At 39.7% G+C, this 144,179-nt stretch overlaps 1 protein-coding gene and 1 pseudogene across 2 annotated transcripts; both read right to left on the bottom strand.

Moving 5' to 3' along the window:
* Positions 1-38,875: 38,875 nt before the first annotated feature.
* On the bottom strand, positions 38,876-103,016 carry EDNRA (endothelin receptor type A). 2 transcript variants are annotated; one of them, XM_003257784.3, is made up of 8 exons: positions 102,687-103,016; positions 97,941-98,432; positions 63,525-63,652; positions 51,143-51,341; positions 47,795-47,947; positions 43,857-43,990; positions 43,322-43,430; positions 38,876-41,348 (listed from the first exon to the last, which is right to left on the bottom strand). In XM_003257784.3, exons 2-8 carry the CDS (start codon positions 98,358-98,360, stop codon positions 41,208-41,210), a joined length of 1,284 nt encoding a protein of 427 aa, XP_003257832.1. In that variant the 5' UTR covers positions 98,361-98,432; positions 102,687-103,016; the 3' UTR covers positions 38,876-41,207. The 2 variants fall into 2 exon arrangements, with proteins under 2 accessions (XP_003257832.1, XP_030672073.1); XM_030816213.1 differs by lacking the exons at positions 38,876-41,348; positions 43,322-43,430; positions 43,857-43,990; positions 47,795-47,947; positions 51,143-51,341 and adding an exon at positions 55,973-57,024.
* LOC105740051 lies at positions 77,034-77,759 on the bottom strand (annotated as a pseudogene).
* Positions 103,017-144,179: the final 41,163 nt, after the last annotated feature.

The following is a 144,179-nucleotide window of genomic DNA, read 5'->3' as shown; positions in this document are numbered from 1 at the left end:
CATCACACTGACCAACAATGTGGGTAACAACTCTTGGGAGAATCTAATTTGGCTTTCTTACTGAGGCTTTACTTTGGGTAGACAAGTTATCATCTGAACTTTTAACTAAACTGAGTAAAAAAATATACATAAAGCATTTTGTAACAGCAGATTCCCTAAGGGAGGTTGACTTTGCAGATGCTTGCTCTGTTGTGGGAAGCACAAGGAAATAATAAAACACCCTGAGTCTTACCATGCAGGCCTGCGTGGTCCTCTGTAGCCATTTGTGCTGCTATAACAAAATGCCACAGACTGGGTAATTCATGAACAATTGAGATTTATTTCTCACAGTTCTGGAGCTTGGGAAGTCAAGAACAAGGTGCTGGCATCTGGTGTCTGGTGAAGGCCTTCTTGCTATGTCCTCACATGGCAGAAGGTGGAAGGCAAAATGGGGCCTTTAGCCATATTATAAGGCATTAGTCCATTTACAGGGATGGAACTCTCATGATTTAATCACCTCCCCCAAAACCCCACCTCTCAATACTACCATGATGGGGGTTAAGTTTCCACATAAAGTTTGAAGGAGGAACATTCAGACCATAGCATCCATGGAAAACAAAAAGTAAGCACGGATGTGCCCTTCTGGGGAAGGCTGAGGGTCTGAATGTGCTTCTGGCAAGAGAAATCATGGAGGAATTAAAAGAAAGCACATTACTTGTGCTATTATCTACCTCTGGGTTAAACTGAACGGTGAGATCAAAGTGGTTTGTTTGTTCTACTAGTTCGTTTTTTAGTAAAGCACTTGTTTATTTTGTTTTGAGGTAGTTTCTCTGGAGGGATTGAGGGCAAATCTGAGTGGAAATTACTTGTTTTTTCCATGTAATCCTATAATAAGTACAAGTTTTTTTTTTTATAGTCTTTTGATTCCCACCAAGAGGTCTGTATTCGTGTGTGTGTGTGTGTGTATGTGTGTGTGTGTTGTGTTTGTGTGATTTGGGAGGTGGGGAGACAGGAAGCTGAATACAGAGGAGCTAAACGCTGAGAAAGTAAGAGTAGGAAAATAGGACATGGTATGCTGGAAGGTGAAATAAAGAGCAGTAAACACAGGAGTATCAGGAAAAAGGAAAGAGAAGCTCACAAGGGATAGTGTGGGGAAAGGACATAGGGTAGGTAACACAGTAAATCAGAAGGAAGCAGAGCTGAGTTGAATAGTGATGTGGTTTGATTCTGTGTCTCCATCCAAATCTCTTGTTGAATTGTAATCCGCAATGTTGGAGGTGGGGCCTGGTGGGAGGTGATTGGATGATGGGGGCAAATTTCCCCTTCGGTGCTGCTCTTGTGGTGGTAAGTGCTCTTAGGAGCTGGTTGTTTTACAGAATGTGTCACCTCCCCTGCCTTCCTCCTGTTCTGGCTGTGTAAGACATTGGCTGCTTCCTCCTTGCCTTCCACCATGATTGCAAGTTTCCTGAGGCCTCCCCAGAACCTGCACAGCCAGCAGAACTGTGAGCCAATTAAACTTCTTTTTTTTTTTTTTTTTTTTTTTTTTTTAATAAATTACCCAGTTTCAGGTGTTTCTTTTTCTTTTTCTTTCTTTTTTTTTTTTTCTGAGACGGAGTTTCGCTCATGTTGCCCAGGCTGGAGTGCAATGGCATGATCTTGGCTCACTGCAACCTCTGCCTCCCAGGTTCAAGTGATTCTCCTGCCTCAGCCTCTTGAGTAGCTGGGATTACAGGCACATGCCACCATGCCTGGTTAATTTTTGTATTCTTAGTAGAGATGGGGTTTCACCATGTTGGCCAGGCTGGTCTCGAACTCCTGACCTCAGGTGATCCACCTGCCTCAGCCTCCCAAAGTGCTGGGATTACAGGAGTGAGCCACTGCGCCCAGCCTTAGGTATTTCTTTAAGGCAGTGTGAGGATGGACTAATACAAATAGTAAAGAGTATTGAAGCCATCCTCTTCATTTTGAAGATGAGCGAACTGAAGCCCATGGAGCCTATGTGGATTAGCAAATTGGTCAAGGCCAGAACTAAGGTGAGCCCTTGTCTCCTGTTCCATGAAGTACATGGCTGTGTGTGGTGGGTGGAGGTGAGAGGGGAGACCTCTGAGCTAAAGACAGAACCATGATATGATTTTTTTTTCCTGTTCATTATTGTTAAAGGCTAATTTTAAAAAATTTATTTTTACATTATTATTATTATTATTATTTTAAGATTCAGGAAGTGCATGTGCAGGTTTGTTACATGGATACATTGTGTAATGGTGAGGTTTGGGCTTCTAGGGTACCCATCATCTAAATAGTGAACATTGTACTCAATAGGTTATAATTTTTTTTTGACATTTATCCTTCTCCCCATCTTTGGAGTCCCCAGTGTCTATTATTTCCATCTTTATGGCCATGTGTACCTGTTGTTTAGTTCCCATTTATAAATGAGAACATGTGGTATTTGATTTTCTGTTTCCGAGTTATTTCACTTAGGATAATGACCTCCAGCTCCATTCAGGTTGCTGCAAAGAACATGACTTCATTCTTTTTTATGACTGCATAATATTCCATGATGTATATATACCACATTTCCTTTATCCAGTCTTCCATTGATGGGCACTTAAGTTGATTCCATGACTTTGCTATTGTGACCAGTGCTGAAATAAACATGCGAGTGCAGGTATCTTCTTTATATAATGATTTAAAAGGCTAATATTTTTAAAAGGTGAATGTTTATATCATGCATCTGATATAAATATAAAATGAATACATGTAACAAATTTTAGTTAACTCACTAATTGTTGAGGGAACCCATAAAATGTTACTGGTTGAAAGAATTCAAAGTACTGCATACATACATATAAGCAGATAAAGAATGCTTAAATGAATAAGTAAATGTGACTTGGCATAGATTTTATTTAAATCATTAACTATTGAGAGAACCAGTAAAAACTTACAACAGGTTGAAAGGAGAGTTTAAAGTACCATACACATATGTAAGAAGACAAAAAATACTAAAATGTGCTGGGTGCAGTGGCTTGTAATCCCAGCACTTTGGGAGGCAAAGGTGGGAGGATTGCTTGAGCCAGCTTAGGCAACATAGTCACACTCTGTGTCTACAGAAAATAGAAAAAATTACCTGGGCATGGTGGTGCATGCCTGTAGGGTGAGGAGGGAGGATCACTTGAGCCAGGGAAGTTGAAGCTGCAGTGAGCTGTGACCAGGCCACTGCACTCCAGCCTGGGTGACAGAGCCAGATGGTGTCTCAAAAAAAAAAAAAAAGCTTAAATGAATTTAAAGGCATATATAACATTGATCTGTCCACAGGTGATAATCAATTGCATTCCAATACAACTAATTTGCATTTGTATAGACACAAAACATTTGTATTATTTTTGGCTTTCTACAAATTATAGAGTTGTAAAATAGTTAAAATACAATGAAAGGTAGCAATATGATGGGAAGAGTTTGCTTTATAGAACATTCTAGAAAAGAAAAGAAATCTTTAGAGAAAAAAGTAATCTTTTTTTTTCCGCATTCTGAAGTCTTACACAATTTTTCTCAGCAAGAGTACATAATTGGAGCTGAAGGTGCTCCCTCAACTTTTTTTGGGTCACAGAATAGTTGGCAATGATGGAAACCAGGCCAAGAAAAGCGGCGGATTCCAGGAATACATCCAAGGTCATACCGCAGGCACTTCCGGTCAGGGTGCCACTGCTGCCATTGCCCTGCTAGACGCTCTCCACCAGCATTGCCAGATGACTCATGTGGCTACCTGACGCTGCATCTTTGCACTACATTCTCAAGTTTCAAAGTCTAGGAAAGGGGCATCGAGTTGACTCAGATCCTATGCCCTCACCCTAGCTGCCTAGACTGGGAAGAAGGAATATGAAACCACATGGTTTCACTATGACAAACCAAGACCGACACAATGGGGATTTCTCGCCACAAAGGAAGGATATGTGATGTTGGCTAGTAAAAAAGAAAAGGCAAATATTTACTGTAAGCACTATACTAGGGATTTACAAAACCATCAGGATTTAAGCTTTTTCTGGAGAAAGATAACATAATGAAGTGGGAAGATTAAGAGCTCATCTCTACTAAAAATACAAAAATTAGCCGGGCATGGTGGTGGGTGCCTGTAGTCCCAGCTGCTCGGGAGGCTGAGGCAGGAGAATCGCTTGAATCTGGGAGGCAGAGGTTACAGTGAGCTGAGATCGCACCACTGTACTCCAGCCAGGCAACAGAGTGAGACTCTGTCTAAAAAAAAAAGAAAGAAAAGAAAAAAAGAGCTCTAGACTCATATACCTAGGTCTAATTCAGGTTCCAACAGGCTGAGTTATGGTGGGAAAATTGCAAACCTCTCTGAATCCCAGTTATCTCATTTATGTTAACATTACTATCTATCTCAAAGATGCTTATGACTGCATAATCTGGTCCATTGCTATTCTATGACCTATCTTCTTCTACAACTGGTCTCCTTGCTGAACTCTGCTCCAGCCCTCCTAGCTTCCTTGCTGTTCTTTGAGCACACAAACATCCATCTGCTGTAGGCCCCTTGTACTTGCATGCTCCCAATGTCTGAAAAATGTTCCCCCATATGAAATTTGTTTTCTCACCTCCTTCATTCAGCTCTCTTATCTCTCTCTCTCTCTTTTGAGACAGGGTCTCACTCTTGCCCAGGCTAGAGTATATTGGCACAATTCAGTTCACTGCAGCCTTGACCTCCCGAGCTCAGGTGATCCTCCCACCTCAGCCTCCTGAGTAGCTGGGACTACAGGTGCACACCACCATGCCCAGCTAATTTTTGTATTTTTTGTAGGGATAGAGTCTCAGTATGTTACCCAGGCTGATCTCAAACTCCTGCGCTCAAGCAATCTGCCTGCCTCGGCCTCCCAAAACAGTGGGATTACAGGCATGAGCCACCACATCTGGCTAGCTCTACTCTCAAATGTCACCTTGGCTTTGGTAATACCTTCCCTGACAACTCTGATGAAAATTAGAACTTATTTTACCTGGCACTACCTTACTTAATTTTTCTCTATAACATTTGTTACTTGTCTCTCTCCCTTCTCTAAACTGTAAGTTCCATGAGAACAGGAAATCAAATCTGTTTTTACATGGCTGTATCTCCGGAGCCTTGAACAATGTCAGGAACATAAAAAGTGTTCAATAATATCTGTTGGATGAATGAATAATTGCAAAGTGCCTGGCATACAGTAGACACCAAACAAATGCTGATTATTGCTATTTTTGTCAGACTCTGATTTCTCTTCCCATACCCTGGCCAGCCACCCCTAAGCTGACCTGTTTTCCCAGAGGACTTATGATCTAGTAATAAAATTTACCAGTGCAGGAACTCAATCTCCTAATTCAACAGCAAACAACTAGAATATTGTAGTATTCATTCTGGTGATCACTTTTGGGATTTCACACTTATTCTTTGTTTTTTAATGTGTCTGATCTATGGTGGTGCTACCAGATGATTTGTATTAGCAGCTGGAAAAATCTAATAAATTACTTTGAAAGTGACTTTTGGGCCAGGCGCAGTGGCTTATGCCTGTCATCCCAGCACCTTGATAGGCTGAGGCAGGAGGATTGTTTGAGTCCAGGAGTTCAAGACCAGCCTGGGCGACATAGGGAGACTCTATCTCTACAAAAAATAAAAAAACTAGCTGAGCATGGTGGTGCCTTCCTGTGGTCCCAGCTACTCGGGAGGCTGAGGTTGGAGGATTGTTTGAGGCTTGGAGGCTGGGGCTGCAGTGAGCTGTGAGTGTGCTACTGCACTCCAGCCTGGGTGACAGAGTGAGACTCTATCTTAAAAAAAAAAAGAAAGAAAACGAAAAATCAAGGTGCATTTTGAAGCACAGGAGAGTCAGAATTTTTTTTTTTAAATTTATATCTCTAATAGGAAGACTATATTAGAATATAAGACTGCACATGACTACGTCACTGTTTCAGTCAGCATTCTGCAGAGAAACATTAGTTATAAGAAGTTGGCCTATGCAATTATGGAGGCTGGCAAATCCCAAGATCTGGTGAGGGGTCAGTTAGCCAAGGTGATATCTGAGAGTAGAGGTGAATGAAGAAGGTGAGGAGCAAGTCATATGGGAGGACATTTTTCAGACACCAAGGAGAGCCAATGCTTTAGTTTCAGCCCAAACCCAAAGTCCTGAGAACCAGGAGAGCTGATGGTGTAATTCTGGTCTAAAGGTCAGCAAGCTCAACATCCAGGAGTTTGAGTTTGAGTCTTAAGGCAGGAAAAAAGCCAGTGTTGGCCAGGCATGGTGGCTCATGCCTGTAATCCCAGTACTTTGAGAGGCCAAGGCAGGCGGATCACCTGAGGTCAGGAATTCAAGACCATCCTGGCCAGCATGGTGAAACCCCATCTCTACTAAAAATACAAAAATTTGCCAGGCATGGTGAGCACCTGTAATCCCAGCTACTCAGGACACTGAGGTAGGAGAATTGCTTGATCCCTGGAGGTGGAGTTTGCAGTGAGTGGAGATCACGCCATTGCACTCCAGCCTAGGCGACAAGAGGGAAACTCCATCTAAACAAAACAAAACAAAACAAAACAAAAACAAAGCCAGTGTCCTATGTTGAAGATTGCCAGGCGGAAGGAATTATTTTACTTGGGGGAGGGTCAGCCTTCTTATTCTGATCAGGCCCTTTAACTGATTAGGTGAGGCTCACTCACATTAGGGAGGGTAATTTTTCCTTAGCCTATCAATTTAAATGTAAATCTCACCAAAAAACACTCTCACATAAACACCCAGAATAATGTTTGACCAAATATCTGGACACCCTATGACCCAGTAAAGTTGACACATAAAATTAACCATCACGTTTAGGCTGGGCACAATGGCTCACGCCCATAATCCTAGTACCTTGGGAGGCCAAGGTGGGCAGATCACATGAGGCCAGGAGTCCAAGACCAGCCTGGCCAACATGGTTTTTCTACTAAAAATAAAAAAAATTAGCCTGGCGTGTTGGTGCATGCCTGTGGTCTCAGCTGCTTAGGAGGCTGAGGCAGGAGAATTGCCTGAACCAGGGAAGTGGAGGTTGCAGTGAGCTGAGATGGTGCCATTGCACTCCAGCCTGGGTGACAAAGTAAGACTCTGTCTCGGGAAAAAAAAAATAACCATCACATTCACTCTATCTTGTATATCTATCATCAATTCTTCAGTTGTCATGGAATAGTTGTTATAAAGGATAGTGGGAAACAACAAGCTCTTGAGTAAAAACATGTGTAAGTCAGCTCCAATATGTAGATGGACCCATTCAGTGCATGTGTGGAGGCTTTTAATGCTGAAATTAGCATAGCGATCCCATTGATGATATAACATCAGGACTACAACAAGGTCTGGGCACTTGCATTCTAGTTCCTCACTAGAGATTCAACTTTTAGCAATTCATTTAACCTTTTTTGATTTGGTTTTCTCTTCTGAAAGTTAAGTGGTAGGACTAGATGATGTTTTTTTTCTTTTTTTGAAACAGAGTTTTGCTCTTGTTGCCCAGGCTGGAGTGCAGTGGTGTGATTTCACTGCAACCTCCACCTCCTGGGTTCAAGCAATTCTCCTGCCTCAGCCTCCCAAGTAGCTGGGATTACAGGCACCCGCCATCATGACTGGCTAATTTTTTTGTATTTGTAGTAGAGATGGGGTTTCGCCATGTTGGGCAAGCTCTTCTTGAACTCCTGACCTTGGATGATCGGCCCGCCTCAGCCTCCCAAAGTGCTGGGATTACAGGTGTGAGCCACCGCGCCTGGCCAACTAGATGATTTTTTAAAGATCACTTGTAGCCCTGGAATCTTTGGTTCTAGATAACAGAATAAGATGTGAGGGAAGCCCTCTATGCTGCTAGTAGTGTGACACACAGGGACGAAAACAACACATTTTTGGAGTTATGTATGGCAGTGCTGTCTGTCTTGGCAGCTAAATGACAAAAATAATTTGGCCTGGATTTTATTTGTTCCCAGTTGGCTGAAAGTAAACAGAAGTTATTCTAGGAACAACTGTGTCTTCTTTATTCTCTATTTTTTTCTTTTTCTTTTGTTTTTTGTTTTGAGATGGAGTCTTGCTCTGTTGCCCAGGCTGGAGTGCAGTGGCACAATCTCGGCTCACTGCAATCTCCACCTCCCAGGTTCAAGCAATTCTCCTGCCTCACCCTCTCGAGTAGCTGGGACTACAGGCGTGCACCACTACACCCAGCTAATTTTTGTATTTTTAGTAGAGACGGGGTTTTACCATGTTGGCCAGGCTGGTCTCAAACTCCTGACCTCAAATGATCTGCCCACCTCGGCCTCCAAAAGTACTGGGATTACAGGCATCAGTCACTGCACCCTGCCGTGGACTGTCTGGGTTCTCTATTCTTTTTTAAATTTACCAGACAGAGGGGCTTTTGGCATTTCATGCAGTTACCAGACTGCAGTGAAGGTGCCAGGCTCCTGATCCATGAGAGCCAAGGTGTCTACTCTCAGCATCTTGCACAGTGCCTAGCACAAAGTGGCCCCCCATAAGTGAGACATTGAACAAATGCACATGTCTGGCCCCTCGACACAGCACATGAAACACCCTGGGGTACCTGACTTAGTTCGTTCGTGCTGCTATAACAAACTATAGTAGACTGCATGGCTTATAAACAAAAGAAACTTATTTCTCACCGTTCCAGAGGCTGGAAGTCTGAGGTCTGGGTGCCAGCATGGTAGGTTCTGGTGACAGCCCTCTTCCAGGTTGCGGGCTGCTATCTTCTTCTTGTATCCTCACATGGAGGAAAGACAGCAAGAAAGATCTCTGGGGTCCCTTTAATAGGGGCACTAATCCCATTCATGAAGACTTCACACTCATGACCTAATCTCTTCTAAAGGTCCCACCTCCTAACACCATCACAGTAGGGATAAAGCTTCAACATATGCATTTTGTGGGGGCACAAACATTCAGGCCACTGCAGTGCTTGCCCTACTTTGGAGATTGCAGTGGTTTGGTCAGTTGCAGTGCCTATGAAGCCCCTCTCTTCACTACTGCCCTGCACTGTGCTTTTCTAACAGACACCAGATACATTCTACCCTCCCTTCCATCTCTGTTACTTTGAATCTCTGATATTGGTGTCAACAGCCCCCTTCCCCACGTCCCAGGCAGGGTAACCCAGACACTCAGTCTTCTGCTATACCTTGACTTCCCAGCCAAGATGGTGGAGGTAGGTATGAATAACTTTTATTAGTGCAGCCTTCAGCAGGAACCAGAAGAGTGGGAGCTTCTGAGGGTATTTCTTCATCCAGGTCTCTTGCCCCTTGTGGCCACTGAGAAAAGAAGAACTTTGGAAATCAAACACAGCCTCATGGAGGGAGTGAGAAACTGGGGGTCTAAGTATGTGGATGGAAACAAATTGCATTTTTATTTTCATTCATTTCCAACTTAAAATTAACATTTCCTTCAGTTATGAATATAAAAAACACATCACAGTGGTACTAGCAGTACCTATGACTTTGTCACCAATAGAAATCACAGATATATTCAAATCATATTAGTTACTGACAAATCTCACAAAACACTATCTATGCTCAGGCCGGGCGCAGTGGCTCACGCCTGTAAACCCAGCACTTTGGGAGGCCAAGGCGGGTGGATAACTTGAGGTCAGAAGTTGAAGCCCAGACTGGCCAACATGGTGAAACCCCGTCTCTACTAAAAACACAAAAATTAGTCTGGCGTGGTGGTACACGCCTGTAATCCCACCTACTCGGGAGGCTGAGGCAGGAGAATCACTTGAACCCGGGAGGCAGATGTTGCAGTGAGCTGGGATCGCGCCACTGCACTCCAGCCTGGGAGACAGAGCGAGACGTGGTCTCAAAAGATAAACCAAAAAGCAAAACCCTAAAAACAAAAATCGCCTATGCCCATCACTCTGTGAAATTATGATAGTTAGATAACCTGCCCCTAGATTTTATTATCTAATGGGTTAATAAAGAAGACATATATTGTCTCATCACAAATTTGTTTTTTAAAAATTATTTTAATAACTATGTTTTAATATAATTGGTGTTCATATAATTCTATGCATTAAAAAATGCATTGAAGAGATTTCTTCACTAGACTTCCAAGGGATCCATGATCCAAAAAAGATTAAGAGTCGCCTGTACAAGGAGAACCTTGCACTGAAAGAAATTAGTCATTGAGGTGGTATTGGTGGCATAGCATTTGCTGAACAAAATATCTTATTCAGGCATTCCATGAAATTGTTGTAATACTATTTAGCAGTATTTTGATAGCCGAATGGTTTCCAACTTATTCTTAGTTCCTTATTAGGCTCAGCTAGTTTCAACATGTGAGAATCAATAAGTTAGACTATAAAACTATTTCCGACAACAAATTAAAATGTTTTCTTAGAAAAGTTTAACTAATCCCTTGGCATCTTGACAGATACTTTCCCTCTTTGGTAAAGACGCTAAAGACTCATCGAATGGCTTAATATCTCACTTTGCCCTGTGTGTTGTGGGGTAGAATCTTTTATTCCTTTAAATGTCATGTTATTTATTTATTTTCTCCACATATAAACATTTCTCTTTGGAGAGATCAGAAGATATAAATTATTATCAATTTATTTAGATAGAATGCTTTTATTTGGCTTTGTATACAAGCTAAGTGCTCACAAAAGGTAGTAGATTAATGAGGCTGGAGACTAAAGTCTTCTGTTTATCTACTTATTTGGGAAGATCTCTAAGTCATTTGGTGTAAACATGCTTGTCCTATGTAGCTAATTGACTCAAAGTTGACTCAGGAAACTTCAGAGCTTCATCCAAGAAGCCTTAAAACACCAGCTACCACTTTAAATCATTGTATAAGTAGCTTATTCCTTCCCTTTCCTCTTCATCCTTTTGCCTTTTCTTCTGGGATCACCAGGAAGCCACAGATTGGTATTCTCAGACTTTTCCTCTCCTTTTTGGATCCAAATACTTAAAGTGCCTACAACAATCTCCTTTCTAGTCTTTCCTAAATTCATTTTGTTCTTCTCTCTACCTCTTCTCTTAGCCCTGTTTACTTACTTTGCTCTGTTAGTTGTGTTTAGCAACTGCTTTCTGAATTAAACAGAAAAGTGGATATGTGGATTTCCAGTCATATTCTGTGAAGCTCCTTACTGCATAATCTGACCCAGGAGGGGGAGCCTCTGGTCCTACCGGCCCTGTTTCTGCAAGAACAGCTTTTATCCATTGTGTTTGCCTGAACATCCCTAATAAAATGTCATTTGAACAAAGGATTTTGTGGGTAAAGGGTTTGGAAATCACTGAACTAAAGAATGCTCTTGGACTGGTTTACCGTTAGACTTTGGCTCTGGCACATGTTAGGAGAACACTTTGACCGTTCAGTTATCCAGTGATGTAAATCATGATAAATGTGTATAATAACAGTTATTATAATAAGATAATATGTCTAATAACAGTTACTCTGTTGGCCCCTGAAGCCACATTTTCATGTGGCCAAAAGGACAGAACTATGTGATTATTTTTCTTTGGAGCCTGTACTGGGTTGAATAGTGTTTCCCCAAATCCATGTCTACCAGGAACCTCAGAATGTAACTTTATTTGGAAATAGAGTCTTTGCAGATGTAATCAAGTTAAGATAAGGCCATACTGAATTAGGATGGTCCCTAATCCAATAACTGGTGCCTTAAAGGAAGATGGAAACTTGGACACAGAGACACAAACATACACAGGGAAGAAGCCATGTGAAGACAGAGGCAGAGATTGAAGTGATGGATCCATAAGCCTAAGATCACGAAGGATTGCCTGCAACCACTACAAGCTAGGAGAGGGACATGGGATAGTTTCTCCTTCAGAGCTTCCAGACAGAACCTTTCATTTATCTCTCTTACTTCATTACCTGCTTCCTGAGATCATTTCCCAAATAAATTACCTGCACTTTTTCTCAAGTCTGTGCCCAAGACAGTGAGTACTGGAAGTGGCTCTCAATGAGTGGTGGTGGATACCTGCAGCCATAGCTCCTTGGGAGGCTGAGGCAGGAGGATTGCTAAGGCCCAGGAGTTGGAAGCTGTAGTGAGCTATGATCACACTACTGTGCTCCAGCCTGGGCAGCAGAACAAGACCCTGTTTCTTAAAAACAAAGAAAGACAATCAGGTTGACCTTGCTTAGTGGGACTGAATCACTCAACAGCCAGATAGCAACAAGAACCCTGTTGCCAGTGGAAGTAGCATCATAATAACTAAGAGTCTCAGAGAAAGTCTTGGTTAGGCTGATGGGGAGCCCTTGGGGAAAGATTTCCGATTAGAGGAATCCTATGATGAGCAAGAATGGACCAGCTCTAGAAACTTGGCCATGTTTAGTCTTCGACCAGGACTATGTGGCCTTTGAGTGAATGCTGCAAAAGACCTCAAAGTTGAGGCAGCTGGAGGCTGTCAGATAACTACATTCCTCATGGCAATTTCTTCCTTTAAAGGAGATCTGAGTGGTACACCCCAACAGCTGGATGCCTAAGGCTCCATTCTGTGTGGAATTGGGTTTTATAGTGTCAGTTGTGATGATGAAATTCCAGAATAGCAGAGGTCAGGTAGTAGCATTTAACCATCAGTATCATGGTGGATGTAATTATCATGCCAGGTAGAAAGACCAGAGTTGCATCTGGGGCACTGAGTCCTGCACATATCTGTGGCAGTGTCTAATAGACTATATTTTCCTTGGGGTGAATGAGATAAACAGTGAGCTAGTACGTTGCTTGGCTTATACAATCAGAAAAAAAATCAAGAGTTGCTGTGAAGAAAACTGGTATCAGCTACCATACTGGAAACCTGCAATCTCTGGTCCAGTTTCCAGCTTAGTTAATTCTTTTGATCAGAGACCACCAATTGGAGAGGCTGTGTCTGCCTAATGAAAGACCCCTCAATGCCACTGCAAGCATATACAATATACTTATATCAATCCTAACTCAAAGGAAACTGTAGCTGTTTAACAGAGTAATTGTACGCTATAGAAAGAGGAAGACTTTTGAGAGCTTTTGGACACAGGATCTGAACTGATGCTGATATCAGGGGATCTGAAAATGCTTTCATGGCTCCATGATTACAGAGGAGACACGTGGAGTCTTGGCCTAGATCTATGTTACAATATGTACAGTGGGTCCAGAGACCCAACCTGTGATCATTTCCCCAGTCCTCTTGGGCATAATTGAGATTGATATTCTTTGCAATTGGAAGAATGCTCATATTGGTTCACCCACCTGTGAGTAAGAACCCTTATGGTAGGAAGAGCCAATTGGTTAATGCAACTACTTGACTTCTGCTATTCTAAAATCCTGTCATCCCCGAGATTGTTTCTCCAAGCCAGGACAATTAATCAGAGCAATATTATATCCTGGGTGGAATTGCAGAAATTAATACCAATTTTGAATATTTAAAGAATGCAGGAGTGGTGGTTCCCATCATATTCCCATTCAGTTTACTGCTATCATCCCTGAAAAAAATCAGATGGATCAAGATGGGTGATGATGAACTGAGCCAAATGGTAGCCCCCAAAGCAGCATCTTGTTAGATTATAGTATCACAGGTCCAGGTCCAGCCTCTGGCACTTGGTATGTGGTTGCATAACTGCCCAGTGGGTTCACCTTGCCCACTACCTAGACAGAGCTGATTTATCAAGACAGGGGAATTGTGATAGAGAAAGTAATTCACACAGAGCTGGCTGTGAAGGAGACCTGAGTTTTGTTATTACTCAGATCAGTCTCCCCGAGCATTTGAGGATCAGACGTTTTAAGGATAATTTGGTGAGTGGGTGGCAGCCAATGAGTTGTGAATGCTGACTAATTTTGTCAGGGAGTCGAAGCTGTCTTGCACGGAATCGGTTCCTGGGTGGGGGCTACAAGATCAGATGAGCCAGTTTATCGATCTGAGTGGTGCCAGCTGATCCATCGAGTGCAGAGTCTGCAAAATATCTCAAACACTGATCTTAGGCTTTATAAGAGTCATGTTATCCTCCAGAGCAATTTGAGGAGGTTCAGAATCTTGTAGCCTCCAGCTGTATGACTCCTAAGCCATAATTTCTAATCTTTTGGCTAATTTGTTAGTCCTACAAAGGCAGTCTAGTTCCCAGGAAAGAAGGGGATTTGTTTTGGGAGAGGGCTGTTATCATCTTTGTTCTAAATTGTAAACTAAATTTCTCCCAAAGTTAGATCAGCCTACACCCAGGAACGAACAAGGACAGCTTGGAGGTTAGAAGCAAGATGGAGTCGGTTAGGTCAGATCTCTTTCACTGTCTCAGTTATAATTTTGCAATGGCGGTTTCAGTTGTTGATCTGGCAAATGTTTTCTTTTCCCATCTGGAAAGAGGATCAAAGCAGAGGACATTTATGCAGAAAAGACAGCAAAATATATTCCATGCTGCAAGGTTATGTTAACTCTTCAGGTTTTTGTCACAGTATAGTAGGAAGGAACTTTGTGTATCTTAACGTTCCACAGAGCATCATGGTATTTATTATATTGATGACATCATGTTAATTGTGTTGGTGCAAGGAAGTGGGAAGTACGCTGGATACCTTGGCAAGACCCATGGGTCTTGGGTCATAGCCTGGGAGATAAATCCTACAATGATTTAGGGGTCTGCCATACTTATGAAGATTTTAGGGACTCAATAGTTTGGGCTATGCAGGGATATCCCCTTTAAGGTAAAGCAAGTATTATTGTACTTCAAACTTTTCACCCCCCAAAAAGAGCACAGTAGCAATGGGCCTCTTTGGACTGTAGTGACAGTACATATTCTACTTCAGAATACTGCTTTGACTAATTTCTTAGGTAAGTCGGGAGACTGTTTTGAGTGGAGCTTGAAGAAGGCTCAGAAGCAGGTGCAGCCTGTAGTGCAAGCTACTTTACTGCTTAGGCCAGAAGACCAGGCATATCCAATGGAATTAGGAGTAATAATGCTAGGTAGGGATGATGTGTAGAGTTTCTGGAAAGCCCCAGTAAGTGGTACACAGGAAAGACGTCTAGAATGAGCACAAATTAGCATATCAGAGAGGTACTCACCATTTGAAAAACAGCTTCTAGAATGCTACCACAGTAGAAATTGAGTGCCTGACAATGGGAGTATCAAATAACTATGGGCTTTGTCATGAGTTAGATTCTCCAAGTCATAATGTCAGGAAGGTGAAGTTACAATCTTGTATGATAGAAATACTACGTTTGGGTTTCATTCCTGTAATCCCAGCACTTTGGGAAGCAGAGGTGGGAGGGTCATTTGAGGCCAGGAGTTTGAGACCAAACTGTGCAATATAGCAAGACCTCGTTTCTACAAAAAAAAAAACACAACAAAAAAACCCAAAAAAACAAACAAACAAAAAAAACTTAGCTGGACATGGTGGCATGTGCCTGTACTCCTAGCTACTCAGGGAGGCTAAGGTGGGAGGATTGCTTGAGCCCAGGAGTCCAAGGTTACAGTGAACTATGACTGTGACACTGCACTCCAGCCTGGGTAACAGAGTGAGACCTTGTCTCTAAAAAAAATAACTAACTAAATAAAAGCACATTAGGGAGCTTGTCAGAGGGCACAAATAAGTCACAAAGTTCCAAGGACAATGAGAAAAATCACAAATGTGTGAAGAGAGAATTAAAGAACATATCATTTTAAATAAAAATGTGATTGTTAAATGTCTCATCAACAAATATGGATACTGAGGACACAAGCAATATCTTCAAACTTTTGAAAGAAAATGACTCTGTACCTAGAATTTGTTATCCAGCAAAACTATCAATCTAGTTACAGGGAAAAAATAAAGACATTTTCCAATATTTTCAAAATAAAGTCATTTTTTTCCATTGAAAAAATTACCCAGGGATGTTTACTAGAAAAAAAAAAATAAAAAACTTAAAAAGATACAGCATTCAGAAACAGAAACCAGGAGTTCAGTGGAAATCAGTTGCAGCCATCCTGCAGCTATATTTGGGATTCATGCCTGTAATCCCAGCTCTTTGGGAGGCAGAGGTGGGAAGATCACTTGAGGCCAGGAGTCATCCTGCAACTGCTTTCCTTGAAAGCTCAGAATGTGGTAATAGCACATAATAGAACAGGAAGCAGAGGCTCTGTAAAGAACATCTTTTTAAAAATGGTGTCCATCCCAACTTGTGTAACTAAAAACACAGAGCATCTTAATATCCTGAAAGTGTATTTCTCTATAGTCATCAAAATAATAAAAGGAAGACAATTAGAAGGTAAAAAAACCTTTATGTCATGCATAGTCCAAATACAAAATGAAGCAAGGCCTATACTGCCCTTCTGGTTTGTACTGCAGCTTCTAGATAGTTCTGCCTGGTCCTGTCTTGGTCAGAAGATGAGGCTTTCCCATTGTGATACTGTCATCCTGAGGCAAGAGAATAGGGCCTGGAGGCAGGGAACCTAAGGACTTCCTAGAACTAAATCAAACGGAACACTTTAGCTATGACAGGAAATATCCTCTTCATTTATATAGGGTGTACACCAAGTAAATAACTTTGTAACTTCACTTTAGATTCTTCATTTACATAGGGCACACACCAAGTAACCAGTGGAAACCTCTAGAGTGTATATAAACCCCGGAAAATTCTGTAACTGGGCGCTTGAGCTACTTGCTGGGGCCTGCTCCCACCCTGTGGAGTGTACTTTTGTTTTCAGTAAATCTTTGCTTTTGTTGCTTCATTCTTCCTGTGCTTTATTTGTGCGTTTTGTTCAAGATGCCAAGAACCTGGACATCCTCCACCAGTAACAATCTCACAATGTGTCAAGTTTCCAGAGATTGGTGAGCATTTTTTCAAACTAAATACTCATTGATGATGGGCGGTAAATGCTCCTTGGATGTTAATGTGAGTGACAGCTTGGGTTGAGTCAGGTTCCACTCCATTCTTTTTATTGGGATGGAAAGGTCTTCCTCTACCCTTTCGTTGGGGTTTGTCCAGTTCTTCCTCACATTTCTGATAGGCCCTTCTGCTTTCTTTTACATCCTCTCCATCCCAGTCTTATCTACTTTCTGGGAGTAGAAACATTGATACTGCAGGCACACTTCTGGGTCTTTATGACTGGCATTTTGTCCAGTGGCTTCAATTTTACTCTGACTGTTATAGACTTGGTGGCTACTTCCAAAGTGGGTAACTCATTTCTGTTATAACAAGATATAGAAAGGAAATTTCCCATTGTTTCAGAATTTTAGCTAAACTCTCAAAGCAGAGGAAAATGGTTAAAGTATCCCCACATTCTTTTTTTTTTTTTTTTTTTTTTTTTTTTGGTAGAGTCTTCCTTTGTCATCCAGGCTGGAGTGCAGTGGCGTGATCTCGGCTCACTGCAACTTCCGCCTCCCGGGTTCAAGTGATTCTCCTGCCTCAGCCTCCCTAGTAGCTGGGATTACAGGCGCCTGCCACCATGCCCGGCTCATTTTTATTCTTTTTGGATTTTTAGTAGAGATGGTGTTTTGCCATGTTGGCCAGGCTGGTCTTGAACTCCTTGAGCTCAGGTGATCCACCCACCTTGGCCTCCCAAAGTGCTGGGATTACAGGCGTGAGCCACCGCGCCTGACCCAAGTATCCCCACATTCTAAAGAGAAGTGTTAGAGATTCACTATTTGCTAAGGATTGGCTACTGGGCAGCCAGACTGGCACAGCTACCATTGCCGGCAACAGCTTACTTCATGGAAGGCTATTTGTGGAAGAACACATGACTGTGATGACTGGAATCTCTGTGGGACTTTCCCTGCCATCATCTAGCCTAGAGCCATCCTTGACGGATGCTCTCTGAGTTGTGGAGTCACAGCTCCATGGAACTGGAGTACAGTTTGGTGAGATAATTATTGGGAGGGTTTTCTTATTTAAATAGTTTAAATAAAGTGGTGGGAGTGCTTTCCTGGAGTTTGGGAGCATGTGTGACTCCAGAGACCAGTGCTTATTGGTCACCTCGATTATTTATTTATTTATTTATTTTTTATTTTTTATTTTTTTTTTTTGAGACGGAGTCTTGCTCTTTCACCCAGGCTGGAGTGCAGTGGCGCGATCTCGGCTCACTGCAAGCTCCACCTCCCGGGTTCACGCCATTCTCCTGCCTCAGCCTCTCCGAGTAGCTGGGACTACAGGCGCCCGCCACCACGCCTGGCTAATTTTTTGTATTTTTAGTAGAGACGGGGTTTCACCGTGGTCTCGATCTCCTGACCTTGTGATCCGCCCGCCTCGGCCTCCCAAAGTGCTGGGATTACAAGCGTGAGCCACCGCGCCCGGCTGATAATTTTAAAGACAAGGAGAGGCTGACTGGTTTCCTCTGGCAGCTGAGGGCAGGTATGAGGAAAAGCTGCATTTAGAGGACAGGGCATCAAGGGCTAAATGGATGCCAGGCAGGTGACAAGGCTCAAGTCTGCATGAAAGATCTTTGTCTTCCTGAGTGAGGAGGCCTTGGCAGGAAGAGGCCATGGGGTGTACTGCCAGAGGATAGAGTTGGGTGAGGGTGGTGATGAGATAACACCTGGAAGGTGATTTAAGTGCATTGCTCATGTCAGGAAAGGGTGCAATTTGGAGATCTCTGCAGCTTTGTGTGTGGCTCTTGTTCATCAACGCTGTCAATGAACACCTGCCACATTAAAGGGCCCGGGCAACTATTGTTGGCCAAAGGACAACCACCAACATGACCTAAGCGAAAATTCTTTTGCTCCTTTCTCCTCTGATACCTCCTTTCCCTTCCTCTGCATCAGATGAACCTGCAGTAAAAAGGGAAGAAAATTGGAAAGAGCAAGATCATTCTATCTTTCTCCCCTGCTGCCCTGAGTGTGGGTCAGGCCTGAACTGGAGGAAGGAAAAGAGCCTTGAAATGATGGTAGGATTTTGGTTAGACTGAACTGGACATTTTAACATCTAAGAACACGACTTTTCTAATATCTGAAAGTGGCAGCATCTGCTTGGGTTACTCTTAAAGAGTACACAGGGTAAGTCTGATGAAGCATTTTTTTAAAAAAATGTAGGTTTTATTATTATTCAGGTATGGTAAGGCCAACAGATTAGGAGATGTGAGTGATTGAGAAGATGGCTTGTTATACTCAGATCCCAAGAGAAGAGGGCACGTCATGCTGTTGCGGGGGCCACCTGGGGAAGCACCAGGGTTGGCTGGAAAGCTGAGAGACGGAAGGGAAAATTGGCAGGAGCCTTCACTGTGATTTCCACAGGAAGGAATGAGTGAGGCAAGGTCAGCAGGCGTGTTTGGATTGGCTAGCTTAAATAAAGTGGTGGGCTCTGGGGCCTAGGGGCTGTCTTTGGTTGTCTGGTTTTTACCCCTGGGGTAATTAGGCCAGAGGAATAGTGGCCCTGAGTGTGAGAGTGAAACTGCCTTTGCAAAATTATGACTGAGATAGTGACAGAGATTTAACCTAACTGACTCCATCTTGCTTCTAACCTTTAAGCTGTCCTTGTTCATTCCTGAGGGTACGCTGAACTAACTTTGGGAGGAGCTTAGTTTATAGTCGATGGTTTAAAACAAAGATGATAACAGCCATTTCCCAAAGCAGACTTCCTTCTTGCTGGGGGACTAGATTGCCTTTGTAGGACTCCCAAGCCACAAGATTAGAAATTATGGTTTAGGAATCATGCAGCTGAAGGCTACAAGATTCTGACCCTCCCTGCACTGCTCTTAAGATCAGTGCTTGAGAAATTTTGCAGACCCTGCACTTGACAGATCAGCTGGCACCACCCAGATCGATAAACCGGCTCATCTGATCTGTGGCCCTCACCCAGGAACTGACTCAGCACAAGAAGACAGCTTCAATTCCCTAGGGTTTCATCTCTGATCCAACCAATCAGCACTCCTGACTCACTGGCCTTCCCCCACCCACCAAATTACCCTTAAAAACTCTGCTCCCCGGCCAGGTGCGGTGGCTCACACCTGTAATCCTAACACTTCGGAAGACGGAGGCAGGCGGATCATGAAGTCAGGAGTTTGAGACCAGCCTGACCAACATAGTGAGACCCTGTCTCTACTAAAAATACAAAAACTAGCCGGGCATGGTGGCGCATGCCCGTAATCCCAGCTACTCAGGAGGCTGAGGCAGGAGAATTGCTTGAACCTGAGGGGTGGAGGTTGCAGTGAGCCAAGACAGAGCCACTGCACTCCAGCCTGGGTTACAGAGTGAGACTCTGTCTCAAAAACAAACAAACAAACAAACAAACAAAACTCTGCTCCCCAAATGCTGGGGAGACTGATTTTAGTAATAATAAAACTCCTGTCTCCCACACAGCCCACTCTGTGTGAATTACTCTTTCTCTATTGCAATTCCCCTGTCTTGATAAATCAGCTCTGTCTAGGCAGCAGGCAAGGTGATTACAAGAGTTCAATAAAGGAAGTGGTTGGGGCAGGGGCTCTGGGTTGGTTGGTTGCATATGGAAGGCATGCTTTCAGGGAAGTTCTTTATTATCTCTAGATATGGATGAATCTGGGAGGGGCACTCCCACCCCAGGTCAGCAAGGCCTAGATGCCAAAGCATCAAATACAGAAATGAGAGAATATGGTTCTTACAGGAATGTTTGAAGGCAGTAGGAAAGGAATAAAAAGAGCTGTTCTCTGATGTTACCTAATTAGGTTCATCCTCTGTACTCTTTAAGAGTAACCCCAGGCCGGGCGCGGTGGCTCACGCCTGTAATCCCAGCACTTTGGGAGGCCGAGACGGGCGGATCACGAGGTCAGGAGATCGAGACCATCCTGGCTAACACGGTGAAACCCCGTCTCTACTAAAAATACAAAAAATTAGCTGGGTGTGGTGGCAGGCACCTGTAGTCCCAGCTACTCGGGAGGCTGAGGCAGGAGAATGTCGTGAAACCAGGAGGCGGAGCTTGCAGTGAGCCAAGGTTGCGCCACTGCACTCCAGCCTGGGCGACAGAGCGAGACTCCATCTCAAAAAAAAAAAAAAAAAAAAAAAAAAAGAGTAACCCCAGCAGATCCCAACCCTTTCCTGCCACTTTCAGGTATTAGAAAAGTCATGTTCCTGGATGCTAAAATGTCCAGTTTAGTCTAACCCCAAACCTAACTGATCATCATTTCAAGGTTTTGTCTCTTCCTCCAGTTCAGTTTAGTAAAATGATTAATTCATATGGTAGGCCAGAGTTGGGGAGGGAAGACAGACTTTAATTTTTCCTTTTATAAAATATATATACATATTTTTACCATGTTTATGCATTCCTTTTATAGACAACATGTACCATTTCAAAAAAACTGTTACAAAAGAAACAGAAAAAATAGTTTTTAGAATCTATATTTTTGAATTTCCCATTACAAAAATACTCTATAAAAATGCCACTGGTTGTATTTGATAAAAATTTTGCGCTTGATTTTCCACTATTTAATTTAGCATTGATCAAACTCTTTGAAGGTGGCAAACAGTGTTTTTCTTTCTTTCCATTTTCAGCTACTGCCTTCTTAAGCAGATTTTCAATGACCTAAGTTCCACTGGAAGTAGACCTAACATAACTAGGGTGAACAGGAAACCTCTGAATGTGAAAGTGAACACTATTAATACTTACATGAGGGCAACAGGCATGAACTGGAACAACCTTGGCCATGCTGGGACGTATGTTCACCCTAAGCAAAGGTCTTCTTCATTGGATTCTGTTTGCTTTATGGATAAACTTCAAACTCTTTAGAAAAGCACACAGCCCTGTATAATTTGGCCCTAGCCTATCTCTCATGCTACTCCATGCTTCCATTTTATGCTTGGGCAGAGTGTAACTGATTGTAGAGCCATCCCTGACCCACCTGCAAGCTATGCTCAACCCTCTGCTTGTTTCTGGAAGTTGGCCCATTCTGCACCCCACCTGATTGACCTCTCTCTTCACAGGGATCATGCTTATCCCTACTCAACAATTTTGTTAATTTCCTGCAGAAGAGCCTTGAGGGGGCAGCCTGTGCTACCATGTGCTTATTTGCTTATTCATTTATTTACTTTGAGATAGGGTCTTACTCTGTTGCCCAGGCTGGAGTACAGTGGTTTGATCATGGCTCACTGCAGCCTCTAGGTGCTGGGTTCAAGATATCCTCCCATCTCAGCCACCCAAGTAACTGGGACTATAGGCACCACCATGCCCAAATAATTTTTGTATTTTTCATAGAGATGGGGTTTCACTATGTTGCCCAAGCTGGTCTCGAACTCCTGGGCTCAAGCAATCTGCTTGCCTTGGCCTCCCAAAGTGCTGAGATTACAGGTGTAAGGTACCGCACCCAGCTTATGTGCTTATTTTTATTATTCTCTGCCACATTGTTTATACTTGTCTTAGTAACTTACTTACTTGGGTCTTGGTCCCTCCACTAGAATCTGAACTCCTCCGTGGTGACAGCTGCCTCAGTCTGTTTTTAATCATTGGCCCTGACATTTAAATATTTGTTGAATGAATGAGTGAATTAATGAATAACACACTTCAAATCCATTTTCTTAAAAAACCTACAGTCTTTAGAAGGCAGAATGACTTATTCTTGGACAGAAATTCATGGATGTATCTATCTAGAACACCCATGAATTTGATCTTGATATCATTAATGTAAAACTTGCTTATCAGATTAAATGATTACTTTGAGAGGATGGATATTAAATGCATTGAGATTTTAGACCTGTTTTGAAGATCAGTTCTTTCTTTTATATATTTGTATTCTTTACCGATTTAACTTTTTATGAAACTCCGTCAGACAGGATGACTCAGGGCTGGAGCTCTGAGTTTTAATTTATTATTTTTTCCCTGACATCCTGCAGTTTGAAGTATAGTCTGCTACCCAGATAACTGTAGATAAATATGAAGACTTACCTGGATTTAAAAGAACTAAGATGATTCTGTAACTGCTTATGGAAGATGTAAACACAAGAAAGGGATTATCATAAGGATGGTGGAAATGTTTTTTTGGTTTAGAGTACAGGATGTTGCTACATAGCCTGGCCTCTGTTTTTATGACTCAAAGAGAACTCAGAACTCTTTGATCTCAGTAGAGCACATAGTATCTGGAAAAGGAAATAATCTAAATATCCATTAGTAAGGCACTAGTCAAATAAATTATAGTAAATCCATACAGTGGAATATTAGGCAGCCACTGAAGTCAGTGAGGCAGCCGCTGAAGTCAATTTCTTTTTTGTGTTTTTTTGAGACAGAGTCTTGTTCTGTTGCCCAGGCTGGAGTGCAATGGTGTGATCTCGGATCACTGCAACCTCCGCCTCCCAGGTTCAAGCGATTCTCCTGCTTCAGACTCCTGAGTAGCTGGATTACAGGCACACACCACCACACCTGGCTAATTTTTGTATTTTTAGTTGAGATGGAGTTTCACCATGTTGGCCAGGCTGGTCTTGAACTCCTGACCTCAGGTTATGTGCCTGCCTCGGCCTTCCAAAGTGCTGGGATTACAAGCGTAAGCCACTGTGCCTGGCCTGAAGTCAATCTAAGTGTTGTCAGCACTTAGATGTGTAAGTATGTGTATAGGATGTATAAGATGTATACTTAAATGAGGGCAACAGGCTTATACAACATTTAGATGTATAAGTGCTGACAACATTCCATATATTAAGTGGAAAATATAGAATAATACATAAAGAATAATACCATTTTTGTTAAATATATGCTGTGACAAGATACAAACATTAAACTATTCATTTTTTTTTAACTTTTAGTTTTGAGATAATTGTAGATTTTCATGCAGTTGTAAGAAATAATACAGAGATTCCATATGCCCTGCACACAGTTTCCCCAGTCTTCTACACTATTGTACAGTGTCACAACCATGAAATTGACATTAATACACTTCATCAACCTTAGTAAGATGAAGCTATTTTTAATTAATTTTTATTTTTATGAAAATTAAAATTCCCAAAGTGCAGTGGTGTGCACCTGTGGTCCCAGCTATCTGTGAAGCTGAGGAAGGAGGATCGCTTGAACTCAGGAGGTCGAGGTTGCAGTCAGCTGTGATTGTGCCACTGCATTCCAGCCTGGGCAACAGAGCAAGACTCTATCTCAGAAAACATTTATACATGCACATAGTTTAAAAATTAGCGATGAAGACTTATTACTATTAAGTATGAACAGACTAATGTCCCAATTGTCTATTGCTGCATGGCAAACCACCCTGATATGCACTGGGTGAAACCGACAACAATTTTATTATACCTCATGATTTCATAGATCAGGAATTCAGGCAGGGCTTGGCTGAGTGACTTCTCTGTTCCACATGGCATTGACACGGTATGTTTCAGCTGGTGGCTGGCCTGGTCTGGTGGGTCCAATGTAGCTTTGTTCACATGCCTGCTGTCTTGGTGAGGTGGCCAGAAGTTTGGGCTGAGCTAGTTCTTTCTGTCTTTTTCTGCAGTCTCAGGGCCTCTGCATGTGTTTTCTTGAGCAATGTGTTTGGTCTTCTGGAATTATGATTCATGGAATCAAGAGACCACGGTAGAGGCTTCTAATCCTCTTAAAAGCAAGACTGATCATGGGAAACTGTCCTGTCCACTAGTACATTATTGGTAAGTAGTAGAGGCCAGCCAAAATTCTTGGAGAGGGAAGATGGGCTCCCTCCCTCCATGTGAAGGGTGTCATTTGTGGCCATCTTTAATCCTCCACAGCTTAAATGAAAAACAGAAGCCCTTGCTCATCCTTCACTTCTCCTGATGCCTGCTCCCCTGAGACAACCACTTTCAGCTGTCTAACTGCTTATGCTGGTGTTTAACGCCATGGTTTTGAACGACATGGCTATGCTGCCATTTCCCTGGATTTATCAATTTCAGACATTGGCTTCTTTTCAGAGTAGAGGGGGTCTTACCTCAATCTTTCTCTTTCTCTGTAATCCCTCTCTCTGTGTGTCTCTTTCTTGCCCCCTTACACACACACACACACACACACACTCTCACGTAGACACACACAGAGATACACACATACACAGACACACACACTTTCCCTTCTCTAATTACCGCAAACACAGCAATGTCATAATTTGGACAATATTATGTAATCTACTAATTCTATTTCCTCCTGGAGACCAAACCTCCCTTCCAGAGCTTTCTGCCCTCCTGCTGCAGTCTAGACTGGCTTCTCTAGGCCTGTGGCTGTCAGCTGTCATGCCGGGCGTTCTCTTCATTCTTATTCTGGGAAGTCTGTCTCTTTCCTGGGTTGGGGCCCCTGTTTGTCTGAATCTCTTATTTTCTCTTTTTTGGTTAACTACCTTGTTTTACTGGAGATAATCTATTTTGGCCCCCAAACTCATCTTGGGTTTTTCCCCTTCCTTCCTTCCTTCTTTCCTTCCTTCCTTCCTTCCTTCCTTCCTTCCTTCCTTCCTTCCTTCCTTCCCTCCTCCTCCTTCTTTTCTTTCTTTTTTCTTTTTCTTCTTTCTTTCTTTCTCTTTCTTTCTTTCTTTCTCTTTCTTTCTTTCTTTCTCTCTTTGTCTTCCCTTCTTTCTTTTCTTCCTTCTCCTTCCTTCCTTCCTTCCTTTCTTCCTTCCTTCTTTCCTTCCTTCCTTCCTTTCTTCCTTCCTTCCTTCTTCCTTCAAGCTTTCTTTCTTTCTCTTTCTTTCTTCTTTCTCTATCTCTCTCTCTGGAAGTCATTTGTCCTGTTGGGCATAGGAGGAAGGTAGTAGTGAATGTTTGGGCAACCTTCTTTAGCATGGAAAGCAAACCTCTCCCTTCTCTTTCAGAAATGGGAGGTCTGGAAATACTGTTTCTGGAGAAAGCTCTTCCTGACCTTCAGGAAAGGAATCAATGCCCTGGGGTCCAGGTTTAATGGATTATCATTCCTGTTAGCCATTAATAGCTACTGTGTCAGAAAAAAGAGAAAATAGAATTTTTTCGCAGTGGCAACAGGAGAAAGGGGACATAGGTTAAATTGGCTGAGGAATGGGGGAAAAGTGTATGTGTGGAGGTGAACACAAGGGCTAGCAGGGAGGTCACTGCCAGAGAAGTTCCACGCCCTACCCTGATGGTCCTGGTCTGTATTGGGAGCTTCGGTGCTGGCCTTAAGCGTCCTGCAGGTGAACCACAGCCACTGTGGGTGCCCAGCTGAGTCCTCTTTCCTTTACTCCGCAGCAATCAGAGGAAGCTACTCTCTGATTTGTAACCTACTTCTGTCTCCAGGACAACCATAAGACCAAAGGACTCCTTGGACACCTAGTCAGGAGGGTGGTGAGTTGAATTGAGCAAGCTTGAGCATCTCAAAGTGAAGTGGACACTTGTGCTTTATACAGAGTAGAAGTATAAAGACACTTGCGCTTTATACAGAGTAAGGCCCAAATTGAATTAACCTGGAGTGAGTCTGCAACAAGCCTAGCATCTGCATTTCTATAACTGACCTCAGCTAACACTGGAGCTACTTAAATTCCCAATGATTTTAGAAAACTATTTTTTTTAAAGTGTGTGATTTGAAGGTAAATGAACCTATTCTAATTTAACTGCTTTATTTTTGTGGTTGTATATATAATCATATTTAAGCAATTTAAAATCCAAACTCCCTTTTGGAGCTCTTTTATTTTCTGAAGGGTCTTCCTTCCTTTTTCTTATGCCCAAGATGGTGTCTGGGTGCAGAAGGGAGCTTATTTACCTTCTGGCTTTGGGGAAGGGCTCCTTCCCCAAGTGATGTGGTTCTCTCGTTTCCCTGTTGATCACCAGTTGAGATATGTACTCACCTCACTTGACTTCTATCCTCACTGTGTCTGCTGATAAAATGCCAGTTTTGTCCTCCATTAGCTTTCTGGTGTACCTCGTGTAACCCGAGGCCTTCAGTGTCATCTCACCTCTCTCTGTGGTGACCCAAAGCAAGTTCATAGATTCCTGACTCTTGGCTAGCTTCTATGACTTTCTCTAGGAACAAGTAGGAGCTTCTAGCTCTTTTCTATACTGCAAGGGAAAGTGTGGGAAACTTGAGGATGGCTAACATAGTCCCCTGTAACAACTCATGCTTCTTTCTCCTCCTCTGCAAACCCCCATGCTGGTTTAGGCCAGCAGGCACTATGTGTGGTGTGATGGTCTGCCCCCCCGTCCCAGACAGGAATTGCAGTGCCTGAGGGCCTTTTTCCACCCAGGGCACAATTCGCCAGTTTGAGGTTTCTAGCTTATCTCTCTTCTCTGCCTCATTTCTGGCTCCACATTCAACCCCTCCACTGGTTAAATCTTAGGGATCCAGAGTGGGACCATTGAGATCCTAAAGAATCCAGACAGGGTGTGTACTTTGCTCCCTGCTAAGCTCTCCTGCTGTTCAGGAGGGGTGTATGCCCTCTCCTCTATCTGGTAGATACTTCTTTCACCATTGGTTTTGAAATCCTCCACTGATGACTTTGTTGTTCTGGGTGTTTCCTCTGTCCTCTCCTCTCGTATCTTAATGGTGGATAGGGTTTTAGGGATTAAAAAAACCCTGGATTACTGAAAAGAAAAATGTTTAGAGAGGCATTTAAGATGATTTTTCTTATTATCACTTTTAAACCCATGCTGAAGGTCTAGGTCCTATACCTGTTCTGTTGGAATCTTGGCCAGTCTCACAGTTTTTCTGGTCATTCTTAGAATAGTTATAATGGCCTTTGTTTAAAAAATGATTTCATATGAAAACTAAAATATGCAGGTCAGCATAATAATCAAACCCTTATACTCTTACCTAAATGTCGTTATGTAGGTTTCCCCCAAACATCACCTCCTCAGGTAGGCTTTCTCTGACCATTAAACGTAGCCTCATGGAAGTTCTAGGAAACCTTTGCCATTTCCTATGGTAACACCTTGATTTAGTTCACTGAACATATACATATTGGGGGCTTACTATGTGGCATTCAGAATTACTCTAGGCACTAGGAATATCACAATATATAAGATAAAGCAGGTCCTTTACCTAGTGGAAGGAGACAAGCAGTAGGCAAACAAATAGCAAGAAAAATATCATTTAGCAGCATGTGCTATGCAGAGATTTTTTTTTTTTTGAGACAGAGTCTCACTGTGTCACCCAGGCTGGAGTGCAGTGGCGCAATCTTGGCTCACTGCAACCTCTGCCTCCCAAGTTCAAGCAATTCTCCTGCCTCGGCCTCCCAAGTAGCTGGGACTACAGGCACCTGCCACCATACCAGGCTAATTTTTTTTGTATTTTTAGTAGAGACGGGGTTTCACTGTGTTGGCTAGGCTGGTCTTGAACTCCTGACCTCGTGATCCACCCACCTTGGCCTCCCAAAGTGCTGGGATTACAGGTGTGAGCCACCACACTCAGCCTATGCAGAGAATTTAAACAGAGTGACATGATAGCGTGACTCAGTGGCTAGTTTAGATTGTAGGGTCAAATAAGATCTCTCCAAGGAGAGACCTGAAATCAGGACAACCACCTTTAACTTGTTGCATACTGTGTGATCGACAGAGGCAAAATCTTGTAGGATTGTACACCATGCAGCATAATTTCTGGATGAGAGTTCATGAGCATAACCACAGAATAGTCTTTGGAGTATTCTGCAACAACCTGGTGAAATGATGAGTGATTCCATGCATGGTGAGAGGTAATGCCATTATTTTGCCTCAACTAATTCATGGTTCAGTAGAATATTAAGCTCCCATGATCCTTCTATATTTTGATTGAAAAAGGCCCGAAATTCTGGGCTGATTACAAAAATGGGTAGCTATACCACCTAACCAAGTCCCCAGGAGTTTTGCGATTCATAGTGTAATTGTTGGATATTTAAAATGATACTGGATCTGAGAAATAGGTGGACAATGTAGAGAAAGTGAACTCAGAATCCCTTCTGTCTAATGAATATTGAGCCCAAGTATATTTGGAATCTAGCACTTGGTGGAGGTGTGTAAGAGGGGAAGGAAGGAGTTAGAAAACAGTCTACTATTTTTTTTTTTTTTGAAACAGGGTCTCACTCTGTCACGTAGCTGGAGTGCAAGTGGCATGATCTTGGCTCACTGCAACCTCTGCCTCCCGGGTTCAAGCAATCCTCTAACCTCAGCCTCCTGAGTAGCTGAGACTACAGGCATGCATGAACATGCCAGGCTAATTTTTATATTTTTTTGGTAGAGATGGGTTTCACCATTTTGCCCAGGCTGGGACAATATACTATTTTATAGATTTTCCATGGACATACACAGGAGTGGAAGATAGGCATGTTAGACTGCCCTGGGGCTTCATTCCTGCAGCCACCCTAACTGATAGATTTGGAACACTTAGAAAGACTCTTTAATGTGGAAGAGCTTTGATATTAGGACATATCTGTCAAATAAAAGATTAAGGGATAGTTATGCAGATAGTATACGCCTTCAGCTTTGGAAATGTATTTTCTCTGGTTCTCTAAGAAAACATGCATATATAAAAAAAAATTTTGATTTAACTTGGGTATATAGTGTATAGTCAACTGTTAAACTGAGGAAGTTTAAACACCATTATCATAAAAAATTATATATATATATACACATATACATATATATGTGTGTGTGTGTATATATATGTATATACACATATATATATATTATGTGTGTATGTGTATTTGACCACCAGAGCAATGAATATCCCTTATGGAAAAAATCTGCACAGTTATGTTTCCACTGGTACACAAAAATAGCCTTGAGCATGACTTAGATGCCTTGTGACTCCAGCCCTAGGTGAATCTTCCCCTAGTTCCCCTGGCTAGATGGTGGCCAAGGTAAAGTATTCATACTGGTGCATTGTATGGTTATCTTTCCAGGATGCTCCTATAAGGCACTATTTAAAAAGGCACTGATATAGTTTGTATATTTGTCTGTGCCCAAATCTCATGCTGAATTGTAATTCCCAATTGTATTAGTCCATTTTCATATTGCTATGAAGAAATACCTGAGACTGGGTAATTTATAAAGAAAAAGAGGTGGAATGGACTCATAGTTCCACATGGTTGGGGAGGCCTCACAATCATGGCTGAAGGCAAAGGAGGAGCAAAGGCACATCTTACATGGTGGCAGGCAAGAGAGCATATGCAGGGGAACTGCCCTTTATAAAACCATCAGATCTCATAAGCCTTATGAACTATCATGAGAATAGCAAGGAAAAAACCTGCCCCCGTGATTCAATTACCTCCCACCAGGTCCCGCCCATGACATGTGGGGATTATGGGGGCTACAATTCAGGATGAGATTTTGATGGGGACAGACCCAAACCATATCATTCCACCCTGGGACCCTCCAAAATCTCATGTCCTCAAATTTTAAAATCAATTATGTCTTTTCAACAGTCCCCCAAAGTCTTAACTCATTTCAGCATTAACTCAAAAGTCCACAGTCCAAAGTCTCATCTGAGACAAGGCAAGTCCCTTCTGCCTAAGAGCCTGTAAAATCAAAAGCAAGTTAGTTACTTCCTAGATAAACTGGGGTACAGGCATTGGGTAAATACACTCATTCCAAACAGGAGAAATTGGTGAAAACAAAGGGGCTAAGTCCGAAATCCAGTGGGGCAGTCAAATCTTAAAGCTCCAAATGATCTCCTTTGACTTCATGTCTCACATCTAGGTCATGCTGATGCAAGAGGTGGATTCCCGTGGTCTCGGGCAGCTCTGCCGCTGTGGATTTGCAGAGTACAGACCCCTCCTGGCTGCTGGCATTGAATGTCTGCAGCTTTCCCAGGTGCACAGTGCAAGCTGTTGGTGGATCTACCATTCTGGGGACTGGAGGCTAGTTACCCTCTTCTCACAGCTCCACTAGGCAGTGCCCCAGTGAGGACTCTGTGTGGGGGCTCCCACCCCACATTTCCCTTCTCCACTGCCCTAGCAGAGGTTTTCCATGAGGGCCCTGCCCCAGCAGCACATCTCTGCCCGAACATCCAGGGGTTCCATACATCCTCTGAAATCTAGGTGGAGGTTCTCAAACCTCAATTCTTGACTTCTGCTCACCTGCAGGCCTGACACCATGTGTAAGCTGCCAAGGCTTTGGGCTTGCACCCTCTGAAGCAACGACCTGAGCTGTACATTGGCCCCTTTTATGCACAGCTGGGACACAGGGCATCAAGTCCCAAGACTGCACAAAACAGGAAGGCCCTAGGCCCAGCACACAAAACTGTTTTTTCCTCCTAGGCCTCCCTACTTGTATTGGGAGGGGCTGCCCATGAAGACCTCAGACATGCCCTGGAGACATTTTCCCCATTGTCCTGTAATTAACATTTGGGTCCTTGATACTTATGTAAATTTCTGCAGCAGGCTTGAATTTCTCCTCAGAAAATGGGTTTTTCTTTTCTATCGCATCATTAGGCTGCAAATTTTCCAAACTTTTATCCCCTGCTTCCCTTAAACACAAGTTCCAATTCCAAACCATATCTTTGTGAATACATAAAACTGAATGCATTTAGTAGCACCCAAGTCACCTCTTGAACACTTTGCTGCTTAGAAATTTCTTCCACCAGATACCCTAAATCGTCTCTCTCAAGTTTAAAGTTCCACAGATCTCTAGGGCAGGGGCAAAATGCTGCCAGTCTCTTTGCCAAAACATAGCAAGAGTCACTTTTGCTCCAGTTCCCAACAATCCTCATCTCCATCTGAGACCACCTCAGCCAGGACCTTATTGTCCATATCACTATCAGCATTTTAGTCGAAGCCATTCAACAAATATCTAGGAAGTTCCAAACTTTCCCACATCTTCTTGTCTTCTGAGCCCTCCAAGTCTCTAGGAAGTTCCAAACTTTCCCACATATTTCTGTCTTCTTCTGAGCCCTCCAAACTGTTCCAACCTCTGCCTGTTACCCAGCTCCAAAGTCGCTTCCACGTTTTCAGGTATTCTTATAGCAGTACCCCACTCTACCAGTACCAATTTATTGTAGTAGTTCGTTTTCATACTGCTATGAAGAAAAACCTGAGACTGGGTAATTTATAAAGAAAAAGAGGTTTAATGGACTCAGACTTCCACATGGCTGGGGAGGACTCACAATCATGGCAGAAGGCAAAGGAGGAACAAAGGCACATCTTACATGGTGGCAGGCAAGAGAGCATGTGCAAGGGAGCTGCCCATCAGATCTCATGAGACTTATTCACTATCACGAGAATAGCCTGGGAAAAACCTGCCCCCATGATTCAATTACCTCCCACCAGGTCCTTCCCACGACAAGTGGGGATTATGGGAGCTACAGTTCAAGATGAGATTTGGGTGGGGATACAGCCAAACCATATCACCAATGTTGGAAGTGACACCTGGTGAGAGGTGTTTGGTACATGGAGGCAGATCCCTCATGGCTTGGTGCTGTTTTCATGATAGTGAGTTATCACAAAATCTGATTGTTTAAAAGTGTGTGGAGATGAGTGAAGAGAGTTTCCCCCCACTCTCTCTCCCTTGCCCCTGCTTTTGCCATGTGACATGCCTGCTCCCTCTCCATCTTCCACCCTGATTATAAGCTTCCCAAGGCCTCCCTAGAAGCTCAGCAGATGCCAGCACCGTGTCATCTCCTGTAAAGCCTGCAGAACCAGGAGGCAATTAAACCTCTTTTCTTTATAAATTACCCAGTCTCAGGTATCTTTATAGCAATGCGAGAATGGCCTAATACAGGCACTTTTCTATGTGTGGCACAAATAGGCCTTTGTCCTTAAGCCTAACATACAGACAGAGGACATGGAACTCATAGGAAATCCTATGCCCGGAGACACAGGCACTTTTGACCGTCAGTGAAGAACCTTCTTCCTTTCCAAGACTGCCATTTCCTCCCCCTCTCACCTTCTCTGGGAACTTCATCTATCAAGTATCTTTTTATTTTCATCCCTGCACAATTTTTTCCCTTCACTGGCATCAATTCTTCTATCCTAAAAACGCTGAGGTTGTATTTTTCTTGAATATACATACACCTTTCCTTTGCCCCTGCTGTTTCCTCTGGCTGCTGCCCAAGTTCCTAAGTATTCTCACAGTCACACTCCTTGGACAAGCAGCCTGTGCTTGCTGCCTGCACTTTCCCGCCCAACCTGGCTTAATCTTGTTACCTCTCTTACTGGTTTGCAGCTTCATAAATGACTCAAATTTTCACACGACAGCATTTGAGAGGGGCATGTTCTCTAAAGGGAAATTGCAGCTGCTTTCTGGCATGAGTAACATTTGGAGACACAGAAACGCCTAACAGCCATACCCCCTGAGACTCTGAAATGGAGCTCCTACAGGGGTCGACGTGACTGTCCCACAGAAAAGCCATGCTCTTTGACAGCAGCTGGGACTGCAGCTGTGGGGGAGGAAGCTTGGATTGTCAGTTAGGAGAGAGATTTTAGTATATTATACTAAGATGGCCCAGTAAAGAAAGTGAAAGAGTAGTTTTAAATAGGAGCCCAAATTTAGTATGCTGAAGAATCTAACATGATCAATGTCTGGAATTTGTCATTTATGTTCAGTAGTGAAATAGAAATTGTGTCTTTGCCCAGATTCTTCCTGAAGCTGATCTTGAACCAAGGATTTGGGTGTAAGTGGTTTGTTAAGGCACAGCTTCCAGAGGAAATTAGTAAGGGAGAGGAAGAAGTAGGCTGCGGGAAGGAAAGAGACAAAATAAGTAAAGTTGAGATGTCAGGTGAAGTCCCAGACTCAGCCTGATCTCCAGGGTGCAAGGTGTTTACCCCACCTCAAGATACAAGAGCTGGTGTAAGTCCACACCAGTAAGTCATTGGCTATAGGTGGGGGTGGAGGAGGACATACAATTCCCAGGCAGTTCTTCTTCTTACAGTCTAGGCAGGCTCCAGTGTCCAAGGGCGAGCCACCAAATGTTGCAGGTGTAAATATTAAGCAGTAGAAATACTGAAGCTGAGACTGGGAATGGTGGCTCATGCCTGTAATCCTAGCAGTTTGCGGGACAGAGGCAGAAGAATCACTTGAGCCCAGGAGTTCGAGACCAGCCTGGGTAACATAGCGAGACCCCCTCTCTACCAAAAACAAAAAGTAAAAAAATAAAAGAAAGTCAGGTGTGGTGGCACGCACCTGTACTCCAAGCTACTCAGGAGGCTGGGGTGGGAGGATTTCTCGAGCCCAGGAGGTCGAGGCTGTAGTGAGCTGTGATCACACCACTGCACCCCAGCCTGGACAAAAGAGCGAGACACTGTTTCAAAAACAAACAAAATCCAACAAAAAAACCCCAAAACATTGAAGCTGGAGATGAGTGCAGAGAGCTGGTAAAATGGATGCAAGGGGGTCCGGTCTGGTCTTTGACAGTGTCTGCTTACGTGTCCCTAACGGTGTATGCTCCTCCATCATGATGGTTCCAGTGTAAAGTGTGGCAATTGCATGGCATCTGGAGCTGCTGAACTCTTCAATGATGGATCAACCCAGGACTAGTTTGGCCATTCTGGAGACATCCTGGCTATAACTGGTGATATTAACTATGCACAAGCCTTATGATCCAGCAGCAGTCCTGCTTACATCTCACAGAGAAATCATGCAAATCCCCCTGGAGACTTGACAATGATGTATAGCACTGTCTTGTTTAGGGTAGCAAAGGACTGGATAAGTAAGATATATATCCCCATATGTATTAGTCCGTTTTCAAGCTGCTGATAAAGACATACCCGAGACTGGGCAATTTACAAAAGAAAGAGGTTTATTGGACTTACAGTTTTATGTGGCTGGGAAGGCCTCACAATCATGGCAGAAGGTGAAAGGCATGTCTCACATGGTGGCAGACAAGAGAGCTTGTGCAGGGAAACTCCCCTTTTAAAAACCATCAGATCTCATGATACTTATGCACTATCACAAGAATAGCTTGGGAAAGACCTGCCCCCATGATTCAATCATCTCCCATTGGGTCTCTCCCACAACATGTGGGAATTATGGGAGCTACAAGATGAGATATGGGTGAGGACACAGAGCCAAACCATATCACCATATATAGGGTTTCCCTCCGTATATACATGGATTGTTCATTAATTATTGTTCTGTAAGAGTTTTAAAGACATTATTGACATATTTGATATATTCTTTTTATAATTTGAAAGGGAAAATTATTTTTAAAAACTAATAACAATTGATGAATGAACTGAGCTAAATATGTCAAAAAGGAGCTGAAATAAGGAGTAGCAAGATATATAGACAAATCTCCTTTCTTTTTTTTTTTTTTTTTTTTTGAGACAGAGTCTTGCTCTGTCACCCAGGCTGGCATGCAGTGGAGTGATCTTGGCTCACTGCAACCTCTGCCTCCTCAGTTCAACCAATTCTCCTGCCTCAGCCTCCTGAGTAACTGGGATTACAGGCAGTTAATCCCACCTGCCACTATGCTTAGCTAACTTTTGTAGTTTTAGTGGAGATGGGGTTTAGCCATGTTGGCCAGGCTGGTCTTGAACTCTTGAAATCAGGTGATCCGCCCACCTTGGCTTCCCAAAGTGTTGGGATTACAGGCGTGAGCCACTGTGTCTGGCCAATTCTCCTTTCTTTGGGAAGTCACCCTTCTACCCCCAGCTCCAGGGGTTGGCCCTGCTTGCTAGATCTAAGTTGGTCAGCAGAATTCCATTTGTCCCAGTGGAATTTTGACTGATAGTTAGGGACAGTAATCCAGGCCTAACCCTATCAGGTTTCATAACATAGAGAAAAAGTTGGACCTATGACATTAATTTTTCGTTAGACACAAATATATTCCCTTTACGTGCTCAGATTTAGATGTTCTCATTTTAGGATATTTTAAAAGCACAAGCATTTAATTGAAGTTAACCCTAAAAGTCATACTCTGAGAGAAATAGAGAGCTATAGTTCATGGAGAAATGGCATTATTCTGAAAAAAGCATGCACAAATGGAATGATTAAGAGGATGAGTGGGCTGGCTCATGCCTGTAATCCTAGCCCTTTGGGAGGCTGAGGCAGGTGGATCCCTTGAGCCCAGGAGTTTGAGACCTCCCTGGGCAACATGGTGAAACCTCATCTCTACTAAAAATACAAAAAGTAGCGAGGTATGGTGACATGTGTCTGTAGTGCCAGCTACTGGGGAAGCTGAGATGGGAGGATTGCTTGAGCCCAGGAGGTCAAGGCTGCAGTGAACCGAGGTTGTGCCACTCCACTCCAACCTGTGCAATAGAGTGAGATCCTGTCTCAGAATAGAACAAAACAAACCACCCACCCCGCAAAAAAAAAAAAAAAAAAAAAAAAAAAAGTGGAGTGAGTCAGAGCTGTCCTCTGTATGCTCTGGAGGTGCCTTGGGCCTGTGATTTGGCTGACAATGTGGTAGTACGCAGACTGCGCAGGGTCATTACTCCCACCTGGGACAAATCTATCACACAACATCAAGTATACAATTTTATCTACCTTCATAGAATCAAATTCAAGTAAAAGATGATCAGTTCCATTTAGATAAACTAGATAAAGGGTCTGTGGTTTAGGACTAAAAGGGAAAAATTTGTGGAATTCTCTATATTCCTCTGGGAAGATTCCATGACTCTTCCGATTCTAACTAGGGTTGGCACTGCTGTTCCTAATTTATTACCACCCCCAAAGAAATAGAACTGATAGAATCTACTGAATAATATTGATGCTAAAAGCTTGGGAAACTAGGAGATATAATGAGTTCTGGCTTCATCAAATCAAAAGTGAATTATTCTAGCATGCCTCAGAGGGAAAGCCCAGTTTTGCAGTTACAATGTTATTTTCAATCTTTGATTCTTTCCTGATTCTAGGAACCCAAGTCTGTCCCCTTTCAGTTTTAAAAACAAAAAAATTAAAGTATATCAGTGCTGACCAAATATAGATCCTGGTTTATCTTTGTTACTATTTAGAGAAAAGTATGGCAGAAACTTCTTCAAATATAGGATTATTAAAAAAACAAACAAACAAAAAAAACACTTGGTTTTCATTGTGAAGACCCCGTTGGAATTTCAGAAACATTCAACTGCATATGGTAAACTTGCGCTCTGATTTAACTTTGCTTTGAAGTATGGAGTAAAATCAATAAATACAGGGCTGTGCTCTATTATTTTACAAATAAAGAAATAGAAGACTCAGTATCATGAGCTTGGAGTGGTTTGGGAAGGCTGGCAGTATGCTTCCTTCACTCTACACATACAAGGTTTTCCATGCTATCTCATGGACTAGTGATACTCCTAAGAACAACAATAGAGGTAATAGATTAGTCAAAGATTGATATTTGTCTCAAGTGTTTCCTAATTATATCTAGGAATTGTGTTTCATTATTTTGATAATTTTAAATTACTTTTGAATGGAAAATAATATGTATTTACTGACTTTATAAAAACTCACAATGTAGAGACAATCTATATTGCTTATTCTTATGCCATTCTCCTAGAGGTGACATAAAGTTCATGCAAAGTAAAATGAGAGTTGTGGAAGCAAAGGCCCTCGTACTTGTCTGCTGATGTTCACCAACTGAAGTTAAAAGAATTTTGACTACTGTTTCCTTTGTGCTTTTACCAGCCCCTACGCTGACGTCTGTTGAGTCACCACAAAGCTCGTCACTGCATTTATTTATTTATTTATTCATCTGATTTCCTGTTCCCAGCTATTAGCACAATGTAATATGATGATTGTTCATGGTATTTGTGTTGAGTGAACAGATAAATCAAGAAGGGGATGGAGGGATGGATGAAATGATGCAGCACAGGGATTTTTAGGGCAGTGGGGCTCTTCTGAATGATACTGTAATGGTGGATATGTGATATTATATGTTTGCCCAAACCCATAGAATGTCAAGCACAGAGTGAACCTTAATGTAAACTATAATCTTTAGTTAATAATATTGCATCAATATTGGTTCATTTACTGTAACAAATGTGCCACACTAATACAAGGTGTAAAAAATAGGGGGAAACTGTGTGGAGAAGGCGGAGAAAGGAGGGCATGTAGGAATTTTCTGTAATTTTGGATCAATTTTTCTGTAAACCTAGAATAGCTCTAAAAAACATAAAGTGTATTAAGTTAACAACAACAAAAGATGACTCAAGATAACTTAGATGAGATGGTCTTAGAATGTGTGTATTGCAAGCAACAGAAAACCAGATTTAACTAGTGTAGGTGGAAAGGTAAATGTGTTGGTTTGTTTACTGAAGCCATGAGAAAGCATCAGGGAGAGCTAGAACTGGGGACTTTAATGCTCTTCTTCATCTTCATGACACTCTAGATTGACTTTCTTCATAATGCTCAACCACGGAGTCCAGCCACACCCAGGCTCACAACCTCCCAGCCGTGCTTTAATAAGAAAACAGCTCTTTCTGACTTAGTTCTTACTGAGAAACTCCCAGAGGATGCTGGTCAGCCTCACCTAACCTAATCACTTATAGGAGAGGAGAGACTGGCTCTAACTGGAATATAGCTGTTTACAAGGCTGGAAACGAGTAGGCGTGTCAGGAGCCTATTGTGGTTATCCTGGCAAGAGAAGATGGTGCTCAGACTAGGGAGGTAGAGGCAGAGACAGAGAAGTGGTCAGGTTCTGGATATATTCTGAAGATAGGGCTCTCAGGACTTATGGAGATGTTGGCTACAAGGTGTGAGGAAAAGCAACGAGCAATGACTTCAAAGTTTTTATCCTGAACAACTCCTAAAAAATGGGACTGTCTATAACTGAGCAGAGGAATATTAGGCAGTGCAGGCTGGAAGATATCAGGAGCTTCATTCTGGATATATTACGGTGTACTAGCCATCCAACTGTGAATGTCAAATAAACAGTTGGATATATATGAATCTCTTCCTCCAGGTATCTACCTGACATATTGCTTATTGACTGTAATTGTTTATTGCCTAGAATGCAAGCTCCATGGGATCAGGGACTTTGCTTGTTTTGTTTACTATGTCCCCAATATCTGGAAGAATGCCTGGTGCATAGTAGATGCCCAATTAAACTCACTGGAAATGTAAATGAAGGAATGAATGACAGAGTTAAATGCTCAGTACAACAAAATAGGTTGGTTGAGAATAGAGGTAGGAAGTACCTGTTTGATAGTAAATTGCTTTCCGGGGTATTACTAAGGAGAGGTTTGCAACAGGCATTATGTAACAAACATTTTCTATGGAAAACTATGTAAAAATGAAGAGACACTTCAAGGTTTCTGTAAACTTTTATTTTATACTTATGGGCCACTGCCAACTCAGGGCCTTGGCTTCTGGCTCATTTCTACAAAGTTACTTGTTGAAAAGATGTAGTAAAGGTAGAAATTGGAAATATTCCTACTAGTAAACCACAGTTACTTACCAGTCCATAAATAAAATGCACATTGAAGCCTTCAGAAATCTATGACTTTCTGAATTTATAAAATGCATTTTTTTATATGAAAGAAACAAAGCATCTTGAAAAAAAGACAATTGTCTAAACAAAATGGTGTGAACCTATGGTTTATATTATAGGCATATATCACTGCATATGATGCGCCAGTGGAATAATAGATTTGACTGCTAACACACAAAAGGGCAGTACTTCTTAGCCTTGCAATTCAAGCAACTGGAACCTGATGTTATTTTACCTGTGCCTGTCCTAAAATATGGTCCAACAAATTATCTTACCTAATTTATTATCAGCAATCTGTCTGGTGAAGTCTGAAAGAAACAGACAACCTGGCAATTTCATCACCACATTGAGTTGAGGATAAGAACAATATAATACTTCAAAGTGTAATGACTTTTGCTCCAGCACAGGAAACAATATGATCCCAAATACTGCTTTATCAAACCAACCAACCAAACAAAACCCTATATTGCTAGTCCACAGCTCATCCGCTTTCACGGTGTCTCTTATATCCCATTTGTAATGGTAACATGGTTACAAGATTTATGAACGCAGAAGGTTGTTACAGGTTAAAATGGACTGAGGCAGGTTGTCATGATGAACAATCACCTAGATTTTACTCAGACTATGCACTTTGGCACAACTGCGGGGCACAATTATTAGATTAAATCCATACATACCATCACACACATGCATATATCACACACACAAATACATTCCACAGAGACAGTCTAGAAAAATGGGCTAAAAGAAATTTACAATTGTTTATATATATACACACACACTAGTAAAAGATTTTCTGCTGTACTCACAGTCTGTAAACATCTGGGAAAATGCCTGGCAAAAGTTACTGTCGGCCCTTTGAAATGGTGACAATGTGGGAGGGAGACGTTGGGGTGGGGATTTAGGTTCATACTGAAAACCCCGAGAAGTGAAGAATCTTAAGTTCTGGTGGCACATGGGGGTAATTATTTTTCACTGACATGATAAACTCATCTGGTCACTTCAAAATTATGTTTCCTATATGGAAAAGGGAATGACCAAAAAAGACTTACTGCCAGTTAACATTTTAAGAAAAATTAAGAGAATAGGAGGTGATATGTATATACATATATATGTCACTATTACAAATACCTGAATGAAAATTTCCAAATCATCTGAAAAATTCAATCTTTTCCTCTTAGGTGTGCTTTAGACTTCTATATACAGTGCACTGAAAGTCTCAGGCAGAGTTAAATGACACATACATTAAAATTTTGGTACTTGACATTGATTTTTCTTACAAAATTAACATGAAAAACAGATTGAACTTGTGAAAAAGAACTATCTGATTGAAGCATTACTTTTGAATTTAACATACAAAACATGTTCAAGATCCCTTGTAATAAAACACCATTTAAAAAAGAAAATACAGTTTTAAAAAAATTCTTTGAGTAACATCTATTAAATTGCCAAATGTGTCATCAGACTGTGCTTTAGGGGCCTGTAGTATTTGTTGTAGCTTTAGAATTTGTGTTTTAAAAAAATAAACAGTGACATGGAAAATACTAACCTAATTGCTCACCTGAATACTATTTTCGTCTTTTTTTTTGCAAACTATGTGTAAATAAGTTCAAATAATCATGTTAGGCTATTACGCAGTTAAAAAATACTGGCACCAAATGACATTTCAAATAAAAGTGACTTGAGCCCATATTGTGTTTGGCTGAAGGACAAAAAAATCACTTAAAAAAAGTAGAAAATCTTGTCATAATCTCTAAAGTTTCATGGTGACCAGTTCCCATTGAACATTCACCAGAACTGCCATAAAAGCTAGCCATGTACTTGAAAGCTCTATTTTCATGCAAAAGTAGTAAATATCCTTCTGGTTTCATTTAACAGTCTTCATTCTCCCCCAGCTCCCACCATTTTTTAGTGCTGAATACAACACGCGGAATATGTAAATTAGATCAATTAAAGAAGTACGATTCGTAGATGTTGTGGGTGGATAAACCAGTCTACCCTTGCGGTTTTGGAAAGCATTTCTTCTTGGGTGTGGGAGTGAGTTAAGGAAGAAGGATCAGAGAAGAGATTTCCGGAGTCACAGTTGCCTTGTGATTTTTTTCTCCGAGAGGATTATGGGAGTACCGAGGAGTGCTTCTAAGGGTGGTCAGTTCATGCTGTCCTTATGGCTGCTCCGGTCTGTGTTGTGGTTGTTTTGATCGTGGTTCTTCCACTGGATGCTTGTTCCGTTCATGGGGACCGAGGTCATCAGACTTTTGGACTGGTAACAGCAGCAGCAGAGGCATGACTGGGGGAAGGAGGAGATTCGAAGTAAGGCGAGCCTACCAGCCCATTCCCAGCCAAACACAGCGGCCCTGGGCCACGCTAACGAGGGGCAAATGTCCATTCGCGTTCGAGGGAAGTGAACCTTGACAGTAACCTAGAGTGGAGAGCCTGTTATCAGCAGGCAGGAGTTACACTGTCCATTCCAGTGCAGAGAAATAGAACCCTTCTTTCTCATTTTAATTTTATTACCAAGTGCAAGAGAAAGGGAAGGCAGTGTTGGTGAGAGGAAGGGCTCTCCACGGCTTGGGGCAGGCATGGGTAGGGCTGCGCTGGCACGGGGGGTGGTCCTAGCATTTCTTCAGTGTGCACCACCTGTGTGGCTCTCCACACCAGGTACCCCATCAGATTCTCACAACAGCCTTGGATGTTCTCCCATTTTATGCTATTCCCTCATTTTATGAATGAGGACAGTGAGGTCCAGAGAGGATAACGAGGACTCTCTAGATTTGGGCTCTTTCTCTTGGATATGCTGCCTTTTTAGGAAGATTCATCAAAAAGTGGGATTATTTTCTGATAATTTTTACCTTGATTTTCCCTCCCCCAATGAATATGTAAATTAATGAGTAAGTAATAATTAATTTCAGCTTATATAATGTACTAATTTTAACCTGCATGTTAGTCAATCCATTTTGGGCCGAGTGTTTTGTGACTGGCAGACATTTCCAAGAAGACCTCAGAAATACGGCCCCAAACTTCCATACTGAGTTTCATCTGTTTGTGTGATTCCTTGGTTAATATATGTCTGCCTCTGTTTAGCCTGTAAGTTCCATGCAGGCCGTTACTGTGTTTTTTCTCTCTACTCTGTCCCTAATAGTAATCAACTCATATTGAGCACTTATTATTTCAAGCATTTTACATATATTACCCTCCTTATGAGAGAGATACTGTGATCATCCAATTTTATAGGTGAGGAAACTGAAAAAGGAGAGGCACTAACCAGACCTGGGGTAGACAGTTAGCAAGTGCAGGGCTGTAATGTCCATCGAGGCTCTTTGCTTCCAGAGCCTGCATTCTTGACCTCTACCGTACTCTGCCTCATATGTACCATAAGCTAAAGTTAAACAGCCTGGTCCAAGATAACAAAATCCAGTGAGGATTAAGCCTATGCTAAAATCATTTCAGGAACCAGAAAATGACACATCAATAAGACAGGCTTAGAGCTTCTGAAGGACGTGGGTGGCTGAGCTGGCTGGAGGTTTGAAAGCAGAAGGAAACTGATTTTGAAGAAAATTATATTTGTTCAGATTCCCACAGCAATAAGCATTTACTTTCCTTGAAGATTCTATTACTAAGTACACAATTAAATAGCATTTAGTGAGAGCTTTCTTTTCTTTTCTTTTTTTTTTTTTTTTTGAGACTGAGTCTGGCTCTGCCGCCCAGGCTGGAGTGCAGTGGCCCTATCTCGGCTCACTGCAAGCTCCGCCTCCCGGGTTCACGCCATTCTCCGAGTAGCTGGGACTGCAAGCGCCGGCCACCACGCCCGGCTAATTTTTGTATTTTTAGTAGAGACAGGGTTTCACCATGTTGGCCAGGATGGTCTCGATCAGTGAGAGCCTTCTTAACAATAGAGCTTATATTTTGTCAAGACTTTGGTTCAAGTCTAAGACAATGTAAGGTATGAATAGGTCTTATGTACTCTCTGTGGCCTGGAGCATACATTGAAACATTTCTCTCTAAAGGAGGGTTCTAAACTGGCATGTGATTTAGTCCTTTTGATTTTAACCTCTTTGTATGTGGTTGTCTAAATAGGAACTGCTTTTCTGTTATGCCGACAATCTGACTCTCTTTCTGGGTAATAAAACATGATTTTCACTTCACTGCTAAAAAGGAGTACAGCTGATCAAAGTAATATTACAACTGGAATTGGCTGTGTCTGTTGACTGTTTAATATATTCATTTTGTTGTCTTTAAAAAATACTTGAAAAATCATCTTACCTGGAAACAATTTTTAAATTTCTTGCTCACAAAATACAGAGCTATGGGGTTTATACATGAATTCATGGTTGCCAAGTTAATACCGATGTAATCCATGAGCAGCAAGAAACTAGAGCAAAAGAAAATAGTGTAGAATAATTAGAATATATTGTTTTAAAATCTTCTCACTAGCATTTCTTCCTAGAATAAGCATTTTTCTTGCCCAGAAGCCATTTCTTATGGGTGGCAGTTAGAATTTTGTAAAAAGTGCTTGTTTAAATGGCAGTTTCAGTTTTGCAGGACAGTTACAGATACATCACTAGTTGGTTAGCTCAAACCCTTATGCACAGCCTCAGGAGGGGAGTGGCAAGATAACAGATGTGGCTTGCACACATTTTGGGATCAGTCATAGGCTATGTCAGCTAAAGAAAAAAATCAACTTTGCAGTTTTAATTTTCAGGGCTAATGGGCATGTAGAGTAGCTGGTTTTGTAAAAGTATTATAAATATGAAAATCTGAGAAACTCCAATTTTCTAGTGAGTACATAGGATCATACCTAAGTAATTCACATCGGTTCCTGTCCATCTCGTTATACACAGTTTTCTTCAATATACGGCTTAAATGAAGAGGGAACCAGCAAAGAGCAAAAATAACAACCAAGCAGAAAACTGTCTTTGCCACTTCTCGACGCTAAAGGAAAGTGAGGGAAAAAGAAAAAGGACAACAAATTTAGTATTTTTATACTAGATGCAAGAACTACAGTACCAGGAAGTAGGAGACATCAGGGAAAGAATAATTCAAAGAAGAGCCAGGAGAACAGCCTGGCTTACAGTGCCTCTACCTCTTCAAGATTCTAAGGTCAACGTTCTAACTAAGGAATTGCTAATGATGCTTCTGGGCAGCTTCCAGGAAGGACGGGGGTCTCAGGTTGGTTATTAGGGCAGGACAGAGGTTATATGCCAGGAGAGAGGTGGAAACTGGCTGGAGGCGAGCCAGCTGAGTCTGTGGCTGTGTGTGTGTAGGTGGCTGAGTCTGCCTGTGTGTGTGTGTGTGTGTGTGTGTGTGTGTGTGTAGGGGGGTGGGGTGTGACTGCATGGGGGAAAGGGTTAGCTAATGACTCTTAATAACAGGTAACTAATTAGCATTAATGATGGCATGGCAGGCAAGGAGACTGCACATCACATGATAATGCATGGACAAATCAACAAAGACCTTGGGAAAACAAAATAGGAGTGGGGACCAGAAAAGGAAAAGTCATAGCACTATGTTTTTTCCTTTTCCTGATCTTGAACACAGCTACTATTGGGATATTTTTGCTCTTTAAATTCTTTTCTTAATGACATTTAGTTCTTAATGACATATAAAAATATTATATATTGTTTGCAAGCAGAAGGATGAGGGTAAAGGATTATCAGCAGTGATGACTAGAAAATCTGGAACATGCTGACCTTGGACTGACTTCATGGAAGGTTTGCATGCCTTTGAGTCTGCTCAGGATCAGAAAAACTATAAATTAGGAATTATCTGCAACCATTCATTGGTGTGCATTATTTGAGTATTATATTGCATGCATTTAGAAGCCAGACTAGGAACACAAAATGCAAGTTGTCTGTAACTGGGATCAGTTAATGTCAAAATAAAACTGATTAAAAACAGGGTCTGGAAGGGTAATGCTGGCTCAACCTGAAACATATAACATTAAGTCTGGGAAGCCTACAATAAACTCACATGATTGGCTGAGCCATTCAAAATATTCTGGGGCAGTTTTCATAACTTGCTACTCTAGCTCAAAGAACTGGGAATTCTTTAACCTCTCATAGTTATTGGGCTAGCTGGGATATGGCTTTGGAGTAATGACTGAGGGAAGAAATAAAATATTCAAATCTTCAGGAATGGGGGCTCTTTTTAATAGGGTCATTTTGTGTGTCCAGAAAGACAGTGTGCCCATAAAAATAGAAAAGCAGTGTATTAGGGGAGAGGTTACCTTTCCTGAGTGCATACTCAAAGAGGATAATGCTTTTAAAAGCAGTATTAGTACACTGCCATGATAGTCTGATACTTGCTTAACCAATATCCATTCTCCTGTCTTCCTTACCATCACTCTGGTCTTGATTTGTTAAGGCAGCTGGAGAACCTGGCCTAATTATCTACATGGCCACTTGGCACAGTTTTGACCCATTAGATGAAATAGAAAGCATTGCATGGGTTTCCGAAAGAGTTACTGAGAAGTATAGGGACACTCCTTTGATGCACACCCACGATGGGTTGTTTTCTGTTCTTCCTCACTTGCTGCTTGGAAATCAGATATAAAAGTAGAGCTGCTGCTGCTGTCTTCTGAGACTGAAGCCAAGATCAGCAAAACAGTAGATACCTGGCCTCTAACTTGGCTTGACCACTAAATCTTGATGTCTGAACTTTTTGCTATGGGGGAAAGATAAACTCCTTCTTGGTCAACTAACAGTTATTTTGGGTTTTGTGTTCCCAGCATCCAAACACAACCCCTAATTGATAAAACTGTCATCATTATGATGAGGAGAAATTAGAGACAACCAAGCAAGAAGCAAAACTATGAGCCCCACAGAGTATTAGTCAAGATGGCAAGGCTTTGTGCTCTATGCTTGCAGTCCCATCTGCAGGACCTCCAGCCACCCTTGCTCTTCTGTACTTAGGATTTGCTACAGCTTTGAGTGGCACCAAAAGGAACGTTAACTGCATGAGGGCAAAATCTTGGGTTCTAATCTCCATTTGGTTGAGCAAACCTCTTAATCACCTGTATAGTAAACAATATATATCCTACCGATCTCAGAGGGTGCTTGGAGGAATCAAAAAAATAAGAAAAAGACATGGAAATGGAAATGCGCTTTAAAAACTTAAAAAGTGCTATGTAAACATGAAGCAGCATATGACAATTATTTAATTGTTTCCACAATTAAATAATTAACATTATTCCAAAATTAAATAATTAATTATTTCCACAGCAAATACCACTCATAGCTTAAACAGGCTCAATCATGGTGTGAATGCAAAAATCCGTATTTTAAAACACTGTTTTTCACAAACTCATTCTAACTACCTCCATTCCAAGAATGAGAGGAAATAATTGTAAACATATTAAGCAATTGGAGTATTTGAAACTTTCATGCCTGAACAAAGTCATACTAAGGTTTCTCAATGTAATCTTCCTGCTAAATGTCAATGAAAGATAATAGCTACCATTTTTATGGCATGTTAGATTTTATAAAGTACATGCATACACATTCATCCTTTTGATCCTCATGATACTATTGATTCATATATTATGCCCAATTTACAGATAAAAAGCTGAAGCTCAGAAAAATCAGTATAGTAGTTGAAGAGTTGCTGATGAGGAACTATGCGTGCACATGGTAATTATATAGGACAGATTTACAGACTCCATCAACAACTCACATTAACTTTTGGTGTAGTTGGCCATCATTATATACTTTTCTGTTGCAACAGGGAACTTACCTGAAGTCCTAGGTTTACTCTTAGAATTAATGTAGATTAACATTTGCTTAATACCTACTAGGAGCTGGGTACTATTAGGCACCTTACATGTCTCAGGTAATCCCCATGATGTATTATTACATACATATTATGAGAAACTAGAAGTTTAGAGAGATTAAGCAATTTGCCCAAGGTCAGAGAGCCAAGTATGAGTCTAGTTTTGCCCTTGAAAGCCCACAGCTTTATCTGTTCTAATTTCACCCAGGAGGGACCAACATTAGCCTCCTATTGACATGTTCAAATTCCTTCTAGAACTTTGGGTCCTCCAACACTTTACCTCTTCTAATGTACATGATCCCATTTCCTAGCATAAGTCTCACATTAGACATTGCTCTAGAGAGGTTCATCTCCTTTTTCCCATTCCCCAAATGCATGGTTCCTATTCCACGTTCTAACTAGACTCCTGTTCTTCCACCTGAAATGCTCTCTGTCAACTTCTTCCCCATCAAATCCCACTTATCCTCCAAGGTCTGGTTCAATCCCCCTCATCCATGAACAGCTTCCCTATGACTCTATCTCATACCCTTCCTGGCTTTCCATAGCACAGGCTACTTTTACCACACCTGTGGTTCTATTTTTCAGTTGTTTTGCATGCGTATTTTATTTCTACAACAAGACTGTAAATCTGCATGGGGAGAAAGTCACATGCTTCTTTGTGTCCTGGTACAGTTTCAAGCCCAGTTGAATGCATGAACTCACATATACACATGCTCAGTACACTCTTGGCAAAATAGAGGGATAGTTCTTCTCTATTTGGGCCCAGCCTTCAGGACCACTTGTTTTATAGGCAGGTTTCCCATTTTACAAAAGAAATTTCTAACACTATTACTATAAAGAAAACAGTTACAAGATAGTATTTTTATTTTAGGAAATCAGGCTAATTCTACTAAAGACGGTATTTACAGGCCTGCTGCTGTCAAGGACTAACCAGTCCTGGCCAGATTTTCATGATGTTATGGGATTTACCTGCTTAAGATGTTCACTGAGGGCAATTCTCAAGCTTCCATTCCTTCTGTTCAACATCTCACAAGTCATGAGGGTGTAGAAGATCGCGGTGCACACCAAGGGCATACAGAAATAGAACCCGAAGAGCCACCAGTCCTTTACATCTTGGTAGAACTTCAAAGTGAAAAAAAAAAAGAAGAGAAAAGGAGGAGCAGAGTCATGTCAATTAACCGTGCTGTGCCTCTGGTAGCTTTAAGGTCTTTAAACTTGCAGATACGTCTGTAAAATCATGCTTTCTGCTTGCAGTAATGGGTTTGGGAGTGGTCCTCAAAACTCAATTAAATTGGAAACTTCAGAAATTATCCTGGCTTTAAACAGTATATAAAGAAACTGCACTTACAAAAATTATCTTGACAAGGATACTTTTCATAGTTTGAAGGTTTCAACTATACAACGGAAGAGCCCTAATCAATAAAAATAATGTCCTTCTAAAGCTCATAAAACATGATTTTGAGACAAAAGAATATATATGTTTATCTTTATTTCTTGATGAACCTCAAAATTTTGTTAGTGCCTGCTTTACTTTTGACTATTTTGGTGAAAGTGTATTTAACCTGAAACAGTGAAGGTTATGAATGGCTTATCTGTGTAGCTTTGGTTAATAGGGGTTAACCCTCTGCCTGGTATGCTTGCTATGTGACCTTAAAGCCAGCCACTTTGAATTTCAATAGCTATACTCTTCTCCCTCCTTTAATACTTACCACCTGGAAACTATTGAGGCAGCATATCTCAACTGAAGGCATGTCTGGTATTATCTAGCTGGGCAGGATTTATAAATACCAAGATTATTCAGTTTTACATCTGCTTAAAGAAGAAAACTTAATACCCTATAAAAATGGAAAATGAAAAATGATATCTAAATTCTTCTTCCCACGAAATTAATCACCGACTTGGGACGAAATGCTTTTTCTTTCCTTATAATGCTTCTTCAGATTGTTAATTTACTAAGGACAATGCAGTTCCCACAGTAAAAAAATAATCATGTTGCTCTGTAAAAAATGGGACAGTTTCTGAATATAGAAAGAGACTAAGTGGGCTGCATTTATAACATGTCTATTAAAATAATCTAAAAATGGTTCCTAAAGACAAAAAATTTGGGGGAGGAGTTCTTGACTATTTTTATGCCACAGACCCTTTTGGAAGTCTGGTAAAGACTAAAATCCCTTCTGAGAATAATACTTTTACATGCATAAAATAAAATACATAAGACTGCAATGGAAACCAATTACATTAAAGCACAGCTATCAAAATATTAGAAATTAAATTTTGATATAGTAATATTGTGTTTATTCACAAATAACAAACCTAATGATGGTTCTAATAACTACTGAACTGTTGAAGTGCTGAAATTCTGAAGAGCATAAATAATATTTTGAGATTATACAAGTGTTATATGGCATAAAAATGTCTGCTATTTTTATTACTGAAAAAGTCATGATACTGGTAAACACTATGGTGATTTGTTGGGTACATTCATAATAGAACGAAATGATAAATTCAGTTAGAAGTTAGTGAAAATAAACATGTTGTTTCTTTTCCAACCAAGTTCACAGATCCCTGAATTCTATCCTCAGGTTAAGTGCAAACTCCCAAAGGAGTTGGTTTATTCTAAACTGCTTACACAAACATTTCCCTGTTCCCAACACACTGTAGAAAGATTTCAGTCCTGAACTTAAAAAAAGTCAGGAGCACTCTCTCTCTCTTTTTTGAAGTGCAACACGAACACTCCTTTGAGCACCCATTCTCCCTTCTTTTGTATCCTCTTTTTCCGGGTGCATTTGCTGGCTGGGTATAAATGACCCAGAAGCAGCTGCAGAGGGTCTGGAGGCTGACCCTTGAGAGGGCTGAATGGAGTCCCCTGCCCCCTCCATGGCAAAGGCCCACAGAGAAATGGGTAATGCATCTCTTTGGAACTGATGTCATCAACATGGGTAGAGGGGGGCCTACCATCAGTCTAGGGTAAAGTTGAAGAGCAAGAATGGAAAAAATAGGGGAAATAAATTTAGAAAAAGAGAACAGGACTTCAGACTTGGAATGAACTCTAAAAAATTATCTGTTCAACTCATACCCTTTACTGCAACCGTCTAGCCCACCCATGCCTGAAGGGTAGCTACCCTTTACTTGAACACGTCTAGATAGGAGACTCTGTCTTTATGAAACAGCCCATTTCATTTTGTCTGGCTCTAAGGATTAGTAAGCTCCTTCTTATAGTGAACCTCTTTTCTCTAATGTTTGCATCTGGAATATCTAGATTGCTTATTCACACTGCCCAAATTCTGACGATCTCCTACTGTCTACTTTGTTTTTCGCTTTGAAGACTAACCCAGTAAGAAACTTCAATTTTAAGTTGTTAGCTTGGCAGTTTTCATGAGCACTTTTAATTTTAAAACAAGAATTTCCAAGCAGGATAACTGGTCAACTGTAAAACCACGAATTCTGTGAATTTTCCAAGTTGGGAAAACATACCTTGAGATGTCTGTAAATAATTACATGTGGAATGTGAGCTACATGAAACTTACATCAAAGCACTAAATTATACTGATTTAAGAGAAATAGTTATCCTTTTGGTTTCCCTCCTCAGTCCACATGCTAGTTTTGCAAAGAAAAGATGCATTTTAAATAGGTTTCCCAAAATAGTCATGTGATTAAGCTTTTCAGAAAAACATTAATATGGTCAGGTGTATTAAAAAAAACAACAACTGAATTTGTTAAACCAAAATATTCTTTTAAAAAGTTCTACAATTTTATATTATTTGTATATTAGACACAGAAACCGTACTAATATAAGTACATGTAAGTACTACTCTCTACTGTGAATTAGTAAATCCATCTTTAAAGAATGTGAGAAATGTGCTTCTCCCCAAGTGACATAATATAAACATCAGCACGTCTTCCAGATGGAAATTGTTGTGTTGTATTCATTATTACAAAAACAAGTAGCATATGTGTGTATGTGTATATATATATATATACATACACACACACACACGCGCGCGCGCGCGCACACACACACACACACACACACACATCTAGTCCCTCTTAGTAAATTTGCTTTGGTATTCTTAGTGGTTTGGTGCAGAATAACAGATGTGTCTACCATTGTGGTATAATATAAGAGTGAAAGCCAACATAACTGTTCTATTCAAGAATCTAGACACAGGTTTAACATCTACTTTTCATGCAACTGAGGAATATTTGACAGAAGAAACCACACTTGGCATTGTGGCGACGTCATCAAGTCTCAAGATGGTGAAGTCTAACGAAGGACCTCTTCCCTTCCCCAGTTAATTCCTTTTAAACGTTTAGTACCTCCATGAATTTTGATGTGGCATTGAGCATACAAGTTTTATGCTGTTCACCCCTATATTCAAAGGGTACCATGACGAAGCCAATCGCTTCAGGAATGGCCAGGATAAAGGACAGGATCCAGATGGAGACAATTTCAATGGCAGTTACCAAAGGAATCCCAATTCCCTGAACACGACTCCAGGAGGCAACTGCTCTGTACCTGAAAAAAAAGGTAATGGAACCAAGTTGTTAGGAAATTTTAAATGTATTTCAATTAAACAAAAATTGTAAGTGGTAGGAAGCTCCTCCCCATTTCCAATACCAGTAATTGTCTTTTTAGGAATTTTCTGAGTCTTGGTATGAAAACCAAGTGGGGCTTTTTATTTATTTTTTTTGAGACGGAGTCTTGCTCTGTTGCCCAGGCTGCCAGGCTGGAGTTCAGTGGCGGGATCTCAGCTCACTGCAAGCTCCGCCTCCTGGGTTCACGCCATTCTGCTGCCTCAGCCGCCCGAGCAACTGGGACTGCTCTCACCCGCCACCACGCCCGGCTGATTTTGTTTTTGTATTTTTATTGGAGACGGGGTTTCACCATGTTAGCCAGGATGGTCTCTATCTCCTGATCTCGTGATCTGCCCGCCTCAGCCTCCCAAAGTGTTGGGATTACAGGCTGAGCCACCACACCTGGCCACAAGTGGGGCTTTTAAGAGTTCCACCCATTTGGAAATCAACTGCCTGGCAGGCCTGAGGTCTGAGGTCTTTATTTGGTCTAGTGAAATCTTAGGAGAGTTTAGAATGTGGCGGTAACAGACAGTTGTGCCTATGTTTTTTAAGCTGGGGGAGAAATTGGATGGATGGGAGGGATCATGAAAGCTGCTGGTACTTGTTATAGTAATATCTTATTCCTCTTTATAAAATAAAAAAAGAAACCTTAAAGCATTATCTATGAAATGGGCCTAGATATCCTTGAGTGAATAATGACCACAGATATTCCATTGTTTCCTCCCTTTTTTTACCCTCAAAATATGAGCACGGTGGGCTTGTACCAGGTGGCAGTTTTAGTAAATACCTATTTGTGGTAAATGTCAAAGAAGGACTATATCACTCCCATTATGGCCCTGTGCTAGAGCAGATACAACTTATTTAAAGCCAATTTGGTTCCTAACCAAATTAGAGTTTACAATCTAACAGAAAAGAATGGTTCATACAGAGTATATAACATAAATGTGACTGAACGATTATGTGAATCAAAAAATTGTCTGGGAATAAGAAATTATGCTCACCCTATTTTTTACTTCACTATTTTAATGATAATAATCACATTTTTAAATGTTATGTCTAAGGAAGGTCTGGTTTAGAAATCCTATGTTCTTTGACCTGATGTGATGGTCTGATGCTAACTGCTTTTAGACTTACTATTAAGAAGAGACCTGTGACGTGGTATGGTATTTTTGTGGCCTCATTCCTGAAATTTTTGTTGCTGCCGTAATGGAAAAGAAACATTTTCTTTTTATAGTTTTCATTAGTTAGTGCCAGAAGAAGGCTGTAAAACAGATTGAATGCACTGGAGACAGGTGCTCATGGGTTTGCAGGACATACAAAGTAATGTAGAAGATTAATCAATAAAGCCAAGGCAACATACAAGCTACCCATATCTGCCAAGACGAGCCCCCATCAGTTATATTTAGTGTACTGTCTCAGTACATTTACACAGTACATCTGTGAAAACACAACTCTTAGAATTATGCTGACTGGTTCTTCATCAGAATTCCCTAGAGATGAGCATGTATAGATTTGGGTATTTTATGATGATGCCACATGGCGTATTATATAGCACAATTTGCTGGAGAAATGTTTTATAAAATATTTTTAGGGTAGATAAGATTTGTGTACAATACAAATCTCAAAAAAGTCCAGATTATTTCAAAATGGGATAAAATACAGCTATGCAAACAGACCAAGAAAATCCTTTTATGATATAATCAAGATTGAATTTTAAAATTTATGGTTATTTCCATAAATTGTCCAGTGGGATAAAAATCATTGTTTATTTTTCTTTGTTTCCTTGTTAAACTGGCAGCCTGATACCCAGTAAAAGCTAAGAGGAATGGAGACAGGATGTCTATATCCCAAAGCTGTCAACGGAGTTACATCTATTTCTTCTTCCCTTCTCTCAGGTTGTTTACCAGGGAAGGTGATTTAAATAAAACACCCTATTTCATTAGAGAGTAAGAAAACCTGATTTCCTTGCCATGATTTGGGGTGAAAAGTGGCTTAAGGAATAAAATGTGGTCAACATGTTCTTATGACGAACATGTTCACAGACCAGCTTCATTTTTATAAAGTGCCATGAGTTCCCAGAATATTACACATCCATAATCCAATGTAAATTCAACATTCACAAATAAGTAGAAGTCATTTTTAGAGTCTAGTTTAGCAAATAATTCACGATCAGTCTGCTCCTTCATTAACCCACTCACTGAGAATTAGAATATTTTCCATTTATAATCACACAGGTCTTGATAACATCTCCAGGAGATACGGGGAAAACAACCATAAGAACAATTAGAAACAATCATTTGTGATAATGGAGGTGGGGAAAGGTATGGAAACCACAAAACACTGGATGTTTCAAAACTGATTTCTATTTTGAATATAATGGCACAACACACTGACACACAAATGTACTTTTCTTATGAGGTGCGATTATAAACAGCTTTCCATCTAGTCAGTATGTATATACATCTCTCTTTGTATATCTATGACATCTTCAGTTGTCATGGAAAATCTGCAAGTATAGATTCCACCACTGACAACTGCTGTTCCAGAAAGAATTCCTCCTCTCTGAAATGCTTTCTTCACTTGGTTTCCACCACAGTCTCCCAGTTTTCCTTCTGACTTACTGGCCATTCCTTCTCATTTACCTGGCTGGACCCCGCTTTCTCCACAAATTCTTAGCATTGGATTTGTCTGAGGGCGTAGTGCTCAGACATTTTTTCTATCTATGCGCTCTCCTTTGGTGATCTCATCTAGTCTTATGGCTTTAGTGTCATTTAACTATCCATCTACCGGTAATTCCTAAATTTATACCTCTAGCCTGGTGCCTCACCTTTAACTCTAGACTTGTATCTCCAACTGCCTACTTGCAAGCTCCACTAGGACACCTAATAGGCATCTAAACAGTCCCAAATCAGACTCCTTGTCTTCCTTGCCACTAAACCTTTCTGCAGTTTTTCCCATCTCTGGCCCCAAACATTGGGTTAGATTTCACTCCTATTCCACCACACATCCAATCCTCCAGCAAATCTTGCAACAACTTCTTTCAAGATATATCCAAATGCAACCACATTTCACCTTCTACCTATTATCGCAGTGCCTTGATGATTGCCATAGCTTCCTAACTGATCTCCCTATGTCCACCTTGCTTTGCCACAGCCTCATCTGAACATAGCAACTGGAGTGAGGCTGTTATGTCAGACCAGAGCACCCTCTGCTCCAACTCCCCTGTGGCTTCCCACCCCTGTGAGAACGCCCACAGGTGTCCTCAGAGCTGCTTCCTCACTTCCTTCAGGTTTTTACTCAATTGCAGTTTTTCACAGAAGCCTTCCCTGGAGACCCTACTTAAGTTTGCCAACTCCCCCTCCAGAATTGTCTCTCTCACCCTGATTCATTTTTCCCCATAGCACTTCAATGTGACCAACAATGTTCTATTTATTTATTTGGTTTATCATCTATGCTGTCCCCTCTCCTTTAGAATATAAGTTCCCAGCCGGGCGTGATGGTTCATGCCTGCAATCCCAGCACTTTGGGAGGCTGAGGGGGGTGATCGCTTGACACCCTGGGCAACATGGTGAAATTCCATCTCTACAAAAATACAAAAATTAGCCAGGCATGGTGGTGTGTGCCTATAGTCCCAGCTACTTGGGAGGCCGGGGTGGGAGGATCCCCTGAGCCCAGGGAGGTTGAGCCTGCAGTGATCCCTGATCATGGCACTGCATTCCAGCCTGGGCGACAGAGTAAGACTCTGTCTGAAAAAAAAAAAAAAAAAAGAAAGAAAAGAAAAAAAGTGAAAAAAAGCATATAAGCTTCATAAGGTCTGACATTTTGTATGTTGGTCACAATACCTAGAACAACAAGTGCCGAATAAATACCTGTTGAATGAAGTGTCTTTTTGTTGGCGTTTTCATGCGTGTTACCACTATTATACCTTACCTTACTATAATTGGCTAGGGAATTCTTAATCTCTAGGGAATTCTGGTGAAGAATCAGTCAGCATAATTCTAAGAGTTGTGTTTACACAGATGTACTGTGTAACCTTACCTTACCTTAACTGGCTAAAGCTAATATTCACACTACATTCTGATCATTTTCCTATTTTTCAAGCTAGCCATGAATTAGGCCATGGATTAAAAGCTAATACTTTCAGAGGTCCAGATTCAGTAATTTAAAGGAGGGATCTATGGGCTGATCTTTCTGCCCCATATGTTCCAGTTGGGAACCTGAGAACTGGCATCTTGTCACATCCTCTGCCTGGTCTCCAGTGAACCTGGGGCGTCTGGACCATGGCTCAGGGCTGCCAACTCCCGGTAGAGCCTTTTCCCATTATATCACCTTGTACCCTGTCATGTGATAGGCCAAAATAAAAGTATAAAATATATATTTTATTCATGTAAAGATGTTTGTTAGTGCATGTGCCTATAAATAGATTTTTACATGTTATTAAGGTCAGAGGCATTTAATGCATGTTTACTGAATCTTGAAGGTGTGGTCTGGGATAGTCATTAAGTTTAAAAATGTTTATTCTTGAAAGAACTTTAAAACATTATAAAATAAAACAAATTAAAAAGATACCACTTCAACAAAATCTATTTTTTATTCTTTTCTTGTTTTGATTCTCATAGGCATAGTTTGAATAGACTATAATCATATGACTCACAATTTTTAAATTTTAGCTTTATTTACATTAAAAATACTCTCCTATGTTTCTACATGGGCGTGGCACTTATCAATTTAATGGCTACACAGTATAACAAGATTTTGATATAATTTACTTGAATCTTTTTTCTATGTTCAAATCATTTCTAGTGTTTCACAGTTGTGAATAAGACACCTATAAGCTTGTTTGTACATATAATTTTTTTCTCTTTCTGAATGATTTTTCTGGATTAATTATCTTGAGTGGGATTACTGGATCAGGGAATAAATAGGTGGCTGAAATGCCTTAACAAAGAAGTTTCTACCAAGTGCGTGTCAATGAATGCTTGCCTGTGTTAGAATTTATTATTTATTCTTATTTGCCACTTCCATAAGGTACAGTGCCACCCCTATCTTTACCTCTGCACATCTTTAATTAACAGCAAACTTGATCATTTGTAATGGTTGTTAATAATTTATATCTCTGATACCATATGGAGGTTTGGAAGCTAAATGCTAGCAGCAAGAATTCTTTTTTAGAGATAGGGTCTTACTCTGTCATCCAGGCTGAAGTGCAATGGCACAATCATAGCTGCAGCCTCCAACACCTGTGCTCCCTTAAGGGATCCTCCTACCTTAGGCTCTCTAGTAGCTATGACTATTGGTGCCCACCATCATGCCAGGATAATTTTTAAAAATATTTTTTGTAGAGACAAGGATCTCGCTATGTTGCCCAGGCTAGTCTCGAATTCCTGACTTCAAGCCATCCTCCTGCTTCAGTCTCCTAAGGCTGAGCCGCTGCAACTGCTTGGCCAATTCCAATTTAGAAGAGAATCAGGTGTGGTGAATTAAAAGACAGCTGCAAATGCTTTACCACTTCTTCAGTTGAGTTCTTAAATTGAGCTGGCCTGTGACTACTTTGATCAATTGAGTGTGGGTAGAATGATGTTTTGCAGTTCCAGGTCTGGCCTCTGAAAGGAGCCTTGAGCCTGCTGGAGCAAAAACATTGAGAGGACCCTGAGACTACATGGAGGGAGAGATGGGCTCTGCTGAGCTCAGACTTCCAGCTGTCCCTGCCAAGGTGCCAGGCATGTGAGTGTTGCACCTCTGACACAAGCTCAGAGTCAGCTGAAGTCCACCAATCCCAGCTGAAGTGACAAGGAGCAGAAGAATTGCCCAAATTCCTGACCTTCAACATGGTGAGATATGATAAAACGGTTGTTGTTCTGAATTGCTAAGTTTTGGGGTAGTTATCAAAGAGAAATGGGGTAGCAAAATTAACCAGTTGCCTGATCTTGAAAATAGAATAAGATAAAAGAACAAATAACTCAGTGCAATAGTGAACAGACTCCCAAATAAGATCCTATTGCCCTAGCCAGCCTTGGACTTTGTCCAGTTCCCTGCTCATGTCTTCTGGCTCAGACCCTTCCTCTGTGTCTTCACTATTGTCATGGTGCAATAGAAAACTATAACACCAGGAAAATAAGGAGAAACCAAGTCCAACTCTAACAAAGAGGTTTTTCTGAAAACCACCTTCATGTTTCTTGAGTTAGGATATACCTTTGAGAATATCACAGAGACCACTGAGCAATTATTTGAAATGATGGGTTCAAGAACTGACATCAGCTTTTCAGCCATATAAAACAAAGCTGCCTTATTAATGGATCTTTGCAACTTTTCCAAGTATCTAATAACACATCACTCTGGAATAGTTGTTAAAAGAGTTTTATCTTTTTATAGCCTTCTTCCCCAGGCAACTTTTAACAAGTTGGATCTGTACCCAGACCTTTTTACTGGTCTGACCCCATCATCATCATCTTCCACTTTAACACAACTTTGCAAAGAACAACAGTGATCCCTCCTACCCCCCTCCTACTGCTGCTTTTTTTTTTTTTTTGCCTCCGAACATACTCAAAGTAATATATAAAACTTGTCACTTTCAGCATGTAAAAATACCTATTTTAATAGCTGGTAATGGCTGGTTATTCATTTCTGTTGGGAAAAGTTTGTTCGTTATAGAAGTATACTGCCTTAGAATTAAAAAGATAATTCAATGAAAAAGCTGGATAGGGGTCAAAATTTGTTTCTGAATTTCTTCAGTTCCTGATTTGTCTTTTTCTCAAATGACCAAGGATGTGAAACTAGATTTGCAGAGGAATTATTCAAAAAGTTAAACTGAGACAAGTCCATAGTTGAAATTAGCAATGAAAGCCTATCCATTCTGGCAGAAATCATGTGCTTTCTCGCAGTCCTGTTTACCTTATTCAGATTAAAAGCTGATAGTGAGAAAGCTAGATCTTTTCTTTGATCTTACATCATTCTGTAATCATTGATTAATGAAGTAATAAAGAAATCCTATAGAACTTAGATGTATGGTTTCTCTCAATTTTCTTTCAAACAACTCTGAAATGTGAGATAATTATGTTTTTAAAATACTGTGTAAAAAAATCATGAGAACTCTTTGTACTGGGCCATAATTTATTCAGCTCATAGAATGAAAGTAGGGATTCACAAACTGCAACAGGTTCCAAACTCCCTTTTCATTCCTTGTTTCATTTTAAAAAGTGTTGTTTTTTTTTTTTTTGTAGTAGTAGTAGAATATAATGCAACCAAATAAAGAGTTAAAGCAAATGGAATCTTATCTTCAGGAATTAAGTGTGAATGATTCATTCTCTCGTGTGAAAGCTTTTGAAATAGAAATGTCAAATAGATTCCCTACATACAAGTCCTGAAGCTTAGGGTCAATACCAAATGAAATGTAAAAACAGTAAATTGTGTGTCTAGGGAACAAAGAATGATTAGTTTATTTTCAAGGAAAAACCTTTTGGATTAAGGCTGATTTTTGTGAGAGTGGAATTTTAAAATAGTTCATCTCCTTGATCTACAACTCAGATCAAATCTTAATGAGATAGATTCTTGGCATCATTTTTTCTTACTTTCTTTTTTTTTCTTTTCTTTCTTTTCCTTCCCTTCCTTCCTTCAGTCCTTCCTTTCTTTTTAACTAAGAATCACTCACATTTCATTTGATACACAACTATTTATCGTGATGGAACATCTTATTTCTCTTTCTTCATGCATGAGATGAAGAGAGGAGGTGGTATGGGTGAGGTGACCCGACACTAGATATAGGAATCTATGACCTAACCTTCCCACTATCTCCCCGACTCAACACTGGGCATGATTGAAGCTCCGCATGATGCTCCGAGATCCCCCCAAGGAAGAAAGAGGAGGCAGAACAAAAAAGTGAGGAGGAACCAGCTCTGCCCCCTGGGCCTGTGAGAGGAGTGTCAATTTTTCCCAGCTTATTACTTTTTTTTTAAAAGTTTTATGAATGTTTAATCTGAAGGTTTTAAAATACTATATCTTAAAATACATTTATAATTTTATTCAGAATTTCTACCATTCTTTTAAAGTTCAGAAGGGTCTTCCTTCCCTTTCCAAAGATCAAAAAGATAGTCTATTTTCTTCTACTGCTTTATGGTGTAAACAAAAAATAAAATTCTAAGCCCTCAAATGACTGAATGGACCCCTCCTTTTGGCCAAGGGGATTTCAAAGAAACCTAAAATACGAGTTCAGGCCATGATGGGAAGGGGATGTCGGACCTGCCTCTTCATACTTTCCTCTCTTTGGAATTCAGGCACAACAGGCTAGCATTAACGTTAAAACAGATCTTAAGACTAACAAAACAGGACGGGCGTGGTGGCTCACGCCTGTAATTCCAGCACTTTGGGAGACTGAGGCGGGTGGATCACGAGGTCAGGAGATTGAAACCATCCTGGCTAACATGGTGAAACCCCGTCTCTACTAAAAACAAAAAATAAGCCGGGCATGGTGGTGGGCACCTGTAGTTTCAGCTACTCAGGAAGCTGAGGCAGGAGAATGGCATGAACCCGGGAGGCGGAGCTTGCAGTGAGCCGAGATCAAGCCACTGCACTTTAGCCTGGGCCACAGAGCAAGACTCTGTCTCAAAACAAACAAACAAACAAAAAAAAAAACAAAAAAAAGCCCTAACAAAACAGACTCTCTGTAGCAGTGAGATACCAAATCCCAAGCATGCACTAGTATAGCATTACATAACAGAGAGAAGGCCCTGAAAGAAATAGAAGTATTTCACTCCAAAATATATTTCTTTGAGCTATTTGAAATGGCCCTGTATAGCCATCTCTTGTGGGGAAAATTTACATTCTGTAGATAATTCCCTTCCATTTCCAGGTCTTTTCCTGATCCAGGAGAGATTTAACTAAGAGTCTGGCACCTTTTAAGATCTGATAAGATACATTTACCATCTATTCTCATACTACCTGGAGACTTCATCTACATAGAACCTTGGCTTTCACAACCCTCTTATCCTAACCCCAAGCACTTCTTGTCAGCATTTGCTGACTTCAAATCTTTAGGCAAAACTTAACTCTTTCAACTAAATGCCAGTCAGGGAATCTTTGAATGCACCTATCACCTGGAAGCACCGCCCTGCCCTCCTCACCCAACCTCCACTTCAAGATGTCCCATGTTTCCAGGCCAAACCACTGTAAACCTTACATGTATGGATTTATGTTTTTACCTGTAACTTCTTTCTTCCTAAAATGTATAAAATTAAACTAAACAACCTTGGGCACAGGTTCTCGGGACCTCCTGAGGCTGTGTCACAGGTCATGGTCTTCACATTTGGTTCGGAATACATCTCTTCAACTATTTTTCAGAGTTTGGCTTTCTTCATCAACAATGGTTTGAGTTTTTACATGCTTGAGTATAGTGGTTAAGAATGCAGACTATCAACATTTGATTAGTGGCTCCAACACTTAGTAGCCATGCTGACTTGGTTAATCTCTTTCAACCTCAGCTTCCCTGTCTGTAAAGTGGAGATAACACACTAACTATCACAGTTACATAAACTAATTTTTTTTTTTTTTTTTTTTTTTTTGAGACAGAGTCTCACTCCATCACCCAGCCTGGAGTGCAGCTGCTGTTGTCTAACCTCGGCTCACCGCAACTTCCGCCTCCCGGGTTCAAGCGATTCTTGTGCCTTAGCCTCCCAAGTAGCTGGGACTATAGGTGCCTACCACCATGCCTGGCTAATTTTTGTATTATTTGTATAGATGGGGTTTCACCTGTTGGGCAGCCTGGTCTTGAACTCCTGGCTTCAAGTGATCGGCCCACTTTGGCCTCACAAAGTGCTGGGATTACAGGCATGAGCCACCTCACCCAGCCCTAAACTAATTTTTGTAAAGTATTTTCAATAGGGCCTAACACTTAGTAATACTCAGTAAATGGTAATAATTATAAATATTATTATTGATATGTACAGAAGACTTTAACAGGTTTTTTCCCTCAGATGGCTAAATAGCATTATTTATTGATAAATCTTTCCTCCCCCGATTATATTCAAAGTGATTTCAGCCTATATTATTAATACATTCTTGTGTATTCCAGCACCTGAGTCGAGTTTTCTGACTGATTTGTCAGTGTGTTCATGGGTTTGCATTACATTGTTTAAAACACTGTAGCTTTATAGCATTTAAAATGACCACATAGGCCACTGCATTCTAGTCCGGGTGACAGAGCAAGACCCTGTATTTTAATAAAAAGAAAAATCATATAGGAAGAACATGTGTGTAGGACACATTGTTCTTTTTTCAAAATGTCATGATTATTTTCCCATTTCTTTTCTCTACATGAATTTTAGAGTTGTAACTAAAAAATTTAATTAGATATTATAACGAAAATATATGGTTACATCTCTGAAAGAAATGTAACTTGATGATATGCAGCTTGATGAATACAGGAAAAATTTTACTTGTATTAGCAATGTAATAGGTGCAATTTAATGCTTTTAATTTTTAGATAATATAACACTTTGAATGAAAGAAGAAATGATGTTGGGATGCTGGGAGTGGGAACATCAGAGTGAGAATTTATTAGTGAATCAAATCCACATCATAAGTGTTTATTCAGCTTTTTATGGTCTAAGGTACCATGATCTATTTAGCCAAGTGGAGATTATACAGTGGCCACCTATGGTATGTAAGTGTTTTTATGCAGCAGCCTTTAACATCTAATATCATGTAGATGTAACCCAAAGAGACCCTAGACTTTCCTACAAATGACTGAAGGGTCTTATTAATAGATGATAAAATTATTTCTGATCTTTGTGTTTACCATTGCAATGGGAACATTTTTATCAACGGTATGATTGCATTTTAAATTACTAATGAAGTTATTTTTTGTGTTTTATTTTTAATAATACATTTTTATTTTGTGTTTCACAGTTATAGCCATTTATTTATTTATTCCTGGGCTCAGGTGATTCTCCCACCTTAGCCTTGAGAATAGCTGGGACTACAGGCATGCATCACCATGTCCAGCTAATTTTTTGTATTTTTCGTAGAGATGGGGTTTTCCTGTGTTACCCAGGCTAGTTTCAAACTCCTGGGCTCAAGCAATCAGCCCACCTTGGCCTCCTAATGTGCTAGGATTACAGGTGTGAGCCACCATGCCCAGCTGACATAAATTTATAACAAGGATACCATTCTAATTTTCTAATTACTGATTGAATGCACATTTTTATGTTTTAACAGTAATTTTTGTCCTAACAATAGTTATAAATGTAAAATAACAGAATATCTGTAAACACTTTAATGTTCTTTAGGAGAGTGAGTCTTTTATTTCTATAATGATGAGACTCAGGTTCCCTGATAAAGTGATTGTCAGGGAATGAGTTAGAATGAAAACCTCTTCTAAATTGTATGCAGGCTAATTAAATAGGTCATTATACACCACTTGTGTGAGATTATAGTAAACATAAAAGAGTACCACAGATGTGTTATAAAGTTCCTAATTTCATTCTTATAATTGCTGCTATGAAAACCAGAAGGTAAAGAAAATACCATCTAGAAGTTCACAGAATTCAGAAGGGCTTCTTTAGGGAATGCTTAACAATCATGTGTGCGGATTCTGGAAAGACTTCAGGACATTTGATGGAGTTTTCGGAATTGGATAAAGGGATGCTTCTGGTGTTGCCCTCTTTTTAAAACTTATGAAACATTTCAGTCTTTCAAAAAGGCAGGGAGAAGAACATAGCAATATGGTGCACTTATCTCTCACTCAATTAATTAAACATTACAGATATAATTGAACAGTATCTTTTTTATGATAAATTTACCAGGTGAAATATAGGATTTGCATATCCTGGAATCTCCTTTTGACAAAGTTTATTCCATCTAATATGTTAATTTTCCCTTTATTGCCAAAAGGGTGTCAAATGGGTATTCTTGATAAAATGCTCTAGGTACATAATTGTCTGAGCCAAAGATGGCTAATAATCAGCAAATGTGGAAGGCAATTCTAAACAGCAAAGGCAAGATGGTTAATGCTTTAATTCACTTGAAGCTAATCAACAGCTGTCCTGGGCACCAATTCTCTTGACTTCTCTTCTTTTTGAGAAAAATGCTTTTCTAAGCCCAGCAAAAGAGCAAAGGGAAAGAACCACATTACCTGTCGACACTAAGAGCGCAGAGGTTGAGGACGGTGATCCCCACTGAGGACTTCTGCAAAAAGGGGAACAGCTTGCAAAGAAATACGCCAAAGTCATTGTGATCAAAAGGCCAGCGCCCAGCCAGCAGCTGAAAGAAGGAGACACAGTGATAAGAAATGGTAGAGCTGGCATGGAGCATCTGGGCACTTACAGTTGTAGTTTTGCGTCCCAACTTCTCAATTTTATTCACAGTGCTTTCCAGTTAGCACTGTAGCAAAAGAGTATTACTATTGTTATTTTTTTCTTTCATATTTTAAAGCCTCAGCAATTTTTAGTCTGGAAAGATATCGATATAATTTATTATTATTAATATGTAGTAACATGAATATATTGTGATATATTTAATATATAATACTTAATATAGTGTATTAATATTATAATACATACTTATATATTAAATCTATTATAGTTATATAATACATTTTAATAACAGAGGAGATGTGCCTTTGATCTCACATCAACTAGTCATGCTGCCTACTTTTCAAACAGTAGCAAAAGTTTGGGATTTTGGGAGACAGCTCAGCTGAGAAGCAGACAGTGGTTTTTTATCTGTGCTTACTAAACCATGAGTAAAGCAAATAATTTCAACTACCAGAATTGGCAGATTATATTATCTCTGAAATTAAGAATGAAAGGTTAGGGAGAATACTGGAAAAAAAAAAGTGGTGTAGAAGCTACTAATTTTGGCAGCTAGCTAACACCTAAAGCCACTTTGAACTTACATTTTCCTCTGTGCTTAAGGGGCTGACTCTGCTTCAATAGATGTGATGTAAGTGGCTTTTCCCTATGTGGGCTCAAACTTCCCCTTACTATACAGAAAAATGTGGTTACCTTGATCTGTTGGTATCATATGCAGAAAAATCTGTTCTTCCATGTTGACAATTTCCAATCTTGTTTGTAAGGCAAGAGTGGACGCCCTCTAGTGGCTGTGCTGGGTAGCAGGCACATAACAATAGCTACCAGTACTCTGTATTTGTCTAATTAGGTATTATACTAGGAGCATGGGCTTAAATAATAGCTCAGCTACCTAAAAGGGGGAAGGAAGTTCCTGCTGAACATATGATGCCTTTTCAAGTGTGAAAATCGTATTGATTTCCTTTCTAATTTTTTGTTTAGTGACTCAATTTAAACTTACTCAACTCACTAGGAAACAGTATCCTACTAACTTTACAAACTCCTTTTTCTTTTTTTTTGAAAAGTTCTTTTTGCCATAGTAACTCTAAGCTAAGCTTTGAATTTCTTTTCTACTATTTCCAAAAGATGATGTGAGGTTTAATTTCATGGTCAGTGTGATCCATAACATGAGTCCTTTGAAAGAGATTGGGAAACCAGTAGCCCGTAGATAGAGAATGAGAACTTGGTTACACAGGGCAGTCTCTCATTCTTTGATTTTTGGCTAAGACCCTATAAAACTTCATTATAGAAGTTTTCCTTCTTTAGTTTTCAAGATTACTTCCCTTTCTTCTAAATAGTTTTCGAAAAGAAACTTTTTCTTCAATCCAGTTGTGCCTCTGGTTTCTTCTTCATCTCACTATAAACAGTCTCAATTGGTGTCTTCTCAAAATTTCCTCATAAACTTTTGTCCAAGGACAACCGCAAAACTCTTTGCACAAACACTGCCTTCATTTCTTATGGTTTTCATGAAGCTGACAAATAATTATGCCATTGCTGACTGCTGGTTATTAATGCTTGGTGCAAGTGAAGACTTAAAACACTATTTCTGGGATGAATCACACTATAAAAACAAGAAAACCTGAAAACTACTTTTTATAGAATAAGAATTTAGAATTCTGGCCCAGAATTATAATTCTTCAAAGACCACAGATATGTAATTAAAACAGCGTAGGCACGGTTATGAGATATACTCTGGAATGGTTGAATTGTTTGTTCATTCCCAGAGATTAAGAGGACCCTGATAATCCACATGAATGGATTTCCCAATTTACACATCTAACAATGAAAGAAAAGAAAAAGATGTTCTTGCTTAATAAGGGAGACTCTGAAATCCTGTGAAGGTCTCAGTGGCAAGTGCTAAGAAAATGATCCAGAAAAACCACAAATGAACATGGATTCTCTCAGATTCTTCCAATCTCAATTACATTTTTTCCTTTTATATGCTTCCTTAAACTTTTAACTAGGATTAGGTTAGGGTTAGGCATAAAGAAGGACAGAGAGGAAAGACATCATGGAATCAGTGCAAAGCAAAAAGATCATGGAATTGTCTTTCTTTGAGACAAATGGGTGTGTTGTTGTTGGTGGTATTCTTTTTCCTTTTCCTAGGAATGAGCATTGATTCTCCTTGGGAATTATAGATAAAGGGGAAGGAAAGAAATCATTGGAGAAAATTATTAGGTGTAATGACTGTGTAGACTTCCCTAACTTGTATCTCCTTCATTCTGAAAGGATGTGTGGGTAGTAAGTGTCCAATGCTGCTAGGAGGAAATTAGGTCCCTGCCTATAGGCAACATCCCCCTCTTTTCCTTTTCCTCTCTGGTTCCATGTGGCTTCCTCAAAGAGGCCCTCATTAACCATCTAACCTCAAGCAGAACCTGCTTGTTAATCTCTTCCATGGAACCAGTGTTGGAGCAGTCCTACATTCAAAATCTCCCTTCAGCTTGCTCTGCTGGAGCAGAAGCAAGAGTCCTCATGGAGGCAAACAGTGGGGCTCATCGGTTTCTCTTATTTAGCAGAAGCGCTTGGAGCTTCTGAAGGACTACTGGGAATGCATCCTGTTATTTACTAGCACTTAAAATTAAAAATATAATACATAAGATGGTAAAAATTAAGCTGTATAAAAGCTTATCTAATGAAAAGTTAAGTCTCCCTTCCAATCAAGGCCCCCAAACTCCCTGCCCAAAGGCAACCACTGTTAATTGCTAAGTGTGTTTTCTTCCAGAAAACATCCTACGTACATAGAAGCATATGCTTTTTTTTTTTTTTTTTTTTTTTTTTTTACAAAAAGAAAACAAGTGGGAACATATGGAAATAATCTTTTAGTACTCTATTATGATCTTTTTTTCCCGGAGTAATTTTCTGGAGAGCAATTCTATTGCTTAATCAAAAAGTTTTGATTTTTAAAAGCATGTTAATGAAATAGACTAGGAGAGGAATAAATAACTGTTTAAGAGAATACATCCTAGACCATGGCAAAGAACTCACTGATTTCATTAATGTTAACAAGCTACTGTCCATTCAATGAAAAAAAAAAAAAAAAAAACCCAAAAGAGTCTGACAAGCTGACGAGTCGTATTGGTTCAAAGGGTTAATCAGGCACCTCAGATCAGTCATAGCTTATTTTTGTTACAAAAGAGTCTATGTACCCTAATATTTATAATTTGCCACCCTCATATTTATAATTTCCAAGGACATTACACAGTACCTAGCACATAGTATTTGTTGGATGAATGGATGACTCCAACTCATTAAATCAGATCATATTTTCATGGTTTGAAATGAGACAGTACCAGTTTTGCCCTGAAAACACATTCACTTTGAAATTTATTTTCTATATGAAAGTTGTTTATCAGTGTCTCAAAGTAGTGCTCCCACTCTTTATGTTGAAAGAAACCTGCCATCGAGTTGTTTGAGGAAGTGGGAGAATACTGTGCTATTTAAGAGCCTAGGCTGAAGAGAGGCTGCCATTTACTCTTTGCTTGGAGACATCTCACTTTGGGCTGTGATGAGACTGCCCACCTTCCTAAGAGCTGCAGGGCAGGCCCTTAGAAGTGAGGCACATCCCGTGGTCTAAATGCACATCATGTTCTCCTCTTCTCAAGCAGATCACAGAAGAACACCACAGAAAGAATCACGGAGACACAGAAGGCAATCTGCTGAGCCAGGATTTTACATGCCTTTGTTCTAACTCAGGGGATTTTTTTATAGTTGAAATATAATTAAAGCCCCTGATCACCACCTGAAAATGAAAGCGCTTCTAAATGGCAGAGATTAATATAGGAATTTTGCATTTGTGTGGTTGATTTGGATTGTATCAAAATCAGCATCATAAAATTGACAGGCTGCATGTTTTAACCCGTCAAAACCAGATTTAGGTAAGAACTTGTACCGTATGATACACTGATATGCACCCTGTTTGTAGAATGGATAGAGCCAAATGCAGGATGTACATTCACCACTGTATTTAGTGCAATGCAAGATCTCACTTGGTTGGGACCTCTTAAGTACGGGAAACATATCTGTTTACATTAGTTTTCTGGAACATACCTGACAACCAGAAAGTAAACAAAAATGTAAGGAGCCAAACAGTTGTGAAATTTATGCCCTAAAGCTCATGTGCTTTAGTCCTCAGCAAACTGCCTGAGTCTTCACCAGAGGGGGACTGATTCTCACTTTACACCCAGTGGTGTAAAGCTTAGCTCTTATTGTGCTCTAGCCCATTGCACATCCAGAGCTATTCATTAATAGAGACTCTCCAGAGGCATAGTTCTCAGTGTTGCCTGTATATTAGAATGATTTTGGGAGCTCTTCCATATCCCAGTGCCTTGGCCATCACCCTAGGCCAGTGCTTATCAACCAGGGGACAATTTTGCCATCTGCCTTCCCCCCACCACCACAGGGGACACTTGGCAATGTCTGAGATATTTTTAGTTATTACAGCTGGGGGTGGGTGTGCTACTGGCATCTAGGGGTAGAGGCTTAGGATGCTGCTAAACATTTTGCAATGTATAGGACAGACACCCCCAACAAATAATCATCCCCCCAATCAAATATCACTGGTGCTGAGGTTAAAAAACTGTGTCCTAGACCGATGAAATTAGAGTCTTTGGAGTTGGGACATAAGCATTAGTAGTCTTTAAGGCTCCCAGGGGATTCCCAAGGACAGCCAAGGTTGTGAATCGTTGCTGTGGAGCAGCAGCTCCCAAGACTTAGCAGCTGCAGAATCACCTGGAGGGCTCATTGAAACACAGATGGCTGGGCCCCATCCCCAGAGTTTCTGATTCAGTAGGTCTGGGGCAGGGCCTGAGAATTTGCATTTCTAGCAAGTTCTCAGGTGATGCTGATGCTGCTGGTTCACCAACCATACTTTGAGGATCACTGCTCTAGAGGCACCATGGTCAGCAAAAATGACAGCTGACAGTCAAATGGAACAAGAGGAGCAGAAAAAGGTATAAAATATAGTCACAAGACATAAAAGATCTTGGGCTGGGTGTGGTGGCTCACACCTGTAATCCCAGCACTTTGGGAGGCTGAGGTGGATTGATCACTTGAGGCCAGGAGTTCGAGACCAGCCTGGCTAATGTGATGAAACCCTGTCTCTACTAAAAATACAAAAATTAGCCAGGCGTGGTGGCACACGCCTATAATCCCAGCTACTTGGGAGACTGAGGCAGGAGAATCACTTGAGCCTGGGAGGCAAAGGTTGCAGTGAGCTGAGATCATGCCATTGTACTCCAGCCTGGGCAACAAGAGTGAAACTCTGTCTCAAAAAAAAAAAAAAGAAAAAAAATCGTAATGTTTGGGGCCATGTAGCCTGCATCCCCTTACACTCTCACCCAAAGACATCAGTCCCTAAAGACATCAGCACATAAAGTCACAGTGCAGTAACAGATGTTCTACTGCCCCAGGCCTCACCAGCTTAGCACTACAAAATAAGGCTGTTCTCCCCTATATTCAAGATGGGTTGTGAACCTATAAGACTTAGGTTCAAGTACGAGATTGACCTGTTGCTAACTGTGTGACCTTGGGTAAGCCAGTTCCCTGTTGTAAGTCTGTGTTTCTGTATTTGCTAAATGGGGGTAGTTCTCATACCTGCCACAAGGATATGATGTTCATTTGGGGTGCTCAAATGGGTTAATGCATATGAAAGAATCCTGCAAACTGAACATATACCACACAAACGTTATTTTGAATTGCTATAATTTGTAATCATAAACTGAAATGTACCATTTATGCACAACCATGAAAATATAAATGAACTTATGCCTCTTTATCCATTCCAGATGTTAATATACCCTGCTACTTAATCCTATTACTTGTACAGTATTTTTGTTATTGTCATGGCATCTTAAAATGGTACAAATAAAACTAGTGGCATATTTTTCTTTGTGCTAATTTTCCTCTCACCCCATCCTGTGAGGCCGAAGGATTCTTCTCCTCTCCTTTATCTCCTGTCTGTCCTAGACAGGAATGAGGGATTTACAAGCACAGTCTGTAATAGCTGCAAACCTCAAAGCAAGGAAAACCTTCTCTTCCCTTCAATATGAATTATTATAGGGTCACTTAGAATTGGACATGACTGACCAGGTATCAGGCTTTAAAAACTGAGGTTCTGAGGTTTTTCTCTCTTTCTGGTGGAGGGACTGGGATGTAAAAGTTGGTACATAGTTGACTCAGTAGCAAACAAAAACATCTTCCAACAGCACAGACTGAGATGATTATAAAGCTTGTGATGCCCAGGACAGGCCATTTATGAGAACGTGCTGTCTGGCCACTGCAGATCTCAAATCAGATACTATGAAATAAGTCACTGTGTGTGACCAATAATAGATTTTGTTCTTCTGTTATGCATTAATTGCTTCAGGATTGAGACAGAGCATTCATACAAATGTCATAAAAGCTATGACATCTCCCTATCCCCTATCCATACACTTTTTCCTTTGAACAGGCTTTTCTTGCCTCCTGACCAGTGCAAGAATTCAGGATGTATGACAAATGCAGAGTAGAGCAGAAATTCCATAAATGGTTTTGACTCTGGCCTTAGGTGCCCTCCATGAGCTGGGGGGATGGAGAAGCCCTCCTTTTAATCAAGACAGCTGGCTTGGCATAGTAGCTCGAGCGTGGGCCCTGAAGCTGGATTCCTTGGGGCAGATTGACCCTAAGCTCTGCTGTCTTCCTGATCTTGTGACGTTGGTGTGCTCGTTAACCTCTGTGCCTGTTAGTTTTCTCTTCTATAAAATGAAGATCGTTCTGGTAGTTACCGCAGAGGATTACTGTGGGCCAGTGAAGAGAGAGTCCAGAGGAAGGGCTTGGCAGAAGTCAGAATATGGAAGTGTGAGCCATAACTATTGATGGTTCATGGTTATGGTCACCCATGGTCCAGGTCACCAGGTGCAGGGTGGTGGCAGGCCACACAAGAACAAAAGACCCCGCTCTCTAGGAACTCATTCCTAGAAGATAAGCAGAAATAAGGGCTTCTCAAGAAGCTCTAAGCAATCTTCCCTGGGGACTCCACAGAAGAAGAGGGTGGTGTGACCTAACAGTAAAGAGAACAGGCTCGGATGACTTTGTCCCCTGGCGTGACTTAGACATGTTAACTGTTCCTCATGGAAAACTGCAGATAAAGAGAGTGCCCATGCATATGGTTGATGTACTAAATGGGTTCATACATGAAAAGCACTTACAGCAGGGCCTGATCTATAGCAAATCATAAACGTTAGTTCCTGTAGGAGATGGATTCTGAGGAACTGCTTCTTGCTAAACTGCATTTAGATGGAAAGAGATGGAATTGTTGCTACTCACTAACCACATCTTTCACTATTGAATATTCGGTGTTTCAGTCTCTGCTGAGGTCTTCACTTTTTAGAATCTGAAATACATAGATGTTAATAACAACAAGGTGGATGAGAGGAAACAAGGAGAAAGAGAACTTTTTAAAGCCAGAGTTCCAGAGCCATGAAGATTTTTTCCTTCGAGGACAGATTATTCACCCAAGATATGGGCTTATCACCCCTGAGAATCTCAGTCACCTGAAGGCTGGGAATCAAGAGGAACATGTCTTTTTAATAACTCTCTTTGCTGTAAGAGTACCAATCCAAAAGTGAGGGACTTGAGGCTTTTACTTATTTTGTAAGCATACGACCAAAGGATCACTGGATAGAGAAGAATGGAACTTTAAAGAAGAAAAATTAGAGAGCCTCAATATTGAAATTGCAAGGTTTGTGCTGATTGTGTGTGTCAATACTTTAAGGTTTAATTCATAATGGAGAGAAGACTCATGCTAGAAAGAAAGAACCTTGGTTTTCCTGGAATGGAGAAAAGATTTTCCATGTGTTGTGAGTGGAGCCCTACATTTTGTCGTAACAACATACAAGCACAATTTTGGGCCCTATTGTGTATCTGGGTCAGAGCTCCCATCACAGAAATGGGGTGCTCTGACCCGGACAGACAATAAGTCCCAAAACCTAATGGAAAAGTTTTATAGTTGATTTTAATCATCAGTCTCTATGGTCAGACATGCTAGTGCCTATTTAAAAGAAACAGGCAGGCAAAACCAAAGCAGAACAAAACAAGATAAAACAGAATAGCAGAGATCCCCACATATAGATTTAGGTAGTGGATCCCAAAATCTTATCAGTGATGTAGGTGATGATGAATAGGAAAAAGGGAAAACAAATGGCATATTTGAAAACATGCAGCTGATTTAATGATCTAATGTATAAGTTCTGAAGAAACTTAAGTTCTTTATTGTAAAGTGTGTCATTGTGTGTCCACAATTATCTTAAGTGGAGATGGAAACAATGAGTCAACAAAGATATGGTATGCAGCATGAGCAAAATAATACCATATATGTGTTCCGGGAAAAAAAGAATAAAGTAGAATAAAGCTGATGCTCTCTTTGACTTGATGGTAAATAAGGTTGAGGTGATTTTGAATATTTAACAACAGAAATTCATTAGAAAATAAAACTTCACAATTACTCATAATTGGGGCATAAAGCAAAATAGAAGACGAAGTCAGGATGGCTGGCTTACTAATCATATTATGAAACTTGAGATAAGAATGACATACATTTTAATAATTCACTATAAAGTTTTAGAAGCCAGGCTGTCTTCTAGGGAAATGCAATTTGTGGTGTCGAGAGTATTAAAACCACAAAAGTTCTATTGAATGCAGAGATGGAAGGATGGAACATACTGAAGGAGAAGTTAGAAATGCTGGCTTCCAGTCTAGCTCTGTCAAAAATCTAGAAGATTTAGCTCCCTCCTCTGCCAAAGAAGAAATGTTAGGCTAGAACGAGATACTCTGAATTCTCTGCCAGCTCTGAAATTGTATATTATTTTCATATCAGAACTCTAGTCTGTAACTAGTTTATCTGAAACTATTATTAACTCCATTTATCTCTAAACTAACCTGCACCCTTCCCTGTACTGTATATGATTAATTTTGCTTTCTCAATTTCTTTTCATTCTTCCCATGAAAGAGTGCTTTAGTCCCTTTTTTTCTACCTAAAAAGATTAAGGATGTCAGAACTTGGGGAATCCCACAGATTGAAGCCTTGAGACTATTTATTTACCTTGAATATATGAACACTATTTCATTACTCCCAAAGGAAAAGCTAAAATATATAGTAAATTTGCCCAGTGAGCTGTAAGCATCATATTGTATACACAATTTGAGTTATATATAAAATGTAGAAAAAATATCAGTTAAGTGGCAATTTTAAGCTTCCAACCACGGGTCTGTTATAAACAATAATGTAAAATTAAAGCTTTTTGAAAAAGTTATAAAAATTAGTTTGATGTTACTTTATGTCTTATGGTCATTTGGAAATGAGATAACATTAGGTTGTACTAGCCTAGAATGATAGATTTTTACCTAGTTTTACTTCTCGTCTTGAAGTTTGATATATATTGTATCTCCACTGTAAGCATTTTGTTTATTTTTAGTAGAACAACAAATATACAAATTTGAGGTCTAATACAATCAGCCTACAGTGACACTGGGTTCCTTTCCTAGACACCTGCAAACCCAGAGAGCCTTCTTTTGCCATTTTCTTGAGATTAGGACCAGTGTTCTATTTCCTTTCCATCTCTCTCAAAGGACTAGATACATTGTTCTACACGCAGCAATTACCTAAGAAATATTGACTGCCAAGAAAACCAGCCATTTAAGTATATTTTGTAAAGACAAATCTGATCAACACTGTTCATCTTAGGTTTCAAAAATTATAGCATTTTACACTTGGATGGGAGCTTAGAGATCATCTAGGTCAGTGGTTCCCAACCTTTTTGGTACCAGGGACCCGTTTTGTGGAAGACAATTTTTACACGGACCTAGCAGGGGGGGCAGGATGGTTTTGGGATGATTCAAGCATATTACATTTATTGTGCACTTTATTTCTATTATGATTACATTGCAATATATAATAAAATAATTATACAACTCACCATAATGTAAAATCAGTGGGAGCCCTCAGCTTGTTTTCCTGCAACTAGATGGTCCCATCTAGGGTTAATGGGAGACAGTGACAGATCATTAGGCGTTAGATTCTCATAAGGAATGCATAATCTAGATCCCTTGTGTGTGCAGTTCACAATAGGGTTCATACTCCTATGAGAATCTGATGCTGCTGCTGATGTGACAGGAGGCAAAGCTCAGGAGGTAATGCGAGTGATGAGGAGCAGCTGTAAATACAGAGGAAGCTTCACTCGCTTGCCTGCCACTCACCTCCTGGTGTGTGGGCGATTCCTAACAGGCCATGAACTGGTACTAGTCCGTAGCCTGGGGGTTGAGGACCCCTGATCTAGATCACTGGTTCTCTCAGTGTTGTATGCAGACCACTGGGGAACCCTGGGAACCTTCTGTGAGCTCTGCAAAATCAAAATAACACTCAGAGGTTATTGCCTTTTTTCACTGGTTGACATGTGCACTGTTAGTACAAAAGGGATAGTGGGTAAACTGCTGGTGCCTTCGCATGAATCATGACAGTGGCACCAAACTACCTAAAGGTCATTGTACTCATCACACATTTGCAGGAAGAAAGCTGATGGTGCAAAAGAAATAGAACTTGAACAAAGTCATAGGATACAAGATCAATATGCAGAAAACAACTGCATTTCTGCATACTAGCCATGAAAAATCTAAAAAAATTAAAAAAAATTCCATCCAAAACTGTACCAAAAAAGAATAAAGTAGCTGAGAATACATTTAACAAAAGAAGAATTGATATTATTAAGATGGCAATTCTCCCCAAATTCACCTAAAGGGTCAATGCAATTCCTATCCAAATCCAAGGAAACTAACAAATTCATCTTAAAATTTACATAAAAATATAAGGGATCTAGAATAGCCAAAACAATTTTGACAAAATGCAAAGTAGGAGAACTTATAGTACTTATTTAGAAACTTACTATTAATATAAAGCTCCGGTAATTAAGACAGGATGGTATTGGCATAACAATAGAACACAGCTCACTGGACCAGAAAGTCCAAATACAAGCTCTTATATTTATTGTCAATTGAGTTTTAATAAAGGTCCAAGGCAATTTAATGAGAATAGTCTTCAAAGAATGGTGTTGAAAAACTGAGTATCCATATGCAAAAAAATAACTTAGATGCCTGCCTCATATCATACACTAAAATTTAACCAGAAAAGATTACAGACCTGAATGTAAGAGCTAAGCCTCTAAAACTGTTTGAAGAAAACATAGGAGAAATTCTTTGTGATCTTGGGTTAGGCAAAAATTTCATAGATAGGACGCTAGGGCATGATCCATAGAAGAAAAATTTGATAAACCGGATTTGATCAAAATAAGAATTTTTGCTCTTCAGGCTGGGTGTGGTGGCTCATGCCTGTAATCCCAGAGCTTTGGGAGGCCGAGGTGGGTGGATCACCTGAGGTCAGGGGTTCGAGACCAGCCTGGCCAACATGGCGAAACTCCGTCTCTACTAAAAATACAAAAATTAGCCAGGCGTAGTGGTGCATGCCTGTAATCCTGGCTACTCTGGAGGCTGAGGCACGAGAATCGCTTGAACCCAGGAGGCGGAGGTTGCAGTGAGTGGAGATCGCCCCACTGCACTTCAGCCTGGGTGACAGCGAGACTCCATCTCAAACAAAAAAATAAATAAATAAATAATTTTTGGCCGGGCGCAGTGGCTCACGCTTGTAATCCCAGCACTTTGGGAGGCCGAGGTGGGCGGATCACGAGGTCAGGAGATCGAGACCACGGTGAAACCCCATCTCTACTAAAAACACAAAAAATTAGCCGGACATGGTGGCGGGCGCCTGTAGTCCCAGCTACTCGGAGAGGCTGAGGCAGGAGAATGGCGTGAACCCAGGAGGCAGAGCTTGCAGTGAGCCGAGATCGCGCCACTGCACTCCAGCCTGGGTGACAGAGCGAGACTCTGTCTCAAAAAAAAAAAAAAAGAATTTTTGCTCTTCAAAAGGCATGAAGAAAATAAGAACAAATCTGCTAACTGGGAAAAATATTTGCAAATCATACATCTGATGAAGGACTTCTGTCTAGAATCTATAAAGAACTCCTACAACTAAAATAAAATAAACGCTTAATTAAAAATGTGCAAAGATTTAAATGAACATTTCACCAAAGCAAATATATAAGTAGGTAAGGACATAGAAAATGCTCAACATCCTTAGCCATTAAGGAAATGCTAGTTAAAACCACCATGGGATACCACTATACACTATTCGAATGGCTGTAATGAAAAAGACTGACAATAATAAGTGTTGGGGTGAGGATGTGGAGAAATTAAAACCTTCATATAAAGCTAATAGGAATGTGAAATCGCACAATTTTTTTTGATGTTGGTATAATCTACCAATATCATTTCCCCAGTTTCACATATACTAATTTGTGTGCATTTAGCTCTATGCAATTGAGTAACATGTGTAGGTTTGTGTATTTATCAATCAAAGTCAAGATACAGAACAGGTTTATCATCGCAAGGACCCTTTTTGATGTCCTCTTCTACCCATATTTCCCTTCTCTCCCCTTCCCAATCCTAACCCCTGGCAACCATTAATCTGTTATCCATCTCTATAACTCTATCATTTCAAGAATGTTATATAAATGGAGTAATATAGTATGCAACCTTTTGAGATTGGCTTTTTTCACTCAGCACGGTTCTCTGGAGATTCACCCACATGGTTGTGTGTATCAATGACTTGTTTCCTTTCATTGCTGAGTAGTAGTCTCTGGTACGGATGTACCATGTTTGGTTTGACCACTCACATTGAGGAACATCTGAGTTGCCTCCAGGGTTTGGCTATTACAGGTGAAACTACTGTGAGTGTTAATGTACAGGGTTTTTGTTTTTTTTTTTTCCCTCAAAATAAGGAACTTTGGCTTTTTATTCCTTTTAAAAGTTTCTGTAGTTGATTGTTTTTCTCTTGCTGTACTATTCTCTTTGATTCTGTACTACCTCAGCTCCTCAGAGATACAGCAAGGGCAGAGAGTCCTCATTGAAAAACCGTTTCCTAATTTTACATGCTAAAAGCTAATATTTAAGAGAAATCCTCTTAATCCTCCAACCCTTATTCCCATTGTGAATAACCTGGTTTAATACAAGTTAAGTCTATAAATAAATTTGTTCTTTCTCCTCAAAAAACACTGAAGAAACTTTACAATAGTTATAGGTTTAGAAAATTTACCGAGAGAAAGGAAAGTATTGCCACTTAGCCCCTATTAACATATGGTGTTCAAGCCTTCCAGTATCAACGCGTTTTGCTTAGCATTGCTGTTGTTTCAGTAACATGCTGGCTAGGAGCTATCTTAATCACTCATTTCGTCTCCTTGATGATGTCTGTACTCTGGTTTCAGCTCCCACGTGTTTTTGTGGATCTCTTTTACATTCTGAAGACCAATTTCTTTTAAGAGTTCCCTCAGGTATACCACAGGTTGTTTTGCGATGTCCACCAAATCTTAAGATGATAATATTGACATTTCTAAAGGCTGAAAATAGCATGTTTGAAACGTGTTGTTTATTAGCTGGAGCTTGTTTTCCATCTGCTTTCTCTTTCCTTTCATATTCAGTATTGTATTGATTAGCAACAGGTTCGAAACTGGCTGTTACAACTTTATCCAGTTGCTGTGATAGCCTTACAGGTTTGGAAGATTCTTCTATTTGCAATCTTTTTAATCTCATGTACTTTTCACTGGCAGTCTGTTGGCATTCAGTTCTTTGTACCACTATTCCTTCCAAAGACAGCTTATATGATGAGCTCTCAGAAAATATTGTTCATACATGGCCTCCAACATTTTGCAAGACAAATGGATGTTCTTTATGAGCACTGACTGAAGCTGCTTTTCCGCCAATATCATGAATCTTTGCAAGATCTTCAAAGTAAATGACACCTCAGTCCTTCCTTGGGTCTTGGCAATCCACAGTTTCCCAACTTCACCTCTTCCAGGGGCTTTAGCTCTTTGCTGTGACAAATATTCAGGAACCTGCGAGGATACTGGGAACCCGGGGAAAGAGCAATGTACAGGTTTTTGCATGAACATAATTTTCACTTCTCTGGGATACATGCTTAAGAGTGCAACTGCTGGGTCTTATCGTAATCGCATATTTAGTTTTATAAGAAACTGCCGGCCAGGTGGGTCACTCACGCCTGTAAATCCCAGCACTTTGGGAGGCCGAGGCAGGCAGATCACGAGGTCAGGAGATTGAGACTGTCCTGGCTGACACGGTGAAACACCATCTCTACTAAGAATGCAAAAAATTAGCTGGGCGTGGTGGCAAGCACCTGTGGTCCCAGCTACTTGGGAGGCTGAGGCAGAAGAATGGCGTGAACCCGGGAGGCGGAGCTTGCAGTGAGCCGAGATAGCGCCACTGCACTCCAGCCTGGGCAACAGAGTGAGACTTTGTCTCAAAAAAAAAAAAAAAAGAAACTGCCGGCGGGGCAGGGTGGCTCACGCCTGTAATCACAGCACTATCGGAGGCTGAGGTGGGTGGATTGCCTGAGGTCAGGGGTTCGAGACCAGCCTAACATGGTGAAACCCCGTCTCTACTAAAAATACAAAAATTAGCTGGGCATGGTGTTGCACACCTGCAATCCTAGTTACTCAGGAGGCTGAGGCAGGAGAGACTTGCTTGAACCTGGGAGGCGGAGGTTGCAGTGAGCTTAGATCATGCCATTGCACTCCAGCCTGGCAACAAGAGCACAACTCCATCTCCAAAAAAAAAGAAAAAAGAAAAAAGAAACTGCCAAACTCTCTTCTAGAGTGGCTCTACATTCCGTTTCCACCAGCAGTTTCTCTTCATCCTTGACAGAATTAGGTGTTGTCTCTCTCTTTTTTTTTTTTTTTTTTTTTTTAACATTTTAGCCATTCAGATAGGGTGTAGTGATATCTCACTGTGGTTTGACTTGCTTTTCCCTAATGGCTAATGATATTGAACATCTTTTCGTGTGCCTATCTGTCATCTGCATATACCCTTCAGTAAAATTTCTGTACATGTCTTTTGTCGATTTTCTATTTGGATTATTCATTTTTTTTTACCATTGAGTTTTGAGAATTCTCTATATTCTAGATATGAATCCTTTTTTTTTTTTTTTGAGACAGGGTCTCACTTTGTTGCCCAGGCTGGTATGCAGTGGTGCAGTCTCGGCTCACTGCAACCTCTGCTTCCCAGGTTTAAGTGATTCTACAGCCTCAGCCTCCAGAGTAGCTGGGACCACAGGTGCATGCCACCATGCCTGGCTAATTTTTTGTATTTTTTTTTTTTGTAGAGACAGAGTTTTGCCATTTTGCCCAGGCTGGACCTTAACTCCTGAGCTCAAAGCAATCTGCTTGCCTTGGCCTCCCAAAGTGCTGGGATTACAGGCGTGAACCACTGCACCCGGCTGTTGTCTTTTCCGCCTCTTAACAGGGTCTTTTGCAGAGTAAAAGTTTTTAATTTTGATAAGGCCCAATATTTTTTTTCTTTATGGATCATGTTTCATGAGTTTCCCTTAAGATATCCCTGTTGAAGCAGCACAGAAATTATAAATTTTTAATATATCTTGAGCTTTGGTACATGTCTTTTTAATATTCCATGTGACAAAGGATTGGTGGTGATATTAATGAATGTAGTTTTTTGGTATTGTATAATTAAATAAGGCAACATTGAGAAGATCCTTATAATTGGTAAACTAGTAATTCCTAACCACCAATGTCTGATGTTGCAAAACCATGCTTATGTAAATGATCTATGCAAAGTACAAGAGAGACAACATATTTTAATGTAATAGTGTCTGAAAAGTTCATTAATATGGATTCAGATTACACATTGCAACTAATCTTTACAAAACTGCCAATGGGAGAGTTTTGATGTAGTATCAAAGAATATTCGCAATTATCTGAAAAGACGATTAGAATTCTCATCCTTTTTTAAACTACATTTTTTTGTGAGGCTAGAGTTTTTTCATATGTTTCAACCAAAACAACATAGTACAACAGATTGCAGAAGCTGATATGAGTTTTAGCTGTCTTCTATTAAGCCAGACATTAAATAAACAGACTTGTAAAAATGTAAAACAATGCCATTTTTCTCACTAAATAATTTTTTTGTTTTGGAAAATATAATTTTTTTCATAAAAATATACCATTTATGTTAACATTTAATGGGGTTATGTTCATGAAAATTAATAAATTTTTTAATAAAATGATCAGTTTTAACTTGTAACATCATAAATATCCATCAATGTAACATAGATGAAGAAAAATTTGGTGTCCTCAATGATTTTTCAGAGTATAAAGGGATGCTGAGAACAAAAATTTGGAGAAACACTGATCTAGATTAATACTCTGTTTTGACGATGAAACTCTGAAGGTCACATAGCTTGTCAGAGCATCTTTATAATATTTTTAATATTTAATTTTCTTTGCTGGTATGGCAAAAAAATTACAATCTGTATTACTCTTCCTTTCAAAATTGTGGTAATCACTTTTTTGAAAGAGGTGGTTGCAATTTCTAATCGACTGTAACTTTTAACATAATTATTTCTATCTACAATGAACAATATAGTGGCAGGCATCAATATGGTTCAATACAGAGGCAGCTGAGCATTTGTTTCTACACATGGGAACTAAAAGATCTTTTCCTGCTCTTTCCTGATTCCTGTTCCCTGTGATTTCTGCTTGTCCTGGGAGCTCTGCCTAGATGCTGGAAGCTCAGTAGATTGAGAGTCTTGTCACTTAGCTCGGTCAGGGCAAGACTTGCAACCAAGGTATTCATCCAGTTGAGTGGATTATGTATTACCTACATTAATTTAGAATTGGCTTTCTATTAATTTCTGCTAAAAAGAAGTGTGTGTGTAGGATGAATTCAACAAAGTGAAGCCTCATATCTACAAATATTTTGTACAAAATAAATTTTAAAACATATCTGAAAAAATATAATGGTGTTTTACAATTCTCCCAAATTTTGAAATGACATTTCTCTTTTTTATCAAAACTAAAGCTCTCAAAACAAACTCAAGGCTGAACAAAAGAAAATGTAAAAAGATTATTTTATTCACTGGAAAGCCATTGTTTTCTTCAAAAAACTAAACCTATGAATTTAGGTATAAAATTTAAAAGTCAATTTCAGGCTGAATTCATACTACATGAAGTTATAAACTAAATAAATGAAACAAGCAGTCATATCAGTCCTAAAAATATAAAGTATTTCAGCAGTTAGGCTAAATACATATTTTTGAAGAGATACCTCCCATTCTATTATCCTAGATTATTTCCAAAAAAGCTACAGACATGTTATCACATGACATTAACACTCAGTTGTCGCCATAAAGTTGTCATTCAGAACGTCTGTCTCAGTCCTCAACTACTGCCTGAACAGTAGAAAGGTCTGGGGTAAAGTTTGGATATTGGCTGCTAGGTTTTTCATTATGATCTGTGTCAAAAAATGGGAGTCGAAATGGGATGGAACTTAGCTACTAAAATTCATAAATTAGTTTTCAAAACTGTTATATTTGGAAAAAGTACAATTCTTCAGACTCAATGCACAGGCTTATCTTGGTTTCAACCTGAAATATCAAAAAGCTGTTCAAGTTGAAGATGAAAATAATTTGGTTCCATTATGAGTACTTTTTTGATATATAAATGACTGGGCAAAACTGGCACAAGTGTGTCACAAATCCTTCTTCTAAATATCAATAATCTAATAATTAGAGTTTATATATTTGACAATTTTCAGGTGCATGAATTCTGAAATAATTTAGTGTACAGGATCCACTGACAATCAGTGATTGCTTCAGAGTAGAAAAAATATCTAATTTTCTATGATACTTTCTTGAATTAGTGTCCTTTTCATTATGGGTAAAAATGTATACTTTTGCAAAAGTAAATGACACATTAAATTATCATTGGGCATTTGATTCAGTGACCCAATACGTTTTCCAAAATTAGTTTCCTATTTTTTCACCATTTTTTATACGTAATCTTATTGTATAGGAACAAAAATTCTTCCTCCCTGACATTTTCTATTTAAGATAATCCAAAGGAAAGAGAAATGCCTAATCTAAAAATATGTTTAGGCAATGGGGAAATAGGAACTCCTACATTGCTAATGAGAGTGCAAGACAGCACAATTATTATGGGGGACAATTTGGCAATTTATATCAAAGTAATACAGACACTTGACCTATGGCACAGGAATCCTATGTGTGGGAATTTGTCACATAGCTGTACCCATAGATATAAACATGACATGCACATGGTTACAATTGTAGCATAGTCTGCAAAAACGAAAGATTGGAACAATTGGTTATATAACCTATGGCACTCTCCCACAATGGGATACTATGAAACTATTTAAAAAATGAGGCAGCTTTTCATATATTGGTATTCAGAGATCTCCAGGATATACTGTCAATTGAAAAAAGCAATGTACAGAACATTGTGTAATAAACAGGGGAGAGAATAGAAATATATATTTGGATTTTCTTTATATTTGCATGAAGAAACACTGGAAAGATACAGAAGAATCTTTTAAAGGTGATTCACTACAGAGGGTGGGAGTTGGGAAATTTGGTGATCAGGACTGGTCTAAGAGGAAGACTTCTCAATGTGTGCCTTTTTCTATTTTCTTGATTTTTGATCCATTTGAATATATTCCCTATTCAAAACATGAAAAATTAGGATTTTCTCTAATTTATACAAAGGCATACATGTGTGAGACTGTACCTCCTACTAGTGTGGGAACTGCCCCTGCACAGGCATGTTTTTAGCAGAGAAGAGGTAGTCTGAACAGAATGTGGCATGTACCAAGGATCACAACCCCAAAAGTAATTGAAGGACAAATATTGAGCCCTGAGGCACTTAACTTTTCTCCACTCATTCATTTATCCAAAATTTCTGGCTAAGAAAAATATACTTCATTAGACATCTTTGGTTCTAATACCAGCTTTTTCTTCTGGGCCATTTCCACAAATAAACTAAATGTTTATCACTTCATGAGGGTTCACTGGAGCTATTGCAAGCAAGTAAAGAATTTCAAAACCACAAGAGAGATGGGCTTTGGTGTAGATACTGAGAGGCTCTTACACCAGCCTGTTTGGAGGGCCGATCCAAATGAGTGCCTCTGCAAAAATCATGAATAGGTCAATGCTCTGGTTCTTCAACCTGCTTTCACATAGCTGGAACTACATATGTTGACTCCTCACATTTTGAGAGTCCATGCTCCCTCCCTTTCTTCCTCAGATATATGAAATGTTACTTGGGTGCTGGCAGAATGACATGGTTGAGTCCTAAGGATGGGTCTCCACTACCCAATTCTGCTTTTTTTTCCTCCATCCCCTGTAATTCCCTTGTCCTTTCCTCCCAACATTTTTTTTTTCCTTCCAAGCTGGAGTGCAGTGGGAGCAATCATGGCTCAGAAGCCTGGACCTGGGCTTAAGTGATTCTCCCACTTCAGCCTTCCAGTAGCTGGGACTGCAGGCACGTGCCACCACACTCAGCCCATTTTTGTATTTTTTGTAGCAATGGGGTTTCATCATGTTACTCTGACTAGTCTCGAACTTCTGGGCTCAAATGAGCCTCTGGCCTTGGCCTCCCAATTACAGGCATGAATCACCACACCTGACCACTAGCAGTTTGGAAAAATCAAATGTAAACAGAGGACATCTGTGTCACAAAAAATACCATGTATGCACACACACATACACCTAGTGTTAAAAAATGGAACATGAGATATTTCTTATCTTATCCCTCACTTTGCCCTTTGTCTAAGACATGGCCTTTCTGTCCATTATTAAAGAAATAGTCCCTGATTTTTACAGCATAGAGGTAAGAAAATTCATCTGTTTTTAGTTATGATCATGTAATTCAATTGGTCCATCCAAAGAAATATAAAGTGTTGTGATTTTCTGACTAACTTCAAGTATGTAAAGCTTTATCTTTCAGACTTTTAGAGGCTGGGTGTGGTGGCTCACACTTGTAATCCCAGCACTTTGGGAGGCTGAGGTGGGCAGACCACCTGAGATCAGGAGTTCGAGACCAGCCTGGCCAACATGGTGAAATCCCATCTCTACTAAAAATACAAAAATTAGCTGGGTGTCGTGGTGGGCACCTGTAATCCCAGCTACTCAGGAGGCTGAGGTAGGAGAATCGCTTGAACTCGGGAGGCAGAGGTTGCAGTGAGCCAAGATTGCATCACTGCACTCCAGCCTGGGTGACAGAGTGAGACTTCATCTCAAAAAAAAAAAAAAAAGACTTTTAGTTTAGAGAGTAACTATATTTTCTTATGAAATTTCTCTAAAATAAATGAAAAATCTTTATCATCTCCTTTTCCTTTTTCTTTTTCTTAACTGAAACATAAATGGCTACCCAAAAATCTAGCCACCTGGCTTAGTGCTGCTTTTAATTACCCAAAGGACAATGTATTGAATATTTCTAAGTGTGTGACAAAGAATTTAAAAATTGTTTAATTTTGATTAGAAAACATGTGAATTGTGGTTGCCAAGACCTCTCATGAGACCAAGGTTCTGATATTTTCTAACATAAATCGAGACAACGAAGAGACAATAGACCCTGGTTGTTGTAACTGATGTTGGCCGTCAGCTTAGGAATAAGCCTACTTTGTGTCATTATGCCTAGTGGGATACCATGAAATGGTCCCTTCTTTATTTTTTTCAAATAAAAATAATGACTTGAGGCTGAGCATGGTGGCTCACGCCTATAATCCCAGCACTTTGTGAAGCTGAGGAGGGAGGATCACTTGAGTCCAAAAATTTGAGACCAGCCTGGGCAACATAGTGAGACCCTATCTTTACAAAAATTCAAAAAATTAGTTGGGCATGGTGGCATGTGCCTGTAGTCCCAGCCACTTGGGAGGCTTAGGTGGGAGGATTGCTTGGGCTCAGGAGCTTGAGGCAGCAGGGAGCTGTGGTTATGCTGCTGAACTCCAGCCTCGGTAGTAGAGTGAGGCCCTTTCTCAAAAAAAGAAGAAAAAGAAAAAGAATGACTTGGGAGGTCAAGTGATTTATTCAAGATTAGTGACAAACCATTTTAAAAAATAAAACATATTTTGATTTCTTGAGATTATGCCCATTTACTTCTTGGGGTTAAGGCATTAGGCACTTAAAAATATCAAAGGTTATGAAGTGTCTGGGCACAGTGGCTCATACCTGTAATCCCAGTATTTTGGGAGGTTGAGGTAAGAGAATTGCTTGAGTTTAAGAGTTCAAGATCAGCCTGGGAAACAGTGAAACCCCGTCTCTGTTAAAAAGAGAAAAAGGTTATGAAGCCTTATTCACATTTCTGAAGTTCAGATCTTGGGCTTTGACTGCCTGTGGGTCCAAATGGAGGTAGATGACAGCCAGGGATGAGAGGAAGGGGCAGGGCAGTTGGTGAGATGCCACCAGGCTTGACAAACTTTTTCCATAAATGGCCAGATAGTAAATATTTTAGGCTTTCTGGGCCATATGGTGTCTGCTGAAACTACTCTCAAAAGCCGCCATAGAAAATACGTAAGCAATAGGTATGGCTGTGTTCCAGTAAAACTTCATTTACGAAAACAGGCGGTGGGCCAGATTTGGCTCACTAGCTGTAGTTTGCTGGGCCCTGGGTGAGCGAATCAAGCAGCAGAAAGCAGCAGTGCTTGAAAGTGGGCTCTGGACGGTCACCTTAGTGCATACCACTCCCTCTGGGGTGACTTCCTTTATGATGGTACAGGAGCTGGAGATGATTCTGAAGTCACTCCATACAATTAATGAAAATATTACTGTGAAGCTATTTCCCCAGAACAAAAAGCAGGAAAAGTGTCAATGACTCACTTACATTTAAACTCTTATTCATCAGATTGCAAAAATGCAGTGCTCAGACATTTCAAAGAGTTCTGAATGACTTCCTGGGAGTGTTTACATTGTAAGATGCTTCCATTTCATATGTGGTCAGTGGGTTTTCATAAATAAAATTTCTTTTTGGGATGTTGCAAATGCAAATTTTGCTGATGATATTAAGAGAAATTTTTCTTTTAGCTCTGTCTTCATGTGTTCCAATTTGGTAAATTTCTATGACAACCATCCCTACCCTGGCAATCTTGTACTAAGATGCTAATCTTTCTATTTTCAATGAACATTTTTAGAGGTATTTCACATTAAAAATAGTATCTTTGTGTTCTTTGGTTTCAAAAAGTCCAAGACAGGCTGGGCGCGGTGGCTCAGACCTGTAATCCCAGCACTTTGAAGGCCGAGGTGGACGGATCACGAGGTCAGGAGATGCAGACCATCCTGGCCAACACGGTGAAACCCCGTCTCTACTAAAAATACAAAAAAATTAGCCAGGCGTGGTGGCGGGCACCTGTAGTCCCAGCTACTCGGGAGGCTGAGGCAGGAGAATGGTGTGAACCCGGGAGGCGGAGCTTGCAGTGAGCCGAGATCGTGCCACTGCGCTCCAGCCTGGGTGACAGAGCGAGACCCCATCTCAAAAAAAAAAAAAAAAAAAAAGTCCAAGAGAATACTTGAGTATAAAACTCCGCTGGTATCCAGGCTAACTTTATTGACTCTTTGCTTGTATCCTCAAATAGAACGTGAGCAACTTGAAGGCATGGCTAGCCTAGATTCCTCTGTGTTTTCTACAGGTACTTAGTCAGTGTGTGAGTTGATCTGGGAATTATCCATTATGAAGGCAGATAATAGATTTTCTTGAAAGGCAAATAATTATCATGGACCAAATTCATACACAGGCCACACAAGTCTTAAAGCCTTTAGAATTAGAAAAGAATTCTGGGCCAGGCATGGTGGCTCATGCCTGTAATCCCAGCAATTTGGGAGGCTGAGATGAGAGGATTACTTGAAGCCAGGAGTTTGAAACCAGCCTGGGCAACAAAGCAAGACCCCATCTCCAAACAAAAAAAAAAGAAGAATTCTATTGCTTAGTTCTTAATTCTGTACCTTACTCTGGTGTAATTCTCCAACATTACTGAATAGTAAAATATAAAAGGGTTATGGTCAAGAAAAATTACATAAGAAGTATATATTTAGATACATTTAGTATATAGCTATGTTGACACATAAATATTACAGATATCATTATATACACAACTATAGGTTTTTATATCTATATACTTACATATTCAACATATATATGCACCAAAAAGATGCATAGGAGAATGTCCACAGCTGCACTATTCAAAATAGCCCAAAACTAGAAACTACTTAATGATGCCCATCTTTAGTAGAATTGATAAAGTGCGATATTCACACAGCGAAGTGCTATACAATAATGAGAATGACTGAACTACAACTGAATGCAACAATATGGATGACTCTCACAAACATAATGTTGAGTAAGACAAGCCAGACACAAAACAATACATATAGGCATCATAGGATTCCATATGCTGGAAACACAAACACAGGCAAGCAAATTCATGCTGTTAGAAGTCAGGAAAGTGAGTGGCTTAGGGGTTAGGATAGTGACTAGGAGACTTCAGGGTGCTGGTAATGCTCTGTTTGTTGATCCTGGTTACACATGTGTTCATTTTGTGAAAATTAACAGAGCCGATGCTTAGGCACGTTATTCTATGTGTATGCTACATTTCAATAACATTTTTAAATTTTAAAAAGTATTATGACTCTTAAATGATATAACATAACCCAATTTTCATAGATTTCGCTTCTTTAAGCAAGTAAAATTTATGGAAACAATGAAAATATGCAGAGAAATACCATACTTATGATGTCAATGACACCATTTTAAAAGAGAAACTTTGCTGTATTCTAGATATTTCTATTTGGTGAAAACTGAGATTTAAATCTTCTTTCAAACTAAAAGTTCACAGTGGTTAGAGATTTTTTTTGTACAGACATTCTGCAAAATTACTTTGGTGGCATAAAACTTATGTGGGATGCGGTATAATGTGTTATTCAATATTTTGTTAAGAAACGTGTATCCATTACCTTTCATATTTTGATAAGCAATATTTTGGACATTGAAAAAATGTTCAATAATGTTTCCTTTATTTGTTGCTTTTAAAATTAGGAATTAATAATGAAGTTCCTTATGCATTAGATTTAATGGAAAGGTTTCACAAAAAGTATGTTTTATAGGCAAATCTTTAAAAATTGAGGATTACTGGCATCTTTTCAATGATCAGTTTAGACATATCCACAAATGTCATCTATTATGCTTCCACATCCTCCTTTTTTTTTTTTTTTTTGAGACAGAATCTTGCTCTTTTGCCCAGGCCAGAGTGCAGTGGTGCTCTCTCGGCTCACTGCAAGCTTCGCCTCCCGGGTTCACGCCATTTTCCTGCCTCAGCCTCCAGAGTAGCTGGGACTACAGGTGCCCGCCACCGCGCCCAGCTAATTTTTTGTATTTTTTTAGTAGAGACGGGGTTTCACCGTGTTAGCCAGGATGGTCTCGATCTCCTGACCTTGTGATCCACCCGCCTCGGCCTCCCAGAGTGCTGGGATTACAGGCGTGAGCCACCGCGCCTGGCCCACATCCTCCTTTTAACTCCTGCGCATCTGGTAAACCCCCAAGGAGGAAAGTCTAGAAAAGCAACCTCTAGCTTTTTCAATCAAGCCTGATGTTTCTAACCCAACTGAAACTATGGGCTAGCCATAGACATTCATTCTTCTGTATCCTGTCCACAGACAAATTGCCTCGCCTTTTAAGTGATAACTAGATGAGCCATTCGTTTGGCAAAATGCATTTCTCTGAGCAGATGTGTCGAGGCAATCAGTCCATCAAATAACTCAATCTTTCCTCTCAGTTTATTTATTTTTTATTTCCTGGCTCTCCTTCTGTTAGTTGACCTCACTGACATGACAATGAACATAGGCTACACAAATCCTGTTCACCAGATGTCCCAAGGCCATCTGCAAGACTTACAACATAGATGCTATTTTGGAGTGCAATCTATTGTACACATTTTCTTTACAATGTGTTACTTCTGTCTTAAAGAAGGAACTAATGAAGCTGTTGGATTTAGTGGAGAAGATAAAAGGAAATGATTTTCTTCTTTGAACAGTCTTTGAAAATCTATTTGTGTTAGGGATGACATTTTGGTAATGATAAGGTTTGTCTTACGAGGTGTGTGGAAGAACAGTATGGCAGGCTGGCTAACACCACAGCCTCTGGGATCAGGCTGGATCCAAATCCTGGACCTGACATTTCTAGCTGTGTGACTTTGAGGAAGTTATTTAACACTCTGGGACTCACTTTTTTCATATTATCATTCAGGCAACAGTAGCATGTCACAGATTTGTTGGGAGGGTCATACGACTTAGCTTGGCATAGAGTAAACACTACACTTTAGGTAATATTCTCATGTTATATATTAGTATATATGACATATTTTAAGTTGCATATTTTCCCTTCATTGATTTAGGAAATACTTTTCAACATATAGCCAACACCTAGGCTCAAGCTATCCTCCCACCTCTGCCTCCCTAGGTGTTGGGATTACAGGCGTGAGCCACTGTGCCTGGCCAGAATGTTCCTGTTAAAATGTAAACCAGTTCATGTCACTCATCTGGACATAACTTTCCAAAAACTTCCTATCTCATTCAGAGAAAAAAGCCAAAGACTTTTAAAGGTGTATAGGTTTTCCTTGTTTACCCAGGACAGTCCTGGTTTATGCCTATTGTCCTGACATAATAGCGTCTCCCTTCACTCTCAAAATTGTCCTGTTTGGACAATAGATGATATAGTCACCATGCTATCAGGCCCTATGTGCTCTACCTCTCCCCTACTCTTGCTCCACCCTCATATCCTTGTGATCTCACTTGCCACGACTGTCTCTCTCCCACTCAACGACCATGGCCTCCTTGCTCTTCCTTTAACCCTCCAGGCACATTCCTGCCACAGGGCCTTTGCACTTGATGTTTCCTGTAACTGGAATGCTCTTACCTTACATAGCGGCATTGTTTGCTCCTTCATCCCTTCTTTTACTCAACTGTCACCTTGCATTGAGGTCACCCACTCAATATCTCTCTTCTTTCCACTCCCTTTCCCCATTGTACTTATCTACTTAGCACTTATCTTACATACTATGTATTTACTTATTTTTTTCCCTTTTTGTCTTGCCTTTCTACCAGAATCCACAAGGGCAAGGATGTCTGTCTGTTTTGTTTGCTGCTATTTACCCAATGTCTTTATTGAATAAATGAAGAGCAGTTAGAGAATAAATACCTTATATTACTGAGTAAACAAGTGGTGAATGAGTTGCCATCTTTATTGCCTTCTAGTATAAATTTGATCTAAAATAACAGGAGTCTTATGTTTAGGGCAAGTATGAGATGCAAGATTTGACTTGCTTCCTTTCTTGGTACTAGTCTCCAAGGAAGTTGTTTTAAAAGTTAGAATGTCAATAAAACTCTTAGAGGTGTTTAAGTTCTGAGAAGCGACCTCTAAATGTGCACAATCTAAAATAATATTAAGTCTTTCTGAGGGCACATTTGATTTTAGGTTCCTGAGCCCAAGAACACTGAAGGCTTCAAACCTTCCAAATTTATTTATTTTATTTTTTTCCAGGTTGCTCTTCTGCAAAAACGTACCAAATTTAAATAGATTCTTCAGAGCATGCAGTTTTGTATAATATTTGATGTTCAAATTTAAACATAAGGCTACCAAAAATTAATGCTGAATGACACATTCAGTTTTATTATTAAATTTAATTTCAACTATTAACTTTTAATCTTAGGACAGTTTTTCCAATAAAAACTAGACCTAGTTAAAAATAAAATTGTAGCTATAGAAAGCAGTAGTTCTAACTCCCAAGAGAATGTGGTAGATCCAGAAGGCAGTTGTAGAATTTCTGGCAGTATATCAAATTTATTTTGATGGAATTTCTTAGAACAGCCTTTATTTAACCACTCCAGTCTCAAAATCAACTTCAGAGACAACAAACTTGATTCCCCAGCCCTCTTCATTTTAGTTTGCACACTCTTTATACTAACTGTATATACTTTGTATAATAATCAAGCAACTCATAAGACTACCTTATAGAAATACTTCAGGATAAAATGGCCTGAACTTCTGCTTTTATTGATCAGAATGCTGGAATCAGAGCAACATTTACACACACACACAAGCACACACACACATTCACAATGTATCATGCGAAAATTATTTTCTCAAACCTAAAACTTTCCTGCATCATTATTTTATGTTAAATTTAGAATATAGCAAACTCTTCCAATGAGCTAAATGAACTCTTTGATGGGGGAATATCATCAGCCATGAATATATTTTCATCTCAACACCTTACTAACAAGAACAGGACTGAAACCATCTCTCCCTCCTCAGCCATGGGAACAGTCTTGCAGTGATGGACGGTTTCCATCCCCCATCACTGACGCGGGAATAACTGTGCTGTGAGCCAAATGCCGAGGGTTAGCAGAGTAACCTCACATGAGAATAATTACTTAACATGAACATGAGAGAAGGCAATGAGGTTCCCAGACACAGGAAACGAAAAGTCAGAAGGGGAGGTAGAGCTGGACAGGGTTCTGAAGCCTTTCCAGACAGCAACTTCCTTATAACAAACAGCAAATTGGCTAATAAATTTATCACTGTCATTTTATATGTACATATATTCTTAAGCTAGCTAGTTAGCATAATGTTTTGCAATATACATATATCTTAGTAATGCCAGAAAAATCAACCTATTTCATATTCTCTCAAGAGCAAAAAAAAAAAAAACTTCTGTGATATGAATGTTTATTTTGATATTCCAAATCACTTATAGGTTAATATTTCAATCAAAACTACAGTTACAACTATGCTTAAAGAATGCACAGAAATAGTTAACACAATGCCTGAACCATGAGACAAGAACTCTTGACCCCTAGAGACAAAGGGAAGGGGAAAATCGTCTTGCTGTTATGTGCTGCTCTGCTTCCCACGAGCTTCTCACAAATTTATGGACCCTGAGACATTCTGATTTTCAGAAAAAAAGGTAGAAATTCAAGAAACTCAATAAGCAGGTCTGCTTGTAGATCTGGAATTGCATGGGAGAAAAACATTCTAATAGAGGCAACTATAGTGCATTTTCTTTTTTCACTCATTTACCAAATATTTTTAAAGCTGGGCACAGGAGATATAGTGATAAATGAGAATGATGGCAGCATGTCTCAAGGAACTTGCAGACAGGCCAAGGAGCTGGGAAATACAATAGAGTATGTTTTAAGTGCCAGTACAGGCTTAATAAAGGGGGTCTTGGGAGCGGCACCACCCAGTTTGGATCATGGATACTTGCCAAAGAGATGAGTAAGCTAAGATCCAAGGAATAAAGTGGAAGAAGCCAGAGAAGGCCTGAGGAAAAAATATTCCAGGTAGAAGGACCATATTCCAGGTAGAAGGACTCAGATAGATAGACCAGGTTAGCTGGAGTATAGAGAGGTAGCAGAAAAGCGTGGAAAGAGAGGTGCTCACAGAGGAGGCAGCGTCAGAGCTACCCTATGGGAAAACATCTAGCTGGAATATAATGCACCAGTGAGGAACAGAGATCTTGGTCAAGGGACACATTTTCTCTCTTAAAATTTAGAGAATGCAGTTTCTATAGCTAATTTTATGATGATAGCATGATTCTTGGAATACATGAGAAAAGTGTGTTTTTATTTGCGTGATGATGCAGTAAAAGGGAAATATGCTTATCACACACAGAATTTGGTGGGTAACTTGACTAAGTTGGGGAATAGTATGTGCATACCACTGATAATGTCTTCTGCCTTGTCTATAAATGAAGAATCCCTTTGACAAATCATCATCATCGTCATCACCACCACCCCCCCACCATCATCATCATTTTAATTTGAATATCTCAGATTAATCTGATTTGAAGTTAATTTAAGAGGAAGGCCCTTATCAAATCAAACCATAACAACAAGCATTATTGAACATCTACTATGCTTGAGGCATCTAATCTGTAAGTTGTGACAATTTATTTTTAAGACACAATTTGCTGTGGTAATTTGATATGTCAAGAAGCAACTTTTGTAAAGCTGCCCCAGAAGGATGGATCCCAGTTGCACAAGATGTCAAAGGCTGTGTGAACATGGAGATAACTGGCTCTATGTGGATGTCTCTCATTTCCACATTGTTCAGATCCTCTGCCAGAGCAACATATTGAGAGTCTTGACTTTTCATTGCAAAATATTCGTGGTAATTTCATGCAGAAATAAGATGTGTTTATTTTTCATTGTTGTCCTCAATAAGGGGTGGTTGCTTAGGGTAGACAAAATTAGTAATCAACAGTTACTGGATTCTATCACTGTTGTTCTCACAGATCTGCTTTGTGCCACATGCTAAGTGGAGGCGTGATTTACATGGCATATTATCCATGGCATCAACTCCCTGCTATGCAAGTCAAAAGCGTCTATGGCAAGCCATCGGACTGTACCTCTTACTTCTTTCCCTTACTCCATCTCTCTCATACATACATTTCCCCGCATTCTTGTTTCTGCTTAAGAGATGAGGTACAGTGATATATGGAAATGTCTGTGTGTACATATGGCAGAGCTGTTATCCTGAAGCTACATGGTGCCAAGCCTTGGCTCATGTACAAATATCACTTGTAGGGCTTCCACTCTGTTCAAAATTATAACTCATCTCCCTATGGACAACACTCTATGGCATACATGTAATCTCATGAATCATTAAATAATATAATTATTAAATTCTATACTTCTCATCTATTTTGTCATCTAGTAATCAGGGGTTATTTTTGGTCTCCCAACATGGATACAATGTTTTAACTATTTTGCCATTCTAACAAATGTAAATATCCTATATACAGATTAATTTACTTGGCTAAGTTTTTGTTCTTCTTGAAAATTTAGGATATCAGATAATGTAATTTATTGACAAGAATGAATCCACCAGCAGTATGGGTTATAAGCTTGGGTATATGAAAAAATCTGCTAACTCCTTTCCTTTCCTCCTTCCTGCTTTTGTCAATCTTCTACTGCAATTAGTAATATTATCTTTTTTTTGAACAACTAAAAATCAGTTATCCTTTGATAATCTTAGAAATAGTTTTTTCTTCAACATTAGCATTTGCAAGGCCATTGCGTTTGAAAACCAAGAAGGCAACTGGCATTCATTGGCTTGCCTTGGTTCCTTCTGCCTTGCATTTTACTTTCGTAGATTGCTGAGTTTCTTTTATCATCAGGTTGTGTGTGTGTGTGTGTATGTGTGTGTGTGAGTGTATGTAAGCAAGGGCTATAGGAACTTCTTTTCATCTTTTGGGTTATTTCTGTTTGATGCCACATATATAATTTTAGGCCTAACTCATTTTTCAAACTAGGATCTGTAAATGCTTCAGCAGCAGCAATTCAGTGATTATATTCAGTCTCTCTGAGAATGTTATTTAGGGCAAAGTACGTTCCTTGGGGGTAGTGATAGCATTTTGACAGAGCTGAGCCATGTATGTTGGGAATTAGTAGGAAGGAGGTGAAGTATGGCCAAAGTGTGGAGGGCCTTGATTGCTAAACATGGGTGACAAGGGGGACAGGTGGGAGCTCCTGGGTGCTTTTGTAGAAGCAGTGGCACTTGACAGATGGAAGCAAAGTCCCGGATATGTTATGGGGAAGAAGCTCTGAAGATATGGAGATCAATTAAGAAATTAAGAAATTTCTGAAAATTTAGGTGTGGAATGACCCCACCCCACCTTCCATGCCACAGGCCATCCGGAGCCACCAAGCAACAGCTACACAGGTTAATGACATCTGAAACAGCCAGCTGTTTGATATCTGTTGCATTACTTTTCAGTTGCATTTTATATCACATTGATCTGTGAAACTGTTTCAGTACAATCTTTTTCAAAGTGAGAGAAAGGGAATAAAACGTTAATAGGAAGAATACTTTATCATGCCTTCTTCTTTTTCTTGTAACATTATTACAGTCTTATCAGCAATTCTAGCTTGCCTCAGATATTAATACAATCTTTAAATAGTCTACTTCCACTTATGCTGACTCTGATATGACTCAAAGCAATGTTGTCTGTCTGGAGACACCTTAGAACTGAGCATAAAAGCAACTAAGAGTGGATGATGAGAAATTTTGGAGTGGGTACAATGTATATTATTCTGGTGATGGGTACCCTAAAAGCCTTGACTTCACCACTATGCAATATATACATGTAACAAAACTACACTTGCACCCCATAAATTTATACAAATTAAAAAAGAAAAGCAATTAATATAATTGTTAAACACAAAAATAGGTGTGATTCAAAACTCATCTTTCTTTGAAGAGCATATTAGATACTTTCAACTATTTATTCTTCTTTCCACCTAATCCTTCTAATAGTGAGGGAAATAAAGAAGGCTCACGCATCCCTTTAACTGAATATTCTCCAATTGTATGCATTATTTTCATAGCTACATAAATGTAATGGTAAAGTGAGATGGACAGCTGCTACCTTGCCCTGCAATACAGAGGTAGTGAACTTGATATAGTTAGAGGAATCTATAGGTTTAATATGTGACAGACTCCAAAGCACCAGAATTTTACTGTGGGAGGCACCTATGGGGGAAAGGGATGGAGGCCTGTGACTCACATTGCTTGGAAGGATCTCTTGAGTATCCTGGTTAGAAGTCAGAAGAATAGCAACATGTATGATCTCATGACCTAGAGAAGAGGATGACAGAAAGATGTGGAGATTGCTCCTAAATACTGTGAGGCTTTTTAGCACACTCCAGTGCTTTTTTCTCTTTTCCTCTGGAAAAAGATTGAAATAACTGAAGGGTATTTTTTTTTTAGTCTAAAGGTTTACTTTCTAAAATTAATGATAGTTAACTGACTCATTACATGAGTTTTGGAAAAACAGGAATTACACAAATGTACTCCTACCTATGATGTAAAAGTACCAGTCAAACTGTCCACATTATTCAGAACTACAGTAAGGTATACAAAGTATTGGATTCCCAGGAGGGGAGAACAATATGGTCAAATAAGAATATGTTAATTTTTATTCAGTGCTAGGTGAATGTAAAGCAAAGTTTTATTTGCATTTTTACCAAATCTGGAGACATGCCAGATGATCTGACTTAAAAGGTTGCCATGGAATAGAAATGATGCTTAGTCTGGTGATTGGCAATAGCACCTCAAAGAGATAGCAGGTATCCTTCCCAGCAGTTGTGGATATTGATTGGCTAAGAAGCTGCTTTGCACATGGTCAAATCTACATAGTGTGCTTCAAGGTGAACAGCAGCAGGGAGATATTAATGCAGAGATGGTTAATTATTTTCTTGAGCCATGATGGGTTGGTTCGCTAGTTCATAAGTATGAATAATCAGTGTTTGATACTCCACACTCTGGTGGCTGAAGAGTCAAAATTTGAATTTTCCAGTTTATCATTAAGGACAAATGTCAGGAGAAAGTCAAGTGGTTGTGTACACATAGTATTTCATAAAGAGAAAACTTTTTAAAAGAAAAGTTTAAAGTTATGTAGCATATGCTAAACATTTTAAATCAATTATACATTTTCAATTTTGCATCATAGTTTAGTTCTAAATTCCTATTTAAAGCTCTAATAGAAAACACATGTATTTATGCTATCCTGTGGAAAGAGATGGTAATTTTTTGATTATTCTCTAATCTCTTCAATTTTGGAAACAGTGTATTGGTGTAATTTTGGGAAGTTTTTATTTGCAGTGTCAAAATTGTAACCATTGTTTTCATCTATATTGTCAGACCACTGATTTTTCTGCTAGGGTAATATAATTTAACCACAGCTTAAGTGTACTTATTGGAAACTGAGAGATTACTGTTTTACTTAAAATGTGTTATATCTTCAATTGACAAAACTTGCCATTTAAAGTAATATTTCAGAATATTACCTCTTAGAATAGTTGCTTTCTATGCATAATACATAGAAGGAAAAAACAAGGCTGAAGAAAATACTCTTCCTGCGTTTAGAATAAACACATTTCATAAAATCTGGCATAGATCAGGCCATTTCATTTGAATTTTAGTATATTTGAATTCTTGCAGCAATTTTTCCCTCACAACTAGACCAAATATGGAATACCTAATTCCTTCAGCTTTAGTTTGTTTTGGGACTAAGTAGTCTCTGATATAGTTTGGATGTTTGTCCCCTCCAAATCCCATGTTGAAATGTAATCACCAATGTTGGAGGTAGGAATTGGTGGGAGGTGTCTGGCTCATGGGGGCAGATCTCCCATGAATGGCTTGGTGCTGTCCTTGTGTTAGTGAGTGATTCTCAAGACATCTGGTTGTTTGCAAGTGTGGTGCCTTGTCCCCTTCTCTCTTGCTCCTGCTCTTGCCATGTTACGTGCCTGCACCCCTTCCCCCTCTGCCATAATTGGAAGCTTCCTGAGGCCCTCACCAGAAGCAGATGCTGGAGCCATGCATGTACAGTGTACAGAGCCATGAGCCAATCAAATCTCTTTTCTTTATAAATTACCCAGCCGTTTTTTTTTTAATAGCAATGTAGAAATGGCCTAATACAGTCTGTAAGCAAGGTTAGTCATCTTCCTCTCACACTGAGGCACTGACTTTGTTGTGTTTCTTTTCGGTTCCTTACTGCCTAGCTCAGGGGTGGGCACACAGTGGGTGCTCGATAAATGCAGACTGAAGAAATGAAGGAGACTACAGTAAAGCAGGCCAGTTTTAAGTGGTATTAGTTAGTAATGCTGCTCAGCAAGGTCAACACTGGCCTGCTATCATGTGGACTCCATTATCTCTAAGTCACCCAAATCACTGAGAAAAGCCAGGATGCCCTTTGGCTTTAATCATTAATCTAGACAGTCAAAATAAAATAAATACCATTCATTTCAAGCTGGACTGTAGATATCTGGCTTCAGAACAGCATCATATTCAACAGGTAGCTAAACTCAAGGACATGTTTGTTTCAAGTATTTTTTGGGCCCAGTAGCTCTCACTCTGGAAATTGCATTTCATAAAAATCCAGGGATCTTGCCAAGACTGCCTATCCAACCAGCAAGCTCAGGGATGGCATGAGAATCCAAGTCATGAAACACCATGATTTTGAACCATCATCCCTGAAATACTATTTTGTTACAATCAAGATAGAAACTAAGGGTAACATAAGACAGATAATAAAATTTTTAAATCTTAAAACTAGTAGTTAGAAGATAGCAGAAATAGCTCTCCGTAAAAACACAGATAAAATTCCAAAGGTCAGAAAAGTCTGCAGCAACTCTCCATGTGGAATCAGAGCATGGGTTTAAACCTGCAAATACATTTGTGGTTACTTCCTACCTTAAATACATTGATAGGGAGATCAATGACCACATAGATAAGGTCTCCAAGGGCAAGACTGGCTATCAGCGCGTTGGGGCCATTCCTCATACATTTGTTCTGGTAAATGATCCTGAGCAGAGTTGCATTCCCCACCATTCCCACGATGAAAATAGTACAAGATATCACAGTGTTAATGTATTTGAAAGCTGAAGTAATTTTAGTCTGCTGTGGGCAATAGTTGTGCATTGAGCCATTGCTGGGTAGGACCAAATTAGTGGGTTGATGAGTGGTAACCAGGAAGCTGAGCTCTGTGCCACGAAAAGTGGTGAAATCATCCACATGGTTGCTTAGATTTGTGCCATATCTCTCAGGATTATCACTGATTACACATCCAACAAGTGCCAGCCAAAAGGATGCCCTGAGGCAATGGGTTTCCATCTTGAGGCAAATTTGAGGAAATATCTCTTATTGCACTTGTGCTGCTTTTACACCTTCACTTTTTTTTTTCACCTGAAACAAAAGGAAAAATAATTTTTGTTACAAAACCCAGTTGCCAAAAAGATCATAGTCAATGATTATTTATTGATTCAATTAAAATGCAGGATATATTTGGTGATTAGATAAGATGTATGTATATCAGGTTACCCTATGACAGAGCAAAACCAGAAAAAAACTGAAGCTCTATTAGGGCAAGCTCTATCTCCTCTATGTCAGTCTCCATCTCCATCTCCATCATCTCCATCATCTCCGTCATCTCCGTCTCTGTCTCCGTCTCCATCTCCATTTCCATCTCTATCGCTATCTATCTCTGTCTCTATTTCCATCTCTAGCTCTATCTCCATCTGCCTATCTCTCTAGCTTTGTCTCTCTCACTCATCTCTATACATAACTATACTTATATCTACATCATAATATGGATGAGGCTATGTCAGTTTTTCCTTTAAGTAGTAGTTACTTCTTTCTCTACATTCAGGCTGATAAGAACCTGAATTACAAAAATCTTCAAGAGTTGAGATACAAACATATTTTTTAATGAAAGAGAAAAGGCATTACATGCTGAGTAAAGGGTACAGAGTATTGAGGCATTAAATAAAATTATCGAATGTAAAAATTCAATCTTCTAAAATGTGTGCTGTCTTACATATGATAAATAATGAACATAGGAATAAAGTGCAGCACAGGTAGCCATCTAAACTGTTATGAAATGTTAATCAGAACTCTGGTTAATACCATTAACACATCTAACAATTTTAATTTCAATTAAGAATGAAATAATTGATAAAAACAAAATATTTGTTTTGAAAACCTTGATGATTAATACATAAAATCTAAATTTTCTACAGGAGTTTTTTTGCTTTTTCATTTCTCAGAAATTATCCTCACAATGCGGTATTTGTCGATGAATGAAATGGGAGTAATGAAATTTCCCAGGCTAGTCATAGTATTTGGTTTTCCAAGGGACATCTGTCCCCATGCTATCTTTTAACCATCCTATATAGCTACATTTATTTTATGCCAGTCACTGTACTCAGTACTATATGTGCATGATGCCCTGTAATCCATACAATGGACCTGTGGGGTAGATCCACGGTTCAATTTTGAAGATAGGGGAACAGAGGCCCAGGAGGGTGAAGCAGCTTGTCAAGGCCACAGGTGATGGGTGGCAACACTGCGATTCTAAGGCAGGTCAGTCCAACTCTGAGCCGGAGCTGTTAACCACTAAACCATCCTGTCTCTCATTCTCGTGCTTTATTTGTATGTAAAATATTTTAAAGAAGTCTCCAGAGTTTAGATGAAGCAATAGACTCAGGAGGGTGGTTAGACATTTTCAAAGACCATCTGGTGTGGTTTATCTATTTATTTATTTATTTTTAAGTCACTTGCAGAGAGCAAGTGGTCCTTCCTGTCCAGGAAGTCTAGGAGACCTTAATAAGGAATAATCAAAGATAACTAAAAATAGCTCATCCTATTTCAATATTTTATATATTTCCCTTTCTGTAGGCTTTTATGAATCTTCAAATGAAGACATAATCTGATTTATGCAATGGTGCGTGTACGTGTCTGTGATGTATATACCCAGGTCATAATTTAATCTTAAAAAAAATTGAGTCCTGGCTGGGTGTGGTGGCTCATGTCTATAATCTCAGCATTTTGGGAGGCCAAAGCAGGAGGATCGCTTGAGCCCAGGAGTTTGAAACTACCCTGGGCAACTTAGTGAGACCCTGTCTTTACAAAACATGAAAAAGATTAGACAGGCATGGTGGCGTGTGCCTGTAGTCTCAGCTACTTGGGAGGCTGAGGTGGGAGAATCACTTGAGCCCAGGAGGTTAAGGCTGCAGGGAGCTATGATTGAGTCACTGCACTCCATCCTGAGCAGCAGAGTGAGACCCTGTCTCAAAAAAAAAAAAAAAAAAAAAAATTAAATAAATAAAAAGTAAAAAAAAAAACTGAATCCTTTTTCTGAGTGTATTCAAGGTTGATATTAACCACTTTTAGGAATTTTGACAATTATCTTGGGAAATCAGTAAAGCTTAGGTTTGGCCAATATGTGGATAAAATAAGATTTATTCAAGTTGTATAGAAAGTATAGGGTATATATAAAGTGCAAGTATTGGATACTTTTGCCTTCCCCAGAGATTTCCCCCTGAACTCTGAAATAATAATAGTATTTACATATAGTAGCTTACTATATTGTATCTGTTATCTGCCTTGAGCTTTACAACTCTAGGGAGGCAGGAGCAGTATCTACATTTTACTTATAAGGAAACTGGAGTCTTGAAGAAGTATTTAGGTCAAGGTTTCAAAGCCAAGAAATGGCAGGACACATAATTTTGCTTATAGGACGACTCACTCTGATTAAATGGGAAAAATATCAATTTTTCAAGGCTAGAGGCAGGCCATGTATTTGTCAGCTCTGACTAGACTTATTTATAAACAGTTTGCAGTTTTTTCCTGCTTCTTATAATCTGGAGTGAGTATCTGGCCAAAAATTGATAGACCTATGAAATGACACCATTTCCATTCCAAAGGGAAGACCAGGACTCCAAGAGAAAAGCTTCTTGTCATCCTCCTCTTTGGATCACAGATATGGGGGGAGAAGAAATATTTTCATATCTTGTGCTGTTTAGTGACTAACGTCTTCTAGCTTCCCAAATGAAAGGGAACCTTCAATAACAGCTTTCTTAAAAATGAGAGAGAGAAGGCCTTTTGCAGAAATGGAATGGCTCTCTGCTGGCTACAGTCGGCTGGGAACTGACCTGTGAACCGACCTGGCTACAGTGGGTACTGCTGTACTCATCAGAGGTCTCGTGGTGCTTTGAACGTTAGCATGCTGGTCTGCTTGGTTAGCTGATTATGGCAGGAGGTAAGGCCAACGCTGTGGGTTCTTAAGGCATGAGAGCCAGTTATCATTAAAAACCCCTTCCTTCCTCCTCCAACAATGACACCACCACAGAAATCATTTCTGATGACTTCTCTGTCAGCTCTCCACACATGTTAAGCTGCAAAACTAAGGGATACTTGGTAAAGGCCTGTGGGTGTCATATTATCATTGGCCGAAAAGTACAAAACCAAATGAAAGAAGCCCCTCAACTGCAGGTTCTTCCAAGGTGGGTCTGTAGCTCATTTCCAGGAATCTGAGTCAGGCTGTGCTGTGAATCATCAGTCATAATCAGCCATAGCGCTAGCGAAGCATCTCAGGTTCAGACCTGAAGGGCATGGTCTATAGATTCAGCATTCTTCCTGTTTGGAATCTGAGAGTTTGGGGAGTGCAAAAACTATTATTAAGAAAGAGGACTGAATCCTTATGCTTACACTTTAACCATTTAACATATGAGACTCTCAGGATCAAAGTTCACCTGTAATTGGTAATTTGGAAATTTAGACCTTATCAAAATGGCATGAGTTTAGAGCATTCAATTTACATGAAATGACTGCCAAGACGTTTCTCACTTAGCTAACACATAGACAACTACAGGTGGAGGAAAAAACAAGTAAAAGTAGGAACTTTCTACAAGTTTTCTGAGGTTTTGCTCTCCGGTTAAGAAATGAGCAACTCTCCTTAGAGACAACGCCTGACTTTAATATGCCTCCCACCCCCAGCTCTATCCGGGGAGAGCCATTAGGATGATGTAAACAGAGGATGATTATCTAGAAGCAGCCCTTGTTTTCTGCACGTGAGAAGCAACAAGTGTCCTTTAAAGGAGAGCACAGAACAAAACGCCCAGACCTCCACAGGCAGGTTTCCAAAACTAGCTACACAGGGGGTTTTCCCAAACACCTCAGTCCCTCACACCGAGTGCCCTTGGCTACCCTTGGCATACCCAGACCCAGATGTGGGGGAGGAAAAGCAAGCCAGTAAGGAAAGGCTGTGGAGCCAACTTCACAAGTAGGCGCTGGAGCAAGCCACAGAGCTTGGTGTTCCTCAAAGTTCTTGCATGCCTGGGGAAAAGGGGTCACCCAGGGAAAACTATTGGGCTTCCTCTTCCTAAAACTCCGAATCCTAAATCCTAACGTGGGGAGGTGACGTTCCCCGAACCCTACACGTTCCCGGAGCGCACCCCTCACGGAAGGTGCCCGCCTCCCCGCGCGCCCTGGGGCAAGTGGGTGCCAGCCCTTGCTGCCACGGGTCGCCCAAGCTGCAGGGCGGTCGGGCCAGAACGTTTCCAGCTCTCGTCTTCTCCCGACCGAGGGGCCCAGGCAGCGTCTCCGCCATCCCCGCACCCGCCCCAGTCCCAGTCCCCGATAGGAAAGACTTGCACCGACCGTGGAGCTCGGCGGGCGCAGACAGCTGCCTGGTCCGCGCGGCGCCTGGGCCAGAGGAAGCCGGAGCCGGCGAGGGTGGGTGGCGCGGAGGGTGGCCGGTGTTCCGGGCTCCGGCACGGCTGCGGCTCCGGCTGCACAGCTACCCCGGCTTCAGAAAACTTCCTGGGCACTGCTTCTCCGGGGGAGGTCTCGCTGGGACCCCAATCCCCGGCGACGAGCGGGTGGGATGGATGAAGCCTCTCCACCGCCTCTCCACAATCGTCAGACCAGCGGGATGACTGTACGCGCGCGCGAGGGCTAGCACGAAAAAGAAAACTCCGGAGGAACACGCCTCCAGTCTGTCCTCCCCGTCTCCTCCCAAAGCTCCAGACCTTCCACTCCACTCCGGGACCGCAAGAGCGTCCTAACCTTCCAGCTATCCTGGGACGCAGCCACTAAAAAGCACAAAGCTGCCGCCCCCTTCCAGGCCCTGAAGGGCAGGAGTCTTTTTTTAACTATTTCCTTCCTGAAAGAAGAGGTGGGGGATGTGGAGGAGAGAGGGTAGAGTTTGACAGACAAGACTCAGAATTCCGAAAGGCCTTGCAGAGGAACCCATCCTCTTAGTGCAGGCAGATTTGATCTGTGATGGAACAACTGGACACAGAGCCAGGGCCCACGGGTGGTTTCTTCTCTGTCTTCCCTGCACCCTTTGCTTGGCTTGCGTGCTCCCTCTTAAGCTTAGAGGCCGTTGAGGAGCCGAAGTGGACAGCAGTTTACTGGATCAGGTGGTTTGCTTCTAACTTGTCCCTTGTAGCCAGCATCCCACGGCTACAGACCTCCAGCCCAGGGCAAAGAAGGAGTCTCAGGAGAGACTATGGAAGGTTCCAGTGCGTGGCTCTGTGAAACCTCAAGAAATTCAAATAATGAGGAAGCAGACCTTACAGAAAGTGGGTCTCAACATCTTTATCATGGCAGATACTTTATCCTAAATTGGGGGTGGAAGAGGAGATGAGGGACAAAGTCCACTGCCTGTGACATGTGAGTAAAAACTGGGGGCTCCTCAGGGAAGGCCTGCCTTGGAGTCCTTCAGTGCACTGCTAGAGTCAGCACATTGTAGAAGTGTGAGGTTGGAGCACTGGTCATGTTATATCCCATGCTGTTCCGGTTATCTGTTGCAGCTAAACAAATCACTATAAAACGTAGTGGCTTAAAACAACACTCATTTACTCTGCTTATCAGTCTGCAGTGTGGGCAAGAGCTTGTCTGGGACAGCTCGTTTTTGCTCCATGTAGCAGGGGCTGGAGGATCCACTTCCAAGATAGTTCACTTGCTTGGTGTTGAGTGTTAGTTTTTCTCCACGTGCGTCTCTCCACAAAGACTTGTGGAGACTTGTGGTTTGGGCTTCCTCACAGCATGGTGGCGGGGATCCAAGAGTGAATGTCCCCAGAGACAGAAAGTGGAAGCTGCCAGTTTGTTAAGGGCTGGGCCCAGAAACTGGCACCGTGTCATTTCTGCTCCATTCTATTAGTCAAGCAGTCACAAATCCCAGATTGAAGGTGAGGGTATATGGAGCCCAACCCTCAATGTGAGGAGTGTCAAAGAATTTAGGGACCATTTTGTAAAACCATCGAAGAGATCTACAGAAAACCACCATTGAAAGAGGCCTTAATAGTCATCTAGTAGGGTTAGACTAGGTGTTACCCTGTGCATTAATCTTACAGCTTCTCTATGAGGGAGAATCAGCCAACCAGAGTAATTAATAGCTTTTATAAGTGCCATCGTTTACATTAAAAAAAGGTGACCCTTTGGGCATGTGGCTTGGCAAGGTGACAATATTTTCGGGAAAGAAAAACTTACTGCTTCCTCCCCAAAGAGGCAGTTCACAACTTGGCCTATGAAACATGTGCTGGATTTCAGCCTTTATTCACTCTGTGGCCAGACACACTTGGACAGTGCGTCACCTGCATATCTGAATGTGTCAGTCTGTCCAGTCTTTGCTAGAACACATCCATCAGGCCCTACCTCTTGAGAAAGCTGATCTCACTGTGGTGTAGGACTAGTTACTAAAAATTCTTCCTTCACACCTATTAGGATAGCCATTATAGTAAAACAAAAGCAAAAACGCAAAGAACAAGTGTTGGCAAGAATGTTGAGAAATTGGAACCCTTGTGCATTGCCAGTCTGAACGTAAAATATAGTGTAGCAGCTGTGGAAAACAGCATGGCGGCCCTCCGAAAATTAAACATAAAATTACCCTATGATCCAGCAATTCTACTTTTTGGTATTTACCTAAATAATTGAAAGCAGAGTCTCAAACAGATATTTGTACACCCATGTTCATAGCAGCATTATTCAGAAAAGCCAAAAGGTGAAAACTAGCCAAAAGATGGAAACAATCCAAATATCCATCAATGGAAGAATGGATAAACAAAATATGGTATACACATGTATGTATATGTATATAAATACATGTACATAACACAGAACATTATTCAGCTTTAAAAAAGAATGATATATGCTACCACATGGATGAATGTTTAAGATATTATGTTAAGTGAAATAAGCCAGACACAAAAGGAAAGATAGATATTTTGTGATCCCACTTAGATGAGGTACCTAGAATAGTTAAATTCATAGACACGGAAGGTAGAATAGTGATTACCAGGGGCTTGGAGGTGCCGAGGGGAGAATGGGGACTTACTGTTTCATACGTTTCAGAGATTTAGTTTGGGGTGATGAAAAAGTTCCAGTGACGGATGGTGATGATGGTTGCACAACAATGTGAATGTACTTAATGCCAATGAACTGTACACTTTGAAATGGTTAAAATGGTAAATTTATGTTATGTATCTATTACCATAATAAATTCTTCCCGACATCAAAATGAAATCTGCCTCTATACAGTACCTGTTGATCTGCCCTCTAAATTCATAAAATGAGTTTACTGTCTCTTTTAAGATCTTTAAACATAAATAAGTGTATTTATGTGAATCATCAGCATAGACCTGCCTTTGTAAGAGAGTAGGATTGCCTCATTCTAGATGAGAACAACATAAATGTTCTCATTTTCTCATTTTCTCAGCTTTACTTGGGGAAAATGACTTCAGGGGATTCGAATCAGTTTTTAGTCAAGTTAACTTTACCTCCAGTTACCCTTCTCCCCACAGATAATACTTTATATACTTGCCCCAACTCTATATTCCATGCTTTTTACTTTCAAAGAACATAGAATTAATATATTTGACTAAGCTTTTCTACTTGACTTCCAAAGGTTATTTCTTTCCCCTGGAAAGTGGGTTGGATGCAGATTTGCAGGTTTTCTGGGTTTCGAGGAAACTATCCTGATCACACTTGACTTCTGGTTCAAGTAGCTCATTAAGTGGAGGATTACTGTAATGAACTTATCTTGGCATCATGTTAGTATTGTATTGATTTCATGAACAAAAATTGCTGAAGATTAAGAAGTACTCAATATAGCACTTAAAAACCATTTTTTTCATGTGTCCTTGGGGCAAATGTTCTTCTGAATTTAAGTTTCTTGATTTAAATTTGTAAATCCATTTCGCAGTTGCTAACTCCCAAGATCATCAAACTTGAAATGCAGTAGTGGTTTTGAGTCTCACAGTATTTGCTAGAGATGTTGTGTTCACGGTTAAGCTCTCTAGGAGAAATGAAACATGAAGGTTTCAGAGAAGAACCACAAAGACTGGTTGTGAGAGTAAAGGCAGAGAAATTGGGGAAATGTATGTCAGAGACCTGAAACTGTCACTACAGCCTTCTCATTGGTTTGTGCTGTGGCCAGGACTATTGGCAGCAAACAACACCTGTCTGGAGATGAAAAGACAAGCCCTATTAGTTGAAGATCCATTTTTAATTAAAACTGACTAGAGGCAATTTGTTTTTGAAGTAAGCACAGTCGTGTGCCATGTAACATTTTGGTCAATGGCAGACCACACGTGGTCCCATAGGATTATAATACCTAAGTTACAAGAGATTTGAGAAATATGCTTTTTAAAAAAAAGAAGAAAAAAGATTATAATACTATATATTTTTTTACCATACCTTTTCTGTGTTTAGATATGTTTGGATACACAAGTACCATTGTGTTACAACTGCCTATGATATTTAGTACAGTAGCTTGCTGTACAGGTTTGTAGCCTATGAGTAATAGGCTATACCATATAGCTTAGATGTGTAGCAGGCTCTATCATCTAGTTTGTGTAAGTATACTCTATTATGTTCACACAACGATGAAACCACATTTCTCAAAACATATCTCCATCATTAAGACACATGACTGTACTCCAAAATTAGTCTATAGATGAGCTGCTGGAGATTCTAAAGTGCTTATGCACTGCAACAATGTTGCACATGGTGGTTTAGACCAGGTTATCCCATTAAAATATATTTAATATATCATGTAGCCCAAAGTTTTTTTTAAATTGCTGGTGGCCCCATTGGAGAGCTGAGAAATCAATCAATTTTAGTATTACTAATGATAGGGTAACCAGATATTAAGTGTCCACTGATCATATATTCCATCCATTTAAAAATGTTTCAGTTGAATATAATCAGGTCTTCAGCTGTAACTTCCAGTTTCCAACAAAGATAGGGAATAGATGAACAAGGTAAACAAATACCATGAGGATGCAAATAAACAAATCTGGAAGTTACAACATTTTACAGGGCAATTAACCCATCTATTCAACAAGTCAAGCAATGAAAAGATGATTATCTTTTTCTAGATTAAAAGAGATTTAAAGGAACACAACATCCAGTTGCACTGTTCTGGATTGGATCCTGGTTTGGCTAAACCAACTATAAAGCCCATTTTTTTGTGCAGGCAGCTGAGAATACTTGGATTTAGACTAGGTACTAGATGCTATTAAGGAATTATTAATTGTATTAAATGTGAAAATATTATTTTGGCTATATAGAAGAATGGTCTTATATCTTAGAGATTATTTTAGGGGGAGATATAACTTACTTTGAACTACCAAGGTACAAACAAACAAGGCACATGTGTCTTAATGATGGAGATATGTTTTGAGAAATGTGGTTTCATCGTTAATATGACATGAGTTAAAAAAAAAAAAAGTGAAAAGTACAATGAAATACAGTGGTGGACAGGCATAAGACAGACATTCCCATCCCAAAGGGAGACATAGGCAGGACCATAGGGCTATTCAGCTGCAAACGTGCATGGGTTATTCTTTAAGGAAAGAGAAGAATGGCCCCAAAGGTGATTCAGAGATCATCGGGGCTGCCACTCCACCCATGGGCCTGGGATCAAGGCTGTTTCCATCTCACTTTCAAAGGGTGGGATTGCCTCTTGGTTTCAGCAGGCCAGGATGGCACCTTCTAGTGCCTCAGGAGCAGGGTTGCCCCACAGAGCGACAGGGTGACATTTTCATCCCAACATGCCTGAAGGGCAGAGTATGGAACTAAAGTGGATTATTTTCCAGTCTTAAGATCTGGTGGGATTTTCCCTGCTAGGTTTTGAATTTGCTTGGGAGCTATCACTCCTTCCTATCTTCTGGTTTCTCCCTTTTGGAATGAGAATGTCTATCCTCTGCTGTCCACCATCGTATTTTGGAAGTATGTAATTGCGTGGTTTCATAGGAACACACACACACAGAGAAATTTTGCTTCAGCATGAATTGTACCTTGAACCTCACCCATATGTGATTTAGATGATTTTTAAATGACTTTGGACCTTCCACTTTAGAGTTGATGCTGAAATGAGTTAAAACTTTGGGGCTGCTGGGGTGGAATGAATGCATTTTGCAGGTGAGAAGGACATGAATTGTGAGGAGCCAGGGGCAGAATGTTATTTTTGTATCCTCCCGAATTCATATACTGAAGCCCAAACCTCCATTGTGATGCTGTTTGGAAATAGAGCCTTTTGAAGGCAATTAGTGTTAGATGAGGTCGTGAGAATGGGGCCGTCATGATGGGATTAGTGCCCTCATAAGAAGATACATCAGAAAGCTTGCTTTCTCTTTCTCTGCTATGTGAGGATCCAGTGAGAAGGCAGCAGAAAGAGACCTTGCTGGCACCCTGATCGTGGGCTTCCAGATTCCAGAATTGTGAGAAAATAAACTTCTGTTGTTTAAATTGCCCTGTATAAGGTATTTTCTTATGGCAACTGACTAAGACACCAATTTTGCTTCTATTTGTAAATTTATTTCAATGTTTCTGATTGCTTATATGCATGTGGGTTTATTGAATTTTCTTTTGAACTTTTAGTGGGAATGTTCCCTATGGCCATATTTCTTCTACAGACAGTATTATTTAGTTAGAAGGCCTTTTCCTCATCTAGATAGTTGCCAAAACATAACAATGCCAGTAGAATGATCCCTTTAAAATAATAATAATAAACACTGTTTTTACATTTACCACGTGCAAATATGGTGTTGAGTGCTTTGTATGTGTTATCCCATGTAATTAATACAACAGCACTACAAATTACACTTTTGACTCCCAGTTTACAGAAAAGAAAACTGAAGCCTAAAAAGGTTAGTTGACTTGCCCAAGGTTATAAACTTAGTGCTATGGTTTGAATGTGTCCCCTCCAAAATTCATGTTGAAACTTAATCCCCATTGTGGTGGTATTAAAAGGTGAGGTATTTTGGGTAGTGATTTGGTCATGAGGGCTCTACTTTAATGAATGGATTAGTATTCTTCTAAAAGAGGTCAGAGTGAACTAGCCACAGCCCTTTTTAGCCCCTCCATCCCTTCTGCCATGTGAGGACAGAGCATTCATCTCCTCCAGGAAGATGCAGCAACAAGGCGTCATCTTGGACACAGAGAGTAAGCCCTCCCTCTTGGATTTCTCAGTCTCCAGAACTGTGAGAAGTAAATTTCAGTTCTTTATGAATTGCCTAGTCTCACGTATTTTGTTATAGCAGCCAAATGGACTAAGACATTTAATAAGTAGCAGACAGGTGGAAATGATGTTTTTGGGCTGGAATGAACCTTAGCAATCATCTGTACCTACTCCCTCATTTTATGGAGAGGGACAGAGTGTAAGTGGATTAAGTTTCCCAGTGATGGCAATGGTTGCTTAGTAATTAAGTTTCCTAATATCTGGCAAGTACTCTAATAGTCCCCTAACAAAACATCATGGAAAGTTATTGTTTTGCCTCCAGTTGCAGTAAATTTTACATTGTATCATATTTAATTGACTCCTACCTACATTTGCCATTAGTCTCTTTTCCCATGCGACTTACTGCTGCCTCTTTGCCATCTTTTACTATGCTCTCAGGAAACTTCATCTTTTAATTCCATCTGCATTAGTCCATGTTAACCAAAGAGTGGAAATCTCATTTTCCTTCATTTTGCAGGCATATATCGTAATTCAATGCTCTTTCGAAGCTTCAAAATCTTCCTGCTGTGATGGCAGTAAATCTTTGAGCGGCAAGAAACTTAAAAATCTACAGACAGCTTACATTCTTTTTCTTTGGAAATAAAACATAAAGTAGTATCTGTGTCTGGCAGAAAGGCTGTATTATAAAATTAATTGCTCCATTTCAATTAATAGAAAAGATAAGAAAGGTTTTGTCTAGACGTAGAGAAAATGAAATCCAATTAAAACGCTGTACATTAAGAAAATTATGTTGACACAAAAAATAAATATAAGTGAAGGGAAAGAAAAGTCTCCAGGCAAAAAAAATCCAACTCTTTTATGTGTATTTTGCTGTTACTGATGGCATCTGTGGCAGTTAAATTGATTAGAGCATGACCAGAGTGGGGTCATTCATGAGTCCGAGCCCCAGAGAGCCTATTAAACTTGTCCTTGTCATTATTCTGGAGTTAGATTGGCAAATGTTTTTTGGAAAGGACTGGATGTTAAGTATTTTTGGCTTTGAGGGCCATATGGTCTCTGTTGCAATGACCCAACATTGCCTTTGTACTCAAAAGCAGCAATGGAAAATACGTAAACAGATGACCATGGCTGTGTTTCAATAATACTTTATTGATAAAAAACAGATGACTCGCTGAGTTTGATCCATGTACTGTAGTTTGATGACCCCTAATAGTGAGGATCAAATATTAGTAGGCTGGCTTGCAGATAGACGACATCACTAAGAAAAACAAAAAGCCATTTATAATGTTCTTTGTGCTTCCTCTTGGGTGATGGTGGTGGTGGTAGCAGTAGTGAATTCTTGTCTCACCAAAAAAATTATACAGGTAGTGAATAGATATATTGTCACTTCAAACAATACAGAAGTATATAAACATATTGTCTCTTTAAAAACCTAAAAAATACAGAAATATATAAAGTAAAACATAAAAGGGCTTCCCCATCATATTCTTTGATTTCACCCCCCTCTCTTCAGGTTGTAGCTTTTAACCATTTAGTGGTTATTCTTCCAATCCTTCTTCTACTAATTTAGAAACATACATACACACATCTTTATACCTACACGCATATACACATATACTTTTTCACTTTTTTGTTTGCTTATTTTACATAAATGGGATAATATTATATCTTATGTAATGCAGTATGTGAATTGCTTTTCTATATAACAATATATCTTAGGACATTTTTATTTCACAGATACATAATTCTATTAAACAGTACTTTGTATTATAGATGTACCACAATTTGTTTAATCTATCCCCTGCTCATGGATGTTTAGGTTCTTTACAGTTTTTTCCTTTTATAAACAGGGCTGTAATGAACAACTCTGTATATTTCTTACTGTGAAAGAATACACAGGGGTACATTTGTATATTATGTGTAGGTTATTCCTCTAGGATTGCTAGTTTTGAGTGGCAGTTGCTGTCTTCGAAGAAGGAATGATTGTTTCACCTTAGAAAATGGTAAGCTCTAAATACAAGATGACAGCTGACAGGATTCGGAGGTGAGACTGAAGATAAAATTTCTTACAATCATGGTGAGAAGCCCCTGTTCCAAATGAACACTGTCTGTGGCTATAACTTTTAAAGTAATGGAGAATCTGGTCTTCTAATGTAGGAGTCCATTCAATAAGAAAAAGTTTTTTTTGTAAGTGTTTATAGCATATCACAATTAAAAGAGAACCAGAATGAAAATTAGGGAATTCAAATTCTAGTTCACTCCTACTGTTAAGTAGCTGTGTAATCTCTGGCAAGTTCCTTTGACTTTTTGAGTCTCAGTTCCGTCACATGTAAGGGGAAGTTGTAAGATTAAATGAATTAAAAGCATTTTCATGATTTGTAATTTTACGGTTTATTTCTCATGGCAGTTCTCTTATAATGGTTTTAAGATCAAAGTAAATGTTTTGAATATAAAAATAGGCATTTAGGATATAAAATTGATTTTATATTTAGAAAATAAAATGCCATCACTTATCATTGATCAGGATGTGGTGAAAGAAAAGTTTTAGGATGATTAATTTGGCAGAAGTGTTTTATATACCTGAATAGAAATTAGAGGTAAGGGTGGAGCCAAGATGGCCGAAAGGAACAGCTCCAGTCTACAGCTCCCAGTGTAAGCGATGCAGAAGACGGGTGATTTCTGCATTTCCAGCTGAGGTACTGGGTTCATCTCACTGGGAAGTGCCGGACAGTGGGTGCAGGACAGTGGGTGCAGCGCACCATGCGTGAGGCGAAGCAGGACAAGGCAGCACCTCACCTGGGAAGTGCAAGGGGTCAGGGAATTCCCTTTCCTAGTCAAAGAAAGGGGTGACAGACAGCACCTGGAAAATCGGGTCACTCCCACCCTAATACTGTGCTTTTCCAATGGGCTTAACAAACGGCACACCAGGAGATTATATCCCATGCCTGGCTTGGAGGGTCCTACACCCCCGGAGCCTCGCTCGTTGCTAGCACAGCAGTCTGAGATCAAACTGCAAGGTGGCAGCGAGGCTGGGGGAGGGGCGCCCGCCATTGCCGAGGCTTGAGTAGGTAAACAAAGTGGCCAGGAGGCTCGAACTGGGTGGAGCCCACCACAGCTCAAGGAGGCCTGCCTGCCTCTGTAGTCTCCAACTCTGGGGGCAGGGTACAGACAAACAAAAGGTAGCAGTAACCTCTGCAGACTTAAATGTCCCTGTCTGACAGCTTTGAAGAGAGTAGTGGTTCTCCCAGCACGCAGCCGGAGATCTGAGAATGGGCACACTGCCTACTAAAGTGGGTCCCTGACCCCTGAGAAGCCTAACTGGGAGGCACCCCCCAGTAGGGGCAGACTGACACCTCACTCAGCCGGGTAATCCTCTGAGACAAAAATTCCAGAAGAACGATCAGACAGCTGAATTTGCGGTTCACGAAAATCCACTATTCTGCAGCCACCGCTGCTGGCACCCAGCCAAACAGGGTCTGGAGTGGACCTCTAGCAAACTCCAACAGACCTGCAGCTGAGGGTCCTGTCTGTTAGAAGGAAAACTAACAAACAGAAAGGACACCCACACCAAAAACCCATCTGTACATCACCATCACCAAAGATCAAAAGTAGAAAAAACTACAAAGATGGGGAGAAAACAGAGCAGAAAAACTGGAAACTCTAAAAAGCAGAGTGCCTCTCCTCCTCCAAAGGAACGCAGCTCCTCACCAGTAATGGAACAAAGCTGGATGGAGAATGACTTTGACGAGTTGAGAGAAGAAGGCTTCAGAAGATCAAACTACTCCGAGCTAAAGGAGGAAGTTCGAACCAATGGCAAAGAAGTTAAAAACCTTGAAAAAAAATTAGGCGAATGGCTAACTAGAATAACCAACACAGAGAAGTCTTTAAAGGACCTGATGGAGCTGAAAATCATGGCACAAGAACTACATGATGAATGCACAAGCCTCAGTAGCCGATGCGATCAACTGGAAGAAAGAGTATCAGCAATGCAAGACGAAATGAATGAAATGAAGCGAGAAGAGAAGTTTAGAGAAAAAAGAATAAAAAGAAATGAACAAAGCCTCCAAGAAATATGGGACTATGTGAAAAGATCAAATCTATGTCTGATTGGTGTACCTGAAAGTGATGGGGAGAATGGAACCAAGTTGGAAAACACTCTGCAGGATATTATCCAGGAGAACTTCCCCAATTTAGCAAGGCAGGCCAGCATTCAAATTCAGGAAATACAGAGAATGTCACAAAGATACTCCTTGAGAAGAGCAACTCCAAGACACACAATTGTCAGATTCACCAAAGGTGAAATGAAGGAAAAAATGTTAAGGGCAGCCAGAGAGAAAGGTCGGGTTACCCACAAAGGGAAGCCCGTCAGACTAACAGCTGATATCTTGGCAGAAACTCTACAAGCCAGAAGAGAGTGGGGGCCAATATTCAACATTCTTAAAGAAAATAATTTTCAACCCAGAATTTCATATCCAGCCAAACTAAGCTTCATAAGTGAAGGAGAAATAAAATCCTTTACAGAGAAGCAAATGCTGAGAGATTTTGTCACCACCAGCCCTGCCCTAAAAGAGCTCCTGAAAGAAGCACTAAACACGGAAAGGAACAATTGGTACCAGCCACTGCAAAAACATGCCAAATTGTAAAGACCATCAAGGCTAGGAAGAAACTGCATCAACTAATGAGCAAAATAACCAGCTAACATCACAATGATGGGATCAGATTCACACATAACAATATTAACCTTAAATTTAAATGGGCTAAATGCTCCAATTAAAAGACACAAACTGGCAAATTGGATAAAGAGTCAAGACCCATCAGTGTGCTGTATTCAGGAGACCTATCTCACGTGCAGCGACACACATAGGCTCAAAATAAAGGGATGGAGGAAGATCTACCAAGCAAATGGAAAACAAAAAAAGGCAGGGGTTGCATTCCTAGTCTCAGATAAAACAGACTTTAAACCAACAAAGATCAAAAGAGACAAAGAAGGCCATTACATAATGGTAAAAGGATCAATTCAACAAGAAGAGCTAACTATCCTAAATATATATGCATACACTACAGGAGCATCCAGATTCATAAAGCAAGTCCTTAGTGACCTAGAAAGAGACTTAGACTCCCATACAATAATAATAGGAAACTTTAACACCCCACTGTCAACATTAGACAGATAAATGAGACAGAAAGTTAACAAGGATATCCAGGAATTGAACTCAGCTCTGCACCAAGCAGACCTAATAGACATCTACAGAACTCTCCACCCCAAATCAACAGAATATACATTCTTTTCAGCACCACACCACACCTATTCCAAAATTAACCACATAGTTGGAAGTAAAGCTCTCCTCAGCAAATGTAAAAGAACAGAAATCATAACAAACTGTCTCTCAGACCACAGTGCAATCAAACTAGAACTCAGGATTAAGAAACTCACTCAAAACTGCTCAACTACATGGAAACTGAACAACCTGCTCCTGAATGACTACTGGGTATGTAGCAAAATGAAGGTAGAAATAAAGATGTTCTTTGAAACCAATGAGAACAAAGACACAACATACCAGAATCTCTGGGACACATTCAAAGCAGTGTGTAGAGGGAAATGTATAGCACTAAATGCCCACAAGAGAAAGCAGGGAAGATCTAAAATTGACACCCTAACATCACAATTAAAAGAACTAGAAAAGCAAGAGCAAACACATTCAAAAGCTAGCAGAAGGCAAGAAATAACTAAGATCAGAGCAGAACTGAAGGAAATAGAGACACAGAAAACCCTTCAAAAAATCAATGAATTCAGGAGCTGGTTTTTTGAAAAGATCAATAAAATTGATAGACCGCTAGCAAGAATAATAAAGAAGAAAAGAGAGAAGAATCAAATAGACACAATAAAAAATGACAAAGGGGGTATTACCACCGATCCCACAGAAATACAAACTATCATCAGAGAATACTATAAACACCTCTATGCAAATAAACTAGAAAATCTAGAAGAAATGGATAAATTCCTCGACACATACATCCTCCCAAGACTAAACCAGGATGAAGTTGAATCTCTGAATGACCAATAACAGGCTCTGAAATTGAGGCAATAATTAATAGCTTACCAACCAAAAAAAGTCCAGGACCAGATGGATTCACAGCCGAATTCTACCAGAGGTACAAGGAGGAGCTGGTACCATTCCTTCTGAAACTATTCCAATCAACAGAAAAAGAGGGAATCCTCTCTAACTCATTTTATGAGGCCAGCATCATCCTGATACCAAAGCCTGGCAGAGACACAACAAAAAAAGAGAATTTTAGACCAAAATCCTTGATGAACATTGATGCAAAAATCCTCAATAAAATACTGGCAAACCGAATCCAGCAGCATATCAAAAAGCTTATCCATCATGATCAAGTGGGCTTCATCCATGGGATGCAAGGCTGGTTCAACATAAGCACATCAATAAACATAATCCAGCATATAAACAGAACCAAAGACAAAAACCACGATTATCTCAATAGATGCAGAAAAGACCTTTGACAAAATTCAACAATGCTTCATGTTAAAAACTCTTAATAAATTAGGCATTGATGGGACGTATCTCAAAATAATAAGAGCTATCTATGACAAACCCACAGCCAATATCATACTGAATGGGCAAAAACTGGAAGCATTCCCTTTGAAAACTGGCACAAGACAGGGATGCCCTCTCTCACCACTCCTATTCAACATAGTGTTGGAAGTTCTAGCCAGGGCAATCAGGCAGGAGAAGGAAATAAAGGGCATTCAATTAGGAAAAGAGGAAGTCAAATTGTCCCTGTTTGCAGATGACATGATTGTATATCTAGAAAACCCCATTGTCTCAGCCCCAAATCACCTTAAGCTGATAAGCAACTTCAGCAAAGTCTCAGGATACAAAATCAATGTGCAAAAATCATAAGCATTCTTATACACCAATGACAGACAAACAGAGAGCCAAATCATGAGTGAACACCCATTCACAATTGCTTCAAAGAGAATAAAATACCTAGGAATCCAGCTTACAAGGGATGTGAAGGACCTCTTCAAGGAGAACTACAAACCATTGCTCAATGAAATAAAAGAGGATACAAACAAATGGAAGAACATTCCATGCTCATGGGTAGGAAGAATCAATATCATGAAAATGGCCATACTGCCCAAGGTAATTTATAGATTCAGTGCCATCCCTATCAAGCTACCAACGACTTTCTTCACAGAATTGGAAAATCTACTTTAAAGTTCACAGGGAACCAAAAATGAGCCCGCATCGCCCAGTCAATCCTAAGCCAAAAGAACAAAGCTGGAGGCATCACGCTACCTGACTTCAAACTATACTACAAGGCTACAGTAACCAAAACAGCATGGTACTGGTACCGAAACAGAGATATAGACCAATGGAACAGAACAGAGCCCTCAGAAATAATGCCGCATATCTACAACTATCTGATCTTTGACAAACCTGACAAAAACAAGAAATGGGGAAAGGATTCCCTATTTAATAAATGGTGCTGGGAAAACTGGCTAGCCATATGTAGAAAGTTGAAACTGGATCCCTTCCTTACACCTTATACAAAAATTAATTCCAGATGGATTAAAGACTTACATGTTAGACCTAAAACCATAAAAACCCTAGAAGAAAATCTAGGCAATACCATTCAGGACATAGGCATGGGCAAGGATTTCATGTCTAAAACACCAAAAGCAATGGCAACAAAAGCCAGAATTGACAAATGGGATCTAATTAAACTAAAGAGCTTCTGCACAGCAAAAGAAACTACCATCAGGGTGAAGAGGCAACCTACAGAATGGGAGAAAATTTTTGCCACCTACTCATCTGACAAAGGGCTAATATCCAGAATCTACAATGAACTCAAACAAATTTACGAGAAAAAAACAAACAACCCTATCAAAAGGTGGGCAAAGGATATGAACAGACACTTCTCAAAAGAAGACATTTATGCAGCCAACAGACACATGAAAAAATGCTCATCATCACTGGCCATCAGAGAAATGCAAATCAAAACCACAATGAGAGACCATCTCACACCAGTTAGAATGGTGATCATTAAAAAGTCAGGAAACAACAGGTTCTGGAGAGGATATGGAGAAATAGGAATACTTTTACACTGTTGGTGGGACTGTAAACTAGTTCCACCATTGTGGAAGTCAGTGTGGCGATTCCTCAGGGATCTAGAACTAGAAATACCATTTGACCCAGCCATCCCATTACTGGGTATATACCCAAAGGATTATAAATCATGCTGCTATAAAGACACATACACACATATGTTTATTGCGGCACTATTCACAATAGCAAAGAGTTGGAACCAACCCAAGTGTCCAAAAATGATAGACTCGATTAAGAAAATGTGGCACCTGTACACCATGGAATACTATGCAGCCGTAAAAAATGATGAGTTCATGTCCTTTGTAGGGACATGGATGAAGCTGGAAACCATCATTCTCAGCAAACTATCATAAGGACAAAAAACCAAACACCACATGTTCTCACTCATAGGTGGGAATTTAACAATGAGAACACATGGACACAGGAAGGGGAACATCACACACTGGGGACTGTTGTGTGGTGGGGGGAGGGGGGAGCAATAGCATTAGGAGATATACCTAATGCTAAATGATGAGTTAATGGGTGCAGCACACCAACATGGCACATGTATACATATGTAACAAACCTGCATGTTGTGCACATGTACCCTAAAACTTAAAGTATAATAATAATAATAAAATAAAAAAAGAAATTAGAGGTAAAAAGACAAGTTAGTGAGTTATTCTAATATGGAGCATAAGGGTGGAGGATAATGTGATGATGCATACTGCTTTGGTGGTTTGGGGTAAAGTTTAAGGTACAAATCCTAAAGATGTTTATAATGAAGAAGATCAATGTAGCAGCTAGCTTATGTTGTATAACAACCCCCCACGTCCCCAGAAATATTGGCTTAAAACAGCAATGGTTTATTAGCTCATGATTTTATGGGTGAATGATTTGGGCTAGGCTCAACTAGGTGGTTTTTTGCTGGTCTTGGCTGGACTCATTCGTGCAATGAGGTTTCCTTATGTACCTGCAATCAGCTAGCATTTGATGGCTTCACTCATTTCTCTGGCTCTTGGCTGGAGTAGGGGAGTAACTGGGCAATGTATCTTTCATTATTCAGCAGGCTAGCTTGGCTCTTTCACCTGGTGGCACCAGAGTTCCACATGCAGCAAGAGAGGTCAAGTTCCAGTGTTCACATACCCTTCAAATGTCTGATTGCATCATATTTGCCATTATTCCATTGGCCAAAGCAAGCAACATGTTCAAGTCCAAAAACAGTATTGGAGGGCACTAATCAAGCACATAGAGAGAGGGAATTATTGCAGCCATTTTTGCAAATGATCTAATGCAACAAATAATTTTTTTAAGGGGGCAGATTGAACCTAGGGGATATAGTGAGAAGAGTCAAAAGATGACTCTAAAATTTCCTAGAGGGAGTTCAAAATAGTTCAAAATTCCTTGAGTAAATGCTGTGTACCAGGTGCTGTGCTAGGTATAGAAATAAAAAAAAGAGTAAGACTTGACCCTATTCTAAAGAGGCATAGAGTCTAATGGGGGAAAGATGTGTGAACTGCTTAAAAACAAATTACTAAATGTTAGCATAGAGTTGCCTGCTAGATAGGAGGTGAGAAAATATTTTCTGTAAAGGACTGTCTAGTAAATATTTTTGTCTTTGTATATCATCCAGTCTTTGTCAAAACTACTGTACTCTGCTGTCATAGCACAAAAGGAGCCATAGACAATATGTAAAAAAGTGGCTGGGTAAGAAAAATGGACAGCAAAGGAAGTTTGAAAGGAAGCCAGATTTGGAAGGAGTGCAAAAGGGGTTTATGTGGGAAGGAGAGCAATTCAATTTTGAAGCAGTTTGAATACATTCCAGTGGAGATGGCTGATATCTGATGGCATATGGCACTGTAGGCCTAGGTGAGGACTTCAAGTTTGAAATATGAGAGTGTAGTAATTAGTAACTGCAGCCAGGAGTTGGATGCATTTGATTTAGAGACAGAATCTGAAAAAGAAAAGGTCAAAGAGACCAGGACAAATCTCATACAAGGCATGCAGTTAGGATAAGCAATGACTAGAAGCTTATCAAAAAGAGATAGAAACATCAGAGAAAGAGTCAGGGAAGGGTAGTGTCTGCAACACTAATAAAGAGGAGAGTCTCAGGAATGAATGGGTGGCCAGGAGAGGGCAAAGGTCACGAAGAGTGAGGACAGGCCATGGAGGGGCGATGAAGGGTATTGTTCTAAGGGTGTCAAGCCTCGCCTTTAGGCAAATTCTTCTTCCTGACACACACTGAAAACAACTTAGTAATTAGAAACAGTGCAAAAACCATGCAGAAACATTGCTTAGCAGTGAGAATAATTCTTTTTGCTATTTTTTTTTTACTTATTTTATTGTGTAATAAATGGACAATTTACAGTTGTATAAATTTATGGGATACAAGGTGATATTATCATTTATGAATGCAATGTGAAAGAATTAAATCAAGCTAGTTAGTGTATCTATCACCTCAAGTACTTAACATTTTTATGATGAGAACATTTGAAATGTAGTCTCTTAGCAATTTTGAAATATAAAATACTCTGTTATTAACTGTATTCACCATGCTGTTCAATAGAACTCAAAAAATCTCCATATTCCTCCTCTTTAACTGAGACTTTGTACACATTGACTATCATCATTCCATTCCCCCCGAAAGGCCCTAGCCTTTGTAACCACATTCTACTCTCTGCTTCCATTGTTTTAGATTCCACATATAAGTAACAATGTTAGGTAGTTGTCTTTCTGTGCCTGGCTTATTTTACTTAGCATAATGTTCTCATTCCAACCATTTTGTTGCAAATGATAAAATTTCTTTCTTTCTTTCCTTTTTTTTTTTTTTTTTTGAGACAGAGTATTGCTCTGTCACCCAGGCTGGAGTACAGTGGCACAATCTCGGCTCATTGCAACCTCCGCCTCCCAGATTCAAGTGATTCTCCTGCCTCAGCCTCCCAAGTAGCCGGGATTACAGGTGCCCACCATGATGCCCGGCTAATTTTTGTAATTTTTAGTAGAGATGGAGTTTCACCATGTTGGCCAGGCTGGTCTTGAACTCCTGACCTCAAGCGATCTGCCTGTCTCCGCCTCCCAAAGTGCTGGGATTACAGATGTAAGCCACTGTGCCTGGCTATTTTCTTTGTAAAAGCTGAATAATATTTCTTTATGTTTATATACCACATCTTCTTTATTTATTTATGTGTTGATGGACACTTCAGTTGGTTCCATTTCTTGGCTATTATGAATAGTGCTGCAATAAACATGGGAATGCAGACATCTCTCTGACCAACGGATTTCAAATCTTTGGGTAAATACTCAGAAGTAGGGATTGCTGGGTCATACGGTAATTCTATTTTTAGTTTTTCTATTTGTGGAAGAAAAATCAACACCATCTATTGTTAGCATGTGCTACATTAGACTTTTTCAAGACTTCTTGGTAACTTCTGGAAAAGAAATTTTCTTAGGAAGCAATTCCAATTATATTTTTATATGGAGGTGAAAAAGAAAGCAGTAAAGTTGTGAGATAAAGCTTGAAGTAGTGTTTTTTTTCTAATTTCTAATTTATATTTTTAAAATTTGAAGATGTTTTTCATTACCTTAGCTGAATTCTGAGTTTAAAAAGCAATAATTGCCGGGCCTGGTGGCTCACGCCTCTAATTCCAGGCGTGAGAGGCCTTTGAGAGGCCAAGGTGGGAGAATCTCTTGAGCCCAGGAGTTGGAGACTAGCCTGGGAAACATAAGAAAACCCTATCTCTATAAAAAGTTAAAAAAATTAGCTGAGTGTGGTGGCATGTACCTGTGGTCCCAGCTACTTGGGAGGGAGGATAGTTTAAGCTTAGGAGTTTGGGGCTGTAGTGAGCCATGTTGCACTACTGCACACAAGCCTGGGTAACAGAGCAAGACCCTGTCTCAAAACATAAAAAATTTTTAAAAAATTTTAGAAAGGCTATAATTGAGACTTTCAGCTCTCAATGTAATTTTCAGTAATGTAAGTCTAAATAATGTCTAATGCAGAGTGTGTTCTGTAGCAAAGACTTACAATTTTTTTCATCATTGTCAACCAAGGCTTTAAGACTACAGTTCTAAAATAGATGGGTTTTGTGCTGTAGAGAATTTTGAATCAAGATTTCAGAATTGTGTTCTTATTGTACCATCTCCAGCAACTCAGCCATCTTCCATGGATATCCAGTATTCTTCTCAGGCATTCTTTTTGTCCTTCAATTGAAAGACTGAGAGGTAGCCTTGCCCAAAGGATGATGGATAGATTAGATGGTATCCCAAGGATCTTTGTCTACAGCTTTCTGACTGAATATATTTGGGAGGGTGTCTGTGTTAGTATGCAAAGGCTGCTGTAACAAAATACCTGACTGGGTGGCTTAAACAACAGAAATTGATTGTCTCACAGTTCTGAAGGCTGGAAGTCTGAAACTAAGGTGTCCCCAAGTTTGGTTTCTTCTGAGACCTTTCTCTGTGCCTTGCAGATGGTTGTCTTCTTCCTGTGTCCTCACGTGGTCTTTTCTCTGTGAGCGTGCATGTCTATCCTGCGAATGTCTGTGTCCTAACCTCCTCTTCTTTGAAGGACCCCAGTCACATTGGATAGGGCCTGCTTATAGCCTCATTTTACCTCAGTTACCTCTTTAAAGGCCCTATTTCCAAATATGGTCACATTCTGAGGTCCTGGGGCTTAGGAATAAAATATGTAAATTTTGGGGGACATAATTCAGCCCTTAATAATATCTACACTTACTCTCTATGGCTTGAAATGACATTTTGCAGACATTTTTATATACATCGCTCTGCTCTGGGCTCTGTAGCTTTGTTCCAAATTGCTGCCTCATGAATTGCCCTTTGGGCTTGAAAGAATTAAAAAATCTTCGCAGTTTGCTTTATATGCTTCATAAAGGTATATATTTCTGTGGAAGTACTGTAAAAATTATAGACATCATGACATTCACCTCTAAGTAATTCATTATGTATCTCTAAAATATAAGAAAATTTTCCTACTTAATTTATTTGTGATTCTATTCAATGTTTCTTTCTTCTCAAACTATGAATTCAATTTTGATATTTTCGTGAAGCATTTTTTTTTGCTCTTTCTTAATCAAATGTGCATAATATCTTCTAGGTTGGTGTTTTATCAACATTTTATAATTCCTAAAGCATTCTGCAGTTAAATCACATTAGGAAATGCTGATATGGGTGAGTCTTGAATATGTGGTTATGCGTTGTTACTCATCATTTTAGTGATGCTATGTTGATGTTAGTCACTACAGGTAAGGTTTACTCACGCTACAGTTTGTAATTTCTGTCTGCATGAGACTTAAAAAAATCATGCCTTGAAGATACTAAAAAAGTATCATGTCTTGAAAATACTAAAGCTTTAGATGTTGTTTGAAACCAAATTCTTGAAGATACTGAAGTTTTAGACATTGTTTTAAACAAAATTCTAAACTCTTTTATATGAAGCCCTAACCTGCTTTATTTATTGGAGATGTTCTCTTTTTTTTTTTAGTTCTGGCTGTGGTAGTGTTTCTTGAGAATATTTATTTTCTTTATCCTTGATACCTCATGGGAATTAACTTGAGCATTCATTTGAAAGACTCCTTTCCCATTCCCTCTTTCTATCTTTATTCAAAGCCAGTTCCAGAATTCATAGAGCCACTATGATGTTAGCTTCTTAGTCCATTTGGGTTGCTCTCACAAAGTACCATAAACTGGGTAACTTGTAAAAACAGAAATTTATTTTTCATAGTTCTAGAGGCTGAGAAGTTCATGATGAAGGCACTGGCAGATTTGGTGTCTGGTGAGGTGTTTGGTTCCTGGTTCACAGATGCCGCCTTCTCTCTGGATCCTTACATGGCGGAAGGGACAGCCAAGCTCCCTCAGGCCTCTTTTATAAGGGTGCTAATCCCATTCGTGAACAGTCCACTCTCATGACCTAATCACCTCCTAAAAGGTGCCCCCCCGACTCCTAATACTATCACCTTGGGGTGAGAATTTCAACATATGAATTCTGGGGAGACACCAACATTCAGACTGTAATGGCTTGTATCTACACCCCTATTCCAGAACCCTGCAAGGATATTCACTTTCTTCCACCCTGAACGACATTAAACTAAAACTTCTGGTGGTCTCATCTCTCCCTCAGCATTGCAAATTGAAATTCTACTTGATTGTTTTTATTATTTGATATAGGTGAGTCTCACCCTTGAGCCTGCATGCTCTTTGAGTTGAGTCAGAAAAATATATTTGATAACTTTCATGCAAGTTTCATCCTCTCTTCCCTCCAAGCCTTCACATATTCCACTAGCTCTGACCAGAATACCCTCCCAATTCCTTTTCAGAAACACTCTCATTGTTATATCACAACCTGACTCACCTCACTAGTGGGCTATCTTCAGATTTGGCTGGCTGAGTCCACTTACACTCATCTCTCTGGGGGTTAGACTATATCCATTCTCTCTCTTTTAGATTACTTAAATGATTGTTAAATTATGTTCTTTTTTTGTTTTCCTTATTTGGATTTTATAATGGAAACATATAGGTATAATCTTTGGTCCCACAAATTTTAAAAGCCATGTATAGCATGCTGGCCACCTTAGGATAGAATATTCCAGGGTATGAACTGAATTCTTTTATAGTAGTTTGCATCTAGTTCACTTAATTTTTCTCAAAATGCAATTATAGCCAACATTTTTAAAGTTTCATACTATTCCTGTGAGAAAGGTAGGACAGGTATAGGCATATCTCATTTCCTTACCAGTTTCTCTGAAAAGTGCATCATAAGGTGACTCATTGTAAGGAGATCCTACTTTCCTGAAGGGTCAATGTTAAATTTGAGGGCTATGTACTTTAGGAAAAGCTCCCACTTACCTTACAGCTATTCTAAAACAACATAGTAGGTGCCCAATGACAAACCTGACAAAATGCTTTCACATATTTCTTCTCATTGACAGTATTCTTTAAACTAAAGGACCAACCCAAAGAGTGTTACCTTTATCCTCTCCAGCATCCTCAATTCATTCAAAGGTACAAAAGTAGTTGCTTAATAGCAGATAGATGGAAGATTCCCGTCCTTCAAAGATATTGGACCTCCAGACACTTTGTTGACAGACACCAGATATCAGAATTCCTCACACTCAATGATAACCTGTAAGTTGCATTACCAGGGTATAAGACCAGAGTTTTAAAATGAAACATTATTATAATAGTGCTACAATTGGAATAAGGTACTGTCTTAATTCAAGAATATAGACATTTTTTGCTTGTTTGTTGACAATGAATTGTCCCCTGAGTGCCTGCAGGGAGTCCAGCACTTCCTAAAACATGAAGGTGTGCACATCCCCACGGAATACACTTCCTTCCTGGCTCCCATCTCCTCCTCCAAGCTGTACAATGAGGTTCGAGCCTGTAGGGAGAAGGACTGTGACCCTGAGGCCCAGTTTGAGATGCCTTATGTGGTACGGCTGCACAACTTCCACCAGCTGTCTGCATCCCAGCCCTGTTTCACCTTCAGCCATCCCAACAGAGATCCTATGATTGACAACTGCTACTGGACCTTGGAGTTTCCCTTGGAGGTGAATACAGTACTGCATGGCTTTGCAGCCTACGTTGAGATGCTTTATCAGGACATCACTCTGAGTATCCGTCCAGAGACCCACTCTCCTGGGATGTTCTCATGGTTTCCCATCCTCTTCGCTATTAAGCAGCCAATAACGGTGCGTGAAGGCCAGAACATCTGTGTGCATTTCTGGTGAGGCAGCAATTCTAAGAAGGTGTGTTATCAGTGGGCTGTGACGGCACCAGTCTGTTCTGCTATTCACAACCCCACAGCCTGCTTATATACCATTGGCCTCTAGCCCTGTGTGCGAGTGTCCAGAGCCTCGGAAGCAGCTTCAGGTTCTGCTCCTGTAGCACAGAAGATGCAGTACATCTATGGGCTGTGATTCCCCTTGCCCATCAGAGAGGAGCATTTCAATCTGCTTTCCTGCCTTATATCAAGGTGGGCAAGGGATTATAATTAATTGCAGGGCTCAAGCCACCAATCTTTGAAGACCTCAGGCCAGGTGTTGAGGAATTAGTGCTGGATTTGAAGCTACGCACTCAGCATCAAGAGCTCCCTGGAATATGCCTGAGAACATGGGGTTTGAATAGATTTCATCCCTTCTCTGTTCTTGTTTTGATGGTTTTGTGTAAGAGGAAATACAAATAAAGTAATAGCCCTTTCCTGCACTAAAAAAAAGAATATAGACTTTAAAAAATTATTTATTTATTTTATTTTTTTAAATTTTACTTTAAGGTCTGGGATACATGTGCAGAATGTGCAGGTTTGTTGCATAGGTATACAGGTGCCATGGTGGTTTGCTGCACCTATCAACACATCATCCAGGTTTTAAGCATGGCATGATTAAGCACTTGTCCTAATACTCTCCCTCCCCTTGCCCCCACCCCCTGACAGGCCCTGGTGTGTGATGTTCCCCTCCCTGTGTCCACGTGTTCTCAATGTTCAACTCCCATTTATGAGTGAGAACATGCAATGTTTGGTTTTCTGTTCCTGTGTTAGTTTGCTGAGAATGATTGTTTCCAGTTTCATCCCTGCCCCTGCAAAGGAGATGAACTCAAATATATACTTTGGATAGTGGCAAGTATGGATTACTAAAGGCTATAAAATTAACGCATGTGTTAATTATCATTGCTTGAATATAGCATCAAAATCACTGATTTCACAAACTTAATTTTATTTTATTGAACTTCTGTAGGCCAGGCAGTGCACTGGGTAGCAGGCAAGAAGAATATATTTGCCTTTATGGAGCTTATATCCTAGAGGAGGAGACAGACGATTGACAACTGGACAAAATACACATATAAAACAAAATTTCAGTGATACATGTAGTAAGAAATGTAAATCAGGGTAGGTAAAGATTCTGATTGGATGGGGGCTCTTTTAAAAGAATGATCTAGAAATGTCTCTCTATAGTGTGGCATTTGAGCGGAGACCTGACTGAAAGAGGGAGTAAACCATTCGAAGGTCGAGAGTAGAGCATTCCAGGAGAGAAATCAGCATGCACAAAAGGCCTGCGCAAAACCACTTGGCAAGGAACAAATGAAGGGCAGTGCCAATAGAGTAGTATTTGTAAGAAAGAGAAATAAAGACAAGCTGGACAAGGCGGTCAGGAAGAAGATCACACAGAGCCTTATGGACGTGCATGTTGGTCTGGGCTATCCAAGCATCAGATGTGAAGATGAGATTAAAAGTGGAAGCTACTCAGGAGGCTGAGGCAGGAGAATCGCTTGAACCTGGGAGGTGGAGGTTGCAGTGAGCCAAGATTGCGCCACTGCACTCCAGCCTGGCAACAGAGCGAGACTCTGTCTAAAAAAAAAAAACAAAAAACAAGTGGAAGGATTTTATGAAGTGAATACCTGGATGACAGAAAATAGGGAGAATCTAGTGAAGGTTGAGAGAACCATGAGACTGTGATACTGTGATGTAAGTCTGCTCTGGGCAGAGGAGAGAGAAAGATTGGGTGGAAGTGTGTGGACTGCCGAACAGTGTGAGGAAGGTGCAGCAAGATCATCGATGCTTCCTTGAGTTCTGGTTGGCCATCAGAAGAGTATTGTGATCCCAGGAATTAGTCTGATTTAGTATTAGTCACTGGCTGGGAGCAGTTGGTGGAAAACATGGCTTTGGTGCAAACACAGTGATGAATCAGAATGTCCTGAGAGGCAGGGACCTTTGGTTAATTATGGTCTCTGTAGTCTGTGCGTTCTGTGGTAGCCATAGTGTGGTAAAGAATTTGGATTTTATTGTAAATTGGAGGGAAGCATTGGAGAGTTTTGAATAAGGGGAAAATATAATCTAATATGTATAAAAACTTCACTCTGACTCATTGCAGGACTTCAAATGGAAAGACAAGCACTCTGACTAGGATAGTAGCAACAGAGATTATGAGATGTGGTAAGATCATGGATGAATTTAGAGGCAGAGCTAAGGAGCTGCCAATGGATTGAATGTAGGTAGTGAAGAGTTAGGGATGACTTCTAAGTCTTGGGATGGAGGAAATAGGTGTATATTCTCATTCACTGAGATGTAGAGCACTAGGGGAGGCAGGAGCTACATCAAGGGTTCAGCTTTATGTATGCTAAGTTTGAAATACCGATTTCAAATTTAGACATCTAAATGGAGATATGTGGTAGGTAATTGGACATATGGGTCTGAACAGCAGAGGAATTGTCCTGGATAGAGATATAATTTTTTTTTTTGGTGGGAGGGGGATCATCTGTGTTATTTAAAGCCATGAAACTGAATGAGGTCATCTAGAAAGAGTGTGGTAGTGAAGACAGGAAGCCGAGGACAGAGCCTGGGCCACTAGCTCTTGGAGGTCAGAAAGAGGTCCAAAAGAGGAAGAGATGGGAAAGGAAACATCAAAGAAATAGCTACTGATGTGAGAGGAGAACTGGGGGATGTAGTGTCCCAGAAAACATGGGAAGACAGTGTTTAATGAAAAAAATGACCAATTTTGGCATATGCTGCTGAGAAATTGGTGGGGACTCTCAGCAGTTAAGCAAGATGAGGGTCTTGATGACTTTGACGCAAGTGGGTTCATTAGTAGGAAAAAAACCAGATGGCTCAGAGGATGGGTATTGATCAAATGCAGACAGTGAATGGAGAGAGTCCTTTGGAGGAAACTGCAATAAAGAGAGCAGGGAGCTGTATCACAGCATGTTTGTATTTTGATGGGAATAATTCAGAGGAAAGAGAGAGAGAGAAATTGAAGATGCAGAGCAAGGGGCTATACTTGCAGGAACTAAACTTTCAGCTGGCTTCTGGAAAAGGGCTTCATAGCACAAGTGAATGATCTGGCCTTACATAGGAACAGGGAGGGATTGGTCATTGTAACAGGAGGAAAAGTTGAATGTAGAGGTACTGGCACAAATGCTGGTGGATTCTGTGGTAGAACAAAGAGGAAGCTATTTTCAGATCACTTCTGTTTTCATAGTGAAATAGGAGGTAAAGTCACTAGTTGAAAATGAGGATTGAGGAGGAATTGATGGAAGTTTGAGAAAAAGAAGGGGTGAAATAATTGTCACTAGTCCCAGACTCCAGGAAAGTATGAGTGATTGACTAGGGTATAATACAAAAATGTCTGGCAATATAGAGGGCCCATCTCAGATTTGTGTTACCAATATTGCAATGTGGCAATGTGTACCACTGAATGTACTTTATCTTTCAATTGTTCATAGCAGTGGTTCTCAACTGCAGACAATTTTATGCCAAGGGGACATTTTTGGTTGTCACAGCTGTGAAGTGGGGAGGGCAGTTCTACTCATATTAGGAGTTGAAGATTTGGGTGGCAACCACAGCACCAGTAGAGAGTTTAGATTTATTGTAAATTCACAGAAAGTCATTGAAGGGTTTTGATACTATGCTTGATCTTAGCCAAAAGGCCAAGAAGCTATCACTGAAGGGTTTTGAATAAGAGAAAGAGATGATCTGATTTATTTATAAAAACGAGGCCAGGGATGTTGCTAACCATGCTGCAATGCACAGGGCAATCTCCCACAACTAAAAATTAGATGCTCTCAAATTCAGTAGTGTCAAGGCAAGTGTTTTCTTAGGTCCTGATACGAGGTCAAAATTCACGTGTGCCTGAAGAAAGCACACTGTGTCCATTCCCGCATTAGAAATTTGATCTTTATGGATACTTTATGGATATGATCTTTATAGATATCATTTGATCTTTATGGATACTCCACAGTGTATTTAAAATGTTCTTAAATTGCACAGTCTCATCAGCTTCCAGGCTCTAGGGGTTACTCTGGCTGATCCTGATGCACTGAGGGTGCAAGGGTAAAGAAGGCTCTATTTATGTCCTGTTTCATAGATTTCCTTCACCATTGTTGATACTGGACATATCCTGGAGGGGCCTGTGTGTTTGTGTGTATGTATATCTGTATCTATATCCATGCGTACATCGATATAGCTATATTTTTAACATGGATTCTGTGTTTTAATTATCATGGCATTATAGTTTGTTTTAATATTTGTTAGGGCAAATTTCTCATTTTTTTTTATTTTTAAGCACTTCTTTTGGGGGTCAGATTTACTATTGCAAGTCAACTTTAGAATCAACTTTTCAAGTTTGTTTGAAAATAGTTTGGATTTTTGTCTGAATTGCATTGAATTTATAGATATCAATTTGGTCAAAATCAATATTTTTACCAATGGAATCTTCCTATACTCAAAGGAATAATGTATTTTGATGTTTATTAGGATTTTTTTACAAAAAATTTTCAAAAAATATTTAATAATTTTCTTACACCTCTCGTTTGATTATTCTTAAATACATTATATATACATTTTAATTGTTATAAATATGCAATTATATTGCATTTAATGGGTTATTGTTGTTTTATAGTAATGGCATTATTTTGGTATACTTACCTTGTATCTTGATCCCTCAGGAAACTCTCTCATTAGCTCTAATAATTGTAAATTGAGTATCTTCAACTAGAACTCTGCTCCCTTTGTGTGTGTGTGTATGTGAGAGAGAGAGACAGAGAGAGAGAAAGAGACGGAGTGTGTGCGACAGACAGAGAGAGAGAGAATGTGTGTGTGTGTGTGTACATGTGCCAATTGTGGATGTCTAGAGTTACCTCAGAGTCTGCTGTGCTTCTGTTTCTTGCCCTTTTTTAGCAGTCCTGCCCAGCTAGAGTCTCTAGAAGTGAATAGTACAGCCAAAAGATATCCATAGACAGGGAGAAGAAGGGACACAGCTGGCTCGGTTGTTCTATAGGTATTTCTTTGTTTTCCTGATGATTTCATCATCCACTTTGCCCCGCCCATATCTGTGTATTTAGAGCTTGCAATTTCTCTCTAGCAGAGTCTCATTCACAGACGTCATTCCCACACCTATTGTGTGTTGTAGTTTTCTCTGCCTTGAATTTTCCATCAGTTTAATACCATCTGATTTTTATTTCCTTAAGATTTCTGGTCTACTGGTTATACTTTTTCTTGTTTCCAGTGCTGTTAGGGATTTATTCTTTTTTTTTTTTTTTTTTTTTTTTGAGACGTAGTCTTGCTGTCGCCCAGGCTGGAGTGCAGTGGCACGATCTCGGCTCACTGCAAGCTCCGCCTCCCAGGTTCACGCCATTCTCCTGCCTCAGCCTCCTGCGTAGCTGGGACTACAGGCGCCCGCCATCATGCCCAGCTAATATTTTGTATTTTTAGTAGAGACGGGGTTTCACCGTGTTAGCCAGGATGGTCTCGATCTCCTGACCTTGTGATCCGCCCGCCTCGGCCTCCCAAAGTGCTGGGATTACAGGCTTGAGCCACTGCGCCCGGCCGATTTATTCTTTAAGATGTATCTTTTCATATTTTCAAATGGGGTTTGGGAAGGAATAAGAAGTAAATATATGTGTTTAGTCTGTCACCTTAGACCGAAAGCTTTGTAAGCTCTGTATAGCAAATGCTGTTAGTTTATTAGACTCCTGCATGGTCTCTTTCCTACCAAACATATGCTTTTTGTCTTCTATTGTTGATGAATTAATATTACAGATTTAAAAAAAATGTTTAACATTATGGTATTGACTATAAATATTTCTTTTAATCACTTCTAAATCTTTAGCTTCTTTATTATGTTAGAACCATTAACTTAGCCTGGCCAAGATGGTGAAACCTGTCTCTACTAAAAACACAAAAATTAGCCAGGCATGGTGGTGGGCACCTGTAATCCCAGCTACTTGAGAGGCTGAGGCAGCAGAATTGCTTGAACCCAAGAAGTGGAGGTTGCAGTGAGCTGAGATCGCTCCATTGCACTCCAGCCTGGGTGACAAGAGTGAAACTCTGTCTCAAAAAAAAAAAAAAAGAAAAAAGAAAAAGAAAAAAAACTGTGGACTTTATGATAGCCCACTCAGTAAGGCCAGTCTGGAATTCAATCACTAAATCAATTGGCAAAGGATTGGTATGTAACCCCTCAGAAAGGGATAGTATTGGGAGATCTACTGTCTTCTGCTTACTCAAATGGGACATTAAGTGGTGTCATGAAAGGACCATTGGGTTTGGAGTTTGGAGTCCAATAATTGGGTTTTGCCTTGGGCACTCATTGGCTGCAGGAACTTGAGCAAGTCCTTTAAATTTCTGAACTCAGTTTCCTCATCTGCAAAATGGCAATGATTGTACCTGCCTTACCCTGTCTCCTACATTTGTTGTGACAATCAGATATGATAGTGAATGTGAAGGGCCTTTAAGAAACAAAAGTCAGGTAAATGTAAGTTAGTATTGAGTATTCTCAGACCTTACCAATTATTATCTTCCAACAAAGATCCATATTTTTAAAATCAATAGAATTTTCAACCTCCTTAGAGATGACTCCTTGGATTCAAATATTTATTGTTTTTTATTGTTAAAAATGAGACTTTAATGTATGGGAAATGACAAACGCAGAATAAGAGGTTATTTGTTTAATGAAGTAGACCAATTCATTAAATCTGATGAAAAGTAGAGTTTGTTTGCATTAATGTTTCAAAATTATGGTTCCCAAAAGGAACTAATTTGGAGATGTTTTCACAGAAACATCTGGATAGTGGGTTAGAAAGGCTTAGAATGTGCTTGTCTAAGTACACTTAATTTATCTTGACTGAGTAAGCCTTTTTCCCCAGAATTCTAGATATTTAGTAGTCACCGTCCCTTGGTTAGTTCCTTATAACTAGTATCACCTGAAGAGACTCACTTTCTTCATCAGAATGCCAAATCAGGAAGTCTGACCTGAGTGTGTGAGTCAGTCTTCAACTTGAGAATTCTGCCAGGCAGGGAATTGTAAAAGAAAAATTTTTGAAGTCAGACCATGAAAAAAACTGTGCCTGGCTAATTTGCCAGGGAAAATAACCTTGGGGCATATTTATTGCAGAAGAAAATTAAACATTCTAATCAGGATTAAGCCTTCGGGAAAAAAGAAGGACTCATTATCAAAACAATCCCTCTCTCCTATCCAACCTTCTTGTGACCTGAAGCTGTGGAAACAGAATCCTCGGCAGAACAAAACCTGTTGAAAGTTTGTTTGTGGTGGTTGAAGGGGAATGGCATTCCGTAGAAGTGGAACAGAATAACAGATGTGGAATAGAAGGCCTAAGATGGCCCTGTTTTCCAGTGGCTAAAACTCTAGACATTTAAAAACTGATTATATTGGTCTAAATATACTTCCTAATTTACCAAACTCTTTGGGATGATAAATAGATTGCATATGTGCACATTCAAATGTAGAACATAGTGGAATAAGAATGTGAATTAATTTAAAACACCTTAATGTTTTTGAGCATCATAAGCTCTCTCTCTCCATCTTTTTTTTTTTTTGTAATACAGTTGAGCATGCTGGTCCAGTTAGGCAGGGATTTTTTCAATAAATATGGTCAGTACAGTAGGCCCTCCCTATCTGCAGGTTCCACGTTTGCAACCAAATGCAGCTTAAAAACAGAATACACAGGATGTGAAAGCTGACTTTGGGACTTGAATAAGCATGGATTTTGGTATCCAAATAGAGGTCCTAGAACCATTCCTCTGCAGTTACTGGAGGATGACTGTACTTTCAATGTACTGGGGAGACTTTTTTTTTTTTTTTTTGAGACAGGGTCTCACTCTGTTGCCCAGGCTGAAGTGCAGTGGTGATAACAGCTCACTGCAGTACTCAACCTCCCAGGCTCAAGCAATCCTCCTGTGACAGCCTACTGAGTAGCTGAGACTACAGGTGTGCATACCACTCTCAGCTAATTTTTACATTTTTTGTAAAGATGAGGTCTCCCTATGTTGCCTAGGCTGGTCTTGAACTCCTGGGCTCAAGAGATCCTCCCACCTTGACTTCCCAAAGTGCTGGGATTATAGGCGTGAGTCAACATGGCTGGCTGAATATTTATTTAAACAGAAAAGACAGAAGGATTACTCTTTGAGTACTTGGAAAGAATGCAATAATCTTTCTTGACTTTGTTTTCCCCTTCAGCTAAAGCCCTATTTCTCTGGTCTCCTTTACAGAATCTCTTAAAAGAATTGTCTATACTCATTTTCTTTCCCCCATTCTCTCTTCCAATCCACTTAATGTGAACTGGCCCAGACCAGTTTGGTCATGTATGACTCTTAGGTTCTAACCCATAAAGAGAAGCACATGGAGGCTTGCCATTCATTGACCACCTCATTACCAGGTCATAATAAAAGCAATTTTCAGAGCAAATTCTTAAATATGTACAACTTTTATTTACAGCAAGCAGGCACCAAAAAGGTATAAAAGTCTCAAATCTTTGTGTTTTAGGTGTTCTGGCCATAACTTGTTTGAAAATGTCACTAAGGCTAACATGGCAATATGTTAGAGGCACAGTCCAGACAAGTATCCCTTGAATTCAAAGCTGGATACAGGAGCAATTCAAGGTGCTGGGGTGCCACTGTGAAGTGTGCAGGCTACAGAGCATGACAGAGTTTTACAGCATCTTCATGCAAAATGGGGGCAAAATATTTTGGGCAATATACATTATCATGACTATCACTAACTTCATCTAGGAAAACCCATTCAAACATGCATAATGATTATAAGCAAGATCTCTGGTGTTAACCAGAGATGAAAATTGGAGATTAAATGATTTTAGTAGCTTCCTTTGTAGTGTGGACTTTGTAGTTTTAACTGCACCAGAATTACCTGGAGGACTTGTTAAAACACAGGTTGCTGGATGCCACCCCAGGTTTCTAGTTTAGAAGGTGTGGGTGGGCATACCCATACTTCTTCTGAGAAGGTGCATTTCTAACAAGTTCCCAAGTATTACTGTCTCTGGTCTGGATCCATCTTTCAGAACTATATATATAAGTCATTTCAGGTTTAGTATTTCTTCTTGAGTTAATTTTTATAGATTTAGAAAATGGCAGATTTTATCTATGTTTGTAATCTTAATCCATTTATTTTTAATTCTGATCTTTTCTAATGTACATATTTAAGATTATAATTGCCCCTTTAAGCATCATTTTATTTACATTGTGCAAATTTGATATGTAGTATTTTTGTCAACATTCAGTTCTAAGTATTTTATAATTTCCAGTACGATTTTTATCTCCTTGATGAATTATTTAAAATCATGGTTTTTAGTTTCTAATTTTATTTTTTACGGATTTTTGTTATTGATTTCTAACTTTATTGCATTGCTGTCGGGAATAGCATCTGTATGATATCAATTCTTTAGTGTTAGATGAAAGTTCCTTTGTGGCACAGAACACGGTAAATTTGTAAGAATTCTCTGTGATCACTTTGGGAGGCCAAGGCGGGAGGATCATGAGGTCAGGAGATCGAGACCATCCTGGCTAACACGGTGAAACTCCGTCTCTACTAAAAATACAAAAAATTAGCCAGGCATGGTGGCGGGCACTTGTAGTCTCAGCTACTCAGGAGGCTGAGGCAGGAGAATGGCATGAACCCGGGAGGCAGAGATTGCAGTGAGCCGAGATCACGCCACTGCACTCCAGCCTGGGCAACAGAGCGAGACTCCGTCTCAAAAAGAAAAAAAAGAGAATTCTCTGTGATCCTGGAAGCAATTTGAGCTCTTCAGATATCCTATGCTCTCCTTAGGTCCTTTCCTTCTGTCCATGCTCAGGGATTCTAGACCAGTGGTTCTTGAATATTAGTATGCATCATTACCACCTGCAACACATGTTACAACACATATTGCTGGGCCTCACCACCAGAGTTTTGGATTCATAGGCCAGGTACGGTCCAGGACTTTTACATTTCTAAATTTCCAGGTGATGCTGAAACTGCTAGTTTAGGGATCACACTTGCAAAACTGTTGTTCTAAGCTATAACACCTCCTATATTTCTTATGGCCTTTTTATCCAATATCCTTGCATTTGACTGGGCAACCTATATCTAATATTTTGTTTCCTTTACATATTTCCTGAGGTTGTTTCATCCAAGAGCTGAGCTCTGTTGTGCAACCTAACTCCAACTTCTGATTGTTCTATTTGCTTTTTCCAGAGCTTGAGCTGTAGCTCTATTGATCGTCTCATCACAGGTCAGCGATTCGCAACCCTCACTTTACAATAGAAAGACTCACGAAGGTTTTTAAACATAAACATTCATGACCTTCTGCTAGAGATTCTCGAGTATGGCTGGGCATGTGTGAATTTTAAATGCCTTATAGTTTTTTCTAATGGATTGCCATGATCAAGATCTACTGAGCATATGGGTTAGCAGTAAAGCGCCTTGTAGTCTTCCTCACTTGGTGTGCCATTACTTCACTTATTCAAGAATATGTTAATATAAAATTGCGGATGTGTCTTAAAGTGGCAGCTTTAGCACACCAGAGTAGATAGTGACTCTGAAGATAGGCTAAGGTTGGATATAGATATGGAATTAAGGAATTATGAACACAGAAGTGAACATTGAAGCTACGAGAATGATACATTGTCTGCAGGGTAAAGAATGGAAAATAAGAAAAGAGGGTCAAGGGCTAAGCTTTGGGAAATACCAACTTGGATTGTTGGAGACTCATGTTATATAACGAAGAGTCATTTGTGTAGGAGAACCAATGATTTCAGGGAAACGATCAACTTAATTCATCATTGTCTTTGTAGAACCAGCTTTCCAATTTCTGTCAAGAGTAACGTCATATTCCAATTTGTCCAGGTTTAATTCAAAACCGTATGTAAATCTTCTTTTTTCTGATCCCTCAGGTTCATTCAGTGGATGAGATCTGACACTTCTCTTTGTACTATTTCCCATTTATCGTTTTCTTCTCATTACCACTTGTTCAAGTCTTTATATCTACAAATCTGGCTTATCATGAAGATCTGCTAACTGGTCCTCCAGTCATTTGATCTATCTTGCACATTCTTGGCAGATTGATCTTTTTAAAGCTTTATTTTCTACCATATGTTCTTCTATATTGTTGGGATATTTTAAATGAGCAGGTGTTGCCTTTATAACAAAAACTGATATTTACAAATAAACAGCATAGAACAGAAAAAATGTCATTTTGACTTATTTTTTGCTTAAAAGTTTCAGTGTTTTTTTTTTGTTGTTGTTTATTTGTTTTGGTTACCAGTAAAATGTACCAGCTTATCTTTCCAATCTTATATTTTTTTCTACTCCAGGCAGACTGGAGTAGACTCTTTACCTTTTTCTTTTTGCTACATACCTTTTGCCACCAATCTCCTTTGCATTTAGTGAAATCTTATTCATCCTTCAAGACTCAGATCAAACTTTGTTTTTCTTGAGCCTCCTTTGGGTTTAGACTCCTAAGCTATGTCTGGATTCAAATCTCTAATTTGCTACTTACTAGTTGTGTGACCCTGGACAAATCACGTAACCTTTCTGAGCTTCAATTGCCTAATCTGTAGATGAGGATAATATGACCTATCTCACAGGTTGTTGTAAAAATTAAATGAGTTAATGTATGTAAAGTGGTTAAGATAGCCTGTGAAGGTGATGGTCATGATGATGATGATGATGATGATGATGATGGTGTAAGTCTTCCTTTATCATCTTACATCCCTCTTCTTATTTCAGTATTTACTGACTAAAGTACTTAATAATTTACTCATTAAATAAGACAGAATGACACCTTTTCTTGAGTTAGTAATTACCTCAAACTATTTAAGTATTATCTCCTTCTTTAGATGTTGAGCTTCTTGGTGAAGCTAGGGGAATCTGACACTTCTCTGCAAAGATGGAAAGGGACTAAAAACATCTAGTTAGTGAGAAATGTGGTTAAAAATAAAACCAAGTACCTTTGACATTATCCTAAGATGAAATCAACCTGAGTATATCTAGTTGTATATGCTGATGAAAAAACAAACAAAAACTAAAATCACATTCCAAGTACTTTTTTTTAGTGATTTGACATTTGCAACAATAAAAGAAAGAACTGAAACATATGCTTATACTCTCTACAAAGAAACACATTCAACAATATGCTTTATTGGCTGGAACATAATTTATTTTCCTCATTAAAATAATCTTTTTTTTTTCCTTTGAGAAATACTCTTTCTGGCTACAATTTAAAAATGACAACCCAGTTATAGAACATTGAAAAGAATCTCTGTGATTATAGCTACTAGGATTTGGCTAGAATAGAGGAAAAGGTATCAAGAAGCCATGGTTGCCAAAAACTAATGATTCCGGTATTAATTGACAAGTCTGGACTAAATTGTTTTCAGAGGCAGCGGTTAAAGTAACAAAGGGGGTAATAATTACTTACTCCAAAGAGCTACATGCCCAGTCTTGGCAGTCTTATAATGAACAAAATGTTCAATAGATCCTTCAGATTTATAGTTACATTTAATTAGAATATGAAACACTATCCATTAAATTTAGGAGACAGTCTTTAAGTGACTAGGCCAAAAGCAAGTAAAAAATTCAGATAAGAAGTTTTGAAAATTTAGACCATCCAGGGCTAACACTCATCCCTTATTTATGGCCACAGATAAACCACCCAACCTTGCCTAACATTAATTTTGTTTTCTAAAATAATGATGATAGGCTTTTTATCTACCGGAAACTTACAGTGTGATCTTGAGCTAGTACCACTTCGAGCTTCAGTTTATCTACAAAATGGGATTTAAATTCAATAATCTCTTAGGGTCATTTCCACTCTAAGACTTCTAATGGTATATAACAGCATGGGCTTTCTCCTCTATCTTATTTGGCTGTCTATACTTTTTCTTATTCTTACTTTTTTCAAACAGGGTCTCACTCTATTGCTCAGGCCGAGTGCAGTGGTGCTATCATGGCTCACTGCAGCCTGGGCCTCCCTGGCGCTATATTTCTTTATAGGCTCCCTAAGTGGAGATTCCAGGGATCCTTTTCCTTCTCTTCCCTTCCTTCCTCTCTCTCCCACCCTGCCTTCAGTGCTCTATAAATGCATCAGTACTCTTCCTTATGGAATGCACTGTTAGGTATTTTTCCACATTGTTCCTTTTTCACTTTCCTCATAATTCTGGAAACTGAGGCTGGAAGTTTTATAACTTGTCTCCTATTACAGAACTAGTGAGTGGCAAAAAAGGGATTCACATCCAAGTGAGTCTAACTCCAAATTCACGCTCATTTTATCCACGGTGCTGCTTTTCACCATCTCTTTCTTATCTTTCCTTATTTCTGTACTGAATCACCTACAGGATTCCTTTTCTTCCTACTTTATTTGACTGTGGCAGCAATACTCCCAAGGCTTCCTCATGTGGATGTAATTACTCCAGTTCTCACATAATATAAACATGATATATATTCTACCATTATGCAGCTTTCCTTAAACCCTAAGTAAACCCTTGAATCTCCCAGAATTCCTGTAGTCTCTATAAGTTGTTTTTCTGTTTGTTCTTTAGTACTGCTTTTAAAGCAGGATTTTCAGCAATTTTCATCATTTCTTTCTAAAATTCATCTTTTCCTTGAAAATCTGCCAGTATTTCTTTCCTGCGTCCTTCCTAAGTGTCTGTTGACAGCCTTTCATTGATATCTGCATGTTCTTGTTTTGTCTTTTGGTAAAAGCCTTTATCTTTCACTCCTTAATCTTTTCTATAATCTTTCCCCATGTACCAATGTTCACTTTTGTAGAGATATTTCTATCATTCTATGAAACAAGAACAAAGCCATTCCCCTACATTTGGCATTAAAATGGAAGCAAGCCCACTATACCCCCACCCAAGACTTTGGACTATTTTTAAATATCAAAGCTACATTAAAATCCCATTGTCACGATGATTCTTTTTGAATGCTCACTTACTTATGAAGATAGTGACAGTTTCTTATATCCCTTGGTAGATCTGAAGGTGAAAAACAATTCTATTGGATGCCACCAAGGACTGGCATCTGACTTCGATTAAATTGTAAAGTTTGCTTATAAATAACTGGGAGAAAGTAAGACTTTAACATATTGCCCATGTTCTTATACATTTTTCCACAACAATACAATTACACCATTACTAGCATACGTATTGGCCTCTCATAAGTTAGAGTTGAATAATAAATTTCAGTCAAGATAAAATGTAGTAATCTTTAAGAAATACAAATACAAGCAACTCCTTCCATAAGACCTCAACTGTTATCAGTTATTGTTTAATTTGGCAGTGAATGCTTTTTGGAAAATTTGTTACCAGAAACAAAGGTTTTCTCCTTTGAAGCATTTGTGTGCTTTCTTTCACTGATATTATATAACTCGCTGTGTTTTCCTTTTGCTCTTGACTGCCAAGAAGCTTGGGGCCATGCGTAGAGCTCAATCACAGTAACTGAATTATCCTTTGTGGTCAGAATATTTGTTTCTTTCTTCTTTTCTGGTTTTAATTTCTATTTCAACAGTATTATTTTATACCTGATTTTAACAGAGAGCTATAACATTTTTTTTCTTTTTTAAAGAGTCAAGAAGTAATAATAAATAAAAATAGATTTACCTCTCTGGATAAAATACAATTCATTTTGACTTCTTTTTGGTCAAAAATTTGCTTCTAGGTTCTACTTGTCTGGCTTAGAACTTAATTTAACTTTGCATTAAAACACATACATGTGCACACATACTCAATATATAATAGACCCTGTATGTAAGTCTTTAATTTCTTCCCCTTATCAGAAAGGAGGTGGTGGTTTTTCTGTTGGGTTGTTTTAATTAGTCATGGCATATGACTTTCCAAATGCCCCTCTTCAGAATTGAAGGGCTTGGCTTCGCTCTTTCTTACTTTACTTCCTAATGATTAACTTCTGAGGGTGGCAGGGATGGGGGTTGGTGAAGACAAGTTGCCACTTTTAATAGTTCCCTGCATCTGTTTTTTTGGACCAGTCAGGAGATAATCCTTACAGTGACCCAATTATCCTTCCCAACAATTTATTTATTTAGCTAAATTATTATGCTGTTTAGCCTAGTGAACTTAAAGTTCACAACCTGCTGAAGATCTCTATGTCTCTGCCAGTGCTCTTAAAGTATATGAGTATATACTTTTATATATAATTATATTATACATAATACATGAATATAATTATATATAAAGGACATTTATGAAAAACCCACAGCTAACATAATAATTAATGGGATTTTCCTTTGAGATTTGGTAAAAGGCAAGATTGCCTACTCTTACCACTTCTATTCAACATGGTGGTGGTACTACTGTCAGGAGCAACCAGACAAGACAGAGAAATAAAAGGTATCCAGATTGGAAAGGAAGAAGTAAAACTATCTCAGTTTGCAGATGAAATGATCCTATGTATAGAAAACCTCAAAACTTCACCAAACAAACCTGTTAGAACTAATAAATGCATTCAGCAAAGCTACAGGATACAGGATCAACATATAAAAATTCATGGCATTTCTACATAAATAATAACCTACCTGAAGAAGAAATCAAGAAAATAATCCCATTTATGATAAGTGTCAAAAAAAACTTAGAAATAAATTTACCCAGGAGGTGAAAGACCTATGCACTGAATACTATCAAACATTGATCTAAGAAATTGAAGAGGATACAAATAAATGGAAAGATATTCTATGTTCACAGATTGGAAAAATTAATATTGTTAAAATGTTCACATTACCCAAAGCAATATAAAAATTCAATCCATCCCTATGAAAATTCCAGTGGCATTCTTCACAGAAATGGAAAAAATAATCCTAAAATTCTTTTTTCTTTATTATTATTATTTTTAATAGAGATAGGGTCTTGCTCTGTCATCCAGGCTGGAGTGCAGTGGCATGATTATAGCTCACTGCAACTTTTAACTCCTGTGCTCAAGCGATCTCTCTACTCCAGCCTTCTGAGTAGCTGGGACTACAGGTGTGTGCTAACATACCTGGCTTTAAAATTCTTATGAAACCACAAAATATCTCAAATAATCAGTCAAAGTAATTCTAAGAAATAAAAACAAAGTTGGAGGCATCACATTTCCTGACCAAATTATATTACAAAGCTATAGTAATCAAAACAGTATGGTACTGGCATAAAAAACAGACACATACATCAGTGGAACAGAAAACGAGCCCAAAAGCAAATCTGAACACATATGATCAACTAAGTTTTGAAATAGGAAGTATTAATATTTGTAATTTATTGAAATGGTGGGACTATAGATAATTTTTAAGATTCAACAGTTATAATATTTTTAATAATATATATGTGTGAATATATTTATGTATTGACAAGAAGAAAGTGTCCACAATGGGGAAAAGATAGTCTCTTCAATAAATAATGCTAGGAAAACTGAATTTCCTCATGCAAAAGAATGAAATTAGACCCTTATTTTACACAAAAATAAACTCAATATAGGTAAAAGACCTACATTCAAGATTTGAAGCCATAAAACTTCTAGAAGAAAACATAGGGGAAAAGATCCTTGACACTGGCCTTGGCAATGATTTATTGGATCTCAAACTGAAAGCCCAGTCCACAAAAGCAAAAATAAATAAATGGGACTACATTAAACTAAAAAGCTTCTGCCCAGCCAAGGAAACAACTGACGAAGTGAAAAGGCAACCTATGGATTGGAGAAAAATTTTTGAAAACCATATATCTAATAAGGGGTTAATATTAAAAAAAATAAAGGACTCACACAACCCAATAACAAGAAAATATATAACCTGTTTATATAGATAAAACATATAACCTGTTATATATTGAATAGACATTTCTCCAAAGACAACATAAAAATGGAAAGCAAGTGTATGAAAAGGTTCTAAACATCATTAGTCATGAGAGAAATGCAAATACAAACCACTGTGAGATACCGCCTCAAACCCATGACAATAGCTATTATAAAAAAGACAAAGAGACAAATGTTGGTGAGGGTGTGGAGAAAAGGGAACCCTTGTACACTGTTGGTGGGAATGCAGACTGGTGCAGCCATTATGGAAAACAGTATGGAGGTTCCTAAGTAAATTAAAAATAGAATGACCACATGACCTAGTAATTCCTTTTCTGGGTATGTACCCAAAGGAAATGAAATCAGCACCTCATAAAGATATCTGCAGTTTCATGTTCATTGCAGCATTATTCACAATAGCCAATCTATGGAAAAAACCTAGGTGTCCATTAATGAACGGATGGATAAAGAAACTGTGGTATGTATATGCAATGGAGTATTATTCAGCCTAAAAAAGGAGGAGATTCTTCCATTTGCTACAACATAGTTGGACCTGAAGGACATTATGCTAAGGGAAATAAACCAGACACAAAAATAAAAATATTGCATGATCTTACTTTGGTGTGGAATCTGAAACAAAAAAGGTCAAATATACAGATACAGAATAAAGCAGTGGTTACCAGGGTTGGGGTTGGAAGAGCAAATGGGAAAATGTAGGTCAAAGGATACATAGAAGCAGATATATAGGATGAACGGGTATGAAGATCTAAAGCACAACATGAGCATTACAGTTACTAATAGTGTATTGTAGTCAAGATTTTTTTCTAAATGAGTAGAATATTGCTGCTCTTGCCACAGTGGGGGAAAATGGGTAACTATGTGAGAAGATAAATATGCTAATTTGTTTTGCTATAGTAGGCATTTTACTCTATGTATCTCATAACATCATGTTGTATACCTTAAATATACACAATAAAATTTATTACATAGTAAAATGTATATTATATATACTTATATATGTGTATTATATAAATACATAGAGACACACACACGTAAATATATTCACACATAAATATCCCAAACAATATTAGAACAATTTAGTCTTAAAAATGATCTATAGTCCCAACATTCCAATAAATTACATATTTTATTAAGATTTCCTATTTCAAAAGCCATACTTTTTGTACTTTTTATTTTTGATACAGGGTCTCACTTTGTTGCCCACTCTGAGTGCAGTGGCATGATCATGGCTCACTGCAGCCTCCCCAGGCTCACGCAATCCTGAGGAGCTGGGACTACAGGTGTGTGTTACCACGCCTGACTAATTTTTTATTTTTTGTAGAGATGAGGTCTCACTATGTTGCTTAGGCTGGTCTTGAACTCCTGGGCCCAAGCAATCCTCCTACCTCAGCCTCCCAAAGTGCTGGGATTACAGGTGTGAGCAACTGCACTCGGCCCGCATTTTAAACCCACCGAAGCAAGAGGGAATAATACTTAAAACAAAATTATGAAATGGTATTTGTCTTCATTAGTTCCAGTTGCTATTAACAAACAAAATACTTTACACTAGGTAATTTATAAAAAACAGAAATTTGTTGCTGACGGTCCTAGATGCTGGGAAGTCCAAGATCAAGGTACCAGGAGATTTGGTGTCTGGTGAGGACCCATTCCTCACAGACAGCACCTTCTATGTGCCCTCACATGGTAGAAGGGGTGAACAAGCTTCTTCAGGCTGCTTTTATAAGGGCACTAATTCTATTCATGAAGGTGGAGCCCTTGTGACCTCATGACCTTCCTCAAACCCCACCTTTTAAACCACTATATTTCAGATTATGTTTTAACATATGAATTTGGTGGGGGACGTGCTCAGACCATAGCAGTACTCTTACAACTTAGGTTAAACGGTAAAGATCTTTCTATGATGAGCAGGTATTTATATTAGCAGAGCCTTGCTGTTTTCCCTCCCCTCTCAATATTCATTCATCTCTTGACATCATTTTGTTTTACTTTTTTC

The sequence above is a fragment of the Nomascus leucogenys genome, chromosome 7b, assembly GCF_006542625.1.
Source record: "Nomascus leucogenys isolate Asia chromosome 7b, Asia_NLE_v1, whole genome shotgun sequence".
In the NCBI taxonomy this organism is placed as follows: domain Eukaryota; kingdom Metazoa; phylum Chordata; class Mammalia; order Primates; family Hylobatidae; genus Nomascus; species Nomascus leucogenys.
This window is presented reverse-complemented; position numbering and strand designations above follow the sequence as displayed.

Coding starts and splice junctions, on each gene's coding strand:
- EDNRA (XM_003257784.3), bottom strand. CDS start 98,360: ATGGAAACCCATTGCCTCAGGGCATCCTTTTGGCTGGCACTTGTTGGA. Junction 63,653..97,940: donor TCCCTATCAATGTATTTAAG/GTAGGAAGTAAC, acceptor TCCTTCTTTCAG/CTGCTGGCTGGGCGCTGGCC. Junction 43,991..47,794: donor TCAGTGAACATCTTAAGCAG/GTAAATCCCATA, acceptor ACTTTCCTTTAG/CGTCGAGAAGTGGCAAAGAC.